The sequence below is a fragment of the Synchiropus splendidus genome, chromosome 18 (assembly GCF_027744825.2).
Source record: "Synchiropus splendidus isolate RoL2022-P1 chromosome 18, RoL_Sspl_1.0, whole genome shotgun sequence".
Taxonomy (NCBI): Eukaryota; Metazoa; Chordata; class Actinopteri; order Syngnathiformes; family Callionymidae; genus Synchiropus; species Synchiropus splendidus.
In genome coordinates, this window is record NC_071351.1 from 9,378,644 (window position 1) to 9,488,976 (window position 110,333).

General features: G+C 42.0%; 8 protein-coding genes across 34 annotated transcripts; 7 read left to right on the forward strand and 1 right to left on the reverse strand.

Moving 5' to 3' along the window:
- Positions 1-1,239: 1,239 nt before the first annotated feature.
- On the forward strand, positions 1,240-28,981 carry clstn1 (calsyntenin 1). Of its 4 annotated transcripts, XM_053848298.1 has the most exons (19): positions 1,240-1,491; positions 11,260-11,382; positions 13,923-13,952; positions 16,571-16,766; positions 17,551-17,759; positions 18,352-18,501; positions 18,599-18,784; positions 18,858-19,106; positions 19,793-19,914; positions 20,673-20,835; positions 21,006-21,056; positions 21,880-22,037; positions 22,418-22,566; positions 23,162-23,406; positions 24,071-24,241; positions 24,320-24,465; positions 24,543-24,678; positions 25,232-25,416; positions 26,063-28,981. In XM_053848298.1, exons 1-19 carry the CDS (start codon positions 1,407-1,409, stop codon positions 26,258-26,260), a joined length of 2,952 nt encoding a protein of 983 aa, XP_053704273.1. In that variant the 5' UTR covers positions 1,240-1,406; the 3' UTR covers positions 26,261-28,981. The 4 variants fall into 4 exon arrangements, with proteins under 4 accessions (XP_053704273.1, XP_053704276.1, XP_053704274.1 ...); XM_053848301.1 differs by lacking the exon at positions 21,006-21,056; XM_053848299.1 differs by lacking the exon at positions 13,923-13,952.
- Positions 28,982-29,802: 821 nt separating this feature from the next.
- On the reverse strand, positions 29,803-31,485 carry lzic (leucine zipper and CTNNBIP1 domain containing). The gene is made up of 7 exons (XM_053848304.1): positions 31,305-31,485; positions 31,021-31,138; positions 30,817-30,952; positions 30,633-30,731; positions 30,455-30,550; positions 30,237-30,312; positions 29,803-30,167 (listed from the first exon to the last, which is right to left on the reverse strand). Exons 2-7 carry the CDS (start codon positions 31,119-31,121, stop codon positions 30,112-30,114), a joined length of 564 nt encoding a protein of 187 aa, XP_053704279.1. The 5' UTR covers positions 31,122-31,138; positions 31,305-31,485; the 3' UTR covers positions 29,803-30,111.
- A 79-nt stretch (positions 31,486-31,564) lies between these two features.
- On the forward strand, positions 31,565-36,809 carry nmnat1 (nicotinamide nucleotide adenylyltransferase 1). Its single transcript, XM_053848303.1, has 5 exons — positions 31,565-31,637; positions 33,098-33,402; positions 34,223-34,406; positions 35,604-35,728; positions 35,985-36,809. Exons 2-5 carry the CDS (start codon positions 33,288-33,290, stop codon positions 36,383-36,385), a joined length of 825 nt encoding a protein of 274 aa, XP_053704278.1. The 5' UTR covers positions 31,565-31,637; positions 33,098-33,287; the 3' UTR covers positions 36,386-36,809.
- Positions 36,810-37,006: 197 nt separating this feature from the next.
- Positions 37,007-39,100, forward strand: rbp7a (retinol binding protein 7a, cellular). The gene is made up of 5 exons (XM_053848305.1): positions 37,007-37,209; positions 37,294-37,410; positions 38,046-38,224; positions 38,394-38,495; positions 38,583-39,100. The coding sequence occupies exons 2-5, from the start codon at positions 37,338-37,340 to the stop codon at positions 38,640-38,642; spliced, it is 414 nt and encodes a 137-aa protein (XP_053704280.1). The 5' UTR covers positions 37,007-37,209; positions 37,294-37,337; the 3' UTR covers positions 38,643-39,100.
- Positions 39,095-52,097, forward strand: ube4b (ubiquitination factor E4B, UFD2 homolog (S. cerevisiae)). 2 transcript variants are annotated; one of them, XM_053848297.1, is made up of 29 exons: positions 39,095-39,362; positions 41,181-41,400; positions 41,937-42,072; positions 42,316-42,403; positions 42,554-42,698; positions 42,873-43,095; positions 43,257-43,727; positions 43,931-44,044; positions 44,735-44,876; positions 45,175-45,275; positions 45,404-45,518; positions 45,734-45,817; positions 45,897-45,953; positions 46,540-46,656; positions 46,724-46,822; positions 46,900-47,013; positions 47,116-47,314; positions 47,437-47,575; positions 47,664-47,763; positions 47,914-48,041; positions 48,210-48,308; positions 48,395-48,630; positions 48,708-48,834; positions 48,905-49,049; positions 49,277-49,411; positions 49,491-49,682; positions 49,863-50,037; positions 50,862-51,008; positions 51,230-52,097. In XM_053848297.1, exons 1-29 carry the CDS (start codon positions 39,339-39,341, stop codon positions 51,289-51,291), a joined length of 4,134 nt encoding a protein of 1,377 aa, XP_053704272.1. In that variant the 5' UTR covers positions 39,095-39,338; the 3' UTR covers positions 51,292-52,097. The 2 variants fall into 2 exon arrangements, with proteins under 2 accessions (XP_053704272.1, XP_053704271.1); XM_053848296.1 differs by lacking the exons at positions 43,257-43,727; positions 43,931-44,044.
- Positions 52,098-52,700: 603 nt separating this feature from the next.
- On the forward strand, positions 52,701-93,337 carry kif1b (kinesin family member 1B). Of its 19 annotated transcripts, none has more exons than XM_053850353.1 (55): positions 52,701-52,943; positions 54,004-54,156; positions 63,996-64,072; positions 64,150-64,329; positions 64,525-64,593; positions 65,054-65,232; positions 65,662-65,773; positions 66,151-66,228; positions 66,305-66,370; positions 66,549-66,566; positions 66,796-66,871; positions 67,104-67,182; positions 67,270-67,412; positions 67,829-67,867; positions 68,199-68,270; positions 69,441-69,574; positions 70,187-70,266; positions 70,358-70,433; positions 70,568-70,609; positions 71,052-71,114; positions 71,278-71,357; positions 71,702-71,808; positions 71,904-71,987; positions 72,140-72,320; positions 72,652-72,724; positions 78,723-78,828; positions 78,922-78,939; positions 79,364-79,512; positions 79,982-80,160; positions 80,341-80,481; positions 81,088-81,339; positions 81,929-82,047; positions 82,282-82,367; positions 82,458-82,587; positions 82,859-83,012; positions 83,125-83,215; positions 83,289-83,407; positions 83,545-83,600; positions 83,809-84,009; positions 84,533-84,641; positions 84,867-84,933; positions 85,058-85,142; positions 85,630-85,735; positions 86,214-86,240; positions 87,066-87,180; positions 87,262-87,395; positions 87,461-87,522; positions 87,606-87,751; positions 87,821-88,069; positions 88,140-88,211; positions 88,311-88,432; positions 88,509-88,661; positions 88,744-88,936; positions 90,219-90,337; positions 90,423-93,337. In XM_053850353.1, the coding sequence occupies exons 2-55, from the start codon at positions 54,051-54,053 to the stop codon at positions 90,463-90,465; spliced, it is 5,817 nt and encodes a 1,938-aa protein (XP_053706328.1). In that variant the 5' UTR covers positions 52,701-52,943; positions 54,004-54,050; the 3' UTR covers positions 90,466-93,337. The 19 variants fall into 19 exon arrangements, with proteins under 19 accessions (XP_053706328.1, XP_053706330.1, XP_053706329.1 ...); XM_053850355.1 differs by having other exon boundaries at positions 68,199-68,264; XM_053850354.1 differs by having other exon boundaries at positions 67,832-67,867.
- A 517-nt stretch (positions 93,338-93,854) lies between these two features.
- pgd (phosphogluconate dehydrogenase) lies at positions 93,855-99,053 on the forward strand. The gene is made up of 13 exons (XM_053850375.1): positions 93,855-93,947; positions 94,303-94,378; positions 94,446-94,625; positions 94,690-94,755; positions 94,832-94,950; positions 95,017-95,086; positions 95,944-96,078; positions 96,145-96,334; positions 97,150-97,280; positions 97,581-97,714; positions 97,802-97,901; positions 98,191-98,313; positions 98,816-99,053. Exons 1-13 carry the CDS (start codon positions 93,940-93,942, stop codon positions 98,933-98,935), a joined length of 1,452 nt encoding a protein of 483 aa, XP_053706350.1. The 5' UTR covers positions 93,855-93,939; the 3' UTR covers positions 98,936-99,053.
- A 2,878-nt stretch (positions 99,054-101,931) lies between these two features.
- Positions 101,932-106,965, forward strand: tardbpa (TAR DNA binding protein a). Of its 5 annotated transcripts, XR_008413013.1 has the most exons (7): positions 101,932-102,546; positions 103,263-103,426; positions 103,502-103,642; positions 104,037-104,225; positions 104,787-104,871; positions 105,657-105,804; positions 106,531-106,965. XR_008413013.1 is itself a non-coding variant. In XM_053850293.1 (6 exons), the coding sequence occupies exons 1-6, from the start codon at positions 102,306-102,308 to the stop codon at positions 105,749-105,751; spliced, it is 915 nt and encodes a 304-aa protein (XP_053706268.1). In that variant the 5' UTR covers positions 101,932-102,305; the 3' UTR covers positions 105,752-106,965. The 5 variants fall into 5 exon arrangements, 4 of the variants coding, with proteins under 4 accessions (XP_053706268.1, XP_053706269.1, XP_053706265.1 ...); XM_053850293.1 differs by having other exon boundaries at positions 105,657-106,965; XM_053850294.1 differs by having other exon boundaries at positions 104,055-104,225; positions 105,657-106,965.
- The last annotated feature ends 3,368 nt before the right edge of the window (positions 106,966-110,333 follow it).

Below are 110,333 nucleotides of genomic sequence, written 5' to 3' on the forward strand. Positions count from 1 at the left end.
CTGGAAGTGTCCTTCTTGGATATGCTGCCCCCCAGCACACCACGGTGTAGAAAAGGACGCTGGCAACCACAGACTGGTAAAACATTTGGAGCAGTTTAGTGCAGATGTTGAAGGACCGCAGTCTCCTCAGGAAGTACATCCTGCTCTGTGTCTTCCTTTACAGGTGGCTGGTGTGTGTTGTCCAGCCACAGCCCAAGGTATTTGGAACAGTCCACAGCCTCCACCTCAGCTCCCTCTAACAGGACTGGTCGCGGTCTTGGTCTGGACCACCCGAAGTCAATAACCAGCTTCTTTGTTTTAGAGGTGTTGAGCTTGTAGGCGGTTGGTGCGGCACCATGCAGCAAAATCCCTGACCAAAGCGCACATTAGTCAAACTCAAAGCCTGGTGTCCAAATCTGGCCTGGTCCACATGAGCTTTACATATTATTGGATCAAAGTTAAATTTGTTAGCAATTTAAAGAATCCACGAAGAAAGAATCCAGAGTTCAGGCTTTGTTCTGCTGAAAAGGTCTGTTACTCCTGATGTTGTGATATGTTTTGCCTCTTGTTTTCTGTTATGGAGTCAATATATTTGGCTGGGATTTACAAAAGTGGATAAGAAGAAAAAAAAGAAAAGAAATTACAGAATTTAAAAAAACAAAAAAAAACAGTAAATAACAATGTCCGTCTTGTATATATACCTGCATGCATCAAGTTGCAAAGGGCAAGAGGATCTCTTAACATCAGTCCACATTAGTCTAGATTTCTATGTTTGAGATATTCAAGAAATGAACCCCAGATCCCTTTGAGAACACTTTCCTTCCCTTTGATCAAGAAAGACATATTTTCCACGGCAACACAGGAGCTCAGTTCAGTCAACCAGTATTGAATACTTGGAGGATTTACACATTTCCACTTCAGTGCGATCATGTGCTTCGCTTCCGAAAAACAAAGATCCATCCATATCCGTTGACATTTGGTATAGTTATTTCCTGCAGGATAAATAACCAATAAAAACATTTTAGCATTAATTTTGATTTGTGTACATAGCATCTCTTCAATCTTATATTTGACATCAAACCAAAAGCTAATGGCATCTTTTATTTGTTTTAATTAAATTCAATTATTGTTAAATGTATGTTTCAGATATTTATGTTCTTGTTGGCTTCTTTATGAAAACACCAGTAGAAATAGCGTTTGAACCGTGCGGTCAGTGGGTGTGTCTAATTTCCGACTGCTCGTGAACGCAGCAAACGGCAAAACTGCGAGAGAAGCGGAGATTGAAGGAGAGCAGAGCGGCGACGGCCATCTTAGAGCCACCACCGCGCATCTTCTGGATTTTATTCTTGTTGTCGGTCAACCCTGCCAGCGAAACCGACTAGTAGGAGAGGAAGTTAGTGTTTTTCTCGGTTCAACTCGAAGTCGGGATGCGGTTCCGAAGGAGTAAACGACTTGCATCCTCCGTCCTCGGACTGGTCCTCGGGCTATTCTGCGCCGTGGAGGCGGCTAAAGGTAACTAAGCTGGGGTTTAGCGATGCACTCGCTACACGCCACCGTACATTTGCACACATGGCTGCGGTGTCTGAGGGTGTTGTGGTCGTTCAGTGTGTGTCGGAGTCGGACGCGGCGGTGCGGTCCTGAGGGATGCGCTTTGAGGGACCTGCTCCGGGAGGGTCGGCAGCAAGTGCACCCCGCTCCGCTCCGCTTCACTTGACGCCAAATAAAACCCTCCACATTGTCTTGTGAAACGTAACCATGAGCGATATTTACTACTGTCCTTAGAACAAATAAAGGCCGACATACTCTGCCTTCATCTATTTTTAGCGATCGCCTGTTAAATTCGGCTCCGTACATTTGCACCTATTTTAGATACGATCTTAACACATGAAGCACTTCTCAGGTTTAGTTCAGTCAGAATTGAGATGTGATTTCTGCCGGCTTTAAGCTGCACTCGGGTTGGTTTCTCTGTCGCTACGCATTGCAGATCCTCCTCAGGAGGGTTTCCAAGCAGACATCCTTTATTTACCTCTGGGCCTTTTCGTGACCCTCAGCTGAACACACAGTACACCTTTATTGATGATGTTCTGGGGATCTCATCGGGGGAGAAGCATGTCTTTGCTGCAGGGCCATCCACCTTGTTCCTCCCTCCCAACACACACACACACATTATAACATTCATTTCAATGACACTGACTCCCCAGTGTGTGTGTTTCCTGTGTGTTAGCTTGTGTGATGGCAGGTGCATGCGGTGCTGCTCGGCATGTCTGGGCAGTCACTGCTGCTGCAGGCCAATGTCTTTGGAGTTTTTATTAAATCACTGAGAGTGTGTTTATGATCCTAAGAAAAAAAAAAAAGGTCATGACAGAGAGAGCAGGGTCCCGGATACAAGTGGCTGAAATGGGTTTTCTCTGAAGGGTGGCAGGCGTCTCCCTTAGAGATAAGGTGAGAAGTTCTGTCACTCGGGAGAGGCTCGGAGTAGAGCCGCTGCTTCTCCACATTGAGAGGAGTCAGCTGAGGTGGTTCGGTCATCTCATCAGGATGCCCTCTGGACGCCTCCCTTTGGAGGTGTTCCAGACACGTCCAGCTGGGAGGAGACCGAGGGGTCGACCCAGGACCAGGTGGAGAGATTATATCTCTTCGCTGGCCTGGGAGCGTCTCGGGATCCCACAGTCGGAGCTGGTGGATGTCGCTCGGCAGAAGGCCTCCTGAAGCTGCTGCCCCCGCGACCTGGCAACGGATAAGCGGGCGACGATAGATGGATGGAAAAAAAAAATGTTGCCACTTCTACCACAATTTTTTTGACTCCGTTACCCAGTTTTTCTCAATTTATTTGTGCTATGTCCTGGTTTTAATGTGTGTTTATTCTGCGTGAACTCGATTTTTCCATCCATATTGTCATATGAGTCCTGTGAAGTCTCCACCTGGATCGTCGTAAAGGCTTATCTTATTGTACCAAAGGTCACTGGCTGATTGTGTGCGAGTTGTTTGTGATTCACAATGCAGTTCCGTGCCACTGTGTCTGGATGAAATGAAAGTAAATACTGGTCATAATTGAAATATGACTTTGAATTTCTGAGGCAGTTCGGAGTCCTATGACTGTAGGTTGGATAGCACTGTTTCTAGCAATATATTGCTCATAGAATTTTGTTGTCATGTGTTGTAGTGCTGACAATGGTGTTGAATATGTGGAACTAATATTGTAGTCAAAACGAATTGTCCTGGCTCCATGTAATGGTAAAATACTTAAATGTCATTGCTGAAATATCTGTGTGTAAAAGAAACCCAGATGTTAAATTGTTTGTAGCCAGATGGTTAATGTAGTTTTACTGGACTTTTAGCTTCCTGTTTTTGTCACAGTACTGATGCTACAATTTGGTTTCTCTATTTATATGTTTAATATTTTTTCCGCCTTCCAAATATTGTTTCATCGGAAACTTGCAGCTGTTGGTATCCATGTTCTCAATTGTTTGGACGGCTGACAAACATGAGTTCCCTCTGTGCTCTGACAGCCAGACAAAGGAAACGCTGGCTGTATGGAAGTTTCTTGGCTCATTCATCGTTGAATTAACTGATTCTACTCAAACAAATTGGACATCCTGCTTTGTGTGCTGCTGAGTTAACATATGCGCTCCACTCCCATGGCTGGGTTTGAATCTTTCTCAATAGCCTCAAGACAGAAACAAAAGCGGCGATGCACATGTATTCACTGGGATAATATTCAATTCTCCACAGCGAAATGATCACTGATTTACAAACTAATGCTTTTCACTTGACTGTCTGAGTTACTTGTATGTACTTGTACTTGGATATTATGACAGACAGAAGTGTGAATGACAGATTGACAGCGATGTTTGACTTCCAAATCCTACATTCCATCATTCAGCATTTGTTCCGACATTTGTTGTACTGCTATGTGAGCATCTCAAACAAGATTTACTAAGAACAACATTTTGAATGTGATCTTTAATACCACTATCTGCAGACTTTCCTGCTTAAAAGATGTCATACATAACGAAACAAATAGTTTTCATGTTAAATTAGTCAACTGTCTTTTTCCATATTCCTTATTTATGTTTGAAAGAACTGATATGTAATTGTATCGTTCTATTCTTACTCATACCAATGTATTTTTGCGTCACTTTATATCCTCATTAGAAGATTGTATCTACACTAGAATGGTCAGTTATGCTTTCCTCATGCAAACGTTTGTATATTGCAACAGTCTAACATGACAGATACTGTCAGGAATATTATTTAGAATAACCTGATAGGCATTGAACACTCAAAGGTGTGTTAAACGCATGGCATTGTAAACAAATGCCCCCACTCAGAAAGGATTCTCATGATGTTTGGAACCTGTTCCTGCAACCTGTGTTTTCCTTCAGGCTTGCTGTGTTGTTTTACATATATGCTAGTTCTCTCTCGTTATTCAGATGAAAGTTACAGTGTCAAATATTAAATTAATATTAATGTTTCAGTGTGAATTTTGCATAGGCGCATGATGAATGTCTTGTTGACATCTGTGGTCTCAGTGGCACCGTTTCACAGAGTCAGAAATGACAGAATTGACTGTAGTTCAGTGTCAAATGCAGTGTACGTTCATATGTCCCTAAAATGTGATTAAATGTTGGCACTTGCATTGATTTAACTCAGATTTCACGTGTCATGCTCATCAGATTGTAGTATTTTAAGCAATGAAATTGTTACTTTATGTTTAGAACTGGCTCTGTGTTTTAGAACAACCAAGTAAGTCAGATTATATCATTCCAATAAAAAGATTCAAAGCAGCCTGAAGATAATAAAACAGTTTGTTGTTCTCCATTTTAACCAGAACCAAGAGTAACTACCAGATATTACTGGGAAAATAAGTTTACTTGCCCTTCAGACAGATTCTGTTGACTTAACTAACATTCGAGTTCCAATCCTGGCGAACAATGAGCGATCTAAGACCCAGACTTCATGGGTCAGCAGCGGGGTGAACTTCTCACAACACAGTCACTGTTTGAAGAATTGCGACTCAAGTGCTCAGAGAATGCGTACATGAGATAATCTGGTGAAAGTGCAGAATTGTTGAAGCCTTTCATTTTGGCAATTAGCCATTTGCGTAGGACAAGAGGAGCCATGAGAGTGGTGGACGGGATGTGGGGTGGTGCTGACTTTCCTCTCATTGGTGCTTCCGTGGGCTAAATGGAGTCAGTGAACCATTCAGAACGGGTCGCTCACTTGTGAATATTAAGCTGTGCCAGATGACAAGGAAGTCATTTTCTCATGAGGATTATCTGGTTTGCTGTTAGAAATGCAGCCTTCTGCCAATATTGTGTGCCATTGGATTTCATATAGTTTTAGTTTTCCAATTCTAGTACTGAAAAAGTGATACAAAATTATTACATTAATGAATAAGACCTTAGCCAAAGGCGAATATATTTGTGCTCTCTATAATGAATGGTGTATGCGCAGTCGTTCTGTTGGCATGGATCAAATGTCCATGACATCCATCTGTGAGGTTGCATGTTGCCTTTAATGAGTGACAAGTTTGAAAGCGCTTTTGAGACGCCTACGTACAGTATCTTGTTTGGCTTTGAAGTGAGGCTGGATGTAATCCAAAATCAGAACCTTCATAGGTAGTGGAAGGACAACGGTGCATGTTTTTGCTTCCACATCTATCGAGGATTTGTGCCCTGTGGTGTTGGATGAAGTCTCTGTCATTGATTTGGACTTGTGCTTCTGCTTTCACAAGCCTTGGAAAGACCCATGAGCTCACATGGTCAGAGGTGGCTGAAGCAGTGGTGGACAAGGAAGACTGGAAGTCCCTGATGAAAGTGTTACACCTGTGAAGTGCATGGACTTATAGTTTCATTGATCTTATATTGTTGCAATTGTGTTGCTGATCACATCGAGAATCTTCCTGGGAAAGGGGTAACCTGAGAAACCGTTTACCTGGAAAGCTGTGGCGTGCCCACCCCCAGCGCTTGAGCTGCGGTGCTCCAGACGTCTCACTCTCACTGGCCCTATTGTGCCATTCACACAGAGAGCTGATTGAGCCACATTTAAGTCCCAGCAGCTCCCCACCCCCTCTTCTGAGGAGCGCTACGGTCGCACGGGGCGTGTGCGTTTGGCCGGGCGGTTGTGAAGTCATGGAGCACAAACAAACGCTGTTGCCTGGCAGGCTCACTAAGAGGCGCCCCTATGTGCGAGGGATGTTTGGAGAGTAAAGGTCCCTGAGGTCTGGGGTACCAGAGGTTTTTTCAAGTCCTCCTGGAACAGTCCTCAGTCTGTCATGGTGATGGCTTGCATCAACACGCTCCGGAGATTGTGCAGAAAAACAAACAGAGAAGTGTGTCCACTGCTTCAGACTCCTTGTAACCGTTGAGAAGGTTTAATTCTTTTCAATGATGCCCTTTTTTCACTTATGCAAGATAGTCACACTGATACATCTAAAGCGTGAGACAGAATCTCTGTGAGATAGCAGTTCATCCAGCAGAGTCAAATGCCCTGGGATGTAGAATACGGTCCATTTAAATTGAATCTCTTCATGGTGACACCGTTTGTCTGCCCCCCCCATTCCAAACAAACCATGCACCCCTGGATCTGACCTAGTTCCTGATAACAAATGCATCACTGTCTTTTCCTCCATGAGACCGCATTGACTAGTAACTGATAGTGTACGGGTTGAATCTCAAGGGTCGAATCCATGCAGCCGAGCCAGGAATGTTTTGTGGCCTATGTCTTGAATCACAGATGGGCAATTAAATTTCCTAAAGGGCCACATTAGAAACTGTAACTGTTGTGAGGGGCCACTATCAAAAGACAGACAGCGACGACTACAAAACATGACAGAAAAATATATACTTAAATAACAAGGACAAAATAAACGTAGAACAATTAAATGTACGTAAGGACATTAAGATGTGTAAATGTCATGACACCTATTGAAATATTTTATTTTATATGCATTTAATTTCAATATAAATCAACATAACAGTGAAGCAGGCATCCAAGATTTATATCAAAATATATTTTCAATATTCTTTCAATTTGTTTTGAGGAACATTAAAAACACAAAACTCGCTAATGAAAAGAAGAAAATTATTGTCTTCAAACAAGAACATGCTATAAGCAAAAAAACAAAAAAAGGCAGAAAAATTACAACATATCAGTTAAAAGGGCCACGAAAATACAGCCATCGGGCCGCATATGGCCCCCGGGGCCGCACTTTGCCCAGGTCTGGCTTAAATTGTTGTTGAAAATGTATATATATTATAAACTTTGGGATAGTTTGGGAAGGTTTATATGGATGAGTTTAGACTTTGGACTGGAAATAATGTACTCTCAAATATCACGCACTTGCAGATATGTCTTTTCAGTCCTTGGGACTGCTGCTGTTCGGTATAAATTGACTGCACATGGCCCTTATATTCATAAACTACTGATGAATTATCATTATATTTCCTGCTGAGGGGACCACGAGGCTTCAGCCTAGCCAAAGAGGATAGAGTCGTAGCGGCTGTCAACTGTTAATATGAGCTACATCAATGAAGCCTCATTGCATCCGGCGTCACAGGCCTCACACTTGGCTGCACGGTTACGCAACACTCCCTCCGAGGTTCCCAGGCTGATTCGGCTTCATCTGATAATTACGGTCTGATCATCTGGTGCAGCGATGATGCTGCAGTCTGGACAGCTGTGCTGCGTTTCTCTGCCTCTCCCAGGGTGACCACTCGCCTTTTAGCAGCCATTGGCTTCGTCCTAGCTTGTGGAGCGAATTAGAGCGGCGGTCTGACCCCTACACACAGCCCCCTCATGATGAATGGACATGAAAGCAGGAGGAGCACAGAGGGAGAGCACGGGTGCGATTGCGTCCTATTGATCCCCAGGATTACTGGCATCTATTGTGGCTGTGAAATTCTCACAGGAAGCATGCCATGGTGGTGAAAGGTCAAATGGTATGGTTAAGGCTTCAGTAATGGTGCTGCTGTAAATGTTCTTTGTATGTCATGAAAGACATACAGAGTTTACCATATTGTGGTGCAAGTGTTGGTTAGTCAGTTTGAACTGTTCCTTATGATAAATATTATATCAGTCAATGTTACAATAAATAACTGCTGGCTGAATAAATGTGTAAAACGCCGCACCAATTGCTTTGTCCTTTCCTGTGTTGCCATTTGTCTTTTTTCTATTGGATAATTGATAAAGTTAACGCTCCTGAGTTTTCATTTTGCCAGCTGACTGCTTTCACGTGGACTTTCTGAATAAAAAAGTAGGCTGAGGATTTTGGCAGTTTCGGTGCACAATTTGATGTCTTGCTACCTACTTGACCTAGTGAATGAAATGGTATCCCATAATAAGATTACGTGCCGTTGGCTATTTGATGTAATAAGATTGCTGCCTGACCAGGTACCAATGTTCTGTTTCAAGTGCTTCCACCATCTGGCGTGTTTGACAGTAGACACATCATCTAGCCACGGTCCAGACGCAGATCATACAGAGAGTTGGCATGAAAATTGGTTGAATAGAATGCTTACATTTTTGTTGCTGTAGTTCCGACTCTAAAAGGATATACTCAAATAATGGAAGATATTTTTAAGGATGTCATACAATCGCTTATTTTCACATAAGGGCTGTTTGACTGCAGGTCATGGATGACTTTCCCATGATAAAACAATAAAAATAAAATCTAAACTAAGAGGTTCGCAGTGATCTGGAGGCAGCTCTTGTAGTAATCTATTATTTAACACAGAGGCCAACAACAGCTCCTTATATCTCTGTCTTCATCGAATATTTATGTTGGCACCAGTGCTGCACCAACGCTTAAAAAAGTTTTTTGGACAACATATTCCTTGATGGCATCTTTTGGGCGTTTTGCCTAATGGTTGGGTGTCGAATATTTAGCTCAGACTGTTTCCAAAACGCCAAAATGTCCTGCCAGCTAAGAGCCAAACTGAATTTTAAATCACAATTACTTCTCTTCTGAGTTTCTCCTTCCTTCATCTGAATTTCTGCTGACCTTGAGATATACTTGATGCTGCTTTGCATTTGTGTCAGCAGGAAAAATATACTCCACTCCCAGTCTCACTTTATCCTAAATTTGAAACTCGCCTGTTGTGACAATGAACAATGAAAAACAGCTTCATCATTATTTGCAATTTGTTGTAATGAGAAAATGTATTCTACTCAGCAAATGTTCTTCAGATTCACTGGAGGAATGATGAAGCTCCCCTGTCATCAGCTCTTGTTGGCAATTTCACACAATTTATTGACAATTTCACGCCTTGAATCAAATGGAAATCCTCGGCTGCAGGACATGATGAAGAGAGAGTGCTCTGTATTATCATTACAAAACATTTGTGAACTGACCACGGTGTTTATCACCGTTCCGAAACTAATGTTGAGGTTCTGCGATAAGAGAACATGACACAGTGCCTCCAGATCTCTGATCTTATCAACAACAACAGGAAGAGCTATTTGCAGTTGAAATGATCAAAGTATAAGTTGATAACTACCGGCATATTAGAGTTATGTTTACATGTTGAAAGGTTTTGCACATTGCACTGCTGCTTTCGGTCTTAGTGCATGTTCTTTGTGTTCAAATTTGGAGGTGCTTTTGCTTTATTGCCTGCACTGGAGCAGTACATCTCGCTTGTTTCAATGCGCAGGGGGGTTGTTTAGTTCGTGTGGATTGTGTTGCATTCTTATTTTATGTGACACAAATCAGTAATTTGTGTGCATCATGTTGACATTTGTTTTGCATTTGTATCAATATGCATCAGCCTGTACTGTGCTCTTTGTGTAGTGTAATGATTTGTATTGCTAATATTATTAATATAATTAGTTATTTATTTCTCTAAAAAAAAAAGCGTGTCTAACATTACGAGAAGTTGATGTCTGAAACCTGTCAATACGGCACTGCCATAAACTCAGAAACAAAAGGTTCGAGCAACTTTTGTTTTGTCTGAACCGACGACAGTAACAGTTAGCGTTTGGTGATTTAATGCTCTTGGTTTAGCGCAAAGAAGCCATTACCCATTAATGCCCACGTGACTTGGCTAATAGTAAATGTGGCAGTGTGGAAGACAAAGAAGATTATTGTTGTCGTCTGGCCCAGCAATCTGTCTAAAGACATCCACTCCCCTCCAGGTCACAAGAAGCTCAGCCCCAGACTTTTTATTGGGCTTCATCGATCCCAAATGACTGGTAAACACAGTGATCTCGAGGAGGCTGATCGTGCAAAACAAGAAGGAAGCACGGGCTTGTGCTTGTCACGTAAAAAGGAATTGTTCTTTTATCTACCTCTACCTCGCTCAACTGTCTGCAAATTTACTGCTCATCTAAAGATGATGATTTTTTTTGCACTAAGTTTCATATAATATATTATTTGTGAGTGAGCCAAACAGATTGGTGCCTTGTTAATGTCTCAAAAAGATTCTGGCAGGAACCCAGATTAAGCTCTTCTATGTTTTGTGATGTAAAATGTGTTATTTGCAACCTCTTTCTCTTTACATAATTGAAAACGTTAACCAGTATTACTGGTTTATTAACAGTTGTATCACTTAGTTTTCCATTAAACCTGTCAGACATTGACATAATTCAGAAAGTTGTCTGGACATGGTTTAGGTCCAAGCAAAATAAATATATGGTGAGATCAGCTGGCAGAGTTTTGTGTTGTATAATAAAGTTGTACTAGTGTTGCAATAGATTAAGTAGTAATATTGCAGCTAATATAAAGGTTAAATAAAGACGAGAGAGGTCAATTCTTTGAACACAGATGAAGCGTGGCATGTGAGTTAAAAGTGCATCGCCCCTGCATCTGTTGTTTTATAAGTCAGTCCGAAACACATCAGTCACCGCACCTGTTAAGTGCAACTGAACGTTGCCTCCAGCAGAGAACCAAAGTCACAACCTGAGCTGTTATTTCACCTGTCAGAACTTGTCAGTGGTGGAGGGTTAAAGTGGTGTTTCAGACGATATATTTGACTTTTTTTAGAAGTGGTTTACAGATCTCTCTAGGCCGCTAACTACTTTAGGCCCTTCTTCTGAATATTTAATTGTATGAGACATGTAAGTTCCCTCACAGTGGGTTTCCTATCTAAAAATAGCAATAGAGCCCAACCAAAACATCATTAAAATTGAATCCAACTCCCCCGGAGGGAAAGTCAAACTCATCCCTTTAGAAAGTCAGCCAATGCTATTCTTGAAAAATAGCTATTTGTTGCAGTGGGAAGGTGAAAACAACTTTGATAAGTTATTTTGAAAGGCTTATATTTATTTATTTTTGTCTTGCAGTGAATAAGCACAAACCGTGGATTGAGACAACGTACCATGGGATCATATCTGAGAATGATGACAAAGTTCTTTTGGACCCACCTCTAATCGCACTGGACAAGGACGCACCTCTTCGCTATGCAGGTAAGGTCGACATTTTCTCAATTCTACGGATTCACTTCACATAGAAAAACTGTCAGTACATTACAAATGAATAAAGATTTGAAGCTCTTCCTGTGAATAACTGAAAAGCTGTTGAAGAAATTCTGAGTATCCTCGGACACTGCCTGCATTCTTGCTCTTCAAATACATCTGGTCTGATGGAAATGTCACTTCGGGTCCCTGCATTATGGAGCCACTCTTTTATGTTCACAGTTTAGACAATCTATTGATGTTCTTTATGTACCAGGGCTACATTAGCTCTGGGTTTTTTTAATCATGTTGAGATTGATTCTGGCACAGATTCAACATTTCCAGTCTCTGCCTATAATTTCCACTCAAATGAGTTGCGTAAGATTTTGTGGCTGCTTTACCAGAAAGTCCCTCAACGATACCTATTGAATGTGTTTTTACGACTTATATAATTTGTACTGCATTAGGGTGAAGTGTTTTTTGAGCATTATGAACAAACAAGTACTCATTTGTGATGGGGATTGTTGTGACACACAGATGAATTGACTTTCCTTGGTTGATAATGCAGTTAATATTCATAAAATATTTGGGTTTAATAGCCAAAATGAGAAGAACGCGACTTTAACTTGACTAATCCATGGTATGTGTTCAGATAGTTTTAATGTATTGCTTGTTGCTGCTTATTCCCTGACCAGACACCAGACTTCATATTAAAGTAAAGGAAAGGAAACTGAATTTTTCTGATGTTATGTGTATATTCAAGTGACATATTGCCTGTATTATTATCGGTCTTTATATATTGCAACAATAATATAAAACTATAATTCGGTTTGAGTGTATTTTGTTTTTTTTTACCTTTTTGTATAGACTATAAATAAGACTTATCAGTTGTATCTTGCTTGGTACTGTTGCCCTTTTGCCACCAGCAGTTTGTTCCGAGCAGAAGTGCAAGCGAAGAAGGGAAAGGTCATGAGAGGTTGTGGCCCATTGAGGCCCACGTGATCTTATCAAACTGACAAGCCAGTACAGGTCCAATAAAAACCCTTCCTGCTGGTCGTGATAGAAGGACTAGTGCCCTGAAACATTCTGTCTGAATTACCATTGGGTTTTAATGGACAGGCTTATGGGCTTATATTTTTTTCTCACAAAATTTGACAGTTACTGATGGCAATAAGGAGAGCATGTAACACAGACGTTCACGTTGTTGTTCAGTCTGTCTGTCAACACTGAGACTAACTGCCCATTGCATTTGGAATAAATAAAGTACTACCAAGAAAAATGTCTTTACGTACCTGTAATGCTAAAAGTAGGTTACAGGCTTTCCCCACTGAATAAAAGTGTGCCCGCGTGAACTTGCCCATCTTAGCTAGCTAAGCTGGAGTTTCACGTGGTAGCACTGGTGACCAGCTCTGTCGTGCCAGCTTCTTTTAAGTCTCCCACTGTGCCAACAAACACAGTTTGCTGTAGAAGGCCATACAGGTCCCACTGTCGGCATGAATCCTCTCACAACAAGGAAACAATCTCTTGTTGCTTGAGAACATCTGAGTGGCAGTAGTGCAGTGTTAATGGATGTAAGGGCTGTAGCTGACAAAGAAAATTGTTTTTCTCCCAAAGAACATAGCTAGCGGAGTTACTTAAAGGAAATACTCTGCCAGGTGAAAAATATATATATTTGGATATCGTATTATAATGTAATATTATATAACATATTTTTATATTTTACATAATTTATTTATATTAATATAATAATATTTATATAATTATTATTGTGTAATCCCTTGAGCATGTCAGTTATTTAGTCTGTTTGCCATAAAAATTATTGATTGAAACTAAAATGAAATGACACGTGTCAAACGTCCAGCATTAGAGACCTGTTCATGTGTGCTGAGGAATTCCTCCAGCTCCTGGCTGAGCCGGTCATTAGAGCGGAGGCCCACAACTCCCCCTGCATGACTGGCTCTGAACACTGGCCGCTAATGTGAAATCCATTTCTCATTACTTAGTAGGTGGTGAAAACAAAAGATGCAGATCCAGTGCTCAGGAGGCCCTGACAGGGCAGCGCACCAACCAGCAAAGCAGGAAAATACAAATGAATTTGTTCTTGTAGCTTCATTCTGAGTGACCTATTGATTAGCGTTTACCACAAGAAACGGTGCGTTTTTTTGGTGAAATTATTATTAGAAAATGACAAGCTGTCAACTCGTGCTCCTATTACACTGAGCTTATGGTGGCTTCAGAGTATCAGCTCTGATCCTATTTTAATTCTTTTTTTTAAGGGGAAATACTTGACTGTCAGATCTATTGTTTCTTTAACGGACCAATTTTGACGCATACTTCTACTGTGGAGTTGTAAAACAGCAGCAGTGCTTGTTTTCTCCATGTTGTGTTTTCTTCTGGTGGACTGTTCCTCTGTCGCCTTTTTAACACGGCTTTAAAATGTGAGCCCCTCTATGTCGTGTTCTAGAGACGTCTGATGAAGCCATTTTAATATCCTTCCTGTCACATGCCTTCTCTAACTCTTGTTAACCTGGTCTTCTCTCCCCTTCTTGTAGAGAGTTTTGAGGTGACCCTCACTGAAGAAGGTGATCTTGGGCTCTTTCCTTTGCCTTGTGCTTCCTCTTACTATTAACCCACTAACGCACTAAAACAGCATCCACACTTCTACACAGATTTACTCCTGCCATGCTCTGTGATTTACCTTTTTGATTTACTTTTTTTTAATTTCAATCTGGATCCCTTTTGGAGTTCCAACAGCTGGATGAAGACGTATGATGTGGGGCTGAGTGTTCTTAGAAATATCTGTGCATGAGACATCCATTGCAGTTTGCAGACCCTAACAGTTTTTCAGCGATCTCAAGGAAATCCATCCACACAGGAGTTTGTAGGCAAACTATTAGATCAGAGGTGGGCAATTCAATTCCCTAAGGGGCCACATTAGAAGCTGTAAATGCTGTGAGGGGCCACCATAAAAAAAAGCCAGTGATGACTACAAAGCATGATGGAAAAATATCCAAAATACAAACATAAGTAACAAGGGCAAAATGAAGATGAAATACAGGTAAGGATATGAAAAAGTTTAAATCTGCCATGAAGCCTCTTGAAATAATTCATTTTAAATGCCCTTAATTTGAATATAAACCCACTGTGGACCAGACGTTCAAGATAAAAAGGCAATTTATTTCAAAACGTGTTTTCAGTCTTCCTTCAATGTATTTTGAGGAACAAGAAAAACACAAAATGGCCAATGAAAAGAAGAACATTTTAGTCTTAAAACAAGAACATGCTCTGTTCACTGCTGAGGTGGTGGTGGTGACTAAATAAGAAAGAACAAAAAAAGGCAGAATAATTAGGGCATATTAGTTATAGTTTTAGTCTGACGTCAAATGGGCCAGGAAGACACAGTCATTGGGCCGCATATGGGCCCCGGGCCGCACTTTGCTCAGGTCTGTATTAGATGAACGCAGCGGTGCACAATAGTGAAAAAAGTTTTACCTTCTGATAAATTTGAATTAAAGATCTCAACCAAAAGAAACCTTTGTGTTGTTTTGACTTTAGTTACATGTTATTATATCTGCATAATTATTTTATTCATATTATTAGGGTTATAATCATAATAATAATTATTATTACTACTACTACTATCATTTTATGCTTTTGGTATGAAAGTACATTCATAGAAATGTAATTTGTTGCCCTAGATGTGCTGTAATTCACAGGTGTGCGTTCTCAATAGTTTTTGCAATATTATTTACATTTATAGCTACAGGGTTTGGTTATTTGATTTTTTGTTGCATTGCAGTTTGTTGCATTGCAGGAGCACACAAGCCAGGTCTGTGCTTTCCCTTGCTTTCTGACTACTCAATACTGTTATAGTCCACTGCTTAAACTGATTTAAGCAGCTGTGATTCTTTATTTTTATTTTGGTCTAAGGACACCTGCGTAGGATTGAAGTACAGTTTTCTTAGTTGGCCTCAAATATCAAACATCATCATGAAAAACCTCCAAAAAAACACGAGATGTTAAAGTCACAATCTGATCAAATCTAGTCTGAGATATTGAGCGTTTACAAATGATGCCTATAATGAAAACAGTTAATGCTGAAAATAAGAGTTGATATTCAAGAAATCTGCGCTTGTGTGGAGCCTCAGGTCGTTTTATTAGATCCAACTCCTGTGATCGGCTGACCTTTGCGTCTTAAATCAAAAGCTGCTGAGATTGTTAACCAATGCAAACTCTCTCTCTGCTGCTGTTGCATCGCTGCCTCAGTGGGTTTCTTGAGCTGGTTCTCCACTCCAAATCTACACCATTAGCATGGCTGCAGTTGTCATTTGATGTGGATGTCAAGCAAGTTGATATTTCTAACCCCGGTTCTCATCCAGCACTTATTTTCCAAAGTCTTCTACGACAGCCATTTGTTGCACTTGTTTTTTATTTGATACCCTTCTGAGACCTGGTTGTCAGGTTATTTTTCTTTCACAGAATTTGGGGTTCTTTTGCTAATTCAATTCATGCTGGATTGAAATATTGCAGCACTTTATTATGAGACGTATCAGTTTTGATGTGGTAATACCTGTACTTTTTTTATTTGTATTAATCACTTTTCTTCTCGAAACATTTTTTTATGTGTTTCGGGCACGTTGTTTATAATTGTTTCCTTCTGTGGTATAATTTTGACTTGTTTCTCAGCATATTTTTCCCTCCTAGTATTTCTTTTTTTCTATTTATGATTTTCAAAACCACTAATATAAATATTAATTATTTCAAATTGTTATATTGTCATCATAAATATAACATAGGTAGCAATAACCTGGGCTGTTTATGGCTTTGATTTTATTTCGATACCTTAAGTACACTTTTGTGAAATGCCTGTTCACTTTGTTTTGGGTTTCTGCCTGCATGATGGATGCACTGTTTGATTCAAGTGGCTTGGAATAAGGCGCCGTCTTATACAATACTAAACACCCCACCTCACCCTCTCCCAGCTCTCACCAATAAAGTAGATTGGTAGGGCTTCCTCCACAGACACCACCCCAATCTTCAACTCCCCAACTCCTTAAACTTGTGGCTGATCTTTTATTTTGTTGGAATTTTTTGCGTGAATACATATTGTTTTATTGTTTGCATTTATTAACCTCAGCTATCTTTGGCGGCACCCAGCTGTTTTGAGCAAAACTCTTCTCTGCTCCTTCCACGTGCGCAGGTGAGATTTGCGGCTTCAGGATCCATGGACAGAATGTTCCTTTCGAGGCCGTGGTTCTGGACAAGTCCACTGGTGAGGGGGTCATCAGGGCCAAGGAGAAGCTGGATTGCGAACTGCAGAAGGAGCACACGTTCACCATTCAAGCTTATGACTGCGGGGAGGGTCCTGATGGAACCAACATGAAGAAATCCCACAAGTGAGTCAGCCTCTCGCATTTGAACAGCCGGCTGTGTTCTATTGCCACCTGATAAAGTGACTAAAATAAATAATCTGACATTCCGTTTATTGTTTTGAAAGGCCACTGGGTGCAGTCGTGAAATTGCCCCACCGCTGGCTAACAATGTGGAAGAAAAAAAAAATCATTGACCTTGGAAATAAATCAGAATTCTATTTCATTTACATTTCAGTAGCTTTAAACGTTTTTCTCTGCGGTTATGAGAAAGCCTCTCACCTTGTTATTGGTGCTGAGGACATTTTTTCAAATGGAATTGAACAGCTGTACTCAATATAATAATAAAGCCGCAGTCTTGTCTCGGTACATGTGGCTCATGTACAACGCTAAATGAAATGCCTTGGAGGAGCAGGGCCAACTGCAGCTGCATATTAAACCTACTTATCAAAAATTTACATAATTTGACAGAATCCTCTGCTTTATTAACAGCAGATGAATACCTGTGTTTTATCATTTAAGACACTTTCTACTGTCCAAGCGAGTATTTTTACAGTATACACCTCTAGTTAAAATGTGTATAGGATTAAACTGTTGATATGTGTGAATAGTATGATATTATTAATATTCATTTTTAACCCTCAAGAGGTGTCAGAAGGTGTCAAAACCGGTCAAATGAATTTTCTCCGCATGAATATGCATTGGTCTTTTCGTGTCTTTGCTTCATATTCTCTATAATGGACGCTATTTAATGAGCTTTTTGAGATTTGAAATGCAATAATTGAATATTTGCGTTTTTCCTCCTTCTCAGAGCTACCATTCACATTCAAGTGAATGACCTGAATGAGTATTCCCCGGTTTTCAAAGAGAAGAACTACAAAGCCACTATCATCGAGGGGAAGAAATACGACAGCATCCTGAAGGTGGAGGCGGTGGATGCGGACTGCTCATTTCAGTTCAGCCAAATCTGCAACTACGAGATAGTAACCCCCGACGTGCCCTTCACAATCGACAAAGACGGTGAGGACCTTCGGCTCCGGCTGAGGCGAAAGCCCAAGGCTGCTATTTCATTGACAAGCATCACATCCACTATTGATCCATGTAAACAATGGAGCGCTGCGCCATTTAGGATTCACCTCAGCCCGTTCCCCTTCTGCGTCAAAGGCAAAGTAAATGTCACCAAAGTGGCGTCTTTTCTTGTGCACTGTTAAACAAAATTAAAGATGGAATATAAAAGATTGGATGAAGAGAAGCTTGCTGAGGATAACAATAGCAGAGGTTTAAGTGTGAACAGATTATAGAGAGGATGGATTTTGGTCAGGTAGCGGGAGAATGTGAATAAAGTTTCAGACTTTATTCTCATCCTTTGTTGCTATAGTGAATGCTTTTTTTGTCCAAAATTGCTGTTTGTGAAGATATGGATCTTTTCTTTGCCAATAGGAAATATCAATAGCTGCATTGAATTATTCAGATGGAAACACATACATTTGTGTTCAAGCATTGATGACTTCTTACATTCCATGTGTGAAAATTGGAGGTGCAGCTTTAAACATCATTTGCTTATTTAGATGTGTCTCATTTCGCTTAACATGAAAATGGTGTTTTTGTTTAGGCTTCATTAAGAACACAGAGAAACTCAGCTACGCTAAAGAGCGTATGTACAAACTGACTGTGACGGCGTATGACTGTGGAAAGAACCGAGCCTCTGAAGATGTTCTGGTGAAGATCAGCGTCAAGCCAACCTGCAAACCTAGCTGGCAAGGTACGGAAACATTCTACAATGTGTCGATAGGTTGTGTTCAGGTTGTGATTTTAATCATGTTGTTGTCCCTCCCCCACCGTCACTGTCACTTTCGCAGGTTTTAATAAAAGAATTGAGTATGAACCTGGCACAGGCAGTCTTGCCCTTTTCCCCAGTGTGCACCTGGAGACCTGCGATGAGCCCATCACCTCCATTCGAGCAAACATTGAACTGGAAACTAACCACATTGGAAAGGGCTGCGATCGTGACACCTACTCTGAGAAGTCCCTACACAAGCTGTGTGGTAAATACACCACTGATCCTCTCTTTTCTGTCAAAGTAAATGCTGAATCAATCACGAGCATACATGTTTTCAGGAGCCAGCTCAGGCACCGTGGAGCTCCTGCCTGCACCCAGCACCTCAGCCAACTGGACTGTCGGATTGCCGACTGACAACGGACATGACAGTGACCAAGTGTTTGAGTTTAACGGCACGCAGGCCATCAAGGTTCCTGATGGGATGGTGAGCACCAGCCTGAAGGAGCCTTTCACCATCTCTGTGTGGATGAGACATGGGCCAGGGGCCCACGAGAAAGAGACTATCCTCTGCAACTCAGACAAAACAGGTAACATCTCGCGCTTCATTTTTATGCCACGTGGTGTTTACGACCGGAATTCCAATTCACGATCACATATTATCATAACAAACCATGAAAAAAGGATTCTTATAGCCATGAGTTCTTATTTCAATATTTGTGAAAAGAACAACAACACATTTTTAGTCACAAAAATCAATTTCAGCAAATCCTAAATCAAAAGAGTAGACTTGAACTGTCCACCTTTGGCTCTTCTATTTCAGTCCCCTGTCACAAATTTAGTTTGCGGTCTCTGTTTCCATGATCTTATTGACTGTAAAGTCTCCGTGTCCAGTGCAGAGGATACGGTTCATCAGCTTCAGCTTATATAAGGAGGATTACATCAGAATGGCTGGGCCCTGGACACGAATGCTGCCAGTCACATGAGTCCAGCGCCCGTCATAACCTCCACCCAGCACCAAATTCTCGACAATTATTGTTTATCAAAGCCAGATGGAATTTAGAGAAGGAACAGAAGGGGTGGGGTCATTATGTTCATCAGTTTGATTGTTTATTTGCTAAGAAGATAAGCTTATTAAAATGGTGTAAACAAGCAGGCGTGAAGCATCTTGAAGCAAATGCAATAATAATGAAGCTCTCTTTTGTTTCTGCCCTGCCCTGAAAATGTGATTTCATATTATTCTCAATATCTATTCTGTCTGTTTTTGCCCCCACAGACATGAACAGACACCACTACTCCCTGTACGTGCACAACTGCAGGTTGATCCTCCTGCTCCGCCAGGACCCATCTGAAGCAGAGAACTACAAACCTGCAGAGTTCCATTGGAAACTGGATCAGGTTTGTTCATTTTAACAGCCTGAATATTACACATCTATTCATCTACCTTATCTTCTATTGGGTCAAGCATGTCAAATAGAAAGAAAAAGGGTTTTGTTCAAGTCGTGGCTCTGATGCAAAAGTAGGTTGATGTTCACAGTAGACCATGTCGATGGTGTATTCTGGCGTCTCGAATGGACTCTGAGCTGCAGTGTAGGCAAGGAAATTTTGTTTGGGACCGCTAACATCTTAAGAAGCCATGAAGGCAAAGACTGAAAACTATTTTTGAACAAAGCTTTTGTGGTTAGGTCAAGTAAGTTGGGTTGCATGTTTATACTGTTGTGTGAACAAGTGAAACGCATCATTGTGTTTCCTTTTGTATCACTACTTCACACATTGTGATTTTTCCATTCATGCTCGACAACTACCAATTCAGAGTGTACACCTGAATACGTGGTTTTAGCCAGTTGAAATAAACAATGGAGCTTGAACAATTGTAAATATATGTAGAAAGGATGAAGGCACCACTCAGCACAGGCCTTGTATTAATCCAAAAACCATTAGTACTGTATACATGCAATCCTTCCTAAGAATGCTATCATGCTGTATCGGGCTTCCTGTCGTTCATATTGGTGACATACTTTGTTATTGTAGAGCAGTATCTGTGCACTTTTGTCAACATGAAATCAAAAATCGATCAAATGAAAAGTGAGTTTGAGTTTATGGTGGCACTGATTCAGTGTGGTGATGATACAAAGGATCTTCTTTTTTTAATCTAGGTGTGCGACAAAGAGTGGCACCACTATGTTCTGAATATTGAGTTCCCCGCTGTGACACTGTTTGTGGATGGAACAACCTTTGAGCCCTTCCTGGTAACAGAAGACTACCCACTTCATGCTTCCAAGATTGACACTCAGCTGACCATTGGGGCCTGCTGGCAAGGTAGTTTTCTAATAACATTAGAAGAGAGTGTACAAGTGTCCCTTACCCTCCCTGTTCTTTGGACTCCAGCAGACATCAGCTTGTATGAATGTTTCTCCTCCTCTTGAATCTATCAGGATGTACCTCATCACTCCTCCCTTTCTCTCCCAACTCTTTTCTATCCTCTGCAGAAACCTCAGGACATGACAATGACACTGAAACAGTCCCTGAGTCAACCTCAGGTTGCTAAACCTCCCGTCTCAGATGTGTCCATGTGTCACTCATGCTTCCTGCATTTCACCATAATGATTTAAGCATTCTAGATGACGTTTATTTTAATTATTTTAAGCATGACACGACATATTTTCCCATCAATTAATGCACTTTTTTTTTTCTTAATCCTTAATTTATTTACTCATGATGTTCTTTACCAACAATGTGATACATTACAGAATATAATTCTAAGTAGAGCAGAAGTGAGAGTGTTTGCAGATATCCTGCCACAAACAAGCACTAAGTCAGAAGCAGTAGTTCTTCATCTCGGGTGGCAAAGCCACAGCCTGTGCAGACACAGCAGAGGACTGAGTGTCCTTGGGTGTTAAGTCCGTGATGCTGTCATGCTGCAGTGATGCGGAATTTTCCCAAATATTTTTCAGCCGTCAATGTGTTGATAGAAATGAAATCTATAGAATTGCTTCAAAAGTAAAAAAAAAAGTCACACCTTGGTCTCATGGCTTATTGAAAACCTACTTACATTTTTAGAAAAACAGCAATCCGCTCCAGAAAATTGTCTTTAGTTTGTTGTGTTTTGAAATGTTCAGCGGATATAAGCTTATTTTTGATCCTGCATTTGGAATGTTGCATGCAACACGCAAGACCATCCACCATTTTTGTGTTGCTCAAGTGATCCACAGCTCGCTCAGTGGACGCTCATACACTAACTTGCATGTATGGCACATCATGATAGCGCACACCAGTCGCCAGTCAGAAAAGGCGAAATCAGTTTATTGTGCACTCGAGTAACTGCTGTCCGTGTGTGTCCGTTTTCTTCCCCGGTGAAATCAGGCGGAAATGCTCGGATGGCTCAGTTTTTCCGGGGGAACCTTGCAGGGCTGATGATTCGCTCTGGCAGGCTGGAGAACAAGAAGGTGATTGACTGTTTGTACACATGCAAGGAGGGTCTGGACGTGCAGCTGCCGGAGGAGGTTGCTTCAGCTGTCAAGGTGAGAAGAGAGAAGCGCATGAAAGCCTTGATGCTGACACTGTGCTGCACTCAGTTGGTCTGCATCCCAGTGTGTTTGAAGTGCACTCCAGTCAGCACTGATGGCCAGTTTGCTGACTCAGTTTATCCCTAAGCTTCGGCAGTTTAAAACACTAATTAAAGTGGTTCTGGTAAAGGAGGGCTCTTCAGAAATCTAATAAGATTGGCATTGAAACCTGCATTAAGATATTTAATACATTTCCTAACAGAGCTACGGTTTTCCAAGTCACTGTGTACATATATTTTCTACCTTAACTCTGCTTTATTATTCACCTGTGTTACTCTCTAGAAACAAGCCTTGTCTCTTTCAAATGAAAGAAAATGTATTTATGTTCACTTTAGGTTGAGTTCAACCCCAACCAGTCGTCACTGACTGTGGAGGGTGATGACATTGATGCCTTTGACAAGGTCATGCAGCACATCTCCTACTTGAACTCCCGCCAGTTCCCAACTCCCGGAATCAGGCACCTACGCATCTCTACCACAGTCAAGTGAGTTGCCGCTGCCAGAAATCTTTCTGCTTTTGACATTTTCTCTCTCTCTGCGTGTGTGCACCTCCATTGTTCTTCAGCTTTGGTTGTAAATACAAGCTCCTCTTTTCCTAACCAACCAACCATAGTGGATTTGTATGTGGTTTTGTTTTGTTTTTGGAAGGCTGTTGATTTGAGGTAAAATGCAGGTTGAGTGTTTTACTGAATTTCCACAACAAAGAGAATAAACAACCTCTCCAGGATGTGAGCGACAGAACAGCCTGTGTTGCCTTTTTATTCTCTTTGATGTTAATAGTATAGCAAATTTATATTCAGTACTAAATGAAACATTATTCACCCAAAGAACACAGAGGAGAGAAAAAAGAGGAAATATTAAGTTTTGTCTGAAGCTTTACGGTAACAAACCGTAAAGGTGTGTTATCTCATTGGATATAATAAATATTGAAATGCACATTATCTATTTATGATCCAAACCTTTGATGGACTGCACCCTTGGTTCCCCTCCACATTTCAGAAAACCATTGCCATATGTGGATATATATTTTTAAATCTACTGAGACAGTACACACGTCAAAATGTCTCTCTCCTCCCTCAGATGTTTTAATGAGGACTCCTGTGTGGCCGTGCCCGACGCCGAAGGCTACGTGATGGTCCTGCAGCCTGAAGAGCCAAAGATCAGCCTGAGTGGCATTGACCACTTTGCTCGCAGTGCCGCTGAATTTGAGAGTCCAGAGGGTGTGACTCTGTTCCCTGAGCTGCGTATTGTGAGCACCATCACCCGAGAAGTTGAAGCTGACACAGAGTCGGAAGCACCTGCTGGAGCAGATGATGACCCGACAGGTATTTCAGTGCTTTGTGTCTATGCTTACACAGATTGTTTGGATACACAAGCTACAAGTTTTTCTGCTCAGCCTCTGCCACTTTTAGAGTATTTCTACCGATGTTTTCCTGCAGTTTGAGCAACTTAAAAAACATGGCTGGAGGGTTCACACTGTAAACGTAGAGTTAAAGATGTCCCGATCTGCTACAGCGTCTGAGGATTAACGTGACAGGCCGAGAGGATTGAAAGCTGGTGAGGGAGGGAGTTAAGTTGTTTACTACATGGGAGGGGTCAGTTAACCAGCAATGCCATCTGTCAGGAGAATATGTGAGCTGAGAGGAGAGAAAACAATGGCAGTAATGTAGAAAGAGATCCCGGAATGTCACGCAAAAAAAGGCATGACTCACCTGTCTTTACACTTACTGGAATCCTTGGACACCTACGATGCTGACTAAAGTCATTCAGATAAATGTGTGGAAGCAATAACAGCCAGGAAATGTCCTCATTAAAAAAATAAAATCGGTCAGATGTCTTCCATTTAATTCGACATCCGCTTATAATTTGTCTTTGAGGTACTGTAGAGGAGGTCGGCTACAACTGCTCGAGCCATACTCTGTTAAGATCTTAAATACATGAAGCACTTTTTCATAAAGTCTAAACTTCTTTGTCTCTTTGTCCCATCAGTTCAAGAAACTGTGGTGTCAGAGGAGATCATGCACAACCTGGACACGTGTGAAGTCTCAGCTGTCGGTGATGAGCTGGACGCCGAGCATGAGAGTCTGGAGGTGGACATGTCTCAGCTGCAGCAGCACGGCCTGGAGATGAGTTCCTCTCATGTTGGACTGACTATCAGCGGTACAGACACATTCACCTTGTTATGAGACTGATGAGGATCGTAGGTAGACTATTGATGTTGAACACCCTCTTCAATAGGCGTCAACACGATGGCCAACTATGAGCAGGTCCTCCATCTAATCCGCTACAAAAACTGGCACACAGAAGCTCTGTTCGACAGGAAGTTCAAACTTGTTTGCTCAGAGCTCAATGGCCGCTACATCAGCAACGACTTCAAGGTTGAGGTGAGGTCACCCATGACACGTCTAAAACCAGCGGTGTGATGGTGATCTGGGAAGTTCATTGGAGTTGTCTTCGACAGGTCAATGTCATCCACACAGCCAATCCGATGGAGCATGTGAACAATGCCATGGTGCAGCCCAACTTCATCAACCCGGTGCATCATGCCTCCGTGGATCTCTCCGGTCACAACCTAGTCAACGCCCATCAGGCCTCAGGTAGTGTCTGCTTTTAATTCTGAAATGTCAACGTTTTTCAGCCACAGTGGCGTATTTTAGGAGAACATGGAATATTTCGCTCTAGCTTATTTACCTTTAAGCATCAGACGTATGATTGAAATGACAGATGTTTCCGATACGCCGCTCACCTGTTCCAGTTCAAATGTCACTATCAAACCCTTAATCCTCTTAATTGTGGCTCTGTCCTCTCCTTATGGGTCAAGCTTGCCTGCGGATGGATTACAGCCTGTTAACCAGAAGTAGGACGCATCAATCGCTGGTTGTTTGTCCCGTTTTAATAGCACAAGTTTAGGGATTACGCTGGAGTCGTGTGTAACGTCTGTGTAGGTCGGTATTGAGAGCGAAACCCCTGACACAGTCGATAGATACATTAATCTTCTCGGCTGGCAGGCTGGCTAAGCTGAACAAAAGGCATGTGGAGTTGGTGCTTGCCAGTCCTGAAATGTTCTGTGAAATGAGAGACAATGTGTGAAGTGGTTTGAGTTTCTAGTTAAGTGTGATCATGTGTCTTCTGCCATGTGCTCCTTCGCAGTGGTTCCAAGTGCTGCCACCATTGTTATTGTGGTGTGCGTCAGCTTCCTGGTGTTCATGATCATCCTGGGCGTGTTCCGCATCCGAGCAGCTCACCAGCGCACCATGAGAGACCAAGAGAGTGGCAAGGAGAATGAGATGGACTGGGATGACTCCGCCCTGACCATCACGGTCAACCCCATGGAGGTGAAAACACGCAGATCTTTTCAACTGTGACAGTTAGATGCTGGCTACTTTGTGATCACTCAACCTGAATTTTGAGCCCTTTCTTGTTCTTTCTGATTGACCTGTATTGTCTGTCAAACCTTTTACAACATCTTTAGTTCAAGATACACACTCTGTCATCTTGCACACGCATGCTTTGTACACTTTTGATTCACACTTCTACTCAGGAATGTCAGCAGTTACATGCGCGAGGCTTTCAGATCAACAATCTCTTAAACATATAGAAATACTCACCTAAGCATACACAACTATGGAGGTGCTACAATAAGAGCATAGACAAATATAGAGCGCAAGGAAAGCTGAAACACACACAAGGGGTATAGAATTGTTTCCACAACGCAAAAATGATCTGAGACAACTGAAATACAACATTAGAAACACTCTTGGAGGCACACAAAAGGAGGACAGACACATGCAAGGATGCACGAGTGACGCAAAATGGTGCACAGACACACATTTCTGGAGAACTGCAGTTCATAAAAAGAAAGAAGAAATCAATTGGTGAATTGATCCGTTCTGTTTGTCATCTGTAAATGTCCTTCTGTGGATGAACATTCTGTTTCTGTAGAAATATCGAAATGTCTGTCTTTCTTCCTTCCTCATACAGACTTATGAAGACCAGCACAGCAGCGACGAAGAGGAGGAGGAGGAGGAAGAGGAGAGTGAGGATGGAGAGGAGGAGGATGACATTACAAGCGCTGAGTCAGAGAGCAGCGATGAAGAGGAGGGTGGGGAGCAGGAGGACCAGCAGGGGGTCAGCAGACAGCAGCAGTTAGAGTGGGACGACTCCACCCTCACCTACTAGAAGAGCAAACACACACCCACACACACATACACACTGCGCCATTCTCATCTGCACCACACCGTCTCATGTCTGAGGAGCCATGATGTTTAAAAAATATCCTTCATCGTGTAAATGGTCCAGGTTTCCCTGTCGTCATCATCGTGGTGGAACTCGGTGTAGTGTCGTCATCACAGAGTCGCTGACTTTTATTTTCTTATTTATTATATTTGTAATGACCAGGAAAGCTTGGCCTACTTCCGTTATGCGTGAGAAAGACAACCCTGCACTTTCTTTGTTTCTCTCAAGGCTTTCCGATGGATTCATATTTTCTTTTTGTTTTGGTTCGCCAACTAATTTTGTCTGCAACTAAAATCGCGCATTGTAGCTTCGACTTGAGTTTCTCCACAGTGAATTGAATTCATGCTTAAGGCAAATAGGCTGCTTCTTCAATTTTGTTCATTTAGTGCATGAAGGTGTTTGAGACATCCTAGGGATTTAAATCGCTTTTTCAAGAATTCTGTAAATATTGCGAAACCATATGATTAGTCGATGTTTTAGTCACGGCCTCATCCACAGGGTCCAATATCTGACAATGTAGAATATTTGTGTCACAAAAAGCTGTAGCATGTGGCTAAATCTCTGCATTATACACACTTGTACAAAAACTAATGTCTGCTATGTGAAACCCAGGACTGTCCACCAGAGGTTTCCATGGCAACATGGGCTCTGCTTTCTTATTGCGATGAGGAAAGTTGCGTTTTTTTTTTTTTTTTGCTTTTTTTTTTCTTTGGCGTCTGCTGGTTTCAGTAGTGCTTTGCTTGCACAGACGCCGCTGTGTTTCATTCCTCACAGATCTCACTGTTGTACAGATGGGATTTGCTTTCAAACTTAAAGATGTACAAAAAAATGTATTATTTGGGACGGTACAAATAACCAGCCAGGAGCTCTGTTGATGTCGTGGGTGAACATGGCTTTATCAGAACGTACACTACATGCAGATTTATTTTTTTTTGCTTCTTAAAAGCCATTTTCTACTTTGAGTTTACGGTCTGTAAAAAACGTCCCTCTCTTTAAGATGAAACGTTTGTTTCTTTTTACTATTGCCTCTGTCAATTGGAGTGTTTTCTTCAATATTTTAGCTGGACTAGAATCCATTTTGAAAATTGAAACTTTATTTTGGATGCACCATCATCAAGAGCCAGTATGGTATGAATTTTGCTTTGAGAAGGCTACAGTTGAACTCCTCTGATCTGCAGCTCTGTTAACAACCTATTTTGGTTCAAAAATGAAAGAGTACTGTCGAGATATCCTCACACATCTGTTTACACGTGGTAAACTCTGGGTTTTCTCCTGCTTTTTTGCTGTTGGTGTTCTGCTCTCTGTTGTAAATATTGTTCATTCATTCACCAGAAACACTATTGGCTACCAGCTCAAGCCACCCTGCTTTCATTCAGCAAACTATCGCGACTTGTCATCGGGGGGTCTTCTAAAATGACATTTAGCCTCTGTCAGGTTAGAGACTCCAGGTAGAGAAGCTGCTTCTTATAGAAGGGAGCCAAGGTGCTCATTTGAAATGTTCTTCTCAGACAGCGTTGTTTATCTATTGGAGCAGAAGCAGCAGTAGTAGTGTGAAGAGCTGAGCCAGAAGACACATTTCTCTTCACCTGTGATCGTGAGCTCCAGCTCTGTTGAATGAAAAGAGGACAGTCAGTGAATGCATGTGTTGCTTCTATAGACATAGAATGAGGAGTGACATCATATGGCAGAGACTAGGATTAGAGCTACTGCTGTCTCTCCAGTTATCTGATAAGAATATGGTTTTTTGATGGAAGCTGTTGTCAGTTTTTTCCCCATAATTATTCTGTTATTATTATTTAACAATTTTTCTTCCGACTCACAGTTGTTCATGGACAACTCAGATTATTTCCCAAGATGTGAAGTTGAGCCACTGCTTACATTGAAATGTAAGATTTGAAGTGAGACCTGGTGAGGCTTAGAAATATTTTTGGGAAAACGCTTAACTCCTTTGGGCGTGGCCTTCTGCCTGTACTGGCAACAAGCAAACATTCACGCTCTTTATATGATTATTTTTTTTATTTTTTATTTTTACTCTGGAAGCAGCTAGTTGGGTACAGAGCCGGAGGACTTCCGTTCGCATTCAGTCCAGCGCTAGTTTGATTCAATGTCATGTGTCCATGTTGATGTGTAGACAAAGTAGATCCATATTGTATCTTCTATAGATATTGTACTAAAATCATATTGGCGGAATCCACCTTTAACAAGATGTACAGAACATGATGCTTCAGTGCTACATGGGGATACCCTTTGTGTAAAAAAAAAATGGCCGTTCATTTTCAAAAAAATGTCCTTTTCGCCTGAATTGTTGAGAAACAATACAGAGGAGCAGCATGAAGTTTGATTTCTGATCCAATTGAATGTCACGACAACATGAGAAACACACTGGAGAAGGTTTTTATGTTGCATGAACCACGAGCGTGCGTCCGCCTTGCGATCGGATGCCGCGCCGGTCCTCAGATTGTCCGTTTCTCACGTCCACCAACGTTTTTCTTTTAACAAACGTGCTGAAAATGAATGGTGACAATGTTCCAGAATGGTTGAATGTTTTTTTTTGTCCTTTGTGTTTGTTGGAGCCGCTCTCACTTTTCTACCAGTTAAAGGTCAATTGTAGTGAAGTTGATGCTTGCTCAAAAACAAAATAAAGGATAATATGATGGGATGTCAGCTTTGTGTCTGTTGTCATTTGTCTTCACTGAATTGTTGTGAGTGAATATAGTTTTAGTTGGGAGGTAAGTTCTCATTTTATCTGAAGCTTTTTATTTCATGTTGATGAAATATATATCCATGTGTTTTATGTTGGAATTCCATTTGCTCTCTTGTGTCTCTTCTGACAGCTGCGAACCTCTGCAGATAAGGAGGATCTACACAATGTTAGGCAGGTTGTCATGATGGATCTATGTAAGTATTGAAGTGTTAAAGCCTACAAATATGCATCTATCCATGACTTCACCTTAAAAGTCAAAGTCTGCTGTCATCAAAACACATTTCAGCTAACTGTTTTTTGCACCTCATACTTTTAAAGACCTTATTATAATTATAATATACATTTTTTTCATGATGCAAGTATTTTAGGCGTACGTTATTTTCTGGTCTTATTTATTAGTTTAACGTATGATTTGTTGATCTTCTGTTGACATCTAGTGGTTCATAATAAGATTGCATTTACGCCATTAAATGGTCGATTTAAAGTATTTCTGAGATGATTCACAACTTCTGTTCTTTATGTGACCTACTGTACTTCTATACACCACATACATTCGTCACGTTAGATAAATAATGTCTTAAATTATTGATGAAGCAATAGATTCTGTTCGCAATACGCTTTCTGAAAACTCCTTCTTATATATATAAGAATTACAGTTCACTGTTTTTTTTCCGGTCTCATTCACAAAGAGTTTTTTTTTTATGTTCTTCTTTTACAAATAAAATTCAGCAGAGCTTTCCATTTTCATTATTTCAGTCCATTATTAAAAGTCTCACAAAAATGCTGATCACAGTTCAGGTTTAGTGAATTCACAGGATATAAAGTCGCACACTTTGTTTTCACATCAAACATCACAAACAGACGGAAAAATAACACTTTCAATGAGACTTGATTGAGTTTTCAGAACAGCTAAGAATGTGCAGTAACAACTGCATCGAAGCTGAAAAAAAAAAAAGAATAAAAATAGTTTTCTTTATAAAACACACATTCAAACAATTAAAAGATAAAAACATGTGGAAAAGCTAAGACACTTGTGCCTATTATTTACAAACTTTTCTTCGTTTGGCACCATTGTTCCTTGAAAAACTCACTACGCCTCTGTCTTCACTCCAGAACAGGCCAGAGCCATTATTTTAGCCTCCGATCCTGAAGGAAATGCATTTTGTTTTAATATCAATTTCTCAAATTAGGAAAAAAAATAAAGGTTTTGCTCACCGGCAGTCACTTTCTCAAACTGACTGAGTGTTGCTGTCGCATTTTCTGCTAGGAAAGCTTCGTCATCGGCTGTGAGCTGTGGGAAAAGTGCCGGGATTGGGAACAGAAAGAGATTTCAAGGGGAATTTAGAGCCTGCTAGCCTCATGACAGCCGGGCATTGTGTGTTCAAAGCAACAAGTCACAAGTCGACGGCATGTTGTGCATGATTGTGACTCACCTTCTCTCCCAGTTTTCGCAGAGCTGTGAGGATTTCTAGTTTCTGTTGCGTGTGATCGTCACGTGACAGCTTCCCAACGATCACGTCTCTGTCCATCTGAGCAGAATTTCAGGCGGCTTAAACCTGCCTTTTTCATGGAACATTCAGTCACAACGTCACAATTTCGAGTGACACCAACCTCACTTAGTCTGGTCCTCAGCTGACCCGGTTGCTTCTTGGCAAAGAGTCGGATGACTTCTGGGGTTTTAAACGCTTGACTGATGGCAGCCTGGATTGCCTGGGGGAGACACCACCACCATAGAAAGCAGATGAGAACACATTTGTCACAGCAGTATTTGCAATGGAGTGTTCCGTCACCCCACCAGCTGCATCCCGCCGAGCTCATCCACCAGAGTCATGTCTCCTGTCATGATCTTCTTCAGGGAGTCATTGAACTCGCTCAACTGCTCCAGCGTTTCCTTCTTTGTCTCTTCATATTCTTCATCGTCCAGATCATCCCTGCATGAGAAGAAAGAGGAGTGAAGATGCAGTCAATAGCATGAAGGACGAGATCAGTTTCAAATCACCTGCACTCGTCCAGGTCCTGAAGCTGCTGCATCAGTCTGTCAAGCTGCTCCTCCATGTTTTGCTTCAATTTCCCCGTCTCCGATTTTCCACGAGAGGCCATGTTTAAAAATGAATTACCTGCAGGAGACACATAACGTGTTACGATGCGGGCTACAGAGACATAACCTCAACTCTGCCACTATACTCGATCCTCAATCGCACGTATGGAGAGCGAAGTCCACTTCCAAAGCACTTGCATTCAGTCAAAATGTACAATATACACTGACGCAACCAGTTGACTTACCAGTTAGATAGGTGCCGATTTCCACTAGATCGCTTACGTTACACTGGCCAAATTATTCTGATAAGAAACGTCAAGAAAAAAGGGACTATAAATACTTTAAAAGCAGTTCAAATTCGCAAACGTGTTTGGGTTATTTTGGGATCATGAACGCAGCACAGAGACTGAGGGTGCGGCGCAATACTTCCGGGTAGCTCCTGACCAATCAGATTGCTCGACTGTAGATGACGACTGACGCAAAGTTGAACGTTGAATGAAACGAAACCAAATAAAACAAACTCCGTTGGAGCGATTCCAATTCGTCAGAAGCGGAACGTAAAACCATCGTTTTAAAAGGTATCTGTTTGTACAAGAAAACCGAGATTATTTTTTTGCATGAATCGGTCTGTTCATCCGGCAATGCAGTTGTGTTTTCATTCATAAATTCTAAAATGTTGACATTTAATAACTTGCGTCACAGTTCAGTGTCATGGGACCTCCGTGTTTGTTTATTTACATCATATCGACATTCTTTTGTTATTTATTCTGGCATTTTCCGTTAAGATGTTCGTAGCATTCTTAACATATTTATCTAATCTGCTGGTATTTTCTTTACATTTTTACGCTCTGCATGAAATGTTTATCTTCCACCTTGCAGTCTGTGTTTTAACATTTAGCTTCTGAACATATTAATGTATATAAATTAGTGCTCTCATTGGAAAAAAAAGTATCAACGGTTCTTCATTTTGCCTCATTTAGAGGCGTGTTATACTTCTATTATTCATTTTTGAATTGCTATATTGAGCTTACGTTTTTATCTATTATTATTATTATTATTATTATTATTGTTGTTGTTGTTGTTGTTGTTGTTGTTATCATTTATTATTATCATTTATGTATTATTTATGCATTTATTTATTGTCTTTCTTTCTTTTTTTGTTAGTATTTATCTAACAAAAACTAGATATTTAGATATTTATTTATTTTGGACATATAGTTTTTGTTTTTGGAAACCGGAGGCCTCAGACCGATATTTCATTGCTATAATACAGTGATATGCCTTTGTGCAATGAGGATAAAGAAAGTCTCAGTCTAAGTCTAAGTGTCTATTTGAGACAGCCTTATTTTATTTCAGAATTTTACTTATTTAACTGAATCGCTCTATTTGTATTACATTTTTGAAGACAGCCTTATTTTATTTATTTAACTATATTGCTGTTTGTTTTACATTTTTGAAGACAGCTTTATTTGATTTATTTCACTGTATTGCTGTATGTGTTTTACATTTATGAATAACGCACCTGGCTTGCGGATGTGCGTGACCTTTACTTTTGGATTTCATTTATGAGGCACAGTTCACCAATTTAAAAAAAATTGAATTTCACATCTTCTCCTCATACTGTATTCCATCGATTAGTCGTGCACTATAATTTTGAATATCCTAGAACTCAAATTCTTTATCAGGAGACCTTGAGCAGATATGACATAAAAATGCGATAAATTCGATTAATGAATTACAAAATCCTGTAATTATTCGATTATTTTTTTTAATCGACTGACAGCACTGATATAAATATGACTCTGTTATGGATGTCTTCTGTAAATGCGTTGGTCCTGGTGAACGTACTTTTAAATAAAGTAAAATCTGACTTTAAAATCAAAATTTATTTATTTAAACTTAGAATAATTGAGGACGCTTGCAGTACACGAGGATGTAAGAACAGAGCATCTTGTGTATGATGAATACAAACTGACTGTATAACCCAATATAAAGGTCATTTGAACCATTCAAAGCATTGTAAAAGTCGCTTTGTCAGTTCGACAGAACTGTAATGGTAACGGCGGTCCTCTAGGCGGCAGTAGTGATCCGCTGACCTCCTGAGCTGACACGTATATTGGCAGAAGAGTAAGTTCACCCGTCACCAGAGTCCGAGTGAGGTGTTGTATAGTCTGCTACGTTTGTGTTTCGGAATCTTTTGTGTTTGTCCACTGAGCCCACTGTGAAGGATGGAGAACAGGGGGGTGACCAAGGTGGTCCTTCTGTCTTGTGGCTCCTTCAACCCAGTCACCAACATGCACCTGAGGATGTTCGAGCTGGCTCGGGATCATCTGGAGGAAACAGGTTTCACCTTCACTTTCTTTCTTGATCGCCAAACCACAGACATGGTCCTTCCATCTTTGACTAGGACATATTATATTGAAGTCATATCAGGATTACAGTCAGTAGAAACTGTCAGGAGAGTTTGTCCAGTGAGCTGGACTGAGAACTGACATGGTCATTTGGTATGATATTCATTTTGGAAGGTTTGTTTATTCACTGCTTGTGAATTATGTTGGAGATATGCAGATATGTCTTTATGTTAGTGTTGCATCCCCAATTGAGAAACTTGAGTTTTGTTCTTTTCTATGCTCATGTGAACTATATGATGCCCGGCTGTACATTTGAACGGTAGACAGTGGGATTGCTGTTCTGTTGTTTAAGTCATGAATTGGACAGAGAATGAGTCCATGTTACAAGCCCTGTTTTATCAAGTATTGATATTGATATTGATATATGACTGCAGCGCATCGTGTGTTCTGCTGAGAAGGTGATCGGTTGCAGCCTGCCACCTCTTCATGACCTGTATGTCTCCAGGACTCAGAGACATGCAGGTCGGATCACAGCTGACCCTTCTCATCCTGTTCCTCTTCCCTCTGACAGGAGGCTACGGTCCATCCAGACCAGAACCTCCTGTCACAGGAACAGCTTCTTGGCTGCCAGACAGTTACATTTGTGATCAGCCTTTTTTATTTTATTTGTTTTATTTTATTATTATTTATTATTATTTTATTTTCAGCACTTTATTTCGGCGCACTTTCCTAGTTGGTGAACCCCCACTGACCAAGGCAATAAATTCTCTTCTGATTCTGAATAAGATCAGTGTTTTTTGTTCCTATTTTAGGTCGGTACAAGGTGGTGAAGGGCATCATCTCTGCTGTCGGAGATGCTTACAAGAAGAGGGGCCTGATTGAGGCCGAACACCGTTTAAAAATGGCGAGACTGGCTGTGGAACACTCAGACTGGATTAGTGTGGACGCCTGGGAGAGCTCGCAACAGGAGTGGATGGAGACTGTTAAAGTAGTAAGGTATGTTATTTCAAGAAGAAAGCTCCAGGACTTCCACGCATTGTCAGTAAGGCTGAGGTTTCAATGTGTTTTCCTGAAGTTGGTGATGAGTATATGACTGGAGTAATTACCATGCGTTCTTCAATGGATGAATATGTAAAAAAAACCTCCATAAACCAAAACTAATAATAGACATAATGCTTCTATCTTTAATGAATGAATTTCCCCACTGTGGGACTAATAAAGGGCATCCAACAGGATAGTTGGAATATTTTTTAATTACATAAATAGTAAGCACGAGATGACAATACATGACAAAAAGGTAAAACCCTCATTTGGGCTGAAGCAAGGTAGAAACTCAAAACAAAATAAATGAATCATCATTGAAAAAGAAACACCTACTCCTCTCCCCAGTTTAGTGTGTTCCCTTGTCACAGTCCTTGTGTCCTTTGCACAGGTCAGTGATGTCTCTATTTCATTTGTGTTCAATAACCACACATGTAAACAAACTAAAACCATGTGAAATGACATGAAACCAGTGCAAAGATATTTGTCATGGAAGCAGCAGACGCAGGTGCAAGTCATGTTCATCAAATTTACTGAAGAAAAAAAGGAGGAAAAAAGCCACCGATTCAAACTGTTGAAAAAAAATGGAAACATGGCCTGAATATAATTCTGAATAAAATAAATATAATGAAACAATAAACAAGCTCAAAAGAAGATAAGTAAAGTGTAAATGAAAGTATTGTCATAAAACTGCTCCAACAGGGTGAACAGTTTTTACTGTTGGGGGCGCCATCACTTTCTCATCTTTTTTTTTTTTTTCAAGAACTTCTTCATAGCTGGTAGCTATCACAAATTTGCTTCTGTCAAGTCAATTCAATCACACACTACTGCCACCATGTGTGGCAAGTGTATTGAAACTGAGCGTTTCGCAGCCCTCATGGCCCAGAGGTGTAAAACAAAAAACTCCTTACTGCCCTCTAGGCGGCGCTCGCGGCCCAACCATGGGCCTCAGCCCTAAGGTTAAGAATCACTGATGGCTTTGTGTGACACGAAAATGTTGAGCTTGATCTGCTTGGATGACATGAAATTCACAGTGTGACAGTCATTTTTTTAATTCTTATGTTTACACTGAATTTTAAAATGAACTGCTTACAATAACCTTTAACAAACCCTGATATTTGTTTTAGCAAAATGATTGTTCTTTTTCTTCAGGCATCACAGTCAACAGCTGCTTGATGTGGAGGACAACTATGATGAAGTGGACACTGTCAACTATGGAAAGAAGCGGCGCATTGAGGATAATCAATACGAGAGCTCATTTGAAAACAAAAGCCAAGGTCTTACATTTTCCCTTCCTTTCCCAGGCTATGCATGCAAAACCGCACACCCAGTCCGACTCCTATTGTTTCCATTTATTCATGTGGACACACCGAATGGTGCAGATACCTGGGTGTGGCGCTGACAGTCAGACGCTTCATCTACACTCTTTGTTTTAATGCACTTCATGCATGCACAGCAAAATGTTGGGCATGTTCTTTTTCTGAACTGGACAGGGATTTTCTGTTGCTGACTGTCGTTCTTTATTCTCCTCAGATCATCCTCGACTGATGTTACTGTGCGGAGGGGACATGCTGGAATCCTTTGGTGTCCCTAACCTGTGGAAGCCGGAGGACATCGCTGAGATAGTGGGCCACTTCGGTTTGGTGTGCATCACCCGCGCTGGCAGTGACCCTCACAAGTTCGTCCACCAGTCTGACACGCTGTGGAAATATCGCAAGAACATCCACGTCGTCCATGAATGGGTGACCAACGAAATCTCGGCCACGCACGTGCGGCGGGCGCTGCGGCGAGGTCAGAGCGTGCGTTACCTGCTCCCTGACAGCGTGATCAACTACATTAAAGAGAATCACCTCTACAACGCTGAGAGTGACCAGAGAAATGCTGAAGTGCTTCTGGCTCCACTCCAGAGATACACAGAGAGTTCAGCCAGCTGAAGGTCAAAAATACTTGGCCTTTTAATAGCTGTGTAACAACAGTTGATGTTTCACGGGTGCCTTTGCAGAAATGCACAAGCTTTTTAGGATCTTTTTTTTAAATATTTGTATGACTGACTCTCCTGTAAACAGGTTCACATCCCATCACAAGAGCGAGTTCTTTGTATGCTCAGGGAAGAGATGGCAAAACCTTCGTTCTCATTGTTTTTTCATCCTGGAAGAGTTGCATTTCCTCCTGAGAGGCATTGTCCCCAAGATCACACTGACTGTTCGACACCTTTGATTAGAGATGAGAAGATCTGATCTACAAACAGTGCTCGGCGCTTTTAGTTGATTAGCTTACAGAGCCTGCGAAAAATGCAGATTCTTCAACGTGACTGCTGTGATATGACGTATTAAAAGAACTCCAATGAAACCGAGTTGTTGGTGATGTGTCTGAATAATATGGTCTGAACCCTCAGATAATGGAGGGGAATGATGCTGCTTTGGTTTGTTGAATTTTAGGAAGGACAATGTGATGAAGTCACAGATGAAAAATAATGTTGAGTAAAATGTTAGACAGAGCTCATAGGTGTTTTCATTCAGGCCTTTCAAATGCACTGGAGTTGAAGCAAGTCAGGTTAACTGTGTTTCATCATGCGGAGGTTGTCTTGGAATTTATACATTCATTTCATGTCTGTCTTTATACTGTACCCCAAATCTCTCTTGACACCCGCATGTAACCCCATGAACACACAAGGAAATGAATCATTTTGAAGAACTGTGGGACCAGTCAGACTGGATTGGTGCTCTGCAGGGACGGTTCGCAGGAGATGGCGAATCAGGTGAGGACACACCCACTTGTCTTCTGTCTGATTTATAAACCTGCAAATATAAAGCACATTGTTTTTCCTTTTTTTTTTATCAAGCTGGACCATCTAACTGAAGAATAGTGAAAGAGGAGCCCGCCAAAATGCTGACAAGCTTCTGCGGAACATGGGATATGATCAGCAATGTCAACTTTGAGGGCTACATGGTGGCACTGGGTGAGTTGACAAGATAAATCAGTACTCAGTAAGTTTTGCATTTTCTAAGTCAGTTTCTCAAACAAACACATGACTATCAGTGAGCGTAAAGATAGTTCGACCACCTCAAGAGTTTACTGCTTGCAAACTTGTCATGAATTGAACCCAAGCTTGGAAATCTGCCTGGCAAAGACAGGAACAGTTACTGCTTTTGAGATCTTGAATTTAAAAAAAGCATGTATCCAAAACATTTTTATGTTGGATCACATTTTGTGGAGCTCTTTTGTGGGACATTCAGATCACGTGTACTGCTCCAGAACCTGATAGCTTTGAGCATCAATGTTCTAAGAAAGAGAGAAGGAAATAAAAACTACTATCACTTTCCAGTCTTGACAAGAGAATGTTAGGCTGCAGTGTCTTAATGTTTCAAACAGTTGTTTCTGCATTTGCAACGTTGCAATGAGCTCCCTCAACCCCCCAGAGACTCTGTGTATACCATTTTATGAGGCTTCTGCTTCAAAATAACGCTTTGTTCCCACAAGATTTCGGTTACCATATTCATATGATGGATCAGCGTTGTGTCACTGGTTCAAGTGTCAGCCAGGAGCATTCCTTTTCTTCGAGTGTTCCGTCACCAAAACATGGATGCCTTGCAGGCGTGAGCCCGCCCCTGAGGAGGATCGCTCTTAAACTGAAGCTGAGGAAGGTGATCGAGCAGAAGGGAGACCAGTACATCATCAAGACCACCAGCACCTTCAGGAACTACACGGTCTCCTTCAGAGTGGGGCAAGACTTTGCAGAGTTCACACAGGGACTGGACAACAGACACGTGAAGGTGACATTATTTAACTATCTATCTATATATGTATGTATATATATATATATATATATATATATATATATATATATATATATATATATATATATATATATATATATATATATATATATATGTGTGGTTGTGCGTTTTGTGTGGCTGGGATTGTCACTGCTTTCTGTGATAGTCGCTGGTGACATGGGATGGAGACAAGCTAGTATGTGCTCAGACTGGCGAGAAGAGGAGCAGGGGCTGGATTCACTGGATCGAAGAGGACAAACTCTATCTGGTACAACAAAGCGATCTGATGCATGATGATGATCTGATGTTTCTTTTTCAATGTGTGCTTATTTGTCTTGTGTTTTCTTACTTCCAGGAGCTTCATTGTGAAGGAGAAGTGTGTCAGCAAGTGTTCAAGAAAAATGTGAACGAATGAGGGGTGGATCCAAAATAACTGTGATGGAAAGAAGCTGCTCAACTGGGTTGAATAGTGCGTTGTTTCAGCGCTAGGTGTCAGCAGAGCACCGCTTTTCTGGTCTCGACAGCTGGGCTTGAACGATGACTAGTATTTTGCTGTACATTTTTTTTTGCGAAACTCTGTTATGTGGATGTGAACTGATCACATTTTCATTTGTTTAACTGTGTTATTTGCACCAGATGCTCTTGCTCTTCAACTTAGAGCTACTTATTTAAGTTACATCAATAAAATGTTGACTTCGCAAAGTCTTGTGCGATCAAGTTCCGACCAGTCTCGGCTCTGACACTTTTATTGGATGCGACAGTGTATTTAGAATTCAGAATTGTTCTTCCAAATTGAATATTTCTGACGCAGATCAAAGATGATGAAGAGATAAACAGAAGTCTTGGCTCCTCCCATTTCGTCACGTGACATGATCCAGAACCAAAATGGCTGCTGTTGTATTTTGACGTGTAATAGCAGGCACTTTTCTTTTTGTTTCATTCATGAGATAAAAACCTGCAAACGACAGGTTTATCGGCTCGACCTATCCTCGCCGACCGTCACACATCTACGTCGCGGTTTTAACCCCACCGACAATCAAGACTGACATATATCGGCTGCTGTGGATCGACTATGCATGTTTAGTTGAAATATAAAGCTAACTTGGACGCGATGGAGGAATTAAGCGCAGACGAGGTAAACTTTAGATTTAAATCCAGTTGGATCTGTTTGAGTACGCGCTGTACATTTTGTGTCCTGTGGTTGATACTTTCTTTCACTCTGGTTTCGATGTCAGCGTATTTTTTTGTTGATGCTAACAGACTAGCATAGGCTGCTACGAGAAAATTCGTCCTCGACACTATTCATCATTTTACTGAGAGAACGACCTTACTTAAAATTGCTCGTTACTGTTCATGCCACACTTATTGGTACCGCATTTAAAAGAAGTTTGCATTTTTACAATACATAATATTGGTTTAATGTTTTTGTTCGCTCATTTACTATCTGGTGCTAGCGTTGAGTCTGGAGCTAAGCTAACTTTAGCATGATGTAAACTTGTTTCTCAAACAGTGACATGTTTTCATTGGAATTGACAAAAAATATTGTATGGTTTCCGTGTAAGTGGCTGTTTCCTCTGGCCTATTTGTGGTGTATAAACTGACATTGCTCGCATTAGTTTTGCCAGGTGCCGAAAATTAGCTTGGGAAGCGACTCAGCATAAAATCCAGGGGCAGACCACCATTGTGCAATACACGGTGGGCCCCAACGACCCATCCGTGTTTGTTTTATTAAGATGCAACACCAACGTCCGTCAAAAAGTACCCCGTCGTTACGATAATGTATTAAAACGATATCGTTGGGAAAAGAACATCTTTTGCAGTTCACACTTGTGAGCATTTCTTGCCTCAAATTCGCTATTTGACGGACAGTGTGACTGATGTATGAATTGATGATAAACGACAGTCACAAATTCAAATCATGACATCGGCACAACTATGTGAAGAGGTCTGTTGATTTGTTTGTGTTTTAGTTTTATTGGCTTTACTTTCACTATACTACTATAAATGTACACAAGATTTTCTTTCTTTTTGCCAGACACATCAGAATGAAGAGAAAACTGTGTTCTTATACAGAAATCTGTTTTGTTGGTTGTCAATACATGAGTATAATTCTTGTCTATTAAGCTCAAACCTAAAATTAAAATATTAAATATGTGCCCTTAATATGTTACAAATGACTTTGGTTGAAACCTAGGACAGCAACGCTTTTTGTTTCGGTTTGTGTAGTACCTTTGTTATCATGATCAAGAAGTACAAAACCAGGAAGTCATCTTGCTTTTTGTAAACGCTTTTGTGTGCTTATACATATTTTGCCTTTGCTAAATATTTCATCGTATTTAAATCACTTTGCCTTTGCCTGAACTGGAATGAGAAACTACTGCCATTATAATACTCTTTTGAAAAATGTAATTATATGGAGGAAAGACAGAAAAAAATGTTGTTTATTGTTGTTAAGAATACTGTTTATGTCGGTTTCTTGCTTGTCTTATACCGATTAGGCATCCGGTGGATTAAAGTTTGAATACATGCCTGCTATTTTTTCACCACCGTCATCATCATCGGTACATATATGCTATGTGGTATATTGTAATATCCCGTTGCGCAGCTGCAACTCATTCCAATTTGAAACATATATGTTGTCTTGTTGAAGTCAAATCAGTGTGGGGAAGCAAGTGTTCAAGTGACTTAACTTGTTACATTATTGCTTTGCACTGACAGGGGCTGGTCTCAATGCGTTTAATAGCTGCCACTTGGATTTCATAGCTTTGATGTTCCCCGGATTGTGTGACTTTCTGTTACACTCTTACTATAATAGAACAACAATTATGTGTTTTAGGAACTGTTCAGAGTGGTGGAGGAGGTGCGATGATCTTTGGATTTGTTGGCACACTCTTCATTGCCTTGTGCACATTGTTTTAATGACTTGCTGACAACTTCAATACTTTACTTTTAGATCCGCAGAAGGAGACTGGCTCGGCTAGCTGGGGGCCAGACCTCACAACCAGGCACCCCCCTCAGTACACCTCTAACATCCCCACAGAGAGAGACCCCTCCTGGACCCATACCCGGACCCTCAAGTGCCACTTCCCAATCCCTACCACCAGCTGCCTCTCAATCCTTGGGGCTTAATGTTCACAGTGGTACTCCTGCCACTTCCCCAATGGGCACCTCTGGTGAGCAAGCGGTCTTTTAAATAATCATTCTTTACTTCATAGTTTTTGATAAAACAATACGGATTCCAGGATTGCGCCTTCAAGTTTAGTTTTACTTGTCAAGTGAGCTACAGGATAACCTTATGGTTTGAAAGTAAACATCCTTCACTTCAGCTGTGCAGTTACGTGATTGAAATGCTCTTTGTTTGTGGGACATTGACATTTAGTCAACTGGAACCTGTCCACGAGACTGACAGACACAAGCACAAATATCTCAAGGACTTGCATTTTTGAGGTTCTGCCAGATGGTTTGTGGTTATCCAAATGTCTTAAGTCTTGTGAAGGTGTCTCGCAAATAATTATATCTGGTTTAATAATTAACTGTTTATGAGTATAAAGTCAGTCAAAGGGATTGACAGCTTAGCAATAAAGGTTTTATTGACATTATCATGTATATAAATTAGCAATTGCCTAGTTGACCTGGATGGAGTTGTGAAATCTTTTGCCGACATGTTTTTTTTTTTTTTTTCTTTTTACTCGACTCAATCCTTTTTCAGGAGTGGTGTATGGCAGTCAAAGCAGCGAAGGTGTGAGCTCGCTGTCCAGCTCGCCTTCAAACAGCCTTGAAACTCAGTCTCAGAGTTTGTCCCGATCACAAAGCATGGACATTGACACTGCCTCATGTGAAAAGAGGTTGGTTCTTAGAAGCAGAAAATGTCAACTTTGGATATATGTATATCTATTTTTTCTTTTTCATCTTTGTCTCACATGCCATCCTCCAATGGCAGCAATAAAATGTGTAGCTTCAGCTCTCCTCATTGTGGATGCAAATTATTTCCTCCCACTTATATAATGCGGATTTTCTTTCCCATTTATCATAGAATACATGTTGTGTTATGGTTTTAATGGGTGATTTGTGATGATGTGCTCTTGCAGCATGTCCCAGGTGGATGTGGACTCAGGGATAGAAAACATGGAGGTTGAGGAGAGCGACCGCCGGGAGAAGAGGAACTTGACTGAGAAGGTAAACTGGTGATGGTGCTTTTATTCAGTATTTAAATGAACAGATTTTTGCAATTTTACTGTCAGTAAATGTTTATATGTATAAAAGATGGTTAGTTTACAGAAAGCTATGGTGGCAATGTTTGATTGAAATACGTTTATTTTCACATAGGAATCCTCCACCAACTCTGATGTCTCTGAAGAGCAGGCTCTGCAGCTTATTTGTAAGATCCTCCGCGTATCGTGGAAGGACCAGGATCGAGATGTCATTTTTCTCCCCTCACTGGCTACAGAGTTTCACCAGAATCCAAAGGATGGCAAGTTGTTTTAACTAAACTGTTGTTGTAACTAAACTATGATAAACATTACAATTGAATGTTCACATTTGCTCAAGTTCAACAGGCTCCAGCTAGTACTACATCATGAAGCCACACAAGCTGGAGATGTGCTTCCACAATAGAGGTTGACCGTTAATCTGTCTTTTTTTGCAGTATACTCTGACTTCAAAGACCTGATCGGCCAGATCCTGATGGAAGTCCTGTTGTCCACCCAGTCACGTGTCCACAACCCTTTTGCCAGTTTGACGGCCACTTCTCAACCAATTACCGCAGCCAAAGCTCCTGAACACCGCTTGACACTGGTGCAGCCCCCCAGTCAAAGTGGCAGTCCCATGGGCCCTGGTGCAGGGTCTTTTGGTGCCAGCTCTCTGTCAAGGCAAGTGTCTGATATTATTGCTTGACCCTGCAATAATGGTGAGATTCTTCGGCCTCTCTCTGTTCTCCATCAATATTCTGCAATTGCAACTGCTGCAAGGCATATTTTCTCTTGTTTTTTTCTATCCCTTTTCATTTCTTCCTCATGTCTCTTATTTCCAGTCTGTATGGCTGTGGTAGCCCTCACCCAATGACTATGGATGTAGCCAAGACAACCACACCTTCACTTTCTTCCTCCTCTACTTCCTCTTCTCACTCGACGCCACAGTTCATTGTTGCTCCCAGCCCCTCCACTCCTTCCACTTCAAGACACACTCTTCACAGTCCATCAGCTCCGATGCCCATCTCCCATCACTATCGGCCCTACCCAGTCACTTCTCACTGGGGGGCCGCCTTGCCATCTAGTCCAAGCCCCAGAGCGTTAAGTTTCTTCGGACCACCTCCTAGTCCTTCAGGACCTTCTGCACCTCCGAACACCCCGGTTCCCATGCCACCGCCAAGCCCCCAGTTCCATCCCATAAGTCCAACCGCAGCTCGCCCGATACCCTCCTCCACACTACCTCAAATGGTACCCCCTTCTCCCAGAACAAGTGCCAGACAGGCAGCCTTTGCCTCCAGGATGCCTCCATCTAGGTATTTGAAAGCTCAGAAGTGTGACAGCATGCAGACTTCCAAACAAACATTGAGTTCTAATTATACCCATAGAGACTGATATAGTAATTGGTAATTAAAAGCATTAAAAAGTGAATTACTGAATGTCTAAGAAAATCCAGAAACTATTTATGTTAGACCTCAGAGGCTTCTCACTCCATCCTTTTTTTTCCTCACATTGTTAGTTCCCTGTCGCTCCTGTTGTTCGCCCTCTCTGACATGTCTCAGGATAGCAGTGATGAAGATCCTCAGGAAGAGGAGGAGGAGGAGGATTTTTCACATGTTCAGTTTGGTTCGAGGTACACCAGGGCATGGTGTGTGCGTGTGCATTCATTTATGCAAACATAGAAGCTTGCTCTTGACTGGCATGTATCAGTGTACCTGCAAGACTACAACTAACAGCTCAGATGAGTGGGAAAAAAGGTGCCAACATAGATTTGTGTATGATATTCCATATAGCAGCTGTTGGTCAGCATTGCATTCAGTTAGGTGTGGAACTCATTGATTGTTGTTTAAACTAACAGGGATTTTTAAATTAGAAGTCTCATTGTGAAGAAATGCAATAGTACTTTCTATTGTCCTTCATGATTTAAAAGTCTCTCTTCATTCCAGGAAGCAAGGCAGAATTAAGTTTTATAGTGGTTTATACAACAGCGTGGTGTCCAGTCTGCTTTCACTTCAGCTGTAGAGTTCAGTTGTCACCTGGGGCAGAGGGGTTGTGTCCTTTGCCTATGCTGCTTTCATAAACACCAAATGTAATTACGTTTTTTTTTCTGCTTCAAAGCTAGCTCACGCGGTTTGGTGGGTCTCTCTCACCGTTGATGGCTTTTTAAAGTGACATTTAATGTACTAATCATGTTTTTTTAATAACTCATGCAAGGTGTTGCTGATCATTTTGTGCGACATTTTTTTTTTTTCAGGTCCCTTGAGTACGGCAACATCACTGTAGTGGTCTCTTCTTTTTCAACGTTGTCTTTGTGTTTTTACAGTCTCGGTGCGTGTGGAGGGGGAATGTCCAGTGATTCAACCAGCGACCGCTTCACTATTGAGACTTGCAAAGAAACCGAGATGCTGAACTACCTCATCGAACGCTTTGACAGTGTTGGCATGGAGGAAAGAAAAGCCCCCAAGGTGATGTGAAGCCAACATGTTACCATAAAAACAACAAACACTTTGTTTGATCAAGAAACACTTAGTTATGAAATAGTTTGTACTAATAACATCCCACCAAGATAGATGATAAACAAGCACTCCGTGTGTGCTTTACTGTGTGTTTGAGTTTATATCAGAGTTTTGTAAAGTTATTTATAGTCTATAACCATATCAGTAATTTGTGTTTTACAATGCATTTACACAGTTTGGGTCTGTAGTGGGAAGACATTGTGATTTAACTTATCTAAATATCTATGTCCTATGTTCCCCTCCTCAGATGTGTAGCCAACCTAATGTGAGCCAGCTTCTCAGCAACATCCGCTCTCAGTGTATTTTCCATGTTGCCCTGGTTTTGCAAGGTGCCCTGACCCAACCTCGGTACGGAAGCTTCTCTTCCATCCTTGTGTTTTTGTACATTCTGTTCTCGTTCATTTCTGAGTTTCCATGGCAACAGCACTATCGCTCTTCTCTCACAAAAATGATGCATCTGTCCTTCCAACTTGCAGAAGCCCCCTTCAGCAGTCCCTTCTGGTTCCTTATATGCTCTGTCGGAATCTTCCGTATGGCTTTATTCAGGAGCTGGTGCGCATCACCCACCAAGAGGAAGAGGTTTTTCGACAGGTGATCGCTACTGTTTCCTTCACTTCACAAGAAAGTCCTGTCTTCACTGTCATTGCCATTTTGTTTGTGGGCTTAAAGCCTCTATGGAATACATGTTTGGTGGGAAGCACTATGCCAGATCCTTGTGCGAGATGAATACAGATTCTGCAACATTTAGAGTCTTATCTGTGAGCAGAAAATAAGTTTGACTGACATATCACAAATGCTGGTTTCAGATCTTCATTCCTATCCTCCAAGGGCTGGCTCTGGCAGTGAAAGAATGTTCCTTCGACAGTGATAATTTTAAATTTCCTCTCATGGTAAGACATTGACTTGCTCTTGTTCAAAACTCAATTCTGTTAATTGGTTCACTATATTCTGACTATTCTTACTTTTCAGGCATTAGCTGAACTTTGCGAGATCAAATTTGGAAAAACTCATCCAGTGTGCAGTTTGGTGAGTGTTCAGTTGATCAGGTTACAGTGAAATAATTTCTGTGGGATTTTTCAATTGATGAAGTTTTCCAACTCGTGGACAGAAAATGTATTGTTTGTTATTTAATCACACGTCTCTGCAATAGGCAACACAAGGTTTGGGTAAATAAAGCACTATTCATGAGACCATTTCTTATTTTATTTTGAGGGTCCTTTTGTTCGCTGATTCCTGGAACACAGAGAGCTTGGCAACTGTTGTGTGCTGTTACCATGGCGACCATTCCTGTCTCTGCAGTTTCTGTGAAAGACATCACTTACTCAGTATTCTTTTGGCTCTGCTTTGCTGAGGACACAATGTTTTTTTTATTTAATATTACATTTAATATTTTATCAATAAGATTATTAAACTGTTATTTATTTAGCACATTACAGAGTTTTTGTTTTTATGGTTCTCTGAAATCACTTGTTCTCCCAAAATGTGATACTGTGCTTTTGTGCTACATTCTTTTTTTTTTTTCATGGATTCTTTTGTGAGAACGAATTCCGGTGTTCTTCTCCTCAGGTATTTGCTCCCATCAGTCTTTAAAACATTTTTTTGCCCTGCACAGGTGACGTCAATCCCTCTGTGGTGTCCGAAACCTCTGAGTCCTGGCTGTGGCAGGGAGATCCAGAGACTTTCATATCTGGGAGCTTTCTTCAGCCTTTCTGTCTTTGCTGAGGATGATGTAAGTCAGGGTCAAAAGGGATAAGCAACCCAAAGAGAACATTCCATGAATATATGTATTTTTTCAGACGAAAGTCGGTGACAAGTATTTTTCCGGCCCTGCCATTACGATGGAGAACACAAGAGTGGTCAGTCAATCTCTGCAACACTACCTGGAGTCTGCACGAGTGAGTCAGCCTCCTCAACCTAACTGCATCCTATTCCCCTGCCTCAAGATTAATTTCCTTCTTGTTTTATGTTTCAGGGTGATTTGTTTAAGATCCTTCACAACATCCTTCTCAATGGAGAGACGCGTGATTTAGCCCTCAATTACATGGCAGCTTTAGTTAACTACAATGTGAAAAAAGCCCAGTTGCAGGTGAGCTCTCTTTTTCATCCATGTGCTCAACAAACAAATTCAATAAGGGCAACGGTGTTTCCTGTCACTAAGTATCGCTAATATTTCCCGAATTATATTCAGACAGATGATAAGCTGGTGTCTACAGACGGCTTTATGCTCAACTTCTTATGGGTGCTGCAACAACTGAGCATGAAGATCAAGCTGGAGACTGTTGATCCCTACTACATTTTCCATCCTCGTTGTCGCCTTGCCCTCAGTCATGAGGAGACACGTTTGAAAGCCACAATGGAGGAACTGAAGACCTGGTTGACTGAGCTGAGTAAGTTCTCCTGAAACATAGTTTGTTTTTTTTTCCCATCGTTGTTCTTGAAATAAACAAGTTTGGCATTAAATTTCGGTAACCAATCATGCACACCAATCATCCTCTCTTTCTGTATACAGACGAAGACCCGAGCAGGTTCTCAGAGCCCAAGTTCCCCACAGAGTGTTTCTTCTTCACACTGCACACACACCATTTGTCCATTCTGCCGGGCTGCAGGCGTTACATCCGCAGGTTACGGGCCATTCGTGAGCTCAACAGGTACAAATGCTTGAACAAAGGCAGGGGTCATGTCATTCTGGAGGAGAGGTTTCTTGGTTCAAAATGCAGTTCTTTATGTATATTCTAGGACCGTAGAGGAGCTGAAAAACAGTGAAGGCCAATGGAAAGATTCTCCACTTGCCAGTAGACACAGGGAGATGCTCAAGCGATGCAAAACTCAGCTTAAGGTAGCTCCAAAACTCTCATTCCTTTTTTCTTTAGGATGATGTCTTCTTACAATCTCTGAGTAAATAAAACAAAAAATGTGTTTAAAATGTGTTTTAATACCGCATATTTGCAGCAACATGATGCTAACAATGTGTGACTTTCGCTGTCAGAAACTTGTGCGAGCCAAAGCTTGTGCTGACGTTGGCCTTCTGGACGAGAACCTGCTCCGCAGATGTCTGCAGTTCTACAGCACTGTCATTCAGCTTATCCTTCGCATGGTGGACCCAGCATACCCAAAGTGAGTCTAGAATGCACTCACCACATTAGTGCAGTGCACACATCGTAGAAGTAAAGCACAAGTGATATCACAAACCAGCAGGGCTTTTTCTTTTGTCAAGAAAATATGATTGATGGCCATGCATATTAAGTTGTGTATTCTAATATTGTTTCTTCATCTCTCCTGCAGCATCACACTGCCCCTGAACCCAGAGATTCCTAAAAGCTTTGCTGCTCTGCCTGAGTTCTATATCGAAGATGTGGCTGAATTTTTGCTGTTTGTTGTGCAGTAAGTACTTTATTCTGTCAAGTGTTACACTTGTTCACACATTTTTTTTCCCCAATGGTACTCAGCATCGTCTTGTTTCTTTATAGGTATGCCCCCCAGGTCCTATATGAGCCTTGTGTTCAAGACATTGTCACTTTTCTGGTGGTCTTCATCTGCAGTCAGAACTACATCAGGAACCCCTACCTTATCGCCAAGTTGGTAGAAGTGCTTTTTGTCACTAACCCGGCTGTACAGCCTCGCACGCAGAGATTCTCTGAGATGATGGAGAACCATCCGTTGTCCATCAAACAGCTTGTGCCCGCCCTGATGAAATTCTACACAGGTAAACTCTCATGTCAACATAATACATAGTAGACAAGTTGATGTCTTCCTGTAACCTATTTCTGACATACCCTTCAGATGTTGAACATACCGGTGCCACTAGTGAGTTTTATGATAAGTTCACCATACGGTACCACATCAGCACCATCTTCAAGAGTCTCTGGCAGAACATTGCTCACCATGGAACATTCATGGAAGAGTTCAAGTAAGTTCAATGTTTGAATGTGTTGGTCGACAGGTTGAAGCTAATGGTCTGTGGTCTGAATTCTTTCCAGCTCTGGCAAACAGTTTGTGCGCTACATCAACATGCTGATCAACGACACCACCTTTTTGTTGGACGAGAGCCTTGAATCCCTGAAGCGTATACATGAAGTTCAAGAAGAAATGAGAAACAAAGAGCAGTGGGACCAGCTTCCGAGGGTTGGTTCTTTTTCTAAATGAAAATTGTTGACAAACACGGTATGGGGTTTAAATGGCCACAAGAGTATTAGACCTCACAACTGCATTAAAGAAATGCAACGTGTTCAAGCTCATGTTATTAAATTGCATTTTTGAGTAAATGCTCAAAATGGCCTAGGACTTCACTGAAGATGTGATATATTTACTTGTATTATGTCATGGTTTGAGGAAATCTTGTTGTTATTAAGGATCAACAACAGAGCCGCCAATCTCAGCTGACTCAGGATGAGCGAGTCTCTCGCTCCTATTTGGCCTTGGCCACCGAGACAGTGGAAATGTTCCACATCCTCACCAAGCAGGTCCAGAAGCCTTTCCTCAGGCCGGTGAGTGTCAGTGATCCAGTCTGTTAATCCTGCATCGGCTGACGGTATTTAACTCACTGAATCTGTCTTCTCATTTCAGGAGCTGGGTCCCCGTTTGGCTGCCATGCTGAACTTCAACCTCCAGCAGCTCTGTGGGCCCAAGTGTCGAGACCTGAAGGTGGAGAACCCCGAGAAGTACGGTTTTGAGCCAAAAAAGCTTTTAGACCAGTTAACCGACATCTACCTGCAGCTCGACTGCGCCCGCTTCGCAAAAGCGATTGCGGACGATCAGGTAACTTTTGATTACTTTCTCACTTGCTTGTGATTCAGAATTCTAAATTTTGTGTGGGATGACAGAGTATGATCAGAGTTTGTCATGTTTACATCACTTGATATTTACTATATTTACAATTTGAGGCTGTTGTCATGGTTCTGCTTTTAAGAAATCCTCCTCTCTGTTGTCTCTGCTCAGCGGTCGTACAGCCGAGAGCTCTTTGAAGAGGTAATATCAAAGATGAGGAAAGCCGGAATCAAATCCTCCATAGCCATCGAAAAATTCAAGCTGCTATCTGAGAAGGTGGAAGAAATAGTCGCCAAGAACTCCCAGTCTGAAATGGACTACAGCGATGCACCTGATGAGTTCAAAGGTGGGTGCATGCTCTTGTGTTTGACTTTACCCTGACAAAATATTTATACTTTGACGGTGCAGTCATATTAATGTCAATTGGAAACAAAATAGTGAATATTATATTGAAAATGAAGAAGTAAATGAAGTAAAATGAAAATAAAGGTAAATACAGTGAACTTGATTTGGGTGGGTACTTTTAATATTCAGTAAGGTCCATCACTGTCTGGAGCTAATAGAGTCGGTCGCACACCAGTGCTCCTGAGGTCAGCCAGTGCAGACAGACAGGATCGTCGAGCGCCTGTGTTACTGCTAAATTCCAGACATTTGCCAGGGATTTAGCAGCTTGTGGGGTCGTATAGAACACTTGGATGGAGGCTATCCAATAACCGGAGACTTAATATAATCTCGGATGAGACCCACATACCTCCTTTGATTTCCTGATATGACTGCCAACGAACCCCAGCCAGAGGGAGCGCGTGCCGTTCAGCAGGCGGGTGTCAGATTTCCATATGGTTAAAATCTTTCATGGCTGGGGTTATTTTGGAAATTTCTACGTTGGACTGCAGCAGTGACTTTATGACCTTTTGGATGAAATGTGACTCATACTTGTAAACTGCTCCAATTGTGAAAATAAAGTCTCCAGTATTTTAGGTGGGTTCTAGACATTTTAACCATTTTTAAATTCTTTTTTTTTGCTTGCTAGTCAACACTGTGCAGTTCGGAGCTCAAGTCAGAGTTAGATCTTGTGTCGAGTGACTGTATGTGATGAGCATAGATTTCACTGTGCTGTTAGAGGGTTTGTCACCTTGGCTCAAGTGGGGAAAAATGTGACTGCTCCAACAGACCCACTGATGGACACTCTGATGACTGACCCTGTGATGCTGCCTTCGGGGAACATCATGGATCGATCCATCATCCTGCGCCACCTGCTCAACTCCCCCACGGACCCCTTCAACAGGCAGCCGCTTACAGAGAGCATGTTGGAGTCAGGTAATGAGTGTGACTTTACACCCTTGTTGACATGTCGGGCAGGAATTTCTGACCATAATAGCATCCACTATGCATGACATACCAGCTCTGTGTATAGTCTAATGTCTCGGTTTGTGAAAGTCCTGCCGAAACACCTCTGGCTTTTCCAGTCAGAAATTCAGTACATGTAAAGTGAGTAGAGACTCTGGCATTATTTCACAATCTGATGTTTCCCGTTACAGTTCCTGAGCTGAAGGAGAGGATCCATGCTTGGATGAGGGAAAAACAAGGTGGACGACTCTAAGAGCCTCAAGTCACCATGTCTGGCCTACTAATCATCATGAGAAGGACCTGGTCATAATGTCCTGAATTGAGTGTCACTGCTCCCAACGACTCAACACAAAACATTTTGAATTTGAAAAAGATCTGATTTTATTTTATTTTTTTCATCTATTATCCCCTTACTCCGAGACCTTTTACCCTCATTCTAAAAAGAAAATAAAGTCATAAGTTGAGTTTTTTTTCCCCCTGAGAACTTTGTGTATATGCGTATGTCAAAATGTTAACATATATTTAATAAGTTAGATATTTGGTTACCATGCTGCACCAAGTTCACCAGCAAGATGCATACACTTGTGATTGATCTTTTTGCGTTGTTTTTTAATGGTTATGTTGGCTTTGTTTCTCGTGTCTTAGGGCATCATTTGGGAGTATCTGCCTGGTTTTTGCTAAAGCAATTCGGCAAGCCAAGTCGGCATGATAAGTGCATACAACTAATATCAGCTAATCCTAAGACCTTTTGAGTAGTGAATGTGACTAAACAGATGATAAATAACGTCCTGTCACATATTGTCATTGGATTAATGTGGTTCAAATCAAGTCACCAGTCAAACAGAGGAAGACGCAAAGCTTACCTGAGAATGTAACATGGCCCACAGTAATGCTATCTAGTCATGACATCATCCAACATGGAAGTGGTCTCCTTCAAGTCACACTGTAGCTAACTTCGCTCTTGCTGAACTGGACTGTACATGACATTGTTTCTTCTTACGACATTACTGTTTTTAAAAGCTAGGATTTTAAGCTGAATAAAAGATGATAAACATTACATTAAGGGTTGTCATTGACTGTTTGATGCCAAACTTTGGAGGTATTTTAAGTAACTTCTCAGTCTTCATGGATCAGCAGAGACTTGAGCTCAAGTTTGTGGCTGTGGAATATTGTTTATGTACTTGCTGTGACTCGTTTTCTCAGCTTCCCAGTGGCAGGGTAAGACTCATTCATATGTGTCGTTTTATGATCTCATTTTCCACTAGCCCCTAGTTTGTAATCTGAGTGTAAAGGTACATAAATGTGTGAGAAATACTACTAATAAAACCGGTATGTGATAGAAGTATAATACAACAGCATGACTTCCACATCTTGCCCACTAAATTCACCCTTATTCAAGTATCTCACATCCGACAGTGTTGTGTGTTTGACGCTGATGTCCGCTAGGCGTCGCTCTTCCGGTGACCCTGGGTGTTGCGGTTCGAGAGAAATCCTGCAGTGTAGCGTCACGAGAGCGAAAACACAGCCTCCACCCATGTCACATTTCCTGGCCTCACCATTGGCCGGATCACATGTATGTCACGACGAGCTCCCTCGCTATTGGCTCTTCGCCCTGTCCGTCTACGTAGCAGTCGGGGAGTTGACGTAATCTCTTCGGTAAATCAAGACACTTTATCTATTCCTCATTCGCTTGTGAGCGGATAACATCCGTATTTTTATCTTCCAGGGGAACCTTACTCCTTGAGGATTATTTGGTGGAGCGAAGCGATAAAATGGGCGTCTTTCACCGGAGTGGACTTTTAGCTACACGCAGATTCTGATCCACAAACATCCCATTTGACGCCCGTTAGCTTCACAGTCGCCGCCGCTATCGCCAGGTACCAGCGTCGGCGAGAGTCTCCAGAGGTAGGTGGAACATTTACAAACTTAACGTGACGGATAAACGCCACGACTGCATGACTATTACAATGATATTACAAACCAGCCGCGCGGAGTTGTCTGCAGTCGTTCGCCACGTCCGAATTAGCCCAGTTAGCTAACAGCGCTAGTTTAAACGCTCCATGATATATTTATGTAACTGCATATTCCTTGTTGCTGGCGGTGATATTGTGGTGTTTGTGGTGCCGTTTGTGGCTCTGGACATCGCTCACACCTGACACCGCACATGCACTTGTCATAGCCGTTAATGTCTCCTCACGACTTGCCACCAATCGACAATATATAACACGTCGCGAACCAACGGATTTCATTCATGAAGATTCTGGAAATGGATGTGGCGTCCAACTTCTGCCCGCATCAACACCGCCTCGGCCGGACAGGGCACCAGCCGACTCCCTAAAAATCAGCCGTTGTGTTCTTCGGAGTACATTAATGGGTTATTATTTCTGCGCATGTGGTGGAATCGATGGGTGAAGCAGCTCTTTCCCACCGTGAACCAAAAGCTAACAGGGCAGATAGAATTTCATGGGCGTATGCTGTAGCAGGAATGGCTGACTGCAAGGACGTGGAAAATATGAGCCTGTGCTGTGACTTGGAGGTAAAACTCCAGACCAGCTGAAGCTTAAATACGACAGAAAAAAATAATATTTTATAATAAAAAAATATAAAGAAGCATCATTGCAGCTAACCATTCTACTATATGTATACATGTAGAATATAAGGAATTGATTTTCAAGCACTTCATCTGTGAAGTGTGTATACAGACAGATGTCCAAAGGCCCTGCCACCACAAGACAAGAAAATAAGTGATAAACTGTCATGTGCATGCATAAATCACCATGATTTCTTGGGGCAATTTATTACTTTTGTGAACCTACTGCTAACAACATGTGGCTATTATCATTTGTTGGTATTGATGTGTTTATTTAAAGAGAGAAATATTTACTCTCCTGTTTGCGTTATTGTTTTTGACAAATGTCTCCAGTTGAATCCCAGCATAATCAGTTCTATGTCTGTTTCCTTAAAGGGGTGACGTCAAACCCATTTCACTTGGAGACGTCCTGCACCGCCAACATGTCAGGGGCTTCTGTAAAAGTTGCTGTCCGGGTCCGGCCATTCAACTCTCGGGAAACAAGCAAAGAATCAAAATGTATCATTCAGATGCAAGGCAACACAACAAGTAAGGGTCCAACAAGCACACGAAACATTTGGAATGGGAAAGTTTGGTGTGTCTGTCACAGCCCCCCCTTTCTCACCGACCCCTTCACACACACAGAGACATGTCCTTCCTCCAGGGCTCTTGCAGAGAACAGCAGAATGAGCAAACTGAATAGTGGAACAGTTGGGGGACAAGCGGTCTCAATGCGAAAGGTTTACAGAGTGAAATTCCTTCCACCGCCTTTGAAAGGAACTTGCATGCCCGGGGAGTTAGTCTGTGTGAAATGCTGAGTTGGTAGCTGGACACTGAAGGGTCGCAGACTAGTCTTTTAAATAGGCTTACATTTCTTTCAAATCATGTCCGTTTGTGTTTCAGTTTTAACAACCAGTGGCTTTGTAGTTTATGGGTTCGTTTAGAGTCTCTTCCATTGCTTGTAAAAGGCATTACTCCATTGGTGTGTATATAAATCCTTGTCGGTCATTTTAACCTACTTTTTAATGATTTTGTAGACTGGAGTAGTTGCAGTGTGAAAAGGGAAAGTGGCATTTAAGATCACTGCAAGCGACTGAAAGTAATTTTATTTGCAGACTCAGCAAATGGTTGTTTTGTTACCATGACACCTTCTTAATTCGCATAAACCTAATTCAGAAATTGAATCTTGTTGCTGTGCTAATGTCAGCAGGCTTTTATTCCGGATTTGTGTCCATTTATGTTTTATACACCGCCAGCTTTGTTTGTCATATTGTAAGGCAGACTGATCTTAATCTCTCATTTCATGATTCACGAGGGTTGCTTTATACGTGGCATTCACATTTTGAATGGGTAGGTTACATTCAATGCATTTTGATAGCATCATGCCTCTTTTCCAATCGAGACAAAAGCTTTCACAAAAATAGTTTTGGTGGAATCTGTCGCATGCTGTCTGGTGAGACAAAGAAGTTCTGAATAAGCTCCATAGTCCGATTCACATGTGACAGTGAGTCATCAGCAACGGTGGAATGTGGTTTTGTTTTTCCGAATGACCGATGAACACTAGCATACCTGACTTAAGATTTTGAAGAACTGGTGGTCCAGCACCATGTGAGTTTTCTGTTTTCCCTGTCTTTTGCCTGTCATTCAAACTGGTCGCCTAATACAAAGCTTCTGTGGATATTCCATAAGGATCCAGCTAGTTTTGGCTCACTAGGCTCTATCTCTCTCACTTCCTCAGAGTAGGTCTTTGTGAAAATCCCCATGACTTTCCACTCCATATTTTGAGATTTTCATTCTGCCGACATCATTTAGAGTGGCTCCGGGGTGACCATGTGCTTTGTAGCAGAACAGCAGAGGAATATGCGCTGCTTTAATAGTAAGTCCGTGAGCAGAGGAGGCTGCAGCAGCACTGTCTATTTCCAATGGCATTGGCAGATTGCGGAGCAGAAAGGGGGTCTGGCAGGCAGCCATGCTTTATCATCAGGGCATTCTTGCATGCTCAGGACAGTCACATAAGGATGGTGTTCACCTGTCCTATGAAGGCCTAACTACCAGACAGAACATGTCACTTGCTGTTACTGCCTCTCTGGAAATGGGGTTTTTCAGAGTTGCCCTCTTCATCCAACATGACTATCAACAACATTTGCCGTATTTTGCAACGCTTGCTTAGTTGTGGAGTGTAGGGCAGATGTGTGGCTGTGGCCGTGACCCTCCTCTCATTGTTGTCTGTCACTTCAGGGCAGATGTTGTCGTGTGTGAGATTCGTGAACAAAGAAAACTAGAAAGCTTGGGGCAAAGGAAGGATGTGTTCTCGACTCTTCTCCCTCCTCTCTCTGTCCCCACTTTTCACCACACATTGTGAGTGGTCAAGGGTGGGGGTGAAGAAGAAGGGCAGTAAATTGATTATCCACAAAGCAGGAAAAGTGTCCAAGTCTCTGCAGGCTGGCTAAAAACAAGTCTTCTTTCAGGAGCAGCTCTTTTTACGTACCAGAGCTGATGTCATAATAAAGCGGTGACGCCTCAGACTTATGCTCTAAAAGCGAAATAATGGCATGATGAACCCTTGTGAGAATGAATGCTTAGGGTTCCTCCATACTTCTCTGCTGTTATGTAAGGCTTGTTATGTTCCACCTTGAACCAGTGAGCAGCTTGTGATGTGTGCATGGCCAAAGATGGTCAACATATCTGCAGAAAAGCAGGTTGTGCAATATTTCAAGCCCACATCTCATGTTATAAAACAAACTGCCGTTGTTCTGCACCTCCTGTCGAGGATAGTTTTGGTAATCCATCTGCCTTGTGGACAGTTATTTTGAAGTAATGTGTCAGCTAACTGACAAGCTGGTTGAGCAACTCAAAGGTCAGCTCATCAATTAAACCTTCACCCTTTGGATGCAGTTCTCCTCCAGTCTCTCGTTGACCTTATCACGAGGAGAGAGATGGTTTATGATGGCCATGTTTAAATGTTTGTGACAACGCAAAATAAAAAATACTATCGAGCAGTAGGTTACGTCTGAAATTTTCTTTTCTATCGAAAGCTTGTGTTGTTTGTCTGTTTCATCATGTTATGAGGAGTTCTCATCCGGTTCAAAAGTAAACTACTGTGCAAGGCCTCGGCAGCTTTTCACAGCATTGTCGTCCGACCCGTTCTGTTCCTGCCACCTGTGATGAGTAAGACCAGGGCCGCCACATGCGATAGGATCCTGTGCAGACTGTGCCGATTGACCTGATTAAGAACGGTAATCTGCCAGCTTGCTCTAGGTCGCCACACCCTGTAGCCTCTGTAATCCCAGTGACCCTTGCAGGTGTACGCACACTTGCACACGCCGCTCAGGGTGTCACATTCTTGTCACCTCATGTTGAGATTGTTTTGAGCCTGGGAATTTAACCATATGTACTTACTGAGCAGACTTGCATTCCAGTCTGAACCTCGAAGCAGATGCTGTGCGTTACCAGCTGTATCGTGGAACTGTTATTGACAGAGAAGTGGTCAATAGTCCAATGGGTCATTTTCATGTCGGAAGTTTTACCCACTAACCTAAATCTCTGCTGTTGCCATTTTTATGTAGCAATCATTGGAGCATTTTAAGAGTGTGAACATGCAGCAATGTTGTTTACAGACTGTTGTTCGAATTCCTCTTTTGAAGTTGTGAAATCTCAGCCGGCTCTAGTGACAATACCTTGAACTAGTAGTAGTCAATACTGAATTTAGTGAAGCAAATGGAATTGAATTGAACTAGATCCTATGAAGTGTGAGGATCCTGCAGGGTTCTCATTTGTTTTTGCCATTAGTTGATGTGTCTTCTCAGAGGTATTTATGCCTGAACTACAAATCCTACTTTGGCAGAATGCTGGAATGCTACTTTAAGTGTCAGAGGTCAGCAAGTGAAAGTGATAAATGCCTTCTAGTTCTATAGTTGACCAAGACAGTTGCGGTTTCCGTCCACATCTCTTGCCAACTCATCACTGCCTGCTCCATTTTCCACTTACTTTCCTTGAGCTATTAGATGTGCTTCTTTGCTCTGATGCTGCAACTATTTACCTAACCACTAACTTATGACTTGTCAAACTGGATGTTCCTCTGAGTTCGCACCTGAAATTTATGCAGACGCGTTGTTTTTTTGCTATTTCAGGCTATGTGAAACAAATGGTCGATGTTCTGAAACAGTACTTGGCATCCAAATCTGAGATCATTTTCATAATGCAAGGAGTTGTTTATCAAATGTGTGCCTCTGTCTCTCATAGTAGTTTGTTCAGTGATGAGCCGAGTAGAAATGGAGTGAGGCTGACTGAATGGGGGATGGGAGATGTGAGAGCAGCCACAGCAGCAGTGATGGTGAAAGTCAGGCACGAGCATTATTCACGTGTAGGACAGCGTGAGGCAGCATCGTGTACCATAGCTCGGTTAGCAGAGGACATGATGAGCATTTTAAAATGGTGTCCAATTGAAATGCATGTTTGTGTGCGATGTATGTTTTTTATTTCCCTGTGAAGAGAGCGGAAATGTATCTCATCTCAATAATCCAGTCCCATCTTTATGTGACTAACTTTTAGTACACTCGATGACATTTGATGGGTTTCAGGAGAATTGGAATAAATGTTAGTTGTTGTTCATTTTCAGCTCAGCCACAGGTTTGGTAGTTAGGTTTGTTGAATCGTTTCCTTCCCTCTGCAATTGAGGCTCCTTGACTACAATCTCAGATAGATCAATCTGTTTTGTCATGAAGGTTGACATGCACACTCATGTGGCAACTCGAGGGTTAATATCATACAGTCAACATTAATCCCAAAGTAATGGGTCAACATGATACACATACACTATATTGTGTTTCTCAGTTGTAAGAAAGGATGGTAGTTTTAATCGCGTTGCTGAATTAGATGTCACTTTTCTCTTCATTTTACACTGATCCAATTCAAAAGATACCCTTTATGTGAGTTGCATCTGTAATTTTCTCCTCTTAGGACACTTTGTTCAATTTCACCCTGTCTCACCTCGTTTCGCCTCCCCTCACTGGATTTCACCCTGGTCGCTGCTTTCGGCTTAGTTTTGTTGTCATGAGCACCAAAACACAACAACAACTACAAAAACAAAAGCATAGCCGCTTAGACAAATTTGTTTTTTCAATATTGTGACCACATCATGAAATACACATGTTGTTGTGTATGCTTCATCCCAGATATGTGTACAAAGTGTATGGTTGCTAGTAGCTACTATAATGTTTAATATACTGTGATAGAGGTTACAGTTGCCAGTTGCCTTCCCTTCATCCTTCTTTCTTCTCTGTTTGTTTTGGGGACTTTAACTGGAGATCTGCATGCTACAGTTGAGATCATGATGTCATGCTGGTTACATAAAGCCTGAAAGCATTTAAAGCAAGTCTCAGAGTTGGGGGCTAGTTGTTGAAAATCCAGGTCACAGCTCAGTAAAATGGACGCCTGTTGTGAGCGCTGAATATAAGGGCCTCTGTATTTCTGCGCTGTTCTCTCAACACCCTGCTCAGATCCAATGACTTTGTCGTTGTTCAAGGACATTTTTAACCTGCTGACGCCTGTTGACATTTCACACAAAAAACAATGTCATGTGGGAGGATGTCACTTGTTGATGTCTCTGCACCAACATAAAAACTTTATCATTATATCTTGCAAGTTTGTGGAATGATATTTATGCAGCTCTCATGTTCGTCATGTGTCACCTGATAAGACTGGTTTTAAAGACAAATATATTTTGCATTTGCAGGGTGTGTATTCGTCATATTACTTGGTGATTGTCATAAATACACAAATTATAATTCATGTCAATCATAATGGTGTGACAGACGTTGATTGACGTGTAAGTACGTCTACTGGAGGTTTTGAGTGCCTTTCGGCTTTCATCTCCACCACTGCCTGATATCCCCATCTCTTTGTTCCCACTTGTGTTTTTTTAGATCCTGAATAGAGTCCTGCTGGGTTAGCATGTTTTCCTTGTGTCTCATTCCACTTTCCAGAAGCCCCTGTTATTCTGGAGCCGCACGCATCAAAAGGCCGTTGCATTTTTATTGTAGCCATCAGTGTCTGTGGCCGAGGAGCAATGTATGGTTTGGCTAAGAGTTCAGCGGAAAGGTTGGGCGGCTAAAATCTGTCCATTCCTTCCTGTCACTGACATTCTGTCGGCATGCTGAGCACTGGCTGCCATCTGCTGCTGTATAAATAGACAGTGGTCGGAGCTGAAACAGCTGGCATGCTGGCCACAACTCACTGCGCCCCTGTGCACTTTTTTCTTGCTAAGTGGACAAATCTAATTCGGCACACTTTCATCTGAGCACTAAATCATCTAGATGGAAAAATTTTTTTTTTTCTACGTATATGATAAACATGACGATCTGCGATGAGGATAAACGTCAGTGTGAACTGTGACACAGTTGAGTTACATGACCAAATAGTAAGCGCATCTATGACATTTTATGAAATTATTTTAATGTGCCAGATAAAAGTCAATCTAATATCTGTGTCAGGTGTTGAATGCAAAGGGATATGAATGGTGTAAACAGGGTCATTGTGATTGTGGGGGAACTGGGAACATAGACCCTTGTCATAGCAGATTACCTAACATGTTTTGTATGGGCTCTTGTGTTCATTCCATTGTTCTGGTGTCTTCCTGTATTTTGCCCCTCCATCTAGACAGCTCCTCTTTCAAAAGCTTCTGCTCTTATTTCTGCTCACATCTTCAGCGTTTGTGGATTTCATTGCCTTACGTTTTTGTAATGCTGATATTCACTGTATAGTTTTAATTGAGTCACCTTTTTACTCATGCACAATGACTGTTCTATTTAAATCAACGTCAATTCTGCCTCATTACGATGCATGAGGACTTCTCAAAGGCTCGGAATTCGATGCACCTTCTCCTCTCCAGGGCATAGAGCTGCGTGATCAGGCGCCGCAGTGACGTAACAGTCATTAGCGTTGTTTTGTAGATATCCACCTATAACATTAATGATGATGAATTGTGTTTTCAATAGTCCTTTTTGGAACTAGTGAATTTTTATCTGTGAAATTACGGTCAGTTTTAAGGCTAATTGAGCTGCAAGGATGTTTGGAGTTTCTGTTTTGGAGACGTTGTGTGGCCAGTGTTGTGGCTGCGACAAGCTCAGCTGTTTGTCAAATGTGCGCTCCCATGCTCATACACTACTTATAGCCCTGAGCTTTGGGCTGCATCCACTGGCATCTCTGTCACCTGTTCAACAGCTTCAGCAACCAAGCAACGTATCCATCACACACTTTCCAATACAACATAAGCTACACAAACTGATTTATAGTCATTGATATAAATTGATCTTGGACAGACTGAGCATTTTACATTGTTATCCTGGTTTTTGGTTAACAGACCCAGTTTGTTAACCCAAATGTTTGAGGTTTGTGTTGAGGAATGGACGTTTTTTAAAGTTGCTGTGGATCTGGAAGTACAGCAAATGCTAATAGCGATTGTTGTTAGTGTTCAACTGAGCAGAATAGGGTGTCCTGTTTTTTTTCCATTTTAAAATAAGGAAAAATAAATGTCCTGTACACATAGCTCATGACTTCTGAGTTTATTGAAACACTGTCCTCTGTTGATCAAACAGCAGACATTGATCAGGTAGAGCTGTAAGAGCCGTGATCCTCCCTGAGGGTTATTCAATGTTATGCTCAGCCAATGAAGACCTTGTTTGTCTGCTACTCTCAGTTGACTGGCTCGAGCTTTTAGACCCCATCTGCTGTTCTGAGACCTTCTAACAGCCTCATTAGTGTGGGAGTCTTTGCTTTCCAGGGTGGATTATAGGACCCAAGTTGAGCACGGAAACACAAAATGTCTGCTGGCTCCTACCAACTGAGTGATGTTCTTTACGCACCCGGATGTGGTTAGTTAACAGGTATCCACCCTGCCATGAAATGCCAAAGCTCCTACAGTGACGAGAGACCCATCAACACTTCATCCTGCTGAGCAGGAACCAAAAAAACACAGCTACATGGCCATGTCTGTTTACTGTTTTCATTTTTTATTGGTCATTTGTTCTGTAATTTCCATTTGACACATTTCCATTCATATCTTTATTTTTTCACTTTAATTCTGGATTTTTTTCGTGCTGTTTCTGGATTCTAGATTCTGACGAGATAAGTAGCTTAATGTCTTACTTCAAATTGAAAAGCTTTTAGTTCAGTTGCTTTAACTGGTTTAAATACTTCATAGGATAATCTCTATTTAGGAAATGACTATAATAATACATGAATGATAATGCATTTCAATGAATCTGAGGGAGACAGGATGCAATATTCTGAATCCTCCATCGGTTCCAAGTTAAGGTTGCCATGGCAACCTGAGTCGAGCCATATACCTGTTGCCATGGTGGAGAATGAAAGTGATGACGTTTACCAGGCAGCCTGATACGTCTGTTCTGACAAGGATGTGACGCATGTGGAAATTATTACTATAAGCGGAAAGCAAATATTCCTCATTGACATCCTGCTTCGTGCTCCTTGTTACCGCATCTCTGTTCTGCAGCGTCATCGACTGAAAAAGGACTTGCCTTTAAAACTGTGGCACAATAATGACTCAGGATGGAATATATAGGCCACTTTTGTGTGGGATTTCATTCTGGTATTGTTAAACATTTATAGGCGGCCATGTCAGGTGACTAAAATGATGCAGTTCCTGAATGCACCTGAAAGATAAAAGTGGGTCACAGAAGAATTTTGGTGGGTGGTGCATGCTATCAAATTAATTTGTCAATATAGTCACAGTATAGTAGCACATGTAGGTACATGTGTAGAGAGTGCGTATGTGTTGGTCATGTTTTAAATGGGAAATATACTGTAGCTGTCTTTTGCTGGCTATTATTTTACTGTTAGGAAATCTTTTGCATAAGTAGTGTTTCTTACATGCGCCTGAGGATCATGTTGAGTGGCAGCAACGGTGCCATTTGACTGGTTAGTGTCATGGGCTTTTCCCCAACCTTCCCTCAGTCCTATCATATTTCTATTTTAAACTTCAGTTGACTCATTGGCACTGAGATGGACTGTCTTGCTGGCCCCTGTAGATTGTTCTAGGAAAGGGTAATGAGTATGTTGGTAACTTAAATCCCTACTTCATTTCTTCATACTCTGGTTGCTATTTCCCTTTGGAGGCAGGTCAGAGGTCAATTGAGGATTTATTTAGACACCTGTCCTGTTGTATCATTTTTCAGTGCCAAGTGTGGAAGCCCTCTTACCCTTGACCATGATTGAATTTGTTCTTTATTTTTTACTGGCTCATTTCTGTCATTTGATTGTAAGCTGTGAAATTTACATGACTTTTTTTGCATAATGTTTATGTGTTCTGCATCCTGAGGACAATGTGTGTCTCTCAGTCAACATGTGACCTGTGCAGGGCGATATGCAATCCCCGTCTCTCCACATCCCCTGCATTATTGATAAGTGTGCTGCAATCCTAAGCACACATTAGGCTCTCAGTCGGGAACATCTTGATACTGAGGCCTTTCAGGCATCCTCATGTTAAGGACCGAGACCTTCATTTTATTTCCCTTTTAGTGCTGATGACTAAAGAGATATTTAAAGTTTTGGAGTAATTATTGTGGGTTTGTTTTTGTTAAATCTAGTCAGAATTCTGTCCATTCTTGCTGCTTTAGATCTGTATTGTAGATCCTGTCCTCATTATATGTCATTATATTTGAAGCCTGCTGTTCTATGCAAAAGACTGATCCTGTTGCTGAGAATAAAACCCGTAAAAAGACCAATGAAGGCTCTACAACCTGAAGAAGAACAGAAAGAAAAGAACAACTGGACTAGAACAATTTCGGTGCGCCAGACTTGTATGCTTATTTCTGTCTCTCCTTAGAATTTTTGTCTGCCACAACCTGAGCATATTGGCTTGAGTACTGTTTCTGTTGGCCTGAATGAACTCATATTGACTGAAACAAGACGGCGTCAGTCATTGTAAGAGCTTTCTCTACTATAAGCTTACACAAACACGATCAGTAGCAGCAACCATCCTGTAGTTAAGTCTGAATACTCTTCAGGTATTTTTTTATGTCTAGTTCAGAATGAAAAGCTTGGTTTGTGACTCTGTTGATGCAGCATGCTTGGCTCTGAGGGAGGACATTCCAAACATGGCTGCAGATTCTTGTTCATTAAAAAAGGTTTGTGTGGCCATGAGGGACTGTTGAGCAGTGTAATGGTGTCATTCCATTGAGAGGAACGGCTCTCTTAGGAGAGCATACTTCACACAAACGCTTTTGTTGAGGGTTTAAATGAAAACATTTTTAAATATAGTTAACAAGTCAAGTCAAGTCATCTGCACAAACAAGCGACTTCACTGGGTGACTGTGAGCAGAAAATAAGACGATTGCATGTCAGAATTCATTGCTATTTTTCTTCCACAGCTATTCTCAATCCCAAAGCCCCAAAAGAACCAGCAAAGACCTTCAGTTTCGATTACTCCTACTGGTCCCACACAACGGTGAGCAGATGCTTCGTTTTATCTCAATGACCAATTTCAAGGTTGTGTTTTTAATTCATTGATTATTTCTCCAACAGCCAGAAGATCCCACCTTTGCATCACAAAATCTTGTGTACAATGACATTGGTAAAGAAATGCTGGCACATGCCTTTGAAGGCTACAACGTCTGCATCTTTGCCTACGGCCAGACAGGAGCTGGCAAATCCTACACTATGATGGGGAAACAGGAGGAGGGGCAGGAAGGAATCATCCCCATGGTAAGTACTGCATTATAACTGGATTGCGAGGCTCTGCTTTTGCTCCTTTAATGTGTGTATATTGGCAGCTAGTAGTTACGAAAAGTATCCAATTTCAAATATGATGTGGCTGACTGACTTGATTATATTGTCATCATGATTTTTGCAAGTCATGTGTGAAAAGTCTTGATGAAGGTGCTATCCTTCTTGTCTCAGCTTTGTGAAGATCTCTTTGAGAAGATCAATGAGAGCAGCAACAACGAGGAGCTTTCCTACTCAGTGGAGGTGAGTGAGACTTTCCACCTACTGTTGCGTTCTATCTGATATTAAGAAAGTTGATGCAGCCTGAAAGTTTGGTTGTTATAGAACAAGACGCAAAAAAGACGGTATTCGAATACTGCATGAGCTAAATTAAGAATCAAATTTTTAAAAAAGCAGAGGTCATCTAGGGTGAGCAACTTCAGAAAGAACTGGAGCAACGCTGACAGTTTCTCGGTTGAAGAATAATCTCTAAATAATTTAACGGCTGTAGAAGCTTTCTGTTTGAAATTGACTAAATGAGGTGAAGTCTACTTTTCCAGTCACATGACATTTGGAGTACATTTAAATTTAGAATGTTTATTGCAAGAAATCATATAGAAAACCATGTGGGATTAAAAGGAGGGATAGTCATCATAAATACCCCCATTCTCCTCTGCTGAACACTCTGGTATCCGATCCTCACATCAGGTGTGTTTGCTTGCAGGTCAGCTACATGGAGATCTACTGTGAACGAGTCAGAGATTTGCTCAATCCCAAGAACAAAGGAAACTTGCGGGTGCGGGAACATCCTCTTCTAGGTCCTTATGTGGAAGATCTGTCCAAGCTGGCGGTTACCTCCTACACTGACATCGCTGATCTCATGGATGCAGGAAACAAGGCGCGGTGAGTCACACCATGGAATTCAAGGAAATACTGGGTGAGACGCTTGTCACCAGTGCACAAAATAATAGAATAATATTATATAATAATAGCATAATAACAGAGTATTTCACGCATTTGTGTGTGCTTCCTTATGTGTGTCACGAGAGTCCTGTGGGGAGGAGCGAACATCTCCCTAATCTTCTTCTGCTGACTCAGAAAGCTTATTTCTAGAACTAGCTGTGTAAAACCCGTATCTCCCCTGTGACAATCTGTCTCCGTAGGCCTCAGTAGTTGTGTCTGCGTGGTATTATCCTGCTACCTCGGCTAAGTAATCCCTTAAACTCAATTCTCTATAATGCGTCTAAAACCCAATGAAATTACACCAAGACTACAAGTGGCTAATAATATTAAAGAAATTGCATTTTCCCCTTCATTTCTTCTCCTCTTCAGAACGGTGGCTGCTACCAACATGAATGAGACCAGCAGCAGGTCTCACGCTGTCTTCACCATCGTCTTCACACAAAGGAAACATGACAGTGAGACGGACCTTTCTACTGAGAAGGTCAGGTGACACAAGTGTCCTTTAATACCATGTTCAAGTTGATTGTCCCAGCTGTTTTTGCTGCTTTGATATTTCAGTTAAGTCTAACAAATGTTGACAGAAGTGAAAGAATGCATCGGAATTCGGTCAATTGTTGAGAGACAAAAACATCTGTGTCCTTCCAAACACAATGACCTTTGTATTAAGTCATGTGACTTCACAGATACGTTCAAGTTTTTTTTTTTTTGTTTTTTTTTTTTTTTTTTTGCACAAAATGCTGAAAAAAACCCACACTGAGCCATGTGAGATTCCCAGTATAAAAATAGATTTCAAAAGTGTTTAAAAATAAATGTAAAAATTGCATGAATTGCACTCAATATGTCACTTTCCTATTCCAGGTCAGCAAGATTAGTTTGGTAGACTTGGCCGGAAGCGAACGAGCAGATTCCACAGGAGCCAAAGGCACCCGGCTAAAGGTGTGGTAGAATGAATGTGTAAAAGCAGAAAAATGTTGAACCAGAACAACCATTATTTCTTTCATTCCGTTTACAGGAGGGAGCTAATATTAACAAGTCCCTCACCACATTGGGAAAGGTTATCTCTGCACTGGCTGAAGTGGTAAGTGTGATTATTCTGATTTAACCTTTCTTTTGTTTTTTAGAAAACCTCCATTAACCCCTCTCCCTTCCAACTTTCAACTCTTGTCTTCTATAAATAAACGTTTGTCTCCTGGCATCCTGTTATGCCTGCCCTGAATGTTTTTCTAATGTTACTCCTCTGTTACCTGCTTGCCAAGGATAATTGTACCAGCAAGGTAAAACCTAACCTTCATCCTCCTCCTTCTGTTTTTCCTATTTTTGAGTCAAATTTTGACCAATTAACAGTGTATTACTACTACTACTGCTCCTACTACTACTCCTACTACTTGTGGCTCTTTTTTGTCCTTTCCCTCTTTATTAATTTTACAGCACATTTGTCAGAATAATTGCAGCACTGTTCCAGTTCTACTCTGACTATGTTAAACATTGGCTTCTGCATTGCAGAGTAAGAAAAAGAAGAAGACGGATTTCATCCCATACAGAGATTCTGTTTTGACATGGCTGTTAAGGGAAAACCTTGGTAAGTTCATTACACAATAATTAGGCATGCATTATTTGTAATTACCTGAGAGGATTGTAGTCAGCTCCTGCATGTTAAGAAATTCATACACGGTGATATTTTTTTTTTATTGAAGAGTATATTCTAAAGGACAAAAGTTCCTGTGAATCTTTATAGAAATGACAAAGGCATGTAGTCCTAAACTGACAATTTACCATTCCATGATGTTACAAGCCTAGTTCTCTTTTGCCAGGTGGAAACTCCAGAACAGCAATGGTCGCCGCCCTCAGTCCTGCAGATATCAACTACGATGAAACCCTCAGTACGCTTCGGTAAGATTCCCGTCTCCATTTAGACATCTTTGTACATCTTCACAGTTCTGAACATTTTTCTAACTGACTTGGATTTGTCCTTCCAAGGTATGCCGACCGAGCAAAGAACATCAAGTGCAATGCTGTTATCAATGAGGATCCCAATAATAAGCTGGTGCGTGACCTTAAGGATGAAGTGGCGCGACTGAAGGAACTGCTCCGTGCCCAGGGCTTGGGAGACATCCTGGACAGTGAGTTTATCGCCTGCACAAACAGACAAATCCAAACTTCTGTCAAACTTCTTCGGGCCAACTGTGAGCTCACGTCTTCTCTCTTCACTGTCAAATTGGCTTCATTTTTTCACTCAACCTCACAACTTACTTCAGTTAATAACTCTTCACTTCAATTAATATAAAAATACTTCATGTGAATATTCAGCATTTCTCAGTCCAACAGAAATGCAGGTCTACCTAATCCTGTTGTGTGCTTGACAAAATGTAATTGTTGCTATGTGCGACACTAATACGCACTAATAATGTCTAATTGTCCTAACAAGTCATCTCATCTGTTCTTGCAATTTCACTCATGAAGAGATGTCTGTAACCTTTTCTTCCTACCTCTTGTTGCTGACCTCTGATCCTCTTCATCTTCTCCTGCTTTCCTTCAGTAGATCCAATGGGGGATGATTGCTCAAGTGGAATCAAATGTGTGTATATGTGCAGTTGCATTGTCTGGTACCTTTATAGCAAACGGCGCTTTTGTCCTAACTTTTTATGATGTTTGCTACTAGCCTTGCATGAGGTGCAGCGCAGCAGCTGTTGAACTGCAAGGCTTTCCTTTAATGTGCTGGCTAGCATGCTACTAGCATGTATGTTATGCTGCATTAGAATTAGGTAGTTTGGTGTACTGTAAAAAATAGACTTCACTACTGATGTTGCTTTTAGATATGTTTCTATTTTAGACAAGCCTATTGCTGAGCATCCATTCCCCTTCATTTTGTCACCTAATGTTTCCATTTTGTTAATTATTCATGGCAGGTGAAAGTCCACAAACCTTCAGACTGCCACCTCTTGGTTCTCAGACTGAGGTTTCGAGCTACAAAAGTAAAGGTGCCCTCTTAGTCATTTCTGAGTAGATGCCTTTCTAATGGTATTAAAAGAGCATTAGTTTCATTAGCTGGTGAGATAGTCACATTTGATTGTGTTTCCAGTAATCCCTATCCGTTGCCCTAGTGTTGTCCTCATCTCCTGGATGCTGCTGTAAAGATGTAGGTTTAACAGTTCAAAGTGGAACAGGCAGTGGATTTGCATTAAAATAAGGGAATATTTTGAGGTCTGCAAATGGACTTCTACTGTAAAAAGTCAATCTGTTCTGCTGGTGTTAAATCCATCTTTGGCAAAGATTGTAAACTACATTTATAACTAAATAAGTTATGGATTTAAAAGAAGACTGAGAGCAGTTGAAATGAAATAAAGCGAAATTTTGTGAGTAAACCGATGGAAATGGATCCTGATTGCTGCATAACAATGCTGTTGTTCTTGTTATTGTTTATGATGCTTAAGCTTTTGGCTGCGGATTGATGAATGTGGTTATACTGAATTTGTTTGACGTATTTTTAAGAGAATTTGAAGAGAATCCTTGTTTCACACGCATCATTTATTTCCCATCTGCTGTGCTGAAGTAGGTAGCCGGTTTAAGTCCCCTGATGTCCTGGAGATTTGTTTTTTCTATTGTCTTGACGTGTCAAGTGCATTTTCAAACGCTTGAAAATGTACACAACAAATCCAAATGCTTGACTGCAGGCAGAACTCTGGTGGCATGTGGCTCGAGCTTTCATTGCTCTGTGAAGACAGGCTCTACTTCGGAACTGAATTTCACTTGTTTACAAATGCAATTATGGCAGTTTTCACTTCAAATTAAAACGCAAAATCAAGATGTTTTCCATTTCAATGGACTGAAAAAACAAACACACTTCGTCTAGCTTTGGAGTGAAAACTGTCTTTCTGTTGTTTACCTGTTGTTGGACAACATCTTACATTCCCTGCCCTGTGTCTTTCTCTCCTCCCATCCTTTCCCTTATCTCTTCTCCTCATATTTGGTGTTTTAATTCCTTTTCATCTTTTGTGTTTACTACCCATACTTCACCATCCTTTCTGTACTCTCCATTTCCCTCTCCTTCTTTTCTCTTGCTGTTGGCTCAGACCTGAAAGACTTTCACAACAATAAGAATAGATACTTGATAGCCTCAGAGAATCAACGGCCTGGCCATTTCTCCACAGCGCCTATCGGTTCTCTGACAGCTTCACCGTCGTCTGGTTTGCTGTGCAACCAGGGTGGCCTACAGTCGGCCACTAGTATCCAGGAGCGCATCATGTCAACACCCGGAGGAGAGGAGGCCATTGAAAGACTAAAGGTAAGGTTCAGGCCACTTCCAAGGACTGCTGCTTCTTCAAACTTTGTCCTCCTAGAGGAACAAGCTCAACCTTAAACATACCACCAAGAATACTGCGGCTCCTTAAGTCTCATTTATTTACTAAGGGGATGAAATGAATGACTTCAATAAATAAAAAAAGAAGCTGCTAATTAATCATAATATTTAATCTGAGCCCACCTATTATCCCCCGCAATCCTTCATATCCCTCACATTCAGAGCAGCTGATAACAACCATGAAAGGCTGCAGTTTCCATGACAACTAAGCTGCCCAGTCAGGCCGTCTTCCAGTGACGTCAAACACCACATAAATGGGTGGGAAAATGGACCAAAATAGATTCTGTCGAATATATATATGGCTGGAATTGTGACGTTCATACTTGCCGTTGCAGCTATTTTAAATCATCAAGGCACAAGATGAACAGTGATGATATTAAATGAGATATTTATTGAACATTTGTCTTACTAAAGCAACTCATTTACTTCGCAACATTTGTTTGTGGATCGCAAGAAGCAAAATATCAATCTGCTTAAAAATATGCTGAGTGCATCTGTGATTTTATTAAACGTTGCTGATTCACATGGTGTCCCCAGGAATCAGAGAAGATCATTGCTGAGCTCAATGAAACCTGGGAAGAGAAACTGCGCAAGACGGAAGCCATCCGCATGGAGAGGTTAGTGATGTGGAAAGATGAACGCCTGTGAATAAGCAATCCAACATGTATCACGTTCTACTACTGAATAAAATGCTCATTCTTTTTGTAGAGAGGCATTGCTAGCTGAGATGGGTGTGGCAATCCGTGAAGATGGAGGAACCTTAGGTGTATTTTCTCCTAAAAAGGTGGGTTATCAAGCCAGCACTTCTGTGATCTGTTTTCCCCTGTGATAACCGTCTTCACTTCTCATTCACTTATCTCATTGGTTTATCATTTCCTCTCTCCCTTTCCTTGATGATTTGTCCTTGCATGCTCTCAGCTTAACCATGAAAGGCAATTTGATTGTTTTCCAGTAAAGGAGGTTTGTTAATATCATCGTGTTCAACCTTTGTTGGTTCATGAGATAGTGATGACTTTGAAAATTACAGACCAGATGCTCAATGTTTACTCTCTGCCGTGTAAAATTGCTCAATGTTTGTAGTGACTAGTTGCCTTATTAGCAGTAGCAAATCCTGTGAGGTTGAATTTCCTATAATCTTCTTAACAAAGTAGATTATTTGACTTTAGAGTTCAGGATTATTCCTGCAAGTTATTGAGCTGCTAATAGCTGAGTGGCACATTCAATCTCTAGCAATGGCTTTCCTCCTTATTTTCTTTGCTATGTGTTTGATTGGCGTGGAAAGATGTTATATCCTCTGTCAGATGAAGAATGTATCATAGATTATCTTCCTGTTGTTTTGTTTTAATGCGTTTTCTGTTCAAATTTTCATGCCTCTTACCTGTTTCTGCCTGATGGTGGTTAGAATTTCATTGAGAAGTCATGCGATCTCTATACAGACTTTAATGGGGTCTTCTCCCCAAAGAAGGTTGGTGTGTTCAAGTAGTTTAGTGTTTGTCAAGGATTTGTACTTAAATATAGCAACAATGTAGTTAGTGTGTGTAATGACTGTATGGCCAGCTGTGTATCAGATAAATAGTGTGCAGAACCTGATCCACTATGCCAGAATGAACCGTCTGCCTGGTTTTTAGACTCCGCACCTGGTGAACTTGAATGAGGATCCCCTCATGTCCGAGTGTCTGCTCTACTACATCAAAGATGGAATTACAAGGTATGTGTTCCTCAATAAAAATAATTCAGTATAGTTATGCTAACGTTCAAATATACCATCACTCTGGCATCACATTTGGGCTTTGTTTAAATTTCAGTTTTTCTTTCATAAACCTGACATTGGACTTTTAGTAAAGTCGGCGTCTATGACATTTGTTGCACTATAATGGCAAAACCTTGCCCACTTTCAAATCCCTGTCTCGGCTGTTCTATATGATACATCTATTATAAAGGTTGTATGTCATATTTATGTGGCAGAAAAGGTAAACAAAGTCAATTTCAGCCTGTTGTCTTGTTGGGGCAATGCATCTTTCATTCATCCTTTTTTGTATTTGATCATTGCAGGGTGGGTCAGGCAGATGCTGAAAGAAGACAGGATATTGTCTTAAGTGGTGCTCATATCAGAGAAGAACATTGCATATTCTGCAGTGAGAGAAATGCCAATGGCGATGGTAAGACATCATGACATCACTGGTTATGAAGTGTGTGCGTGGGATACCTGATGTGTCCATGTACAGGAGTTTGAGTAACTTTGTTTTGTTCCTAGTGGTCGTCATGCTGGTGCCATGTGAAGGATCAGAAACTTATGTCAATGGCAAGCGAGTTGAGGATGCTATCCAGCTACGTTCAGGTATTATTCCTAATCCCTTAATAGCTCAAGGATATAATAAAACAAGAGTACATGTGGCTGAGGACTAGTCAAATAGTTTTGACCCTGTTTTATTTTATGACAGTGGAACTGTTGCTTTAAAGAATGAAATCATATATGAATAATTCTTTCAGGAAACCGTATCATTATGGGAAAGAACCACGTGTTCCGGTTCAACCACCCGGAACAAGCCAGGGCTGAAAGAGAGAAAACACCCACAGCTGAGACACCAGTGGAACCGGTGGACTGGACTTTTGCTCAACGAGAGTTATTGGAGAAGCAAGGCATTGACATGAAGCAGGAGATGGAGAAGAGGTATTTTAGTTGTCTGTCTCTTTAACATGTCTAACTATTATCTAGGGCACTTATGTGTGCACGTCTTCAGGATACGCTAATATATATACCACAGTTTAGCCTGTCCCCGGGATGAAAGATACTGGTGAGCTGTTTATGGGTTATGTGGGAAACATTTGGAACTTAAAAGGCAGACATATGCAATCTTCTTGCCAGGTGGAATCAAAGAGAAGTTCTCAATATAGTGAAGGGGAGTTGATTTCCAAACTTAATGGGCAGTTGCAGTTGTAAGCATGGAAAAATGCAGTTACTGTGGAGTGCATTTTACAAACTATGACCATTCTCACTTCAGGCTCACTGAGATGGAAATCTTGTACAAAAAAGAAAAAGAAGAAGCCGATCAACTCTTGGAGCAGCAGCGTCTGGTGAGTTAATCTGTTTTCTTCTAACTGAAACTAGACCTATTCAAGTTGCATTTTGACATATAGAAGCATATTTCTGAGTCATTATATCCTAGCTAGTATGTTGGACCGTCTTGGTCTGGATTTAATATGACTAGTACTAATTCTCACTCTGACACTTTTGAGATGAATGATCTATATAGCGCATGTCTGTCCCTCTTGCATGGATGTATTTTCTGGTTTGAGACAGATGAGCTTTTATTCACCTTATTCTTGGGGTTAACTGTAGCTAATTTGAATCAGCCAAAAGAGTCTTTCCCCTTTCAAATCCCTTCATGTTTCTTCTGTAGTTGATTTGAATCATGCAAAGCAGCATCGTACAGCAATGCTTAATAAGGTGTGTTCGCGTGTGGGTATTGGGAATAAACTCAAATTGAGCTGCTTTTGCATGGTTCATGGTTATAGCATGATTTCTTAACTTGTTCTCTTCTGGTTCTGGACTCAGTTGCTGTGTTTGCTGTTGAGCTGATCTACTTTAAATTGGCTGTTGATTTTCTTTGATTAGATTTTATCTTGAGTTTGTTATTTTCAATGCAGTTGCTGAAATGTACAATGCATTGTTATAACAGTACATTCATGTTTTAGATTTTGACTGATAGTGACAATGTGGTTTCTCATTGACTTCTTTGGCCACCTCTGTTTGCCAACACTGAGCGGCATGGCTCCAACACAAACTTTCCAGTGCTTCAGTCGAATTAGCCAAACAAAGGCTTTCTTGATTCTTTTTGTTCAGAGCTGCAAGTGTGGGATTCTGGTTCTCATCAGGAATTAAAATCGAATTAAAGTTGCCAATATGCCACATTATTCATATCTGCACTTCCTGGTTGTGATCTGTAATGTCATTTGTCTACAACAAAATGAGAAACTGCATTCTTTTCCGACTAACAAATGTTTCTTGTAGTGGATTAACATCCCCACCACTGCTTCTGCTCTCTCTACTGGCTTTCTGATCGACTGCAAGGACACTGTCTCCTAACACACCACTAGTACTAAACACTTACCGTAAATCTTCTGGACTAAAAGGGGGAAATCTCCAAACTCATCCTGCATGCCATGCCTGCCATAGTGCCAAGTGTTTTGGACTCATCTTTTAAATCACTTGTATGTATTTGAGGAGAAATATCGGTTAGCGCTACAGATTAGATACTCATTCATTTGATTATTCTTTTCAGATCATGATAGACATGCTTTAACTTTACTTTTGATAAATATGCAACATTGGGAACAATATTGTTTACAGTACTTCTGTCCAAGAAAATAACAGAAAGCTCTCAAAGCTCTCTTATTAAATAATTAATATAAACCCTTTTTAACCCTCCTTCACAATTATAATCAGAAGAAAGTCAATGAACCACTCTAAATGTTGTTTTTTTCCCTTTACGTCTCTTATTTCTGAAAAGGTTGCATGTTATCATACATATTGTAAAGCAATGATGTATGAAATATATTTCATTTGTATAGTGACTGCCTTTACTGTTAATGAGTTAAAAGAAAGTAAAATCAAATTTGTATAGATCTGTATAAGTTCCCATGTTGCATATACATGCCTTTTATTAATTCTTTTATGAATCATTCTTTCATCTCCTCTTTGATTTCCCATTTTTTAATTTCTCCTTTTTGGGAACCATCTGGTTTGTTTCCTGTGTTGTTTTCTCAAGGACGGCGACTCTGATAGTGGGGATGACTCAGATAAGAGGTCTTGTGAGGAGAGTTGGAGACTGATCACCTCTTTAAGAGAAAAGCTGCCCCCAAGCAAGCTCCAAACCATTGTGAAAAAATGTGGCCTGCCCAGCAGTGGGAAGAGAAGAGAGCCGGTTAAAATGTACCAGATCCCCCAGCGCCGCCGCATTACCAAAGACTCTAAGTGGGTAACCATCTCTGACCTGAAGATCCAGGCTGTGAAAGAAATATGTTATGAAGTGGCGCTCAACGATTTCCGTCACACACGGCAAGAGATCGAGGCTCTAGCCATAGTGAAGATGAAGGAGCTCTGTGCAAGCTACAGCAAGAAGGACCCCAATGAGCGAGACTCCTGGCGGGCCGTGGCTCGGGATGTTTGGGACACTGTAGGAGTCGGCGATGAAAGAATAGAGGATGTCCTAACCACCGTGTCGCGCGGAAGCGGGGTGGTGATGGATGAATTAAAAGTGCACATCGATAAACTCGAAGACATCCTGCAGGAGGTCAAAAAACAGAACAACATGAAGGATGAGGAGATTCGCACGCTCAGAAATAAAATGGTTAAAATGGAGAAGGTCCTTCCGCTAATCACCCCTGAAGGTCAAGAAAAGCCACTTAGTTGTGATAATTCTACAAACGTAGCCAGGACCCCCAGCCCGCAAGAAGAAAAAGCTCCTTCGTCTGAAAGTTCTGACACAGCCAAAGGAGAGGATCCATTTACCAGCCAAAGTTCAGGAGATGATTCGACTCAGAAACGATGCCAATTGCGCCTGATGCGGCAAGAACAGTTGCGCTTAAAAAACATTCAGCAGCAAGAGATTACTAAGCAGCTGCGCCGACAAAGCGGACCTCACCGCTTTATTCCCCCAGAGGACCGCAAGCTACGCTTTCCATTCAAAAGTAACCCCAAGCACCGCAACTCCTGGAGCCCTGGTACCCACATCATCATCACAGACGAGCGGGTCGTGGAGCTCAAGGTCCCAAAAGAAGCTGTGGAAGAAGAAGAGGGAGAAAGTCATTGTGCAGAAGCAGAAAAGATTGCTGCTTCAGTAATTGCTGTCACGCCTCCGTTGCCACCTCCAACTGTCCAGCACAGGAGCAAACCTTTGGAGCCAGTGTTAAGCCAGGGTCATAGACACAACTATAGGAACAACCAGCAACCCCAGCCTCTTGAACGAGGGCGCAGTAACTCATTGAACCACCGCCATCGGCCGTCTGGCTCTATGGAAGCAATGCAGCAGCAGCAGCAGCAGCAGCAGCAGGAGACCAACAGAAGACACTCCCAGGCTTTTTACCAGCCCCGCCACTATCAGAACCAGCCTGTGTACCCCCCGCACCATCAACCCCCCTGCAACCCACCAGGTTTCATGATGTTTCCCGATGGCTCCTTTAATGGTCACCTCCCATACCAGCAGTACCATTTTGCTGACCTTGCCAACCACCCAATCCACTTCCAGCCACCTCCACGCATGCGCAGGCAGAATTCCGCTCCCAACCTGAAAGCCAGCCGAGAGACCCCAGTCTGACAGTCTCATGCTCATTGTAGGCAAAAACCTTACAGATCACAACAGTTTCAGACTTTTTCATTTTGTCGGTGTGTAATTGGTTGATCCAAAAGTATATTACTGTATGTATTATAAGAATGCATTCTATTGTCAGCATAATATCTACATTATACTGTAGCCAGCCTCGTCTCAAATGTTATGCATCAGTGGACGGATTTGAGAGGACACCTGCCTTTTTATTTTTCAGCCTGTATGATGATGTGTCTGTTGTGCAATCATATCATAACCTTGCCAAATTTCTCTTCATTACATTATCCAATGTTGTTATCAATGATCTCATCCACTCACAAACAACTGCGTGAATCTGCGTTCACATTCCAGGTCTCAAAATTTTCATCATCATTTTCATCTCACATACACTGACATTCACCTTTTAGTTGACCGAAGAAATTGTCTGCCTTGTTGGTGCATGCTGAACAAATGTGTGACCAACATTGCTGTGCCTTAGTTGGTGTCAGACAGGGTTCCTTAACCAATGTGGTCATTAAGTAGAACCATTACATGAAACAGTGCGGTCTGGTCCAAAACAAAATCATCCCGAAACTAGGTTAAGCAAGGATATCAATTGCTGCTTTATTCTTTTTTATTATATCTGCTTTTGCTGCCTCCCTGCTCTACTTATGCTCTGAATTGTGTCAGAGGGTATCTCATTGTATTGACACTGCTCCGTAAATGCTATGGTTTCCAAATCACCTCAATATTAATGTGAACGTGGCCTTGCAAGAACAGGAGACCATTGTCTGTTTATTACATGCAGATGACACAAGAGAAATGATTTCAGGTTTACTTTGTGTTGCATTTATACCATCAACTTGACCTTTCAGTTTGACAAAAGCAATGACTCGGTTTATCAAAAGTGCCTTTGACCCGGCTGCTGGTTTAGCTAATATGATTGTTTATCAATTGAAGGGAATGAATACTCTGCCTTCATTTTTACCTCATGTTATCAATTGAACAAAATGAAATACTAATGTTATGAAAATGAAGTGTAGGTTGTGCCTTTTTGAACAGCCTTAATGCACAAGTTCACCCTGCAGTTTCAAAGAATACTATTAATGTGTGACCTTTGTGTTTCCATGTGCGAGTCACAGCTTTTTCACATGCCGCTAAAATTATTTTATCTTTCTCATGCACATCCTCCCTTCACTGACTGACATGATAAGTTGTATAACAGGGTCACTGATGGTTACCCCTGGCAAATTTATGGATCCTGGATTCATGTAGATGCTTAATGTGCACACCACCAGTTAGGTCAATCCCAGTAATTTTACTTACCTAAATCACAAGCACTGAATTTTGTATGCCTCCTTTAATAGATTACAGTATTGTATAGGCACATATTTTACTCTTAAAATTAATACTCTTTTATATTCAAAATGTTAAAAACAGAAAGAATGTAGTAAACCCATCGCTGAGATTTGAAGGGTTTGAAGTAAAAAAGGAAAGAACTTTATTGTAAAATCTTCCTCAGTTTTGTCTTGTTGTGGTTCTGGATAAAGCACACTAACTACCGTCCTTTCTGTTGATAATCGAAGAGTATTATTTTGACTTAGTGTTCGAGATGTGGGAGAAAAATGAAATTCAAGCTGTGATCTGATCCATTTATGTATCATTTTTGCATTTGTATTGGAAGACATAATTTATGCTCTCAGCATGGAGGAGACCTTTCATAAAAACCAAAAACATCATGGCACATAAGTGTACTGGTCTAGTGTTCCGTTATAACAAACTATCGTTGCATGTAGCAGCTGGTGCTGATGGCCCCAAGCCATGCTGGAATTCTACAGTGTCCACCAGACAATGTTTAGTTTACTGTTGTGAAAATATTGAGTGACTTGTGTTTATCATCTGATTTCCTTGTTGTCAAGTTGCGTCTGCGCAAATGAGAATAATGCATCAGTGTTGTAAATGACGATACAATATAGCCTTGTGAGGGTGGGGATTCATTTTAAACATGAAATAAACTGACATGCTCCAAGGTACTGTTTGTATGTTGTCAAGTGTGTGTTGGGTTGTTGAGTTCAAAAGTATTGAAACAATATTTTGAGCTATCCTTGTGTAATCAATTGTGTCAATAGATGTTGGAACAACACAGGCTTCTTAGTGAAACTTGGTTGCATTTCAACAGTGAGTAGGTTTCCCTCAAATGAAAAGGCTCCATTGTCTTCCCAGAAGACACTGGACAAATAGGATGAGGTCATCATGGCCACAGCGCATCCTGCACTGATGTTGATGGTGATGACGGCCCACATCAGATGACGGTCTACTCACTTTCTACAAACTGCTCTGCTCTTCTACTGCATGAGAATGCTAAGCATTGTCATGGTTTTCAATTGATTCATAACATGCAAACCCCTTTCAAGAGAACCCTCATGTGTCCTCTATTAAATTATGTTCATATAATGTTCATTGTTTTCAAAAAAGTATTGCAGGCAAAACAATTGATCCTCCCTAGTATTAAGTGACATGACATGGTGCTTGACCAGCAACCTGTGGGTGGTAAAGGCTGATACATTTACACCTGCTCAGGAAACAGCCAAAGAAGAAGATGCCCAATGTTTTCTGTTAAGGCCTTAGTCTCTCCTCATCCTGATATGGAACATTACCCTTGCCAATAAAAAATAAAAAATTACATTTAACAATGTATGGATCATTTCAGTCTGTCTGACTTGTTGGGGCTGATGGTCAGTTGTCTTGTCTCCTGTGTGGGTGTCCAGGTTTACGAGAGCAAATTGCAGGAACTTCAGAAACAGGTTGAGACCCGATCACTTATAGCGGAGACGCCAGATGAAGAAGAGCTTGAAGAGGAGGAGGAAGAGGAAGGTATGTGAAGTCAAATTCAACACACTCACAGGGCTTATTTAGCTTTTGAGTAATATAATCAAGTGTGTATTCTCTGTCACATTTTCCACACAGAGCCTCAACTACTGGGATGTGCGTACAGTATTACGAAAGCAAATAAAATAATCCTCTAACATCTTCATTCTCATCACGTGGTTACTCAAATCCATAATGATTAATGCACTGGTCTCCAGGACGCCTTGGAGACGTGGATGTTTAAAATAAAAAGTAGCTTGTTCATTTTGCTGTCTTAGTCATGTGGAACATTCTCTAACAGTCGGTTGCTTGCAGACATCTGTGAATAGGCAAATAAATGGTCTCCCACTTTTTTACAGGTGCTATTTTAACTGACTTTTAATTTTTTTTTTTTGCAACACATCGTGGTAATTGTGTTTTGTTGATGATCATATAAGTGCAGTCAACAACAGACAGGATTCCGTGACTAAACTTACCGCAGTCTGAAGTTCTTGACATGAAATGCCGTCATAACAGTGCTGGCTTGTGTGCTATCTTACAGTGCCGTGGACTCAGCACGAGTATGATTTAGCTCAGTGGGCCTTCAGGAAATGGCGCTACCACCAGTTCACCTCCCTGCGTGATCAGCTGTGGGGAAATGCTGTGTACCTGAAGGAGGCCAATGCCATCAGTGTGGAGCTCAAGAAAAAGGTGATGTTTCTGTCCTGAAACTACATTAAATGTTACTAAACCAAACAAAGAATGAGCTTGCCTCACCCATTTTTAAACAAAAATAGGTATCAATTTATGTTCACTGTCAGTCAGGATTTAAGGAACTTAAGGTCAAGACTCTAGTGCTGCTATGATTCTTAGTCATGTGACTCCTGTAATATACGAGCTTGTCTCACTCAAGGCTCCAGCAGTGACTGATTTGTCAGATGCTTTCCAACCTCTTGCAGATCCCTGACAATTTCTTCAGCCTGTTATTTATGTCCTGATTTAATCTGGAACCTTTCTCAAAGAACATGACACAATGCTGTAGATGTATGGCTTTGTTTGACCTTTGAACCTTTAGTTTATATGCTGTTGGATGTACTCCATGTCAACAATAAATATTGAAGCCCTTGTTTTTGGCATCACAGTCCTTGAAGGTAACTCGATATTGTTCTCTCTCCTTTAGGTCCAGTTCCAGTTTGTGTTGCTCACAGATACCTTGTACTCCCCCCTGCCGCCCGAGCTGCTTCCTCCAGAACCAGAGAAGGATCGTGACCTGCGCCCGTTCCCTCGTACAGTCGTTGCAGTGGAAGTCCAGGACCTGAAGAATGGGGCAACGCACTACTGGTCCCTTGAAAAACTAAAGTAATGGCATCTGTATTTTACAGTCAGAATCAATGAAGTCTTTCCATTTGCACCATAAAAAGAAAGTCAACCAAATTGACCAGAGCAAATGAGATCACATGAGTCATTTGCTTTTACCAGTAACTGACTGAATGCTGTCTGTTGCTTCTTCTTTTGATGTCTTGTCAATTCCATGTCCAGGCAGCGGCTGGAGCAGATGAGAGAGATGTACGACCGCGCGGGAGAAATGGCCTCAGCGCACCAGGAGGAAATTGGCGAGGGGACTTTGACAGGAAATGACCCCTTCTATGACCGCTTCCATTGGTTCAAGCTGGTGGGCAGGTATGTATGTATGAATGACACCACTGCAACAAGCCGAATTCTTTTTTGTTGTGTTTGCTAAGAAGCTTTTGTCATCCATTCTACAAATGGATTCTAGTATTTGCTTTGTTTTAGTTGGATCTTCTGATGAAGTTCATGTGCTGTTTTAGTTTCATGTGGATTATAATACCCCTATTTTGGTATTTCTGTTTTGATTTTGTATGCTTTTAATGTTTGTTTTCATGTTCATTTCATTGTATCATTGTATCAATGTGTATGTCAACCAGTGTGGGTGGACAAATAGTTGTACATTATACATGTCATTTTCACTTCAGACCTGTTGGTTCTACCTGATGTCATTTGGATTTTTTTCCACATTGTTTTCATTTATTGTTTGTCATTTTGTTGTGTCAGTTTTCATTTCCCATTTTGGTATTCACTCCATTCAATACAAAAGCCAGTTCACGAAAGTTTTGTTTTACAGAGTGTTATATATGTTTGCGGAGCACAAATGTCTTACTAAAGTGCATTATTGTGCCTGAAAACTGTCCAATGGCTGATGTGTCTGTTACACCACTGTCACCTTTCCTCGGCTCCCCCTGCTCTCCTCCCGTGGCCGAATCTCAGCTCCCCCATTTTCAACGGTTGCGTCAACGAGCGCCTGGCTGACCGCACGCCCTCTCCCACCTTCTCCACCACCGACTCCGAGATCACAGAGATGGCAGATGAACGGCAGAGCGAGATGTCCGACTTGATCGACGACGAGGCATTTGTGGACGATACCAGCTCAGACGCCGGCACCGAGGAGGGGTCGGATATCTTCAGCGACGGCCAAGACCCCTTCTATGACCGCTCCCCCTGGTTCATCCTGGTGGGAAGGTTGGTGACTTATGGGGCCATTTTACTTTCACCACCAAGCCATAGGATTTAATCATGACATAGTGTGTTTCACAACCCCTTTGTGATAACCCATGTCCATGTAAATGTTAATATATAGATAGATCACATAAGCAACTCACCAACAGTCTTGCTTTTGTGCAAAGGCATCATTTAATCTGCACTATTGTAACATTAACACACACATCTGTGTGTGATATTAATGTATTCATGATCTGCCCCCCTCCTCAACAACGCATTTTTTTTTCATTTATGTTGTTGCCTGAAATTGTTTTTAACATTTGTTTGTGTTTTTAACTTGTAAGAACTGCTTGTACGTTTTATTTGAATATGAACTGGATCAGTTCGGTACTTGTTTTCTGCTTGTGCTTAATAGTTTCCACTAATTTATAGTCATGGATATTAATATCAAAGAAGCTCTAAATGTCCTGTATGTGCACATTTTTGTTGTTTTTCTTTTGTAACGTCCTCAGTCTGGCTATTTAGATTCTATATTACATTGACAGCACAACTGTGAAGTTCAACACAATACCCGGACTGGATTTTAATTTCCTGACTTGTCCCTTCCCAGAGCTTTTGTGTACCTGAGTAACCTGCTCTACCCAGTACCCCTGGTGCACCGTGTTGCCATAGTAACTGAGAAAGGAGACGTGCGTGGGTTCCTGCGTGTGGGAGTCCAGGCGATTGCTGGTAAGTAATTAATGAGGCCGTAATGAGCTAGGTGGCCCACCAGACACGCAACAGGCTCATACTGTTAATTAGAAAAATGTAACACAAAGCTGTATCAGTCCGTCTGAAAACTATTCTGCGTATTTGGACTGATGTTTTTGCTTTGTTCAGAGACAAAGCAGTGAGATTTGTGTCTTTTGATGTAGTGTAAAGCAGTAAACGTGACTCTTTCTTCTTCTGTGACTTTATTTTTAGCCGACGAGGAAGCGCCAGACTACGGCTCAGGTGTGCGCCAGTCAGGGACTGCTAAGATCTCCTTTGATGACGAGTACTTCAAGAAGGTAAGTCCTCGCTTAGATATACTCTATATTGGTGGTGGTATCACATTTGTGCTTAGCTAAGCGTTGCACCTTTTTTTAAACTCCGATCAGAATGACTACTCATCCCCGGGAATGACCCACTCTGGCTTGTCCCTGGAAGAACTGCGTATAGTGGAGGGCCAAGGTCAAAGTTCAGAGGTCATCACACCCTCGGAGGAGCTCAACAGAATCAATGACATGGGTACGGCTGACTGACCTTCACCTTATACTCGTAAATTTCCGACCCCTCCGCCCGGTGGGAATTCCATATGGCAGATGGTCTTGTTAAATGCAAAGAAGGACTTAAAATGTTTAGTGATGGAAATGAATCAGCTGTTGTGGAATGTGTTTGAGGAGCAAAACAAATCATGCTTCAGAGTGAGTTGCAGTAATAAATACTGTTTAGAATTGCAGATTTGAAAGCTGTATTGAAAACTCAGTTTGGCGTTGTTTTATTTGCTGGTTTTCCTCAGATCTCAAGCTGGGAGACACAGCAGACACCAAGCTGAGTTGTGGCGAAGGTCTGGCAGGCCAGCTGGAGGTGGGCAGCATCTTCACCTTCCGTGTTACTGTGCTCCAAACTACCGGCATCCCACCCGAATATGCAGACATCTTCTGCCAATTCAAGTAGGTTTTTCAAACTCAACCATTTTTTGTTGCATTTGACAAAGCTATCATTGTCCACATAGAAAAAATCTAAATCTCGAAGCAATGTCAAGCAACTTATTTGTGCCTTCAGTTTCCTGCATCGCCATGACGAGGCGTTCTCTACTGAGCCTTTGAAGAACACTGGAAAAGGAACTCCTCTGGCCTTCTACCATGTCCAGAATGTAAGTGAAGATTTACCCATTCAAGTGAGGGATGAACGCTTGGTTATTTCTATTGTGTGCTTTCTCTGAGCAGATATCGGTTGAGGTGACTCAGTCATTCATCGAGTACATCAAGACCAAGCCCATCGTGTTTGAGGTGTTCGGACACTACCAGCAGCACCCTCTCCATCTCCATGGGCAGGACCTGATCAGGTTTGTAGTCCGTATTGTTTTTTTTTTGTAGAATCACTGACTGATGAGAAGTCAAATTCTCTTCAAAAATAATTGAATGTACCAGTTCCCAGTGCCATTGTCAACATCTCTCATTCATTTCTTGGTTCTTCTTGCAGTCCTCCAACACAGTCTAGGAAATACTATCCCATCCCAATGCCTTTGTCTAAACCAGGTGAGTTATCGGCTCTTCCGAACCCACCCAGTGGCTCCTTCATCTGCATCATATTCCTGCCATTCTTTACTTTGCATGCCTCATATTTCCTTCCATTTTTCTTTCCATTTTGCTTCCTGTGGATATTTGATCATCATCCACCTACTCTTGCTTTATCACCGAACTCTTTCCTCCCTCTCACACCACTCATGATGTGCCAATACACCAGACCACAAACGTAAGATTGAACTGATCCGGTACCTGATGAGTGGCTATGTGAATGGCAAGGTGCTGGACACTTTGTCGGAGCACGCCAACGCCTTGGCCGCCTCTGCTGTGGCCAGTCTGGATGAGGAGGCTGACCAGCTTTCTCACTTTCCCTTCCTGCCCGTGCCTAGTGACCTTGTGTTTGTTGTGCCGCGGCACCACGGTTGGTACAGCGAATTGTCTTACACAGTAGTTTTCAGATAAGAGGCTAGATGTTGCAGCGATTAGACCGATGCTGTGCTTCACTGCTTTCCCTGCCTTCCAACACCCTGTCACTGCCGAGCTAAAGTAGAAATGGCTTTAAAAACGTCTGTGGTTTAAGCCTTTTTAGGTTCAGCTGCTGTCCAATTACTGAACATTTTAACGGGAGGTAATTTTAATGTCAAGCATAACTGACAATACATTGCACTGTGCCCCGGATTAGTCTTTGCGAGAAATGCATAATCCTGACAGTGGACTGCTGGTTGCTGTCAGCGGAGGTGTAATCTTCTTTAATTCAATCAGGATTTGTTAATGTACACACATTTTTGGTATGTTGAAAAATAGACTCATTTCTGTTGTGTTTCCTTCAAACCAGTTGCCATGACATGCTCTTTGTTTTGATGTGCTGTGCACTGCACCTGTTCAGCTACCTCCTCTCACACTCATTCACGCCCCTGTCACTGACCTCTGATGCTTTCTTTCAGTTCCAGCCACCAAGCTAAACACCATCACCAAGTCCAATTTGGGCCAGTGTGTCAGCAAGTATGACCTGCTGGTCTGGTTTGAAATCAGTGAACTGGAGCCCACAGGAGAGTGAGTCTTCACACATCTTTATCAGAATATCAAATATGTTAATACATTTTGATCAATAAATGCAGTAAATGTAGTTCTCTACTTGCCATTTGTATCTACTAATATATACCATGTACCTTAATGTCATGAAATCTTTGCAACACACGAATTGCTACACGTTTCAATAAATTATTTTTGAAAATTATTTCCGAGAACCTGCTCACATTGAGCTGCTTCTGCTCACAGATACATTCCAGCTATTGTGGATCACAGCGGAGGTTTGCCTTGTCATGGAACCTACCTGCTGCACCAGGTAGGTGCAGGATTATATGTTGTAGCTTCACTTCAAATATTTAAATGTAAAGTCAGATTTAGATCTAGAGGTTAGTTCTGTTAGTCGCTACTTTAATGTGAAGCTAGTTCCATTTCTGCCCCAGGGCATCCAGCGGAGGATCACAGTGACGCTCATCCATGAGAAGGGCAGCGAACTGCACTGGAAGGACGTTCGTGAGCTTGTTGTGGGTGAGTTGCTCCTTGCATAAATGACTCCAGTGTGATGCATGAATTGAAGTTTTGAGAAGTGGGAGACTGTGGTAGTTCCCTGACCCAGACAGGCTGTGGTGAGTGACCTCGTGTTGCAGTTCATGACGGATCAAATGATAAGCTCACTTGACATAGACGTTATTCATCCAACTCATCCAAGCTTGGCAGTGTGTTTTTCAACAACAGAAGTGCTGTTAAAGAAGTTTTGCTATAAATGGCTCATCTTGAATCTTAGTCTTGCAAGTTTATCCTCAGGCCTTCAGTCTCTTAAAAGCCTTTTAGGTTGTAGCTGGAACTAATTGACCAAATAATTGCATTTCAAACTCCCGGCGACTGGTGTTCGCATACACAAACTCATGACTGTGCTTGTGGATATTTCTCACATTGGATCTGCTTTCTGATCGTATCTGCATCGTCTCCTGCTCCGATCATAGATCGTGATCCTTTTGTAAATGTTGCTCTCCAGGTCGCATCAGGAGTAAGGCTGAGGTGGAGGATTGTGCTGCCGATGCAGTCCTCTCTCTCAATATCATTTCTGCCAAGAACATTAAGTCCTCACACAACGCCAACAGGTAAAGGACACCACTTCTGTGTGCTTGGTTCTGTTAGGCAGCGGACACCAGATCACAGTCAACTTGTTTATTGTTGATCAAAAAGCCATTCATTTGGGTTCAGTTTGCTTCTGAACTGCTGAAGTGAACTATGTTTACATGGTAACCAATACATAAATAAAACCTTTCTTGAAGAACAATAAGCACTTTGTTTTTGTTCATAAGTATTTGTCCCTCATACCGTATTTAAATATCAGGAAATAAAATTTTAAAACCACAAAATGTTCAAAATATACACCTGAAATTTCCAAATAGGTTACGAGAATCTGTGTTCCACACTCACACATAATGATCAGCAGCCTGTTTATGGGCATCTCACCAGCCATGTAAACATAACATGTTTTTTTCTGTTTTATTTCATTCATTGTTTCTGTTGTCTGACTCTTTTTGCTTCTCTCTTTTTTTCTGTTCGCTCCTGCTGCTGCTGGATTGTGCTCAGGCTTTCTATTGATAAGGATATTGATAGGTATCAGCCAATCAGAATAACCTAAGGCTCCTTCACTGAAAGAGTGTCATGTCTCCTGTGTAGATATGTCGTAGCAGTAGTGTTGCGCTCCCAATATTGGTGTGTTTAATCTGAGCTGCCCTCCTTATCATCCCATGTTCATCCTGCTGCATCATTATTATTCATCGATGAGTCGGTAACCTGACATGTAACCGCCGCTGTGTATGACGAGGTTGTCGAACAGGGCACTTGAACGCACACTGTGTGGCAGAGCACCCCCTGCTGACACAAAGTGGGAAAAAAACAACAGATGATATTTCCGACCTTCCTGAAATCATTGGGCTTCATTTCTGTAGGCGTGAAACCTGACCTAAATCTAAATAATCAAATATAACTGCTCTTAAATCTCACTTTAAGAAAGTTCATTCAAGGCTACAGCCACACTTGAAAATTGGAGTTTTGTAGAAACACTAAGTCACATCTTCTAAAAGGGAACTAAACAAGACTTCATGTATGACATATTTTCTGCTGGTCGTTCTGAAAGTCTTTTTCCCCTTCATTCTTTTTGCCTCCACAACACGTTTACTGCGTTTTAAAAGACATGTTCTTCTATTGAATGGATAGTCACCTTGTTATGATTGAAACTGTGGTGTGGATGTAGCGCTTGAGTGTTTTTCCCTCACGTTGCCTTTGTTAAAATTCCCTCTAGAAGCTTTTATAGTCCGACCACAGTCCTGAAATCCACATGTATAGCCCTATGGTAACTGCTGTAGTCTCACTAATATAGTCTTTATGCCGTTCTAAGCACAAATATTCTACGTTAAACTGAAGCTTTTTGTCCCTCAGAACGTTCTACCGCTTCGAGGCGGTTTGGGACAGCTCCCTGCACAACTCCCTGCTGCTGAACAGAGTCACCCCCTATGGAGAGAAGATCTACATGACTGTGTCAGCATATCTGGAGGTTAGTCACTGGATTGTCTCATGTAATTCATTACACCTTCAGAATTATGTCAGTGAAAGAAACCGCTCTTCCCCCTGGCAGCTGGACCACTGCATCCAACCGGCCATCATTACCAAAGACATCTGCATGGTGTTTTACTCACGGGACGCCAAGATTTCTCCTCCTCGCTCCCTCAGAAACCTCTTCGGGAGTGGATACTCCAAAACTCCAGACTGGTAAAGATATATGTTCAGTCATGTGAAGTGCTGCCAACAGTTTTACATCTGCTTTTGTTGTGCAGCAACCGGGTGACTGGCATCTATGAGCTGAGCTTGTGCAAGATGTCTGACTCTGGTAGTCCAGGTGAGCCAAGTGGAATTCATCTTCATCAGTTTGAAACCTCACTGGAGAATGTTTCTGAAAATGTTGGCCACTGTCCTCCGCAGGCATGCAGCGCAGGAGGAGGAAGGTCCTGGATACATCAGTGGCGTACGTGCGTGGAGAGGAGAACTTGGCAGGTTGGAGGCCCAGAGGAGACAGTCTCATCCTGGAGCATCAGTGGGAACTTGAGAAGATGGAGCAACTTCAAGAGGTGAAGCCAACATCACTCTGGGATGCTTTTAATTCAAAGATCTGACACCAATGTTCCTGTGTATTTCAGGTGGAGAAGACCCGGCACTTGCTCCTACTGAGGGAGAAGCTGGGAGAATCAGCTCCTACCTCCAAGTTCTTGAGTGATTCACCGCTTTCACCGAGCATGAGCTCAGGCACCTTATCAACCTCCACATCCATATCCTCCCAAATATCCAGCACCACCTTTGAGAGTGCCATCACGCCCAGCGAGAGCAGCGGCTACGACTCAGCCGACATCGAGAGTCTGGTGGATCGTGAGAAGGAGCTGGCCACGAAGGTCTGAACATGACGACTGAAAAATGTATTTTGGACACGTTTGGTCACTGAACCACTGATTGTTGTTTTAGTGTCTGCGACTGCTGACACACACATTCAACAGTGAATACAACCAGGTGGTGAACAGCATCAGCGACTGCAAGGTAGTGACACACTCCTCAATGCGGCAGAAAAAACAACCACGTAGTGATGAATGACTCCAAACAGAAGCTTGATGATGTGGGTTTTTCTTTTCTGTGCAGCTTTCTGACATGTCTCCAATGGGCCGTGACCCGTCAGTGACCAGCTTCAGCAGCGCCACCATCACGCCATCCTCCACCTGCCCCTCTCTGGCTGACTCGCGCTGCAGCTCCATGGATCAGAAGTAACTCTTTCACCACACTTCCTTGTGACGTGAATAAAAACTTTTTTTCAGAGTGCTAAAGTCATTCTGGTTGCAGAACTCCAGAAAATTGCTCTCGTGCGTCAAGCCCCTCCTGCTCGGATTACGAAAACTTCCCCATGGTTCCCACGCTAGAGATGTCCTACCTCGCTCGCGCCGGGAAGAACGAGTTCCTCAACTTGGTTCCTGACATCGAGGAGATGAGGCCTGGGTGAGAACTGTGACAGACCCAGAATATATTGCTGGTTCAAGAGGATTCTCCTGTCTAAACACATTCTCTTCCTCTCCCTCAGATCTGTCGTGTCCAAGAAGGGTTTCTTGAGCTTCATGGAGCCGCGCTCCAACTCTTGGGTCAAGCACTTTGTGGTTGTGCGACGGCCTTACGTCTTCATCTACAACGGTGACAAGGACCCGGTCGAACGAGGGGTCCTTAACCTGTCCACAGCTCAGGTGGAATACAGCGAAGACCAGCAGGCCATGATTAAGGTGACTTTTTTTTCCAGTGTGAAAAAGTATTCCTCAGCAGCAAAAAGTCTGACTGTGGTGACTGTCAGGCGGTGCCATACAAAGACCCACTGAAGCAGAAACAGCTCTATGTTCGCTCTATGTTCTGTGTGTCGCTCAGGTCAGCTGACCTAGATGAGCTCATGTGTTCGCCCCACTCATGAGCGTGGCATCATACAGGTTTACATAAACGCATGCATCTTGACTGTGTGGCACGTTTACATAACCTCAGCCACACGCAAACACAGACTCATGTGTTTGTGTCTGCAGGAGCAGATTGAATCACACATGCGAAGAACACACTGACACTCCACACACACACTTGTGTTACACAAACCTACACACATCATCACCTCAGGCCGTCAGCTGTTGGCTCATGTGTTTTAAGGCAGTATCATGCAGTAACATTAGCTTCACTATGTCATGGCTCTTCTGTATGCTCATCCTTTCATTTAGCAGATTCAGCGCTGTTTTGCAATGAATTTGCAATGTTACAGCTTTGCTGCTCTTGCTTAAAATATCCATTGTGAGACAACTCAGTTAGATTATGATTACACAGCATTTCAGGACTAACATTGTTTATGACTGATATATGTACCGTAATTTCCGGACTATACAGCGCACCAGAATATTTGCCGCAGCCGCTAAATTTAAGAAGGAAAACAGATCATACATACGCTGCAGGTACAGTTGTGCTGCAACTGTACCTGCAGCGTATGTATGATCCATGCTCCAGCAGCGAGACTGACTCATGAAACAAACTGTGCAATGTTCTGAACTGGAATCATGAACACCTCACATCTTTTATTCACATTAAAGCTCTCAAATCACACTGTTTTCGCCCGCGTGTCTGAAGTTCCGACACCACTGCCGGCTGCCTCTCGATTCCAGACCTCCAGGAGTTTGGCTCTGTTGCCAGAGCTGCGGACACATGGGCGAAAACAGTGCATTAAGGGTAAATAAAAAAAAGGTTTTAGCCTGTAAAAGTCCATATATTAGCCGTGCCGTTGTGTAAGCCAGAGTTCAGACTGCGAGAACAAAAATGAACGCGCTTTAAAGTCCGGAAATTAAGTTTTAAATCATGAGCAGGGTGTGATGGTGTTAAGTTTAATGTGACAAGAAAGCAGGTGAAACACAGGAGGACACTGTGCACACAGAAATATTTTGTATCTTTTGACGGCAGTTTTGGCAACATGACCATCCACTTCCTCATGCTGCCTGCTCTGTAACACTCGTGAACAAGTGTCTTCTGTGTGTTCGCCAGACTCCCAACACATTTGCAGTCTGCACGAAACATCGAGGAATCCTCCTGCAGGCCAACAATGAGAAGGACATGAATGACTGGCTCTACGCGTTTAACCCGCTCCTGGCCGGAACAATAAGGTACCAGCTCTTCTCTTTGGTATTCCTCACTATTGTTCCCTTGCAGCCTTATCTCATGCCCTTGTCACGCCTGATGCCTCTACAGATCCAAGCTGGCGAGGAGACGCAGCAACCAAATAAAGAACTGAGTCGTGCTGAGCGCCGCGGCTTCACCTCTCTCTCTCTCTCTCTCTCTGAAAAGCCTTTTGAACAAGTGTTGAAACGTATTAATCATTGTGACTCTTGACGGTTTTCTCTTGTAAGTAGACCTGTGGCTTCAGTCTCTTTCATGCAACTACAGATTTTAGTTCCCTCCCTCCTCCGCTTCTTCGTGTCCTTTTTTTTTTTTTTTTTAAATCCTGGGTCTAATTCTGTTCCGCTTTTGTCCTCATTCCCCAACTCCCTAACTAGTAGCATGTTGTAGTAGTCAACCTGTGTGTGCACGATTTGGCAAAAAAACAAAACAAAAAAAAAAACACCACTGTTCCCTTGACCGTTTCAGTTGGCCAGCATCTGAAAAAAAAGGTCTTTTCAGTGTTACTTGTCTCCTCAGTAGTGTTTTTTTTAAAGATTGATTTTTGTATTCCAATTACAACCGCATGAAACCTGCAGCAGTCCTCAGGTGAAGACCATGTTTGCTGACTGAAATGATCCACAGATGAAGTTTACTTTCTGCTGAGAAAAGTCTAAAAAAAACTCACACTCTTTCTTCGCGAGCTCTATATCAGGCTGCTGCCTTTTCCTCCACTAGACAAGTGCAAGCCACTCGTCATGTATTGGAGTCCCTTGTAGACCGAACCCACGAGTGGGAGATGGTTTTAGAATCATGGGTTTAAGTCGTAATGTAATATGAGTGTGGTGAAATTCCACCAAAGCGAATGAGGGAATCATCTGAGTTGTCTCTCTTACTACATTCCTCCTCAGCAGATGAAGTGTCGGACCTCAAACTCTGTTATCATGAAGACAATATATCTGAAGCAAGTTCAACCTCGATGCAGGAAGTTCATTTTTTTGTTCAGCTGCTACTCACACGTTGTCACACACTGAAGTCCGTAACAATAGTCAGACTCTTGTTTTATCATGTTAGCTGTTTTCATTGATGTTTTCTGAACGTTACTTTGCACATGACTAGCATCTATAGCAAGAGCAGGGAAGCTCGACGTGTCCGGGATATACCAGCACATATCTAGGTGACACCCGAGGAGATACATGAGAGACTCAATATAAAGGGAGAGAGTGTTTTTTATTATTATTTAACCCTGGAAATAGTTGCTCTAGAAATGTTCTTGTTCAAGTCGATGGTAAAGAAGTTGTGTTCTGTGAGCGAGGTGCAAACTCTGGCCAGCCAACCAGACGTTTGACCAGTCTGATCCATGACTCGATATCGCGAGAGGACGCCGCCTTTTATGGCTCTAGCATTGAAAGAGAGTATGACTCCCAGATATGAACTGTTTTGCAAAGCACAACTAAGGTCCACCTTGTTCATGAGCACATGTTTTTACTTGTTACTTTTTACGAGTAAAGGTTTTCACCTTCAACAGAAAGAGGGGAGAATGTTTGGTATATATCGGCGATGAGAAACTCTGGCCAACCATCCAGCAGTAGCCGAATGTACAGGATGGAAAATGTGGAGTGTTAGTGGAGCCTTCTACTGGTGTGGAGTGGTATCTCTTCTGTCTTATTGAGTTACTTAGTGAGTTAGCTGTGGGAATAAAATGTCCTTGGTACCATGTGGCTACCTCAAGATTCGTAGTAGACGTGCAGAGCGCTGCTGTAACATTGCAACATCATGTCGTATCAGATGCAGTTTCTGAATTCTATCAATGTTAATAGCAAACAAGGGCGAGTCAAGAATGAAGCCTTAATAAATCAGCCCTTCCAAATTCAATTGGAGCACAGATTATGACCATATTGAGTCCAACAAATACTATAAACCAATGTATTTGACAGCATCAGGGGGAGTTGACTTTAACTTTAATTGTTACAATTTTATCTGTGTGTTCTTTACATTTTCTATTTTGTACTTGTGCATTAATATTCAACTTGTGTCATTGTTTTCCAGTTAAAATTGTTATATGAAGGGACACAACTTGGATATGTAGGTAAAAACAAAAATGAGAATCTGAAATGAAGTCTTACAAATCTCAGCCAACAAGTCAAACAACCTCTTGGTTGGGAATCCGTGGCTTTATAACAGCTAATTTCTGGGAGTCATGTCCTCGTCCGTAGCCAAAACAAATTCACCTCAGAGCAACTACTTTCACTTTCAAGGCATTTTTATTTCGCATGTTTATTCTGAATTGTGTGTCCATATTTGTTTGCAGCTCTTTGCACATATTAACTAAAGGGTTTAACTAACTGATCAATCCACGTCTGTTGCGGTTTAGTTGCTCTACTCAGATTGAACCAAATGATGGTGTTGAATGTACTTGGAAGATGTGTGTTGTTCATCATCGAAAAGGGCAAAATGTGGGGAGTTCCATTAGCGCTTCCTGGATTCGAGTGTGTTTGATTTACTCACAGCTAACCAGCCTCCTGAATTATCAACTATATAAAGTCATTTAATTTCTGATATCAGGGAATACGATATGAAGTAGCTAGTGATATCTCTCGGTGACATTCTATGTTGTTGTTCGTGCCGGTGTCTTTCATTCACCTAAACACTTTTTTTCCGTTGATGCCTTTCAAACAAACAAACAAACAAACGAAAGATCTTCGTCCTCCCCTCTGACAAATTGATATCAACTCTTCCCTCTGTTTTTTTTGTTCACCTAAAGACAATAACACTGTACATTCTCTGTCTGATCTGGTGTCATTTTCATACTTAATTTGTAAATATCTGTGTCGTATGGAGCTTGAATTAAAAACTGTAAATATGTTTCATGTATTTGTAATAACTATAATCCATTCGCTGTATAGCATAGATGTGTCATGCAGATATCCTAATTCCGTGTATGGTAATATTGCACCGTTGAGCTGTTTAGTGAATGAGACAACAATAAAAGTGCAAACTGTGCAGTAGCAGAGCAAGTGATGCTTGTTTTTTTCCCTCTTTCACTGGCCTTTTCCTGACACACAACTAAGATTAAGATTGTTTCAGATTATTCCGCTTCCTTCACGGATGACAAGACTGGAGTGAGCAGTGTTTCCTCGTGATTCCAGGTCAATGAACCGTGTGGAATTCCACATTGGAAAAATTCAGAGTGACATATATTGGGATTTCCTGCCTTTTTCACCCATTAAAATAGATGGGAAAGTCGTGTTTTCAAAATTTGTTTGTATATATTTATTTATAAAACTGCCCATACGCACGATAGTAATTTTCACGACGCGTTATTCATGTCACAATTTGATTTTTATTGAATCTGAATTAACGACTGTGACATGGGTAGCGACTTACGCAATAGGAGTGACAGCACGGCCGACCAATGAAGCAACACATCCGTCTGCTCACATCTCTAACCCAATCAGAACGTTCCCCACCCGTCTGTACAGTTCACTACACGTCTTCTGATTGGCCCGGCTTCCGGGCGTGCGCAGTGTCGCTCCGCCTCCCTGAGTTGAGCCGAGAACGAGGAAGCGGTGTGTCACTCGGAAACGTCACGGTTTGAACGCGGAGCACGATGGCGGAGTGAGTTTATCGACTTTAAATCCACGTGTGTCGACTTATCCACTCATTCGAAGTTGTTTATTCATCTGGCGTCCATGTTAGCAGTGTGTTCACCGGGTGGTTAGCTTGTTAGCTCACAGTTCGACCTAAGAACTGCAAAAAATGTAACGTTTCTGAAGAAAATTAACTCCTGTAGACCTGTTAAGCTTTATATTGAGAGTCGATAAGTGAATTATAGGTGCGCATGTTTTGCGTGTGTGACCATTTTTTTTATTTTAATAACGGGTTGCTAATCCTCCATCGCAGTAGTTGACTTCTCATAATGCAAGGTTCGGTTCGGTTGTATACCAAGGTGATGGTTCCTTTCCTCACACAGAGCTGATATTGCACTGATCGGACTGGCTGTCATGGGCCAGAACCTCATCATGAACATGAACGACCACGGCTTTGTGGTAAGAAGAAGGTTGCCCAGGTTCCTCAGGAGAATCACTGAAGCTTCACCGACTTGTTCTCCTCCAGGTCTGTGCCTACAACCGGACCGTGTCCAAGGTGCATGACTTCCTGCAGAACCAAGCCAAAGGGTCAAAGGTGATCGGAGCCGAGTCCCTGGAGGACATGGTGGCCAAGCTGAAGAAGCCCAGGAGGGTGATCCTGCTGGTGAAAGCTGGACAGGCTGTGGACGACTTCATTGACAAACTGGTCGGTGACTCCCCCTCCACCTGTGGTCCTGTCCCTTCTCAATAGCTTGTTCGCTCACCCTCAGGTTCCGCTGCTGGAGGCTGGAGATATCATCATCGACGGAGGAAACTCTGAATACAGAGACTCAACAGTGAGACTGCACAGTCATTAAACAGAAAATGTCTCTGTGACAGCTGAGAAAACGGTCCTCCCTCACCTCTTTACAGCGACGCTGCAAGAGCCTGAAACAGAAGAACCTACTCTTCGTGGGGAGTGGTGTCAGTGGTGGAGAGGACGGGGCGCGTTATGGACCCTCACTCATGCCAGGAGGCCACCAGGAAGCCTGGTCAGTGTTCAGTTCAACAGGAGAAGCGGCGTGAGACGCCACATTCACTCCTGTGGTCTCTTGAAGGCCGCACATCAAGGACATCTTCCAGAGCATTGCTGCCAAGGTGGGGACTGGAGAGCCGTGCTGTGACTGGGTGAGTCTTCTGAAGGCTTCAACTGACTGCTGTAGGCTCTAACAGCAGGTGATAGCAGAGCTTGTTCGCTCACTTTATTTGCCTAAGCCAGTAGTTTCTGTGCCCTGTGGCGTTGTGGGACGGTGTCGGAGGCGCAGGAGTATTCTGAGGTGGTGTCTTGACAGGCTCCTGACAAGCTGGGTTCTTTACCATCACGTGTGTTCTTTCATCATAAGTCACGATTCAGAGCAAATGTATTTTAGGTTTTGCAACATTTGTTTCCTTGCTCTCCTCCCATTCCTTTGGGTCCCATCAATTTTGGTTCTCGACTGCCGTTCCTCGTGCACTCACACCTGATAAACTGAACTTGCGTCACATTTTGTGACAATAAACTTCATGAGCTTATCATTCTGTGCTCTAGGGTAGAAGTGAGCTCAGACTGATGCTCATGACTGGATTTTGTTTTCACGATTTCACCCTCTGATGCCAGAAAGGGGAGGTGATTTTTAGGGTTTATTTTTCTTACGTTTTAAACTGTTTGTGTGGAGGTGAATGAGTGAACGAAATGGACAAAATGTGTGTCATTGTTTATTTTAGCTCAAGGCTTGAGCCAATTGTTTTTCATTTCAGTATCTGAGCATGAGCTGCTTGTACCTCACCTTGTGTGTGATAAAGACATTTTAACAGCATTCCTGAGTCAAAGGAGTTTGAAAAAAAAAAAGAAGAGCTTCATCTGCTCTGCTTTTATCCTGTCGCCACTCTGTATTTCTTTTTTATACACAGTATAAATGAGTGGTTAAACACAAGAGATTGACCTCTAAATGTGTGAGGACATTGGTGACTGCCTGCAGTTGACAGCAGCCTCTTGTCTCGTGCAGGTAGGAGATGAAGGCGCCGGCCATTTTGTGAAAATGGTGCACAATGGCATCGAGTACGGAGACATGCAGTTGATCTGTGAGGCGTACCACCTGATGAAGGACGTCCTGGGGATGGACCACGATGAGATGGCTCAGGTGAGCGCGAGAGGAACTGGAGAATGAAGGGGCAGAGATTTGATGTCGCCACGTTGCCTCCGAAAGGCCTTCGAGGACTGGAACAAGACGGAGCTGGACTCCTTCCTGATCGAGATCACGGCCAACATCCTGAAATACAGAGACGCGGACGGCGAGCACCTGCTGCCCAAGATCCGGGACAGCGCCGGGCAGAAGGGCACGGGCAAGTGGACGGCCATCTCCTCCCTGGAGTACGGCACGCCCGTCACTCTGATCGGTAAGAGGAAGTGCGGTGACCAGGAAGTGATGTTCCAGTAAAGTCAGCTGATGACATCATCGCTGGTCAGGTTTCAACAGCAGATGAGGAAAGAGTCAGAGCCGCCGGCTGATTCTACCTGTCGACTTGGTCTGAGCCTAAGAAGATTGAGGGCTTTTCTCGCCACTTGTTTGTGTCATGTGCACTCGGGAGGATTCGTGATCCCTTCAGCGGCTTCAGCTCCGACTTAATGTTTCATAAAGGTCTGACACCAAAGGCCAGGCGGCGAGTCAACACTCGGACTGTGTTTGCTCTCCGTCTGCGGCGCATCTTTTGAGCTGCCTTTCCAGGCCGCTGTGTCTGTGTGCAGAGGGAGGTTTGAAGGAAGAGTGAGGGAAAGATGGAGCTGCCACCACTGTGCAGAGGGAAGTGAGGCAGAGGAGAAGAAGGTGGACGGGAGTGGTTTTTAGTCCTGAAAGGCCACTCCCGCTGATAAACTACTGTCACAGGTAAAAACGTTGCTGCACACCAGTGCTTTACTAAAAATAAATAAATCTGAGCTGCAGGTGTGGACTCTTCACGGAGCCCTTTATATAACCCTGCATCAGATTTCCTTCTGCCGTGTCTCTGTCACAGTAGCGCTCTTTGTTCTGGCTCATTTTAGCAAGTCATGCTGACTCAGCTGTTTATGTTGAAGAGAGGCGAGTCCTGGTTTGTCCTCAGCGCTGTTGATAGCTATTCGATGGCGATGTAGGTGTGTGTGATATTGGCTTCTGCTCCTCTGTTGAATCAAAGTGTGATGTGTCTGAAGGCAAGCGGCTCCTCTCGTCCCCCAGGTGAAGCCGTCTTTGCCAGATGCCTGTCGTCTCTGAAGGACGAGCGGGTGGAGGCCAGTGGCAGCCTGCCAGGGCCGCAGGAGGTCAAGTTCAGCGGCGACAAGGCCGCCTTCCTGGAGGACATCAGGAAGGTAAACTACATCAAGCAGCCGCTGTTCTCTTGTTTGCTGTGTGTGACACTCTGATTTGGTCCTCACACTGGTTGCCAAGTTGAATATTTGAGTTGAAAAGATGTTCTTTTTCTCCAGTTTTCTATCTTTCTCTTCTCCCTTCAACGTTCACTTCCTTTGCTCACTTCCTCAAAGCTGTGTTCCCTTTGTGTTCAGGACGTGTAGCTTTGCTCCCAGAGTGTTTCCTGTAAATGACGAGAGGGACGCTCCTAAACTGTGTCCTCAACAGTGACATGCAGAAGTTCTGTCTTCTCCCCTCAGGCTCTCTATGCCTCCAAAATCATCTCCTACGCCCAGGGCTTCATGTTGCTCCGCCAGGCAGCCAAAGAGTTCGACTGGAAGCTCAACTACGGCGCCATCGCGCTGATGTGGCGCGGCGGCTGCATCATCAGGAGGTGGGTTTGGCTGGTCTTGGTGGAAACCTTCCACTGCAGAGGGTTGATCTGAGTGAAAGTCCTCAACACTCTGCTCTCTTCCCACAGCGTCTTCCTGGGAAAGATCAAAGAGGCGTTCGACCGAAACGCCGAGCTGCGGAACCTGCTGCTGGACGACTTCTTCATGAACGCCGTGCAGAACTGCCAGGTAAGGAGGAAGCAGCACTCACTTCCTGGTTTCACAAACGTGTGGCAACTTCTGGTGTCTTCATCTCGGATGTTGACACACGAGAAGTTCCCCAAACTAGTCTGGCAGCTTCGAATGTCAGATTGAATTTTTATGGTTGATGAACTGCTGCTTTTATATCCAGTCTCGTTCTTAAATTTCACCAGTCCATGTGAGCAAGAAGGGATCGAGTCGAGTCATCAGCTGACATATTTCTGAAATGTGCATGTTATTTTTTTCTTGCCTGTGATTTACACATGCTTCTCTACAGGAGTCGTGGCGCAGGACGGTCAGCACCGGGGTCCAGCATGGGATCCCCATGCCGTGTTTCACCACTGCCCTCTCTTTCTACGACGGCTACAGACACGAGCAGCTGCCGGCGAACCTGCTGCAGGTGAGACCTGGAGGGTTCAGGTCAGACTGGACACAGGCTTCTTCAGCTGTGAGGGTGCTGCAGTGGCACCCTCACAGCTGAAGAAGCCTGGTGGGGTGAAGGAGAACCAAGTCCAAGGGTCTGGATTGGAGCCCTCCAACTACCTGAAGGAATGACAGCCAAATAAAGGCATAGTTCCTTTTATTAACATCACCCCAGCTAAAGGGAAAAAAAAAACAAAACAAAAAAACAGCCCGTCCAGGTCTATCTTCGCTGTGTGCTGGTCAGTGGCATGGTCCCATCCAACCGTGGGCTGAGGCGGTCGTACAGTTGACTTGACTGCAGTAGGAGAACCTTCAGACTGTAACACTGTGTTCTACAACTGCAGTCAAGTCAACTGTACGACCACCTGCGCCCCCGGTTGGATCCACGTCCTGACCCGGTCGCCGGTCTTGCCCTTCACCCCAGGTCACCTGGAAGAGAGAGAGACAGGAGAAGTGACTTGAGATGTTTTCCATTTCAGGCCCAGAGAGATTATTTTGGCGCTCACACCTACGAGCTCCTTTCTAAACCGGGTCACTACATCCACACGAACTGGACGGGCCACGGAGGGAACGTCTCCTCCTCGTCCTACAATGCCTGAGGACCCGCTGAGCAGGCGTGACGCATTCCTCCATCTTGACTCCGGCTGATGTGCCGGAGCACTTTTATTTATCTCCAATAAAGTCCTAGCTTGTGTGTTTATAAACGGGTCTGGTCTCAGTCTGTCCACAGAAGCCAGTCTGGATTAAGACGAGCGTGTCAGCTAAATTAAGATCCAAATCCTTTCATAATTAGCTTCGGCGCTGTAAACAGGATTTGCTGCGGTTTGTGTGTGAGTGTGGAGCTAAATCTGTAACCATCTTTAAATACTTCAGTCTTATATTTTAGAACAAAACCGTCTCCAGCAGGTCACCAGACAAATTGTACATTGAAGAGTAGATTTTTTTTGTCTGTTATAAAAAGAAAACTATAAATAAAATGCTTCTGCTCACCACTTCAAAGTCGCTGATCAGGTGGACGTAGCAATATTAGTATTAACATGATTTAAAATTACTCTAAACATATTTATACAGATCTTCTCGGGGGGATTTTAAATCAAGAATATAAAAACAATTGAAAATGAAAATCCTTAAAAGAAAAACAAAATCGAACTACAGAAACTAATCCTGAATGCAACTTTGTAGTGTCGTTTTAATGATATAACTTAAATGTAAAATGTACTTTCTGTCGGTATTTGAGAGTAGAGTCACCTCAACAGAAATGGCGCCCTCTGCTGTCGGCGAAAAACTATTCTTGGTTCTCTGGGAGTTTGATGGCTCGCAAGGCACCGACCATACCCTTACGCCAATGCGCTGTAAATCCGCAGCACAAAATAGTGCTTTGACGTTCGACGCTTCTTCGTGTTTTGAATCTGCGGAGTATGATTTACGGCAGGTCCGATGGCGCTTTCTGCTGCGGCTTCAATGAATTACAAAAATGGCGAACGCAAACCAAACCTCCATTTAGGCGATAATAAACTACAAAAAATGGATATGTTTCCTCTCTGTGTTTGAGACGAGTTTCCTGTTTGAACTAGATTAGCATTATCACTTCAAGTGAAATGGTGTCTTCTGACGTCAATATCAGCCGACTACAGATCCGATGGCGCCCTCTGCTGCGGTCTTAATGAACTACAAGCATGAATTGCCTAGTCATAAACCTCTTTCCTTAAACCTCATAAATGCAACGTAATTTTCGTCGCTTTCTAAGTTCTATTTTAATATTTTACCTTCGGAGTGTTTCGACTTCAAGTCTAACGGCGCCCCCTGTTGTCATCTCTGTGAACTATAAAGGTCAATGAAGCTATAGGTATATCAGAAAATGTACGCTTGTGCGCATGTGTTTGTCGCATAATGATGTCGTCGCAGTCGAATCGACCGCTGCCTCATCCAGTCCGTCGCTGCATAAACCTTGTACAGCGAAAGTGTAAAACGGGGCCAGATGAGCTCACTCCTGCTCCGTTTAAATCTATGTGAAACAAATATAAGGAGAAACGCTTCCCATCCACTCCGTCATGTATGGGACCGGAAGTTCCGCCGGAAATCAGGCAGGCGGACCGGAACAGGAAGTGACACAACGCACAGAACTTTCATTTTATAATCTATTGACAACGTTTCTTCCATATTCAAATTTTAAAAAAGTAATTTAGAGTATTCGTTTGCAGAAAATGACACAACAATAACAAAAAATTGCAATATTTTCAGACCTCAAATAATGCAAAGAAAACATGAAGTATATTCATGTTAAAACATCACAATATTCACGTTTTTAACTGAGCAAGAGTTCAGGAATCAGTATTTGGTGGAGTGACCCTGATTTTGAATGACAGCTTTCATACGTCTTGACATGCTCTCCGCCAGTCTTCGACATTGTTCTTGGGTGACTTTTGTCCTCTTCTGGTGCAAGAGTTCCAGTAGCTCAGCTTTGTTGGATGCTTGCAACCATCCATCTTCCTCTTCACCACATTCAGAGGTTTTCAGTTGGGCTCCAGGCCATGACAGGGTCTTGATCTGGTGCGCCTTCATCCACACCTTGGCAAACACCGATTCCTGAAGTCTTGCCAAGTTAAAACTTGAGTGTTGTGATGTTTTACAATGAATATTATCTTGTTTTATTTGCATTATTTGAGGTCTGAAAACATTGCACATTTGTCATTTTCTGCAAATTAATGCTCTAAATGACATTATTTTTATTTGGAATTTGGAAGAAATGTCAGTAGATTATAAATTATATAACATTTTTTTTTATTAAACATACCTATAAATAGTAAAATCAGAAATACTGACCATTTTTCACTGGTCTCTTAATTTATACAATACATGGCATAATATCTAGCATCATAATGCATTTATTTAATATTTTCTTCTGTGTATCATACATTATCCTACATTAAAATCCCCCAGGTCCTGAAGAGGTGGCAGGTTGCAGTCTGCCACCTCTGCAGGACCTGTATGTCTCCAGGACCCAGAGACGTGCAGGTCAGATCAGAGCTGACCCTTCTCATCCTGGACATGGACTGTTCGTTCCTCTTCCCTCTGGCAGGAAGCCCCCACTGACCATGACAATAAATTCTATTCTGATTCTGATATATTTTTACGACCCAACACACCGAACAGCAACAAAAATCCTTTGAAGCCAGGGCTTTGATGCAACACTATTCAACTGGCTGCTGTTCACTTACCTTCTGTGTGGAGCCATATTCCACATCTGGACTTGACTAGACATAAAGTCACTTCTTTAAAGAAAAAAACAGTAAAAATTGACTTATTTTAGTACAGAATCAGGCAGAAGTGGCTTCTATCAAACATCAAGAATCAAAATCTGGTCACCCAGTCAAATACAGTGTGAGCAAGTCATCACGTGAACAAACACAGCTATGTATAGCACAAACCCATAACATCAAATTTCATCCGACTTTCATCCGACTCGATCTCTCGAGATGATCAACTGGAGAATTTGGAAGTGCGCAGTTTGGCGCGTTAGTGTGCGTGTACACCTTTAAGAACAGCTCCCGCCTTCCTTGAAACATGACGTCATAGTTTATCATTCGAGCAGCCATTTTGTTAGCTAGCTCGGGGGTTAGAACGAGGTTAGCCGACGCGTGGAGTCAACAAATAATTGCTTTATTGTCCCGATTTCTCGCATTTAAACCCCGACCAGAGACTGGACTGTTTTCCAGGAGTTGTCACGTTGTGTTGTCGTTACATTAAGTGTAAATTTAAGGCTGCCTTGCCGCGAGTTGACGACAAAACAGTGCAGAAAGTGGATGGTCATTCATTTCTTGAGCTAACGGAGGATACGGTCCTCGTTCATGGCCGCCGGATATTAAGTTCTTCTTCTCGTTCTGTCTTGGACTCAGCACGGTGCGCTAGCGTCGAGAGTTGCGGTTGTGTTGGCTGCGTCCACTCGCGAGTACACAGCCTTCAGACGCCATGGCCGAGTTGTATATTCGCGTGGCCGAAGACGAGAGCGAGGAGCCCATGGAGATCCCTTCCGAGGACGACGGCACGGTTCTGCTGTCGTCCGTGGCCGCCCAGTTCCCTGGCGCTTGTGGGCTGAGATACAGAAACCCCGAATCGCAGTGTATGAGGGGGGTTCGCTTGGTGGAAGGGGTTCTGCACGCTCCCGAGAACGACTGGGGGAACCTGGTCTATGTCGTCAACTACCCTAAAGGTGAGTCAGGAGCTGACATCTGCTCATGTGTCTCACAGTGTCACAGGCCTTCATCCCTTTGTGCTGAACCTCTGGATCACCACTGTCCCTCCGTGTCTTTACACACTCTTCTGAAGCCTGCCATTCACCAAGTCGCGTAGTTGTGTTGTTTAAATCTGCTGGAATTGATTCCATATATGTCACTCGTGCATCCATGTAAAATGACAATGTGTTTGCCTTGTTGGAATTTCAACGATGTCCAACAAAGGCTTGCAGTCAGCTGACACAAAACAAGACTTGCAATTGAATCTAAGTCATCAGGTGTACAACGAATTTGATTGTCTTCTTTGACGAAATTGTAAATACTATCAGCAACACTTTGTATTCAGGATAAATGAACTTGGTCTGAATGTTGACAACATTTTCTGCTTGCGGTGCACCTAACATCACTTTTACTGTGCGTCATACTTGGGAAAATAGGAGCAATTTTTTGGCCAACTATATTGGTTTTGTATTAAAGGCTGTTTCCAGTGGAACTCGCTGACTGTAGTGGCAATGTATGGCTCAAACATTCAAAATCTGTTGTATCACATGATTCACTTGAACGACAACTTCCTAAACATAGACTGTTGGCATGCTGCGGAATATCTTAGAGGGTGTGTTGATGGGATGGCAGTCTGATAAAAAAAGAAAATCTAAATTATATCTAAATGAATAACGGCGCTTCTCCCCTATAGACAACAAAAGAAAAATGGAAGAAATAGATGCAGCATCAGCTGTGAAGATCAAAAGAGGCTTTCAGAAGACATCAGATCTCATTGTTCTCGGGCTGCCGTGGAAAACAACAGAGCAAGACTTGAAAGATTATTTCAGCACCTTTGGCGAGGTCATCATGGTGCAGGTTTGTCCCATCCCCAAGATGAATTTGTCATTGTTCCATTCCACCTGACTAATGCTCGGGGTTTCTTGACTCCAGATCAAGAGAGATGCAAAGACTGGGAACTCTAAAGGTTTCGGCTTCGTGCGATTCACCGACTATGAGACGCAGGCGAAGGTTATCGCTCAGAGACACATGATTGACGGCCGGTGGTGTGACTGCAAACTACCCAACTCAAAGGTATTCAGGAATGTTTTGTGTTAAATCTGCTTAGGAATGATGAAATGGCACAAATTCAGGCCGCACTTTCCTCAAAGGTTTAAGGCTGTATCGATACATGCCCTTCATTTTACCTCCAATTTCATGTATAAAACATACTTGAGTTTATTATTAATATCGGTTTATTTTTGACAAACATAAACATGAAAATGTCACTGTTTAGACTATTTTAAAAAGGTTGAAAACATCTATTGTTTCAGCATGCCTGTGCTTTTATAACAATTTTAATTCCAGTTGACTCAAAGCTTTTACAGTTCACAACAATACTCGATTTGAATGTGACTGCAGCAGATGAGATTGGACTCTGTATGTCTTGACCGAGACACTTTTTAATCATTTGAATTAACGTTTACAGGCCTTTATGTTTCCTCAGGCCTGTCCTGACGAACCGATGCGTAGCCGAAAAATATTTGTTGGCCGTTGCACTGAGGACATGACTCCAGATGACCTGAGACAGTACTTCATGCAGTACGGCGAAGTCACAGACGTCTTTATCCCAAAACCTTTCCGAGCGTTTGCATTTGTCACATTTGCTGATGACCAGGTGAGTTTCTCTCACGTCTTTGACAACAGGATGTTTTGTATGGGATTTACTGTACATATCGCAGATACTGAATGATAAAATGTGTAGGACAATATTACTTTTTTTTGTCTCAATATGTTGTGAATATTTACGGAAGAGGATTGGGGTCAATGAAGAAAAAAACAATTGGCAAAATTCTGACTTTAATCTTAGAATTCTCACTTGAAAGTGACTTTATCCTCAGAATTCTGACTTTAAAATGAGAATTCTGACGTTTTTCTCAGATTTCTGATTTTAAACAGCAGTCTGACTTTCCCACATTCCCTTCCCACAATTTGTTGCTCAATGTCACAAAGTGAGAATTCTGAGATTATAGTCAGAATTCTCACTTTAAAGTCAGAAATCTGTCTTTTTTTTTTCTTCACTGACCCTAATCCTCTTCCGTAAACATTTGACTGTTCCATTTTCACAATTTTAATTCAGAAACTGCAGCGTTGATGTCAAGATATTTGACGCTGAATGTGTTTTCAACAACAGGCCTCCATTGCTTTAAAGGTAACCTGTGATCTTTTGTTTCATCAGGTGGCCCAGGCTTTGTGTGGAGAAGACTTGATCGTTAAGGGCGTCAGCGTCCACATCTCCAATGCCGAACCCAAACACAATAATAGTAGGCTAATGATGGAGCGAGGGCGGTTTGGGGCTGGCGGGTTTAACCAGGGTTACGGTAGCAATCGCGGGGGTCTTGGCAGCAGCAGCGGCGGGGTTAACTTTGGAGCACTGGGGCTTAACCCAGCGATGGTGGCTGCCGCTCAGGCTGCCCTGCAGAGCAGCTGGGGGATGATGGGCATGCTGGCTAACCAGCAGGGGCTGACCACCACAGCTGGCACGGCCACCACCACACGAGACCAGACGTACAGCTCAGCCAGCACCAGTTACAGCAGCCCCAGCTCTGCGAGTCTGGGATGGGCTGCTGGGGCCAACACGGCTTCCACTGGGGGCTTCAGCTCTGGTTTTGGTGGCTCCATGGAGTCCAAGTCCTCGAACTGGGGAATGTAGCTTGTTTGAATAATTTTCGGTTGCAATTAGACTAATCTGGTAAGTATATCCAGAAGAAGTGCTTATCTTTGTATTTCTTAAAAATACACTGCCTTTTCTTTTGGTAAAGATAAAGTTTGTGTGGCCGACGGATGGAGTCATGCATTTGGAATGGGTGATATATTTTTTTTTTTTTTTAGTTTTAGCAAGACCTGCCTCACTAGTTTTGTTTTCTTTGTTTTTTGAGATGTGCATGCAAGATTAATATTTTATAATCATGCACGAGCATCATGAGAAGCTCCAGTCCCTTGTAAAATGGACCGGATTATATACCTGTATGCAGTTTGTTGCATTTCTGTTTCATTTTTTTTGTTCACAAGTCTGATGGAACCCCCCTCACCAACATCTCTCCTGCAGTTCACCAACTCTTTCGCAATTTCCCGGGAGGGAGCGCCTCATTGGCAGCACTGTTCGGCAGATCTCAGTATCATTACCCCTCCTCCCATGTCTAAATGCTTTGTCATCAGAGAACACAGCTTCACTCTGCACTATAATGTGTTAGACGGTGGGTGTTTCTTCTTTACCCCCTTATACCTCCCCCTGTTTCATGGATTTAGAAATCTGTCTGCTCTTGTCGCTTTGGAGTGGGATTGATGTTGGACGGAGTGAGAGTGAGCGAGCGGAGAGCAACTGGAAAGAAGTGTGAGGCGAACTGCTTGTGCGACGTTTTTATTTTTGGGGGGGGAGAGACGTGACTGCAAGAGTTGGGAAGAACCTGTGGCTATGTGCGAGTGTGAGAGGAAACGGCAAGTACGAGTGTGTTCCTAATGACATCACAAAGACATTTTATCATGTTGTTCAGGTCTCACCTTTCTTCACCGTCCTTCTGTCGAGCTAACTCTATCAAGCCGTAAAATTGTCCAAATTTATGAGTATCTGTCTCCTTCCGTAACTTTCTATTGTCTGATTCGAATGCTGTGTTTGGTGGTTGCCTTTATTTTTCTCCTTGTGGACCACCTTCTCTCTCTCTCTCTCTCTCTCTCTCTCTCTCGCTCTCTGTGAAAGTGTTTGGTGTGTGGCGCAGATACACTGTGGGCGTGTGTCGATTGTGAGATCAGTGGTGAATGTTTGACTTGTTCCCATTGAAAGTTTGTGTTTGAATCTGAATGGATTTCCTGTGTTTGTGAAAGTCTGAAATAAAGTTGAGTTTGACTAGGTATAAAGACGCTCTGCATAGTGACTTATTTGAAGAAATTAATTGTACTGCCAACACTTTAATTCACATGTATAGGCACTTCGGACACGGAACAAAGGAATCCAGGGTGGAGACGCTGAAGATGGCGACTGTGGAATCGCTGCACATCTGCCTTAATCCCGAATGAGAAACCTTGGACCAGCTCAATTTAACTTAAGTTGGACTCTATTCAATTTGGCACATTTTAAAGCAGCTTACTACTCGAAGGACCAAAATCTTTACTGCAGTATAATGACAAAATATTCTTGACCCCATGTCAGTGAATGTTGCCTTGTTTGCCTTTGCTCCCAATGACTTGTGGCTCTGTCATTAGTCCAAAATAAATTCGACTCCGGCAGAGGTTTTTCTATGTCAAAGGTGATATTGGATGAAATGTACAAGTTTTTTTTTTGTTTTTAACCGGGCACTGAGAAATGTGGAACTGTGTGACATATTTTAGTAATGCAGTACAAAATAAAACTTTAAAAATGACTTATTTGTCAGTTAATGTAGAGGAATAATTCTGGCGTTTTTATGCTCTGCTCTTGCACAGGTATCTATGTTTGGAAGTGCAAATGATCAATTGTTACATTTACTCTGGGTTGAGTTATACGTCTGTGGACCCACATTTACAATCGAGATTCTGTCGTAACATCTTTTGAAGGACGTGAAGGCAGATGGCAGTTGCGGTTTTATTTTCTGAAATTTGACGAGTAAAATGAAAGGATACGATGGCACCTTCAACCACACACGAAACCTTGATCACTTTTGCAAGACGAGAAAGTTCGAATTCACCAGACCTGAATTTAAAGCACCAGTCACCTCTCTTCACTCGCAGGATATTTATTTCGAATTTATGAAATGTTTAAATCAAAACAATGTCATCAATAAAAGGCAGAACACCTCTCCTCGATCCGTCTGAGTTTACATCATGGATGTGGGTCCAGCGTGTCCCGGTATGGTCAATCGACTTTTTCTTTTTTTTTTTTTCCATAGCACTGACTTACTGTGTACTTGCAACGCTCCACTCAGCGGTGAATGTAAACAAAATCCGTTGCCCGAACCATGGCGACCGTGGTCCACAATGCATTGCGAAACCACGTGACCCTGGGTAGTGTGACTGTGTAGTTACCAAATATGTCCGCTTACCGAATGTTTTTATGAAGAGTTTTTATTGAACAATACTTGAAAAAAAGTAAAAAATGAACAAGCAGTAGACATAATCTCAGAAAAAAGGTTGAAAATATACTGACAATTACACAATAAATAACGTGAAGTTATAGTTCTAACCAAAAAAAGAGACTGAAAATAAATAAATTAAAGTAAGAATACGAGAAGGCAATCGACAGAATAAACAGACTTAGCTGAATATATTCAATCGATGACAAATATATTCTGTTTTTTTCTGCTTTTAGATTCGGAGAACCTTTGGTTGCTTTTATATGGCATTCAACCTCTTCATTCAAAACTAAAAATGGTGGATTCTCATTAGTAATTTTGCATTTATTTAAAGAAATAGAATACAATTGACCACAAAATAAACATACCAATAGTTATCCACCGCCTTGCCTTGTATTTGTATCAGTGCACCACCTGACAGCTACAAGAATATTACCTGACTGCTGCTGCTGTATTTATATGATGTGTTGTATGTATTTCCTTTTATTTGTATTTATTTACCTTTATTCTCTTCGTTTAATTTTCATGCAGAGACACATAGTTATATTGTACATATACATATTGATATTTTACGATACATAGATTTATTTTATTTTATTCTTTCACTGTAAATAGAGAGTTCCATGCGTTGGCAATGTTTTCTTCGTCCTGCATTTTTTGTGTGTTGAGTTGACGTAACACTATGTTGATCATGACAGGGAAGGCTTTTCCTCAGCATTTATTAGGATTTACCATGGACCAGTGATGCGTTCAAGTTCCCAATGATCTGAGTCTATCTGTGGTCTGTGAATGTCTATACCCACTTAAAATCACAGTTCAGGTTCCCAGTCACTGACTTGATGCTCCTATGGTTGACCTGAACTCAGGAGGCATCCGATTATTTATTTTGATTCTACATTTGTGTTTTCTTCTTCACAATCATTGCTCTAGATTCAGATGCATCAGGTGACGCTCACGTGTTTCTACAAGTAAACTGGGGCTTATTTTTGCTCAGGGATCATGTGGTAGGAACCTCGTCTGGCATTGAATAGCTGTCGGTTGTGAAACCATGTTCCAAAGTGGCTTGACAGAAATACCAGAGTAGCAGCACAAGAAAGAAGCAGAGCAGTCCAGATCTATTTCTGGGCTTTTAGCTCTCACAGGGCTGATGATGGAAAATAATTTCCACTGTCTTGATCGCAATATTAAAATGACTTCAACAGTGTTATGATAATCATAGCATTGACAATGATATTCTGAGTGAAATAACAGTAATATAAAATAGTCATGATCAGTAATAAAATGTGATTATTGGCTACATTGTGTATTTGAGTGGTAAAATCGACATATAAAAGTCAAATGCATCCTGTTAAGTTGGAATCATTTCACTCAAATATTCAGCGCACAATGATATTGTCATGCCACTACGTTCCTTATTCCTCCATAGACTTGCATGCAGTCGTCTGCTTGGTTGGAAGTGGACTGTTTGTGAACTGGAACCTTCGGGTTCTCCTGCTGCTTCTTCCTCTGGAGTTTGTCGTGTTGCAGTGAGGTGCTCAGGTGTAGGTCTTTTACTTCACTGAAGTGTTATTGACCCTCAATGTGCAAATGCCCCTTTGTAATACAACAATGTGTAGTGATCGTTTCCATGCACGATAATGCTGGTGTTAAGGGGTTTGTTAAGTCAAATTCCTCTCAGAAATCCTAACATTGATGAGTAAATAAAAGTCCTTCAAAAAGGAAAGACACATATCGTGAGATTATTAAAACTTTGAATATCAGAATCAGAATCTGAAAAACTTTATTCATCCCAAGGGAATTGTGTTACATATCGCAATAAATTAAAAAGAAATAATATTATAAAGTGCACAAAAAGTGACACAATGTGCAACAAATGCATCTCAAGAAAAAAAAAGTGCCATAAAAACCCTTTTTTTCAGGGATGAATTGTATGTTTTATTGCCACAGGAAGAAAGGGCCTCCTGTGGTGCTCAGTCTTTGAGTTGGGTAGTCACATTCTAGTGGTCCATGTGCTTTCTGTATTGGACCAGGAGCTGATGGAGGGGGTGGGTGATGTTGTCCTGGATGCTCCCTAGTTTCAGGAGCATCCACCTCCACATCACCAGCTTTACGGATGAGTATATAGAGGCCACTTTAAGTATTAAGTGTTAAGATTCCATTTTCACAATACCACTCTGTTTTTTATCTGTTCTTTGAATGAAGTCAAAGCATTGAGAATGACTGATCATGTGACACAGAATCTTGATGACAACAGAAGGACAGCTGAGGCAACTCACAGGTAGAGCACAACACATTATGATGGACCGACTGTTTGGAGTCGAACAAGACCTGGTGTCAGTTTATGTATTTTATGGACTATTTAGTACCGGTCACCTCCGTCCTCCGGCTTCCACATGTGTTTGTACTGTTTGAGAGGGATGTGCTCATTGTTTTTAACAGCATAAGAGCAGGCGCTGCTCTGCCAGCTTGCAGGTAAACACTGTCCAGACATGATCCAGACAGTTACTGGACAAGCAAGTCTCTCCAGACAACACAACGTGGACCCAGAATTAAACAGTCATTTAAACCCCCCCCCTAAGCTCATTATGGTGCATTTTTTTAACCCTAAATTTGCGCACATAGTGATTGTTGAAAAGACAAATCGAACAATAAAACACATGGACTGCTGTTATTGCTGCAGT

What these genes read in the sequence shown, in the direction of transcription:
- clstn1 (XM_053848298.1), top strand. Translation starts at nt 1,407, where the DNA reads ATGCGGTTCCGAAGGAGTAAACGACTTGCATCCTCCGTCCTCGGACTG. An exon ending in CGCATCTCTACCACAGTCAA is followed by an intron (nt 22,567 to 23,161) that starts GTGAGTTGCCGC and finishes CTCCTCCCTCAG; the next exon opens with ATGTTTTAATGAGGACTCCT. An exon ending in GCAACGACTTCAAGGTTGAG is followed by an intron (nt 24,466 to 24,542) that starts GTGAGGTCACCC and finishes TGTCTTCGACAG; the next exon opens with GTCAATGTCATCCACACAGC.
- lzic (XM_053848304.1), bottom strand. Translation starts at nt 31,121, where the DNA reads ATGGCCTCTCGTGGAAAATCGGAGACGGGGAAATTGAAGCAAAACATG. An exon ending in AGCTCGGCGGGATGCAGCTG is followed by an intron (nt 30,732 to 30,816) that starts GTGGGGTGACGG and finishes TGTCTCCCCCAG; the next exon opens with GCAATCCAGGCTGCCATCAG. An exon ending in GTTTGAGAAAGTGACTGCCG is followed by an intron (nt 30,168 to 30,236) that starts GTGAGCAAAACC and finishes CATTTCCTTCAG; the next exon opens with GATCGGAGGCTAAAATAATG.
- nmnat1 (XM_053848303.1), top strand. Translation starts at nt 33,288, where the DNA reads ATGGAGAACAGGGGGGTGACCAAGGTGGTCCTTCTGTCTTGTGGCTCC. An exon ending in GGATCATCTGGAGGAAACAG is followed by an intron (nt 33,403 to 34,222) that starts GTTTCACCTTCA and finishes TTCCTATTTTAG; the next exon opens with GTCGGTACAAGGTGGTGAAG. An exon ending in GAGACTGTTAAAGTAGTAAG is followed by an intron (nt 34,407 to 35,603) that starts GTATGTTATTTC and finishes CTTTTTCTTCAG; the next exon opens with GCATCACAGTCAACAGCTGC.
- rbp7a (XM_053848305.1), top strand. Translation starts at nt 37,338, where the DNA reads ATGCTGACAAGCTTCTGCGGAACATGGGATATGATCAGCAATGTCAAC. An exon ending in TGGACAACAGACACGTGAAG is followed by an intron (nt 38,225 to 38,393) that starts GTGACATTATTT and finishes TTTCTGTGATAG; the next exon opens with TCGCTGGTGACATGGGATGG. An exon ending in AAGAGGACAAACTCTATCTG is followed by an intron (nt 38,496 to 38,582) that starts GTACAACAAAGC and finishes TCTTACTTCCAG; the next exon opens with GAGCTTCATTGTGAAGGAGA.
- ube4b (XM_053848297.1), top strand. Translation starts at nt 39,339, where the DNA reads ATGGAGGAATTAAGCGCAGACGAG. An exon ending in TTCCCCAATGGGCACCTCTG is followed by an intron (nt 41,401 to 41,936) that starts GTGAGCAAGCGG and finishes ATCCTTTTTCAG; the next exon opens with GAGTGGTGTATGGCAGTCAA. An exon ending in GGTGCCCTGACCCAACCTCG is followed by an intron (nt 45,276 to 45,403) that starts GTACGGAAGCTT and finishes TCCAACTTGCAG; the next exon opens with AAGCCCCCTTCAGCAGTCCC.
- kif1b (XM_053850353.1), top strand. Translation starts at nt 54,051, where the DNA reads ATGTCAGGGGCTTCTGTAAAAGTTGCTGTCCGGGTCCGGCCATTCAAC. An exon ending in GAGAAATGCCAATGGCGATG is followed by an intron (nt 71,809 to 71,903) that starts GTAAGACATCAT and finishes TTTTGTTCCTAG; the next exon opens with TGGTCGTCATGCTGGTGCCA. An exon ending in AAGCAGGAGATGGAGAAGAG is followed by an intron (nt 72,321 to 72,651) that starts GTATTTTAGTTG and finishes TTCTCACTTCAG; the next exon opens with GCTCACTGAGATGGAAATCT.
- pgd (XM_053850375.1), top strand. An exon ending in TGAACGACCACGGCTTTGTG is followed by an intron (nt 94,379 to 94,445) that starts GTAAGAAGAAGG and finishes GTTCTCCTCCAG; the next exon opens with GTCTGTGCCTACAACCGGAC. An exon ending in CACGCCCGTCACTCTGATCG is followed by an intron (nt 96,335 to 97,149) that starts GTAAGAGGAAGT and finishes CTCGTCCCCCAG; the next exon opens with GTGAAGCCGTCTTTGCCAGA.
- tardbpa (XM_053850290.1), top strand. Translation starts at nt 102,306, where the DNA reads ATGGCCGAGTTGTATATTCGCGTGGCCGAAGACGAGAGCGAGGAGCCC. An exon ending in GCGAGGTCATCATGGTGCAG is followed by an intron (nt 103,427 to 103,501) that starts GTTTGTCCCATC and finishes TCTTGACTCCAG; the next exon opens with ATCAAGAGAGATGCAAAGAC. An exon ending in TCACATTTGCTGATGACCAG is followed by an intron (nt 104,226 to 104,786) that starts GTGAGTTTCTCT and finishes TTGTTTCATCAG; the next exon opens with GTGGCCCAGGCTTTGTGTGG.